The 144,179-nt window shown below is 32.7% G+C and overlaps 11 protein-coding genes across 17 annotated transcripts; 9 read left to right on the forward strand and 2 right to left on the reverse strand.

The window, feature by feature from the left end:
• The first annotated feature begins 9,446 nt into the window (after positions 1 to 9,446).
• On the forward strand, positions 9,447 to 24,657 carry LOC131601735 (uncharacterized). Its single transcript, XM_058873608.1, has 5 exons — positions 9,447 to 9,956; positions 13,502 to 14,092; positions 16,571 to 16,916; positions 24,028 to 24,353; positions 24,565 to 24,657. The coding sequence occupies exons 1-5, from the start codon at positions 9,447 to 9,449 to the stop codon at positions 24,655 to 24,657; spliced, it is 1,866 nt and encodes a 621-aa protein (XP_058729591.1).
• A 1,818-nt stretch (positions 24,658 to 26,475) lies between these two features.
• On the forward strand, positions 26,476 to 27,829 carry LOC131601098 (glycine-rich RNA-binding protein 1-like). The gene is made up of 2 exons (XM_058872834.1): positions 26,476 to 26,793; positions 27,287 to 27,829. The coding sequence occupies exons 1-2, from the start codon at positions 26,691 to 26,693 to the stop codon at positions 27,679 to 27,681; spliced, it is 498 nt and encodes a 165-aa protein (XP_058728817.1). The 5' UTR covers positions 26,476 to 26,690; the 3' UTR covers positions 27,682 to 27,829.
• Positions 27,830 to 28,814: 985 nt separating this feature from the next.
• On the forward strand, positions 28,815 to 30,243 carry LOC131601100 (uncharacterized). Its single transcript, XM_058872835.1, has 2 exons — positions 28,815 to 29,218; positions 29,805 to 30,243. The coding sequence occupies exons 1-2, from the start codon at positions 29,074 to 29,076 to the stop codon at positions 30,149 to 30,151; spliced, it is 492 nt and encodes a 163-aa protein (XP_058728818.1). The 5' UTR covers positions 28,815 to 29,073; the 3' UTR covers positions 30,152 to 30,243.
• A 4,519-nt stretch (positions 30,244 to 34,762) lies between these two features.
• On the forward strand, positions 34,763 to 42,749 carry LOC131601102 (uncharacterized). 4 transcript variants are annotated; one of them, XR_009283582.1, is made up of 3 exons: positions 34,763 to 35,087; positions 35,170 to 36,970; positions 42,385 to 42,749. XR_009283582.1 is itself a non-coding variant. In XM_058872839.1 (3 exons), exons 1-3 carry the CDS (start codon positions 34,949 to 34,951, stop codon positions 42,446 to 42,448), a joined length of 369 nt encoding a protein of 122 aa, XP_058728822.1. In that variant the 5' UTR covers positions 34,857 to 34,948; the 3' UTR covers positions 42,449 to 42,747. The 4 variants fall into 4 exon arrangements, 3 of the variants coding, with proteins under 3 accessions (XP_058728822.1, XP_058728823.1, XP_058728820.1); XM_058872839.1 differs by having other exon boundaries at positions 34,857 to 35,087; positions 35,176 to 35,341; positions 42,385 to 42,747; XM_058872840.1 differs by having other exon boundaries at positions 34,886 to 35,087; positions 35,170 to 35,345; positions 42,385 to 42,742.
• On the reverse strand, positions 35,676 to 39,310 carry LOC131601101 (shikimate O-hydroxycinnamoyltransferase-like). The gene is made up of 3 exons (XM_058872836.1): positions 39,153 to 39,310; positions 38,367 to 38,799; positions 35,676 to 36,812 (listed from the first exon to the last, which is right to left on the reverse strand). Exons 2-3 carry the CDS (start codon positions 38,772 to 38,774, stop codon positions 35,919 to 35,921), a joined length of 1,302 nt encoding a protein of 433 aa, XP_058728819.1. The 5' UTR covers positions 38,775 to 38,799; positions 39,153 to 39,310; the 3' UTR covers positions 35,676 to 35,918.
• A 15,404-nt stretch (positions 42,750 to 58,153) lies between the features above and the next one.
• Positions 58,154 to 71,219, forward strand: LOC131601103 (DNA-directed RNA polymerase I subunit 2). 4 transcript variants are annotated; one of them, XM_058872844.1, is made up of 28 exons: positions 58,154 to 58,344; positions 58,425 to 58,618; positions 58,728 to 58,814; positions 58,899 to 59,012; positions 59,332 to 59,408; positions 59,653 to 59,716; positions 59,933 to 60,003; positions 60,670 to 60,747; positions 60,871 to 60,916; positions 61,035 to 61,215; positions 61,290 to 61,342; positions 61,703 to 61,776; positions 61,940 to 62,057; positions 63,061 to 63,148; positions 63,439 to 63,554; positions 64,487 to 64,614; positions 64,720 to 64,799; positions 66,061 to 66,302; positions 66,388 to 66,552; positions 66,679 to 66,843; positions 66,926 to 67,000; positions 67,207 to 67,310; positions 67,387 to 67,462; positions 68,635 to 68,763; positions 68,845 to 68,985; positions 69,538 to 69,750; positions 70,207 to 70,446; positions 70,553 to 71,219. In XM_058872844.1, exons 2-28 carry the CDS (start codon positions 58,535 to 58,537, stop codon positions 70,979 to 70,981), a joined length of 3,438 nt encoding a protein of 1,145 aa, XP_058728827.1. In that variant the 5' UTR covers positions 58,154 to 58,344; positions 58,425 to 58,534; the 3' UTR covers positions 70,982 to 71,219. The 4 variants fall into 4 exon arrangements, with proteins under 4 accessions (XP_058728827.1, XP_058728826.1, XP_058728825.1 ...); XM_058872843.1 differs by having other exon boundaries at positions 58,428 to 58,618; XM_058872842.1 differs by having other exon boundaries at positions 58,155 to 58,344; positions 58,728 to 58,810; positions 58,890 to 59,012.
• A 4,592-nt stretch (positions 71,220 to 75,811) lies between these two features.
• LOC131601104 (probable protein phosphatase 2C 60) lies at positions 75,812 to 82,712 on the forward strand. Its single transcript, XM_058872845.1, has 11 exons — positions 75,812 to 75,979; positions 76,841 to 76,963; positions 77,767 to 77,830; positions 78,585 to 78,693; positions 79,341 to 79,494; positions 80,794 to 80,919; positions 81,079 to 81,202; positions 81,357 to 81,433; positions 81,674 to 81,726; positions 81,858 to 81,912; positions 82,028 to 82,712. The coding sequence occupies exons 2-11, from the start codon at positions 76,847 to 76,849 to the stop codon at positions 82,289 to 82,291; spliced, it is 1,143 nt and encodes a 380-aa protein (XP_058728828.1). The 5' UTR covers positions 75,812 to 75,979; positions 76,841 to 76,846; the 3' UTR covers positions 82,292 to 82,712.
• Positions 82,713 to 88,117: 5,405 nt separating this feature from the next.
• On the forward strand, positions 88,118 to 89,496 carry LOC131601105 (chaperone protein dnaJ 8, chloroplastic). The gene is made up of 3 exons (XM_058872846.1): positions 88,118 to 88,751; positions 88,918 to 88,986; positions 89,107 to 89,496. Exons 1-3 carry the CDS (start codon positions 88,533 to 88,535, stop codon positions 89,260 to 89,262), a joined length of 444 nt encoding a protein of 147 aa, XP_058728829.1. The 5' UTR covers positions 88,118 to 88,532; the 3' UTR covers positions 89,263 to 89,496.
• Positions 89,497 to 91,924: 2,428 nt separating this feature from the next.
• On the reverse strand, positions 91,925 to 94,694 carry LOC131601106 (uncharacterized). Its single transcript, XM_058872847.1, has 2 exons — positions 94,459 to 94,694; positions 91,925 to 92,263 (listed from the first exon to the last, which is right to left on the reverse strand). The coding sequence occupies exons 1-2, from the start codon at positions 94,628 to 94,630 to the stop codon at positions 92,169 to 92,171; spliced, it is 267 nt and encodes an 88-aa protein (XP_058728830.1). The 5' UTR covers positions 94,631 to 94,694; the 3' UTR covers positions 91,925 to 92,168.
• Positions 94,695 to 97,580: 2,886 nt separating this feature from the next.
• Positions 97,581 to 98,358, forward strand: LOC131606092 (early nodulin-like protein 19). Its single transcript, XM_058878372.1, has 2 exons — positions 97,581 to 97,825; positions 97,920 to 98,358. Exons 1-2 carry the CDS (start codon positions 97,636 to 97,638, stop codon positions 98,258 to 98,260), a joined length of 531 nt encoding a protein of 176 aa, XP_058734355.1. The 5' UTR covers positions 97,581 to 97,635; the 3' UTR covers positions 98,261 to 98,358.
• A 5,825-nt stretch (positions 98,359 to 104,183) lies between these two features.
• Positions 104,184 to 105,398, forward strand: LOC131606093 (F-box protein At5g07610-like). The gene has a single exon (XM_058878373.1). The coding sequence runs from the start codon at positions 104,254 to 104,256 to the stop codon at positions 105,391 to 105,393; it is 1,140 nt and encodes a 379-aa protein (XP_058734356.1). The 5' UTR covers positions 104,184 to 104,253; the 3' UTR covers positions 105,394 to 105,398.
• Positions 105,399 to 144,179: the final 38,781 nt, after the last annotated feature.

The following is a 144,179-nucleotide window of genomic DNA, read 5'->3' on the forward strand; positions in this document are numbered from 1 at the left end:
TCTTCATCAACAATCAACATTTGGTCCTCAGAGATTCATTTCAACAAGCTCAACAGCTTTGAATCGACTGAATTAGGGTTTTGACTGAAGATAGCATACTCCTGACTTTTGCTCAGAATTTGACCTAATGACTTGGGACATGACCTCAAGACCCCAAGTGCATCATTTTGACTTAATCCATTGGCTCAGAACATCTCCTATACAAAGATTGATCAGACAAATCCTCAGATCAGGGTTTTTGAACTATCAGGGACTGAAATCAGGGATCACATTTGGGAAACCCTAAAAATCCCCAGGAAGTCAATCAAAGGTTTCAATCATCTTCAAATAATCCCTATGACAATACACAATGGAAATTGTATCTCAATTCAAGATCCACAGTCATCAATTTCATCTGGTCGACAATTAGGGTTTTTGACCTAATTCACTGAACAACTGACTTTTTAATCAGGACATGATGCCACAACTCAAACCATGGCTCAATATCCTCTAATACTTCAATGTAATCCATTCATGCTATTCATTTGGTGAGGATAGCCTGTTTCATTTGAAATCTCCAGAAACGCGATTCGTCTGAAAAAGTCCACTGTACCAGATCACCATTGACTTTTGGGGAATTTTGGTCAACCATGACTTTTGAAGTTTTGAATCATCAATATATGATATGAGAAGTCATTTGATCAAGGAAAATCAAGAAAATCAATCAAGAATCAAAAAGTCAAAGTTTGACTTTTCATACTTAGAAAAATTTCTAAGTGTTTTTCAATGGTTTTTTCCAAACTTTGGAAGGGAATTTCTCAAAATTTCACCTACAAACTGAAAAAAACTCCCAACATGAAAGTTGTAGATTTTGATCCAATAAACAACTTTGACACATATAAATTTTTTCCATAAGATCAACCATTTAAGAGATATGGTGCTTCAAAGTTGGTACTTTTTGAAAACTTCACTTGAAATCTCATTTTCTTCAAAGTTCATGGATCTTTTTCACCCACTTCCTTAAAGATCTTGAAGAAACTTTCAACTAGGGTTTTGAAGTGTGTAATATGAGCTTTCCAAAATGTCCAAGAGCATGAAAAAATATGGAGTGTAGCCATGGTTTTGAATTATGCATTTAGTGATCATTTTCACTTGAATTTTCACCATTTTTCACTAAGTTTCAAGACTACATGACCTATAATTCAAGTGATGACACACCAAAGCAATGATTGAATGATATTTTTCTGATTTGAGATCAGAATGGAAAGAGATAAGAAGCTTAGAGAAATAACCATGGTTAAGTCACTTTAACCATTTTGCATTAAATGGTAAGATTCCTTTCTATCTCCAAATGCCAAATCATCACTTCTTGAAGCAAGTTGCAAAGCTTTGAGTTCAGAATCCTTGGCCTATAAATAGAGGTTCAAATCATCTTCAAACTCACACCAAAACCTCACAATTATAGGTTTTCTCTCTTCTTTCTTAAGTTGCAAGTTTCATGAGTTTCAAAGAGGAAGAATTGCAATTTCCATCTCTTGCAATTTCTGAGCAAAGTGAGGGTTCTAACATCTCATAAACATCAAATGTGATGTGTTTGATCCATTCACACACCCCAAAAACACCCAAAACTCAGAATTGCATTTCAACCTCCATATGAACACATAATGAGCCTTATCATGCCAATTTTCATTCCAGATCATTTCTGTCCAAACTATCACTTCTAACACCATCCATATACCATATATGAACTATCCCAGCCATCATCCATGATCTGAAACACCTCCATCTTCAAATTCGATTCATACTTGAAGCAACTGCAGTTCGAGTGCCATGGCCATGCTCAGATGAATTCAGCTTGTTCCAGACATCCAGACACCTTCCATAATCATCATTGAAGCTATCCAGATCAATACAAAGCATCTGTAACACTTATATTGAAGAATCAAATCTCCAGTTTTGTCGTTTTTGAGGTAAGAACACTTGAACTTCAAACTCTATGAATCATGCATCATAAATGAAATATTGCTTTGCCATCTTGTTTCTGCACTATCACTGATCAATAGCCCTCAATCAATTTCACAATTCATCAATTATACACAATTTCAGATTGAATCATAAGATTAGGGTTCTTCGTGTTCATCAGAAAACCAATGATCTTAGAGTGAAAATAAATGCAATTAATTGGTACCATTGTGTTCCTCGTCCAAAACCGAGCAAGATAGACTATCTACTTGATCAAAACAATCCAGTTTCAAAGATTTTTAAAAAATCAGTTGAAGGTGTGTTCTTGGCGCCATTTTTGTTTCAGAAATTTCAAATCCAAGTTTTAAAATATAATCAGTTTGATGCGTGTTATTAACAAGCCACAAGCGTGGCTCAGTTGGTTGTGTGTTTTGGCTGGTGAGAGAGAGGGCGTGGGTTCAAACCCTGGCAGGACCAAAAGCTTATTTTTTGCCACTTTTCTCATTCATTTTCTTAACAACTTCACTTAATTAATTAACATAGCAAATTAACTCATTTTAACTTCATTTTTTGCATACTCTTTGTTTAATATACATATTTTATGAATACCAAAAAAAATCATCAAAAAATATTTATTTGATACATTTTTAAATAGGTTTAAAATGACTTATTTTTAAGTATTTTTAATACTTTAAATATTGTTTTTTTCATTTAATTTTTAACCTAATCACTTGTAAATATTTTTTGAATAAACCCTAATCATCTAAGTGTTAATTGAAGACAATCTTTTTGTTTATCTTGATTAATTTGACTCCTTTCAAAATTCAAATCATTTTAAATAAGCGATCGCGATTCTTTTCAAAAACGATAAACCATTTCTTTTTGATTCTCAAAGGAAGCTTTTGATTAAATCTTTTTAATTGATCAATTGATTTTCAAAACGAAGTGGGGCCTCTCGAATATTAGAGAGTGTAAGTCCCATTTCTTTTCTTTTTGTACAGTTTTTCTTCCAACAGAATAAACTTCTTTCAAAACAAACTTTCAAACAGTTTTTCAAAAGCGAAACCTCGCGCTCTGTTAATAAACAATCAACCATGTTTTGTAAATAAAACACGGGCCTCCACGTAGGTATAAGTCCCAAGCCCCTTTTGTACATACCCATTCCTGTACATGAAATTAGGTATTTCATTGTACACACACCGTTTTGTACATATCTCGATCAACTTGATTTTTAACTTTGAATAACAAATCAAAAATGAAGGTTTCTTTAAATCTTCCCAAAAATACCATGGGCCTCCACGTAGGTATAAGTCCCAAGCCCTTTTGTAAAATACCTGTTTACATAGCTTTGAATAAACTCAAGTGGACCTCTCCCCGAGTGTAAGTCCCGAGCCCCTGTGTATACAAATGGATCATGCTTACAGGTATATTTCCTTCATAAACTCCATTATATACACACACTTTGTCATATATATAATTGTTCATGTTTGTTCATATTTGTTCATACTTGTTCATGTTTGTTCATATGTGTGTTATATATGCTTGTTCAACTTAGTACAACACTAGGTTCCCCATAGCCTTCTATTGGGCTTCGTGCAAAGAATCTCCACTAGTTTAGGTTAGGACATAGAGTATGGTTTCCCGGTGAAATCGCTCTAAGAGCTCAAACCAACTATACCATGCCTCCCATTGGGCTTTGTACAAACGAGTGACCCTCCCATAGCCTCCTCTTGGGCTTACAATGCAAGGACCCTGGATTGTCCCTCCCATAGCCTCCTCTTGGGCTTACAATGCAAGGACCCTCGGATAGCCTCCTCTTGGGCTTCGTACAAGGACCCACGGGCTTCTTATAAGCATCCCCAATATCCAAATCAAATACCCTAGGAGATTAGACATTTTTCATCTCTATGCTAGGAGTATCTCTTTTATATCATCACAAACAATCAATCAATCAATCAAACTTTTTTGCCACGAGGCTGGCTAATCAATTAAACTTTTTGCCACAAGGCTGGCTAATCAATCAAACTGTTTTACCACCGTACTGGATGATTAATCAAAGTTTTTGTCACAAGGCTGACTTCATTGAAACTTTTGCCACGAGGCTGGCTGATTAATCAAAACTTTTTGTCACAAGGCTGACTTCATTGAAAGTTTTTGCCACAAGGCTGGTTAAACAAACAAACAAAATTAAACAGATGTATGTGATGATATAGATACATCTAGCATTTAGACGACATTTGTCTATTTTCCTTTGCTTCCACTAGCATAAGTGGGAACTACGATTGCTCTGACTTTCTCAACATCCCTTTGAGAATACGTAGGCACAAGGTCGATCCTTGGCGAGCAAAACAAAACAAAAAAACCATTCAAACCTTAGCACCCGTAGACCCCGAGCTACAGATGCTCTGATTCCCTCTAGGGGATATGTATGCAGAGGATCGCGATGATCTTTGCGAGCATAATCAAACAAACACCTTAGGTCCCACCTATTTCACAAGAACCTCCACCATAACAAGAATGGAATAAACAAAACAAAGAAACCTATAGAGTACTATAGATACGTTAGGTGCTAATACCTTCCCTTCGTATAACCAACCCTCTTACCCAAGATCTCTCCCCCACTTTTAAGGTTATTGCAACTTTTTTCCTTTTCCTCTTTTGGAAATAATAAAAAGTTTGGTCCGTACAAAAGAAAAATCATTTTTTGAGCACTCGAGCCCAAAGAAGGCATCGGGTGTCTCATCCCAAAAAAAAGACAACGATTTTTCCCCGCGACACGTTGATCTTAGATAAGTGGAGAGCCAAGGGCCAGATCTGGCAAGCGCATGGTGAACTATAGGGGCGCGGATGCATAGGATCAGAGGTTGGAAATTTTAGAAAAAATAAGAGAAAGGGCCAGGGATCGAACCCTGGACCCTTGGGTGAACCGCGCGTGCGTTTACCACCCCAACCACGCACCATTGCTTGTTAACGAATGACAATAAAAGATTATCAATGAAATCCTGCCAGCTAGCGAATTTTAGGCGCCAGAATTCAAACGGACCAAAGACACGCTGACACGCCAGCATCGTCCCCATTAAAACCTGCAACTTTTTGAGAAATCTTGCTACGAATCTGCTGCGATTCTTTTCGTAGCAAACATGCATGGGAAATAGCGAATAGCTCATGTATGCATATAAATATTTCGCAACCTATCATACCCTTTCGTTTTCACCATGCGAATTCGTCCGTACCACTATTGTAACCTAATTTTACCCCCACACAAAATCCCCAATTAAAACCCTAAGAGCTTTGTTCGGCCTTTAATGGCTGATTATGTTTTAAGCATCCAAGCTTCAAATTGTTAACCCAGAATCAATCAAGGCATCATAGTTAACCTAAATATGCAATCAATTTTCAATAAAAGTGCATGAATTGCTCAGATCGATCGAGTTTTCAGAGCGACGTACCTGAGTTAAACGGAGAGTTTTCTGGGGGTGTTGGTGAAGAGTGATTATCCCAATAGCTTCAGAGTGATTCCCCAAACGTATTGCAATCCTCAAATCCACTTGAAAAGCCTCCAATCTCAGAAACCGAGTTTGAATTTTCTTGAAGATTTTTGGTTCTTGCAAGTGTGCCTCTACCCAGATTTTGCAACCCTGATTCGTATGCATACCTTCATCTACTTATAGGCTTGTATTAGGTCAAGAATTTGAGGCCCAATGATCACTAAATCCACTCTTGCCAAGTTTGTAAAAATTAATTCAAATCTTGAATATAAACTTTCTATTTTTGCCAAATCTCATGCCAATATTTTTCAATCATTTGTGCACGAAAATTATATTGTGTTTTGACATAAATGCTGATTTAATTTGATCAATATGCACCTTTTAACAAAATATTTGATTTTTATCTTGATTAAATCATTAAAAAATGAAATAAAATCCTTAAAAATTCAAATAAAATATTTAACTTCGTGGCATGTGTCTTGGGCAGCCTAGATATCTTATGGATCAAGTTTGGATTGCAAAACATAGGCCCACTTGTGAAAAATTCCATTTTGACCCCTTTTATTTCACATTTGGTCCTCCAAAATTACCCTACTTTGACCAAGCATATCTCACTCAATTTTTAAGCTATGAGGGAGTTCTAAGACTTTTTGGAAACCTCAAGAGGTCCTCTATAAGCCACTTTGGAATATATTTTTCACTTGGAGCTTTTATCTTGACCATATCCTCTTTGCGAAAAAACTGCTTTTGAAGGATGCCTGAAAATGACCTGTAATCTTTTGCATTGTATCTCTCAAATGAATCATTTCTAGCCCTGGCTTGTGAGAGACAAAGTTGTAGGGAATCCAATTTCCTTCAAAATAGGCTTTGAGTGGGGAATTTTTGATGTTCCATGTGAAAGTTATGCCCAGTCAAAGTTGGGTTGACTTTCTCCTAAGAAACCCTAATCTGAACCTTTTTGCATTTGTTCATCTCTGAGTTTCTATTAATGGAATCATGATCATTCTTGATCAAATGATGGTTATACTCCTCTATACTTGATGTTTGACCAATGATCATAATTTGAATCATGCTTTGATTGCAGTTGACCTTCAGGTTTGAATCAGTTGACTGTGTATCTTGGGGATTGTTTGAGCAAAGCTTTGGCATTGAATCTTGAACTCTGAATCATTGTGAATGGAACATGGAGGGCAAATTTTGGGGTATGACACAAGGTATCAAAGTTTAATTTGACACCAAAATCTCAACCGTCAAAAGAATTGATCTAACGGTGATACTAAATGAAATAAAATAATAATAAAAAATAAATAGCATATTTTTCTCCTAAAAAATAGGTCATTTAGTATCACCGTTAGATCAATTTTTTTAACGATTGAGATTTGGTGTCAAATTAAACTTTGACACCTTGGTGTCATTTGATCATCTCCCATATATATATATATATATATGGGAGATGATCAAATGACACCAAGGTGTCAAAGTTTAATTTGACACCAAATCTCAATCGTTAAATAAATTGATCTAACGGTGATACTAAATGAAATAAAATAATAATAAAAAAATACATAGCATATTTTTCTCCTAAAAAATAGGCTATTGAGTATCACCGTTTGATCAATTTTTTAACAGTTGAGATTGTGGTGTCAAATTAAACTTTGACACCTTGGTGTCATTTGATCCTATCTATATATATATATATATATATATATATATATATATATATATATATATATATATATATATATATATATATATATATATATATATATTTAAATATATTAAGTCTGGTAGATATTTTACCGATTCTATTTTTCAAGTAAAAGTAATTAAAAAAAGGAAAAAATAAACTGCAACATTATCGAAAATTACATATTTCTGGTATATTTTAACTATATAATATATATATATATATATATATATATATATATATATATATATATATATATATATATATATATATATATATATATATATATATATATAAGTCTGGTAGATATTTTACCGACTCTATTTTTCAAGTAAAAGTAATTAAAAAAAAAGGAAAAAATAAACTGCAACATTATCGAAAATTACATATTTCTGGTATATTTTAACTATAATATATATATATATATATATATATATATATATATATATATATATATATATATATATATATATATATTAAGTCTGGTAGATATTTTACCGACTCTATTTTTCAAGTAAAAGTAATTAAAAAAAAGGAAAAAATAAACTGCAACATTATCGAAAATTACAAATTTCTAGTATATTTTAACTACTCACTAGAAATTTGAAATTTTCGATATCGAAAATTTTAAAGGGAAAAATAAACTGCAACATTACCCTCCTTATGACTATTAATATGGCTTGAATGCTTTGTATGTTTAAGTGAATCAATCAAGAGTAAAATATGTTAGCTATGGGTTGACTTGCTCGTCCTAACCCATTAAGTTGAACTAGTTCGGTTTTGTATCCACTAAATGTTTTAAGTCGAGGTGGATTCTGTTGAGTCCAGATTTGGATCCGACCCGACTTTAATGTATAATGCAATATTGATCAGTGTAGTTTAATACGTCACATTTTAATTCGTGCTAAGGGATTTTTATGAATTGTTTATTTTATTTTACTATTTTTAGTGTGTTTCCTAAGTTTAACTTATTTCTACTTTCATTTTAATTATGTTATTTATTTTCTTAATAAACAATTATTTACACATTTTCGCTATAAAAGTCATAACTTGAGCTACGTGATGTCGTTTGACTCGTTCTAATATGTATTGGAAAGCTGAAAGAATAAGCTACAAGTTTCATGTTGAAGTCAGAAGTGAATTTGAAGTGAACAAGAGTTCAATAATTCATTTTCATTTCAGACTTGAGGAAATAAATAGTTTTGGACCGATTTTCATGTTTATGGGTCTGTTGCTATTAGGGTCCGATTTTCTTTGTTTTTTATTTTTTGACTTTCGCACTCTGGTCCCCAGGGAAAGGGGGCCCTAGTAATCCAGAGCTTGTGCCGAGAGATATGGGCACTGGCCTAGCATTGTTCCCACCTAGGAATCGAACCCGGTATTTCTCGGATCACGTCCTTAGGACATTCATTCAGTTTTAACGAAATTACATTAAAGGTTAAGAATTTTATGGAAAGCTAATTTCTAAAAGGTTGATATACTATATTCGGATTCCACAACTTTGAAGTTTTTATAATTTTCAATTCAAATTTCAATTTCTTTTTAATTCTACCTATGAATTCAATTGCTTTCATTTGCTTAATTTGATTGTTGTTTATAAGATAAATTTAATTAAATTCGATTGTGTTCATGATCCTTATTTTTAATCGCATTTGCCGCAATTTTTTCGTTAATTCGCATAACTTTAACTGTTTTCTTATTTCGAAAAATAGGACCATAAACCATCTAGTATCGTTTGTGTTTGCTTAATCGATATTATAGTCAAATATAATCGAATCCACTTAGAGAATTAAAATTATATTAATGGATGATAAGTAGAAACTGAAATAGGAAATTAACTTGTTCGCGTATTTATTTTAAATTACCTTTTTACTATTATAGTTTCAAACAAATATATATAACTAAGTCAATAATATAAACAGAAAAAATCAAGTCAATCCAATAATATATGTCATGTTATTAAATGATTACACGTAACACGCTACATAAGCGTGGGTTAACTTAAATTAGAAATATTTATAGAAACAAATTTAAGAGAAAATATTTTGTAACAATTGAGTTAAAAAAGTGGTTATAGTATCCAACATTATCGCATATTCCTCACTAGTCCTTATCTTAAGAGCTATTACATCTCCTTGAGAAAAGGAACCGTAGAATTAGAATCGAAGCTCTTCTCTTTCAGGCATACACATTCCTTCAATTCAGTTCTTAATGTTATTTCAACATATATAGTAACATATTAGTTTCTCACCCTTTCTTTCATGAAATTGACTACAAAAAATCAAAATATGTTTTGCAGTATCCAAAACAAAGAATTCCGTATGCCTAACATGAAGGTGATAATATTTCTTGGAATGTTTCTAATGATTATTTCGTGTGTTCAAGCTATATCAAAACAAGATTTGATTGAGAGTTTCAGTTTAGAAGAAAGAAGCTTAATTCAAAGTAATGAACAAGCTGATGATGAGGTTAATGTTACTACAAGATATCCAATGGGAGGAGGTAGAAGGCTAGCAGGATTTGGAGGAGGAGGTGGACGAGGAGGTGGAATGGGAGGAGGAAGAATGGGAGGTGGATTCGGAGGTGGAATGGGAGGAGGGATGGGAAAAGGTGGTGGAATGGGAGGAGGTGGTGGGATGGGAAAAGGTGGAATGGGAGGTGGTAAGGGAGGAAAAGGTGGAGGTGGTAAGGGAGGAAGCGCGGGTGCAGCGGCGGGAGGAGTGGCAGGTGGAATGATTGGAGGTGGACTTATTGGCGGTGCAATTGCTCACAATAGCAATGGCGGAAACAATGGCTCTTCTAGTTCTGCAACAATATTATCTGCAGGGACTCATTTTTCTGTATCAATATTGATTTTATGTGTGCGCTTTTGGATTTGATCACACTTCCACTAATTAAGTAGTATCATGTTTAGTTTCTTTTGCTTAGGAACTTATTAATCCTCTTTTGGCCGCAATCAATATCATGTTTTCTTGATTATTAGTTTGTAAATGTAGTATGAATAGATAGATGTATGAATCTTTGCAAACTAGGGCCAAAACTAGACAGAAAACAACCATATCATCAATATAGACCTACCGTCCACTAAATAAAGCTTTTCTTAGTAGTGCACAAAAAGTTTCATGTTGATACCCCAAACATGCACGTTGGGTTTATTTTGAGCATGTGTAGCATCATTCTTTTTGGCGGGGTAGACTTTGGTGGATAGCGGTCCTGAAACTCCAACCCAACCCACCATTTTGGCGGGTGCGAGGGTCGGTCTAACGGGTCACGACCTGTTTTGCCACCCCTACCCACCACATCGGTCATAACATTACCTACTGCATAAGATTCAATAATCATGAAACTATACAACTTCAAATTAGTCGGAATCATATTTGGCATCTTTTTCTCCAAAATCTTCAAGATGAGAAATGCCATGACATTTGATTAACAAGGCTTTAAATGTTTTGCCATGTGTTTTATCAAATATATGTGGTATGTTCGTCATCGCTTTGTCCTTATTCCACTCTCCAATAAATTTGCATTGAAAATTTGTTGTTCTTTCACTTTGACTTTGACATCTTTTAATTAATACAACCCCAAGATTCAAGATATTAAAAAAAATAAACGATCTTTGATATGAATCTTCTCTTTATATGTATGTTGTATGATATTGGCTTCTACAAGATCTTTACTCTATCTCGACTTCTATCTTCCGACTTCAAAGTTCTACTCTAAGTGTTCATTTCGCAATGACCTTTACTCAGTCCTACCGATTCCTTGTCCGATCTTTGATCTATCTGAAGATTGTAAAAACTCTAGCTCAGTTCGTAGTAACTTCCTTTTTCATGGCTGGGTTTTCACTCCCTACCCCTACCACACAAAGATGCCGACTTGAAACCTTCAAATCTTCATAAAACGTTAATCATAAAACAAACCTCCTCACATAGATCTCACACCCTAGATTGAGAAGCTCCAAACAACAATAGTATATAAGTTAGAGGTTGAAGATGAAGATAACACTACAACAACTAATGTTTTTAACCTCGGACACAAAATGCATTTTACCTCGGCTAAAGTAGCAAGGTAACGAAAGGCGTCATAAAAACTTTTCACTTAACACCTCGGAGATTAAAAAAATCAAGGGGTATAGTTATATGCATATAGGTTTGAACCCCCGCAACTGCACTTTTATTATTTTCAAAACTAACATATCTTTTATCTAGGTTTATTTAAAAAATTGAGGGGTATGATTTTTTTTATATTGTTTACATTGTTTACCTAGTGTATTACATTGTTTATCCAATATTATATTATTTACACAAAATACTAAAATTAAAATAAAAGTCAAATTCCCTAGAGTTTAGGATAAAACTCAAATTCTATAAGGATATGAATAAAAATCAAATTCCTTCAAGATTTAGACTTTAGATCTTCGAATTATTGAATCTTGGGGAAGATCTTCTGTTGGATCTTACATGCAATTATTTATGATAATTAATATAAAAAAATACGTTATTTGGACATCTTGTCGTTGATTCATGCATTGATTGACAAGAGGTTTAAATGTTTATTTTATCAAATATATGTGGTTGAGAATGTTCGTCATCGCTTTGTGCTTACTCCACTCTCCAATGAATTCGCATTGAGAATTTGTTGTTCTTCCACAATAATTTTGACGTCTTTTAATTTATACAACCACAAGATTCAAGATAATGAAGAAAATAAATTATCTTCGATATGAATCTTCTCGTTGACTGTATACAACGTCTGACATTGGCTTTTACAAGATCTTTACTCTATCTCGACTTCTATCTTCTAGCTTCAAATTATGCTCCAAGTGTCCATTCCGACTTCCACAACGACCTTTACTCAGTCCTAGCGACTCCTTGTCTGATCCTTGAACTGTCTGAAGATTATAAAAACTCCAACTCCATCCGTAGCAGCTTCCATACATCTCTACTGAAGCAGTCTTGGAGAATAGAAACTCCTTTTTCATAACTGGATTTTCACTCCTTAGTATATAAACCACCCTGCTTACAACCAATGATTCTATTCATAATTCACTCTACTCTCTTATTAATCCAGCAACCACATCAAAACAACCTCTACCACCCAGGACCGGTGGAAAGGTTGTACAATATGTACTGTTGCACATGGCCTCTGTTAACTGAGGACCTCAATTCCTTTTATAAGTGGCCTAATGTAATTGATTACTATAAAGAAAAAGAATTGTTCAACTTAAGTAATTTCGTAACAAGTTTAGGTACAATTAAATAGAATAGAAATAATAATAAAGTATATTTAACATTCTTCAAATCAAGTAAATAAAATTTAATTGTTAATTTTTCGCTTATAAATTCAAAAAAAAAAAATTATTGTTAATGCTATAAAATTTTCTTTTAATAGTTAATTTCCTTTTTGTAGTTAATTTATTAATTTGTAAATTTATTTTCTATTCTTAATTATCTCTTAATTTAACAGTTAAGTTGTTTATTTAGTTTAAATTTAATATTTCAAATTGGATAGAATAATAAGAAATTTCAAACCTTATTTTTTAGTAATAGACCTCCATGTCTCATTAACGGTCTCATATAATTAAAAAGATTAAAAAATTAATTTTAAAATATGAAAAGTTTAAAATAAAAATTAATGAATTGCTTTGTGAAGTTTTTTATTAAAATATGTCTTTTATTTATCTTATTAAATTGTATTTATATTATTAATAAGAATGACTATTCTATATGATTACAATTTAAATATTTTTTTTAAAAATACATTATACTTATTTTATATAAGGGCTTTTCTTAATATTAGAACATGGTCTCCTAATTAATTGAGACGGCCCTGCTACCCCATATCAAATATCTACGTCAAAATAATATAAAAAATATGCCATGTTTTTCTAATAGGCAATTAAATGATTACATGTGACATAGCCTCAGTTAACTTAATTTAATTATAACTACTAAAATATTGACGGAAAATATTTAGGAATTAGGAATATTTATAGGTACAAATTTAAAGAAAATAATTTTAGTAATAAGAAAATATGCTAAAAGTGATAACGGAGCAATTTTTTAGTTGAAAAAAAGTAACAAGAAAACTTGAAAAATTTATAAGAGTAGAAAACGGAGCAATTTTTTAGTTGAAAAAAAGTAACAAGAAAACTTGAAAAATTTATAAGAGTAGAAAACTTATTGAACCCTAGTTTATATTGAAACGTAGGTTACAAGTGAGTCAAAAAAGACGTTATAGTCTCCAACTATATCGCATATATATACTCGAGAGAAGGAACAGTAGAATAAACGCTTTCTCTTTCAGGTATACACATTCCTTGAATACAATTCTTAATATTCCTTTTAGCTTAGTATCATAATAATATCAAATTTGTGTTTTGCAGGATCCAAAGCAAAGAATGGCTAACATGAAGGTGATATTTCTTGGAATGTTCCTAGTGATGATTTCATGTGCTCAAGCCATATCAAAGCAAGATTTCAGTTCAGAAGAAGGGAGCCTAGTCCGAAGCAATGAACATGCTGATGATGCGGTTAATGTTACTACAAGATATCCAATGGGAGGAGGTAGAAGGCTAGCAAGATTTGTAGGACGAATGGGAGGTGGAGGTCATGGAATGGGAGGTGGTCATGGAATGGGAGGAGGAGGAGGTCATGGAATGGGAGGAGGAGGGCATATGGGAGGTGGAGGAGGTCATGGAATGGGAGGAGGAGGACATATGGGAGGTGGAGGTCATGGAACGGGAGGAGGACGAACGGGAGGAGGAGGACGAGGAGGAAAGGGAGGAAGAGGAGGAAGGGCAGGTGCAGTGGCGGGTGGAGCGGCAGCTGGAGTGATCGGAGGTGGAATTCTTGGCGGTATAATTGCCGATCACAATAACAATGGCGGCTACAATGGTGGCAATTATGGCTCTAGTAGCTCTGCAGCAACATTATTTGCAGGGTCTAATTTTTTTGTGTCAATATTGATTTTATGTGTGAGCTTTTGTATTTCATCACACTTGCACTAACTTAGTAGTATCATGTTTAGTTTTTTTTTGCTCAGGACTATTAATCCTCTCTTTCTTATTCATTGCTAACACTAAATTTGTACTTTCATGTTTTCTTGATTATCTAGTTAGTATAATTTCTAAATGCAGTATGAATAATTATCCTCCTCAAATTCCCTGAATTGAAATTTGTTTCCTTGAAATTCAAGAGCTGTGAGGCCAATGATATCAAGAGCTGCCATATGACTTTCAATTTCTTCGTTGAATAGAAGGTCTAGAACTGAGTCCTTTTATAAATTAGAATGTCAATCAAAATGTTGGAGGAGAATATGAAATTGAATGGTTTAAAGGGGATTGAATAGACCTTTTAAAAAAAATATCAATTTGAAGAAATTCTTTTCAAAAACTAAAGTTCTGTTAGCCGAATTCTTGAAAAAAATATGGTATTGGATTGATCGCAGTATACACTTAAGTTAGATACAATATAAACTATGAATGAAGAGACTAAATCAAACAATGTTTCAATGGACTTAAATTCGGTTTACATCATTTGTGTAAATACTAAATTCATTTACGACAAATAAACCAAAATACTAGATTCACAAAAATATAAAAACATAAACGGCCAAATCCTTTGAGGCACCCACCATCGACTTCTCCTTTTCATAAATCATATTGATTGATGAGCGTCACAAATTTTCATTTTATGTATTTCATATTTTCTTAATTTAATTCTTAATATTAATTAATTTCATCATAGGTATCATAATAGGTCGTAACCTATCGCTATCAAACTTGTGATTTGGTTTGTTCACATTATGGATGATCATGTGCTAAAGTCAGAATCCTTAATTTCCATCTCCTTCTAATGCCAAAAATAACATGTCTTTATAAATACACCAAACTCTAACTTTGATGCTTAGCCTCGTTTTAGCAAATAATAATTACCATGTCTTTATAAATTTTGCCGTTTGATCTCAAATCCATGGGCAAAATTTACTAACTTGCAATGTGTCCGAACTTGGAATGTGTCCGGTAGAAAATCAGACAGATACGCCTTCGATCAGAAGTGTCGTTCTAAGTTGATTAATAAATAAAATATAAACAATATATCCCAAACTTTTAGAAAAATTGAAATTTATGTTCTGTTTGATAAAAATAGTGATTGACGAATAAGCTAATTGATAGCTTATAATTTATGATAGATGACTAATAGATTATAGCTGATAAACTCATTGAAATATTTGGTAAAATTAACGGTTCAATTAGCTGATAAATTAAAATGACATAAAAGATACTTAATATATAATTATTTTATTTTAAATTAAAATAAATTATAAAGGATAGTAATGAATTTTAGTGAAAATAATAAGGACACAAGTGGAAGAAAAATCGATAAACTATAAGTTATAAATTAAAACGCTATTTGAAATAGAGTTTAAAAAATAAATTATAAAATAGTAAAATAAGTTATAAATTTATGATAAAAAGACCGTTATCAAACAAATCGTATATCGTCATATGATCTCATCAGCTATAAATTCAAAAAAATATCTTAAGATTCAAATTAATTAATGATTTAAAATCACAATATGATAGAAGCGGCTCAAATCCATCTCAAATATTTGCACAAATTTAAAATTAATTTAATTAATAAATAAATAATGTAAATTAATTTCGTCCTAAAATTTTGGACAAATTTCAAATAAATTTAATTTTCAAATAAAAAATTTATGTTTCAAATCCGCACAAAAGTTTTAATTAAATTTCAATTACAAAAAATTGTCACTCATACATTTATTTATAGAAAATTCATTGCTAATTATGATAATTAGATTCAAAGAATATTATGGATTGATACGAGTTATTCATTTCTACTGTAATACAGAATATTGGTGTCTCAAAAAAATATAGAATATTTGTCTCTAATAATGATAATTAGATTGAGAATCATTGATTGGCTCGAGAGAGTTATTATATAAATAAAATAAATGACAATAGTGCAACATATTCAGAATTCTTCTGAGATTATTTGCGGTTGAGGTATGTATAGCCATTGAATTGAATACTCTTAATATTTAAGCATACTGTTGATTTATAGTTCGTGACATGTTTATTTATATTGGTAACTAATTTTTTTCTCATAACCCTAGTAGTGTCAAGAGTCTCCCGAAAAATATAACCTAAATATTTAATTATAAGTAGGAAAGTCATATGGGATTCATAGAATGGTTCACGTGTTGGCGAATGTATAGAAGAGTTGGATCATCGTTAAAGTGGTTGTCTTCTCTTTGTCTTTACATAACGAGGAATTTTATTATATATATCTTAGATATATTATAAAAAAATAAATATATATTGTAAAAAATTCTATTTAACTGTAAAAAATTAAATTAATATTCATTTTTATTTGTAATTTATTTTTAAATAATTAAATTTTAATATGCTAATTTTTTTTTTTTTCAGGCTCTGGTGTCTCTGGATATTGTTCAAAGCAAGCAAGAGGTTCCAAACATGAATGTAATGTTTTTGGTACTGTTCCTATTCCTATTGATTAGTTCACGTGCTCAAGCCATATCATATGAAGATGAAGACAAAAGCATAATCCATAGCAATGAACAAGCACATGAGATATATCTTACTATAAAAAGAGGAGGAAGAGGAGGAAGGGGAAGAGGTGGAGGAAGGTCCGGCGGAGCAGACGGTGCAGCTATCGGCGGTGGAGCAGGCGGTGCAGTTATCCGCGGTGGGGCGGGCAATGCAAGGGCTAATCACGGGCACAAAGAGTCTCATAATTTTGCAACATTATTGTGTATGATTGTTTTAATCACATTGTTTTCCTTTCACTAATATATTAATGTTGATTTTGTTTTAAGTCTACATTAATATTTTTTAGAGAAATTAGAGAAATTAGATGATGCAAACTAATTACAACCATACATTCAATTAAATTATTTTTTATTTTAAATTATTTTTATGATATATCAAATTAATAGTTTTTTATTGGATGATAGTGTTAGACTATTTTACATTATCCGTGCATATGCACTAAACCCTATTTTTTATGCACTAAACCCTATTTTTTATGATTAGTAAGTGTATATTTTGTTCACATTTAAGACCATATTATGTTCGTTGTTTTTTACTTACATTTTTATTTCTCTTTTGTCGTTATTTGTTGTTCTAACTTGTATGATATATTAAGTTTAGGAATAGATATAAGACTAACTAGTTATTATTTGGTTATCTATTTTTTTATCTTAGAATATAAAGGAGATTCCATCACTTCGTTTTTTTCTTTTGTAATTACACTTTTTTAAGGATCTCGATGTTCTCCAGCCATTCTTCTCATGTTATTAGTGCTGTTATTATCTCCACCATTCATTTTTATTAAAGACAATATTTTTATTTTTATTATTTTATTTCAAAATTCTTTAGCCATTGATTTAAGGGAAGCATAGATGGTAGAAGCTATTTTGCATGAGAGGATCCATACACCTTTTTTTAAATCAAGGTGAGTGGACAAAAGAAAATATCACCCGTTATTATTAACTCAAAGTTTACTAAAACTTAAAGTACGTAAAGCGGAAAATTGTGAAATTTGAAATAAATGTGAAAAATAGGAAAGCATGTACACTTGAATACTTCAACACATAAGTGAGATTATTCTTCATCAAAATTATCATCCAAGAACAAATCTCGAGGCAGTTGTCCTATGTCTTGGATAAAGTGACAAATTATGAAGTTGATTTTGTCGTTTGTCTTGTCTAGCTTCTTGATTATGACTTAGAGTAGGTCTTTAGTTGAGGGCATTTAAAGGATAATATAGTTAAAATCTTTTAGATCTACAGGTGCTTCTAGATCATCCATTTTTCCCTTCTTTTCATAGGCTTTTCAATTACCTTTCTATCGATGATCTCATATTTCATTATTGCTAAATTGGTTCTCATTTATTTGTTACATCTTCTAAAGACTCTTCTTTTACAAAATTGAATCCGGTGTGTTCTAGGATTTTTTTGATTAGATTACTATTTTTTAGGCATACTTCTTTTTTATTGCTTCCTAACATATATTGGATTACTTGATTTTCCTAGTCTGTCTTGAGTTGGTTTTCGATTATCCATACAACTTCAACATCAAACTAAGTTATAAAACCAAAATTGCTTTTTTATTGGAAAAAGTATGTGATTGTTCATATAATGGCTCATGTGACTGTTGGAGCAAATATATCCTGCAGTGAACAGATTTGATATCAAGGATGATGGGTTTTTCAACAGAGAGGACATGTCATTCTTGTGGTTGAAGTTGTAGCCTTTATATCTTGGCTCGAGAACAACGTCTTCATGGGGAAGATTTGGGATGTTTTCAAACTCTTCCAATGATAGAGATATCCTATGTATTTTTAGTTAAGAATAAACTATTCCATCATTGAAGTAAAGATTTGAGAAGAACATCTTAACAAATGATAGATACACCATTCTTGAGGAACTATAGAGGAAGGTGGAGTAATATAGCTCTACAACACAAAAGTAGGGAAGAATTCAAATTCTTTAAAATCTTCTCAATCTATGGTGTGAATTCCCAATATGTTTTTGTTGGGGAATTGTTGGAGGAATCTTTCTTCTTGTTATTGAGAGGTGAAAGCATTAGAGAGATGATTAAAGGCGTTCAACCTTATAGGAGACATGATTATGATTTTGAAGGAATAATCTCACACACACACAACTATATATAAGTTAAAATACATAATGCAAAAGAGTGGTGAGTTGTTACCTATTTATAGTGTGGCTTCTGAAGAATTTGAGTGTATAAGTGTTGCAAGTAATTAATGCAGATTGTGCATAACCAAAATCAGAACAAAATTATTCCAAAAGTAGTGTCACAGTTGATTTAGTTAATGCTCCAATCGATTGGATAATTAAATCTCTAGAGATTTTTTATCAACTTTCATCAATGCGAGGATCTGATTGGCTTGAAGTCTACGTTTCACATAGATTGGTTTTGAAAATATGTGTGCCAAGTTGTGTCAATCTATTGGCTTAAGGCTCCAATCAATTGGGCTTATGAAATTCAACCTCCTTGGTGCTCTTTGGGCCTTGTGCTGGATTTGCTTCGGCCTTTTCAATTTTCGGCACTCTGCCCAACTTTATTTGCGCCTCCTTTCTATGAAAGACTAATATACTCATAGATTGGGCAATTCTTGAGTTTTTCCATCGCTAATTAGACAAAAAGGACTAAAATGAAACATTTTTAAGAGTTAAGGGATCAATATGAACATTTTTTAAGTTAAGGGACCAAAATAAACCTTGATGTAAACTTACAGGACCAAAAAGGATATTTTGCCTTTAAAATAACACACGTTCCAGAATACAAAATTCCTCATCAAACACTAAAACTTTCCCGAAACGCTACGACTAAATTAATATGAGAGAAAATAGAAAAGATTTTAGAGAGAAATAGTGGAGAGTGAGATAGAAAACTCATGTTTCTAGATGTGAAAATGTGAAGGGAGATACCTTTATTTATTTATAGGTTAGAGGTTGACACAAAAAAAGAAAGACCCATGAACCAAAATTAATGGATACATAGTCGTTTCCCTTTGTTAAGACAGTGTCACAATCATTTATGGACATCGCTTGCACTAACCCAATCAATTGGTTATAAGCACCAATTAATTGGACAGTTCAAAAACTTGTCCAAAACTATTTTGACAGTTCCCAATTCAACCGGAATGACTCCAATACATTTTAGGGATGGTTTCTTAAGAAACAGAGGCTTAAATATTGGTTTAGTCTGTGTGTGATTTAGCCATATAACTTAATAAAAAAAACTCGTGTGTTTTCACAAAACACGATTCCATAGCAACCTTCACTTCTACTATTGCATGATGATTTTAATGACAACGATTGATGTTGTATGTGATGGGAATATAGATGTGGTGTAGGTTAGTTTTACCAGAGCTTCATGGTGGATGCCAAATTTACTAGCTAAAAGTTCAATAATCGAGATTCAAGAGAAAAGTTGTTCACATAGGGATTGTAAGACACTCTATGTTTTCTCTCGGGAATTAGTGGACGTCCTTCCTAATTTTGGCATTAAGGTATTTATAGAAAACTCCTCAAGCCTTGACCAAAAAGCTAGAAAGTTGTTTATCCAGCTCCATGATAAAAAAACGTAAGAGTAGAAGAATGATCATTCTCCCTCAGATCATGGAGGAGACAATTTTTCCTTGTACACCTCTTAGGTCACACATGATAAATTAGACAGATCATGGATTTTAATTAAGGCGACCCAAGCCTAACCGAAATAGGCGGTACGCTATGCGCTTTGGACAACCTGTCCTACTTAAGACACTTGCCTAACATTTCCACACTTAGTTCAAGTTGATTTATCATGTATCAACCCTATTTAGGTCCAATAAAATTATCTTAGTCCAATATGAATATCAAATTATTTATCACATAGTGGCCCCAATATTTTCTATGTGGTAACTGTTAGCCAATTCATGCATAATCTAAGTTATGAACATATCGATTTAGTGAATTGAATAGTATTATTTGAAGCTCTCACTAGAGAAGGACATGATGTTCTCTAAGAATAATCACTTGGATATTAGAGGGTACACCGATGCATATTAGGTAGGGAATTTCCTAGATAGAAAATGTCTTGGAACTTGGAAGGCTGGCATACCAGTATTTCCTAAATTTGGCAATCATTTAAATTATAGTCTTTATATGACAACAATTTCAACGCGTGCCACACGTGTGGACTTTTTCAACAAAAGAAAAAACGAACAAAGCACGTTCTTAGTTTCTTCTCACCCTTTTCTTCCTCAAACAAACTTTCAAAAATATTCATATAAAAACCCTTTTCACCTAACCAAAAACACTACAATTCAGAACCAATTTAGCAGCCTCTAGTAGAATCTGGAAATTCTTCAAAGCAAATTCAGAAACTTCAATTTCCAATTATTTGCAAACCCTTTCCATGAAGCTCAAATTTTTTTTCGTTGTTACTAATTATTATTTCAGGTGTTCAAACAATATCAAGTCAAGATTCCAATATCAATGAACAAGCTCATGGCCATTCAATGATAGGGGACTTAGATGGAAATGGAAACATAGCGGTCTCTACGAGGTTGAACCATAAAGTATCGAAATGAACTAGTTGCTTCATCAATTAACATTTAGTACTGCAGAGAATTAGAAACACAACTATAGAACTCATGATCAGTGAAGAGTTAGAGGATATTCTTAGTCATGCTCTTATATGTATTTACCCTGCTAGTTTTGCACAATGGTTTGAGCCTAAAAGACGACTAGATGACCATCAAATCAGTTGCAAGCTAAGCAGCTAACAGGGTCCATTATGAAAAGAATAATAAGATCTGTTGTTTTTGTTTGTATTAGAAATGTATGATAACTCTTAATATTTATTAGTCATCAATTTTAGTCAACTATTCATAAACTCTTCATGCTCATAGTCATGTTCACAACAATGGATAAACTTTAGAATTTTTACAAACAGAATTTTGCACCATCAATTTACATGAAATTTAAGGGTAAAATCACAATATTAATCATGTTCAATCATAGAATTCAGAATAATTCACATAATCAACCAATTCAAGATACCCTTTCATGCTAAACACCAATATATCTAAGCATTTTCCCTCCAACAAGAATTCTCTTCAACAATGGGGAATCCTCTTCTCCTTTCTAAGCCCTTGCCTTGATCTTGTTTTTCTCTCCAAAACCTCTTTTTACATATCCCTCCACAACTCTTACTATCACTATTATTAATTTATCCTAAAACAAATACTCAATTATATTTTGTCTCTTATGCCCCCACTCATTCTCCTAATCCCCACAATGCCCCCTCCTTGCTTTTATTATTCTAATTTTTCGTTATCTTCTTATTTATTTTAATTAAATCAAAAATATTATTAGTCTAGTTATTTTTAATTATTAAACCAAACAGTCATATTCTCACTACACCCTTGTCGATCCATTACGCCCAAACTATACATATAAACATATAATTTATTTAATTACATATATAATAATTAAACAAATACTTAAATAATTCAAATAAATTGATTATTTAAATTTGGGGTGTTACATTTATTCACAAGAATATAAGAACTTGCAATAAAAAATTTTGATTGTTATTTAGTTTATGGTTTAAAGATTGATAATGATCAAATTAATGTCAAATAATATTAGAAATATTATCATGTAATAATATTTTATTACAATAATAAAATAATTTTCTTTGTGCTTTTCTAAAATTTTGATATTTTTTATAAAATTAAAAAATATATATTTATGAATTTTATTAAAAAAATTATTTTATTTTAATAAATATTAAACCGATTAAATCCACCTATTTTATCCAACAAACTGATCTAACCGAATTTGCTAAAAACCAAAATTCTATCGGTCGAAATTGGATCTTTAAAATAAAACTGCAGTTTACGTCAGAATTAAGTTTTGGACTCGATATCAACCCAAATCAAATGATTGTCCAGACTATCATATATTCCTAAATTTGAAAGATTCTACTCGAAAATTTTGGGCGATACTGAAAATTTCAACTGCATCCAGAAATTCTTTAAAAATAGTAAGTAGGATACCAGAAAGTTCACCTCCATACCGGAAATTCTATCAAAAAAAACGTGAAATACCCTAAATTTTAAATTTTCTGAAAGAATTTCCAAAAAAAATTCGGTAGATCTTCCCGAAAATTCTGAAATTTCCGATAACTCAATTTTTTTTTTGAAAAATTCCGAAAATTTTAAAATTTTCAGTAGTTAAAATTTCACTTTTATTTTTATTGCATAATATTTTGACAATTACATGTTTCAATTCGAAGATGAACATAAAATAAAACAGTACATCAAACACATATTAAAAATAACTAAACATGAAAACATAGGTACTACTAGATGATTATGGACATTTCACCATCTTGATTATGTCATCGACAGATCTTAAAATATACGCATCAAACTAGATTGACCCCTTAGTTATCCTACGGCGAAATAATTTCCACATGGTTGTCACGTCTTCATCGATCTTCAATTATTATCAACCCAATCTTCATGAAATTCGACCTTTCTTACCCTTCTGTTCTTGGTATCCGGCAATAATTCGTTCAACTTATCTGCCAAACTGGCGAAATATGAGGCATCATCCAGAAGCTTGAACTCAACAGGAGGATTGTTTCCGTTGAAATACACTTCTGCCTTAATTAGAAATTAAGGAAGAGACTTTTTTTTAGATGTCTTTCTTTATAACATGTGCCCTTATTTATAGAATATTGGATTCATTCAAGACCTCACAAAATTGTCGGTGAAATCATAACCCTACAAACTGCCGACAAAATCCCGATTGCTCAAAAAAATTGACAAAATACACTATCGAAAACTTCAGTTATCAACTAAATTTCCGGTGTAAACCGACCAAAAAAATTTATAAGGTACTGAAAATTTTAAATGTACTACCGGAAATTTAGATGTTTGTACAAAAAATTTAATTCAAAAAATATTTTTTTAGAAGGATATTTTTGGAATTAGGAAAAACGGGGAGGTGTCTAATATAATTTAGTATCAATCATTTAAATTATAGTCATCATAACCACATTTTTACCCGCGTGAAGAGAATTTTTCAAACAAAGAAAGAAAGAGCAGAACAAGTTCTCAGTTTCTTCTCATCCTTTTCTTCTTGAAACAATCTTCGCAAAATATTCATATAAAACCCCCATTTATCTAACCAACAACACTACAATTCTTCAAAGCAACTTAGCAACCTCTAGAATCTAGAAATTCTTCAAAGCAAATTCAGAAACTTCAATTCCCAATTATTTGCAAACCCTTTCGATGAAGCTCAAATTTCTTTCATTGTTACTGATAATTATTTCAGGTGTTCAAGCAATATCAAGTGAAGATTCCAATATCAATGACCAAGCTCATGGCTATTCAATGATAGGGAACTTAGATGGAAATGGGAACATAGCGGTCTCTACGAGGTTGAACCATAAAGTTGTGAATATGGAAAGTAATAAAGAACATAGACATGGAATATCTGTTACTATAAGAAAAGGAGGATTTGGAGTAGGAGGAGGAAGGGCAGTGGGTGGGGGAGCGGCTGCTGGAGTTCTCGGAGCTGGAGTTATAGGCGGTTCAAGCGTCAATCACGGGACTCATCACTCCAACCATTCTGCTGCATCATTATCTGCTGTGCCTCATGTTTGTGTCTCAATATTTATTTTATGTTTGAGCCTTTGGGTTTAATCAAATTGTTTCACTTTATTAGTCATCTATTTTAGTCAACTATTCCTTTCGTTTCCAATTGATCTATGTATAAATATGGAACCTGATATCACTTCTTGTAATCATCATTCATTCAATCTTAGGGTTACTTTATGAATCTCTTTTATTTTGTTTCCTGTTCTGGTAGCAAGAGCTTGGGTTGAGAGCATCAACTTCATCAACCATGAAAAGAAAAAACTCTTCCTTAGGATTTGATGATACTCCATTCACTCAAGAATAGCTCAATTGAAGTCAGTAGGTTAGTCTTACTACCTCAAAGAAATCAATTTTTTTATGAGGAATAATGAATCAATATAGTTCTATATTTGGATGAGATAATTAAAAAATTTCAAATTTTAAGAAATTTAAATGATTAAATTGAAAGCTTGATTGTGGCGGCGCAATTCATTCATAGCAACTTGCATTTCTATTGTGGCATGGTGATCATTGTCAAAACTGCTACTGGCTGATGTGATGTCTCGTGTTTTTACCATTTTAATGACGACGGTTGAGGCGGTCTGTGATAGGAATGTAGCTGTGTCTTAGGTTAGTTTGAATTAAGTTCTATGGTGGACGTCAATTGTACTAGTTAAAATTACAATAGTTGGTAGAGAGACTGCTTGCATAGGAATCGTGAGAGACTCGATGTATTTTCTCTCTAGAATTAGTGGATGTCTTTCTAAATTATGGGATTAGGGTATTTATAAAAGATTTATTGGGCCTTGACTAGAAAGCAGTTTGTTTCCTAACTCCGTGATAAAAAACATGGGAGTAGAAAAATACTCATTTCCTCTAAGATCATGGAGCAGGCGATTTTTCTCTATACACCTCTTTACTAACGGTTATATGTCAATTTTTAATTCTTTTTCATTTTATTTTTTATTATTTTATAAATAAGTAAAATAAAAATATCAACACATAACAAATATTATTTATATTTTTATCCGTTTGCGCACTAAAGAAAGTGGACTGACGGGTACGTAAGTGTCGTCTAAACGCTAGTATGAAATAAATAAAAATATTACAATAATTATTATGAGAAAGATACATAAACTTTGAAAATAAGAGAGATATAATTGATATTGTTTGAGTTGTTTAGTGGGAAAAATGACTAATTAATAAAACTTTAGAAAAGTTAAGTATAAATCTAAAAGATATAAGTAGATTATGTCACTAGCCTAATATATGTGTTAGTTAAGCAATTTTTGGGAAAAAATTTATTATTCCACCCAATGTTTTCCAGTGCACCACGCAAATTTCAAAAATGTTTCTGAAAATTGAAAATGCATCTTCGGTACGCACCATAATAGACATGAACGTTGGAATATTAGGGAACTAACCGGAAATATACATACGTTATAGAATCGTAAGTATATTTCCGGTTCATGGAATAACTTAAATGTGCGTTGCCTCTTTCCCTCTTTAGGTGTCTAGGTGTCGTCGTACCATGGAGCTTGCGCGAGATGGTATTGAGAGAGGTTTGTTTTCTAATAGATCTGATGTCATAGGTGTTTTGGATGTCATCATGGCGGAGGTTCAGGAGACTTTGTTTTACAGGAGGCGGCGGAAGGACGCCTCGAGGGTGATAGGCCGACTCATCATCCGACATACCCAATAGTTTTTGTTTTTTTTTTTATAAGCAAAAAAGGTATATTAAAAAAACGCAAGGGGTGCTAACCCACAGTTACAAAAGAGAGAGGTCTAGACCACATTACCGTCATTTGTATGTAGTGCGAAACAATCATAAATATATTAAAGTTAAAAAAGAAATATATTGTCTAAAATATTTTTGCTATTGGTAACATTAAAATTAAAAATATATTATCGGTTACAAAGTTTTAGAAAGGTATTTTAGTAATTGCAAAATGGTGTTTCTTTTGAGTATGAGGCTGAACTTTCTTATTCGTTCAGTGTCCTTTCTATTAGCCCTTAAAATTTATTTTAAATTAATTCATTCATTCATTTATGATCAATATTCAATATTCCACTTTATCTGTAATATGAGTGATAATTGAAAATATACCCGCGTGAAAACAACATTTTCACCCGCGTGAAGAGATTTTTCAACCAAAGTAAGAAAGAGCATCGCACATTCTTAGTTTCTTCTCACCCTTTTCTTCCTTAACCAAACTTTGAAAATTATTCATATAAAAACCCCACCCTTTTACCCTACCATTCTACCAACAACACTACAAAACCTCTTTATCACGCTCTAGAATCTTGAATTTCTTCAAACCCTAATTCCCAATTATTTCCAATCCCTTTTCATCTAACATGAACCTCAAATTTCTTTCATTGTTACTCTTCATTATTTCAGGTGTTCAAGTAATATCAACTCAAGATTTTAATATCAATCAACAACAACATCACTTTAATGGTACAATTTCTTTACCTTCTTAAATAAGCACAAACTTTTTTTTTCTTACTATTTTTGTGAAATTGAATTAGTTATTGCTTGGAAATTAGTTCAAAAGAATGAATTTTTTGTAAGTGGGAGGTATTGGCATTAATCTCAAACCAACTATAAGTTGCCAAAATTGATTTTGCCGAATTGATTGTGTTTGAATGTATTCATGTAAATATGAGTTGTGAAATTCAATTCTAGAATAAAGAACTACAATTTCTAGTTTCTAAGCATAATTGATTTTGGAAGCAAAATCAATTCTACACTAAAATTGGTTGGATCACCGACTATCAGGCTAATCACTCTAGTCACGCGCTTTAGATGTTCGGTCTTAGACTGGAGGGGGGCGTTCGACGTCTTTCAAACCTGGTTTATAGGGTTGAGTCAGACTTAACCCGAGTTCTAAGACGTTTGTTAGCATACTTTTTTAAAATTTTGTTTTAATACCTGTGCTATTCAATGATAGGGAACTTAGATGGAAATGGAAACATAGCGGACTCTACGAGGTTGAACCATAAAGTTGCGATTATGGAAAGTAATAATGAAAACAGACATGGACTATCTGTTACTATAAGAAAAGGAGGAGGAGGGGGAAGGGGAGGCGGAGGAGGCAGAGGAGGTGGAGGAGGAAGGGGAGGCGGGGGAGGAAAGGGAGGAGGAGGAAATGGAGACCGAGGAGGAAGCGGCAGAGGAAGGGCGGTGGGTGGAGGAGCGGCTGCTGGAATTATCGGAGCTGGAGTTATAGGTGGTTCAAGTGCCTATCATGGTACTCATCACTCCAACAATTCCGCTACATCATTATCTGCCGTGCCTCGTGTTTGTGTCTCAGCATTTATTTTATGTTTGAGTTTTTGGCTTTAATCAAATTGTTTCACTTCCACTAGTTAAGTGTCATGTGTAATTGATTCTGTATAGGCATACATTAATCTTCTTTATGTCTTTACTACTACTAAATGTATATTTTTGCCTTAATTAATATCAGGATTGCTTGTGAATAAGTTTGCTATAATGTCATTCATAATATCATTTAGAAATATAGTATCAATAGATGTATGAATCTTTTCATGTTAGGGTAACTAGATGCAAATATGTAAAGGTTGAACTTGTGAATTGTGAGGTTATTTACTTACAATAAAGAAGCAGAAACAGGTTAATTTTACTGTCTTTTGGAAAAATAAACTATTTTATCAATCCAAATTATAAAATTTCTAAGTGAGAAATAAGAATTCAAATGGATAGTTTTATTAAATTAAAAATGGCTTCCTCAAAACTTTCCATGCCATAGGTACTTCACCATTCTAAAAAAAGAAACCAAAATATGCAGTGATTATTTGGAAAAGAGTTTTTCTTTATCAGTAGGAATCGTGGTTTACGACACTCACACCCTGTGTATAACAACTACTTACACTGGACGCCGGTGGTATTTTCAAAAAAGTTTGATCAAAGGTCAATGAAACAGTGCCAAAAAAAACTATTGCTTCAAACAATTGACAATAGAAATACGGTGTCGAAAAGAAAAAACTAGGTTTGAGAGTATCGTCTTCATCAACCATGAAAAGAAAAAATCTTCCTTAGGATTTGATGATACTCCACTCCCCCGAGAACAGGTAAAAGACGATAGTTCCAAGCAACAAACTCCATTCACTCAAGAATAGCTCAAGAGAGATCAGCAGGTTAGTCTTACTACTGCAGAGAATAACATTTTTCGTCTCGGACATGCATCAAATAAACGTATCGAATAATAGTATAATTTTACAGTGTTAAATGTCAACTTTGTGCCAAAATAACACTTTTGGTGAATGAATTACCACAATCCATCACAAATTAAATGAGTTTGGTAACATGGACCCTGCTAATTAATACCATTACACAAGATTCCACTAAAGATAGAAATAGGAGAACCACAAACTTTTAGATGAAGTTTCAAGTTAAAATAAAAAGGAATAAAAAAAGCTTTTGATTATTAAGGAAATAATTTTCTTGGTTTTATTGGGTGAAGTGAAGATGATACATGTCACCTTACACTAATTTGTTGTCATTGGACCTGTTTTTAGTGGTCCACTTTAGATGCTCCACATGAACTTTGGACAGGCCTTTTTTTTCCTTCTTATTCTGTCTAGTTAAACTACTTTTCCCTTCATTTCATGTTCTTAGTTTCTCTTCCTTTGCTTCAAAGAAAATAGGAGATCCCAAATCCCAATAATTTGCAAAGAATCACTCACCACTGTCTTTTGCCAACCACTTAGGCCTAACATGAACTTAATATTTCTTGCAACGTTCCTACTGATCATTTCAGGTGCTCAAGCCATATCAAATGAAGATGAAGATTTCAATATGAATTTCACTTCAGAAAACAAAAGCATTATCCAAGACCATGAACAACCACACAATCTTCATGGTACAATTTCTTTAACTTTTCCAACAAGCTCAAACTAAATTTTTCATACACTTTGTCAAGAGTGAATGTAGATGAGTTTATGAGAGTTTAGGTGTTTCATATTTGTGTTAGTTCATTCTTACAAAATTGGCTGGTAAGGTGAGAGGTGCTATTCAGGTCTATCTTTATTAAGGTGAAGCTTGCTACTCTTTATAAACTCCTTTAAGTTCTTATTTTTATTCAACGTTAGACTTGATTTTTTCCAATACGCATGTTAGACTTTCCGCCATAATCCGTTATAACGGTCCCGCAAAGTGTCTTGTATGGCGGGATTTTGGACTCCACGATGGACCGCCATCCCCCATGGACAACACTGGGATTCAACCTAGATTCTAAGATGGTATTAGAGTCTATCAATGATCTGTTGGTCATCTGCTATCAGACTACCTAGATCACACTCCAAATGTCTAGTTCTAGGTTTAAGAAAAATCTCTGACTTTATAAGTCGGTTTTGTATGAGTGATTTAGGTTCATCTCGAAATTCTAAGATATTTATAAGCATACTTCTTTTCACTTTTGCTTTTATACTTTTGTTATTCAATGATAGGAAACCTGTACGGAAATGGGAACATAGAAGTCTCTACAAGGCTTGTAGAAAGTAATAATGAACTCAAACATGAACTATCTGTTACTATAAGAAAGGGAGGAGGTGGGGGAAGAGGAGGGGGAGGAGGAAGGGGAGGGGGAGGAGGAAGAGGAGGAAGAAGAGGAAGATTCTTCGGAGGTAGGGCGGGTGGTGCTGCGGCCGCTGGAATTATCGGAGGTGGAGCAGTTGCGGGCAGTGAAAGCGCCAATCATGGGAATCATCACTCTAAAAGTTCTGCTACATCATTAATGGAGTGGCCTTGTATTTATGTTTCAACATTTATTTTATGTGTGAGCTTTTTGTTTTAGGCCTATATGAATCATTTCTTTGCTACTATTACTACTACTTCAAATGTATATTTTGGCCACAATTAAGAACATGTTTGTTTGCTTGTTGATTAGTTTGTGTCCTTCACCTTAGTGCTATAATGACATCCATAATTTTATAAGGAAAAGTTGTATGAAAAGATGTATTAGTCCTTGCATGTTGCTTGGAAAGAAGAAACAGAATCTTTGTAATTTAATTTGCAGTTACCTTGCAAAGTAAACAAGATGTAAAAGGCTGGCCTACTCAGAACTTTCCACATCATAGGGAGTCATCCTAAAAAAAAGGTGCATTGATTATCAAATTTGAATTTGACAGCCAGAAATTCTACTTATTTCTTTTTTTATAATCTAAAATAGGTATGAAAGTGATTGAACAAGCTTTATGGACAGATATTTTGTTTTAAACATTGGACCATATCTGCCAGAACACATGGTGCACCAAAATCATTTGGAGAAGAGTTAGATCAAAGTTAATGAAACAATCATGAGGTTGGTTAGATGATAGAGACACCATTTGGTTATTCTTAACAATAGAGTAGTGCTTTTCAAACTTTTGACTTAGTGAAAGTAGTTGAAAACTATTAAAAGCAGATTACGAGTCTGTAAAAATTCTGTGCTGGTTGGTCCAAATGAAATTAACTACTTTTGGGATTTGATTTTAATCGCATATCTCACGCAGTCAGCACATAGCGGACAGTTGGATCGATATTAGACGGTCTAAATTTCAAGTTCGGTATTTTAAAGGTAAAAACAATATCAAAATCTATTTGCGTTTTGCACCGTTGAATCTCAATCTAACAACTATTGATGTGCTGATTGCGTAAATGCGTGAGATTGTGACCTGAAGGAATCCAAATCCCTACTTTTCCAAGGTTTACTTCAAAAACAGCAAGTGAAATACATCCACATGTGCACAACATCACGGTTAAGATTACGAGCATCTGATGAAGCATTTTTCTTGCTTCTCTTTCAAGCAACCATATGTCTACTTAGAGAATTTGATCCACAGACATTGCTTTCTTCACAGATGATTCTTTCCCTCTCTTTTTACAGCTTATATTAACCCTTCTCTCCTTCTACCAACTTCAAATATAGTAACCATTATCAATTTTTGTAGATAGAATCTCTAGTCCATGATGAGAATAAGATTTCTTACATGCTTCATCATTGTTTTATGCACTCAAGCCATTTCAATTTTCGGATTACATCAAAATTTCCGCTCGCAACAGAGAGGTCTAAACTCATCAAATAGCGACATACAAACAAAGCAACCTATTAGTAGTAAGCATTCCCCACCTTTTTAAAGGACCATTTCCATAAATTATGGTTATGCTAGATTTCGGTTTTTGCTTTTAGGCTAATACTGAAGTTTTCTTTTATTCTATTAAGATGTAGGAAACTATGAAAGCATAAAGGGGGAAAAGTTTGAGCAAGCTTACGACTCGATTAAGAAAGCTAATAGAGGAAAAGGAAATACCGGTGGTGCAAATGTTAATGACCGTTCTGAACCTCGCCGTTCTAAAAACTCTGCCTCTTCCATGTTATCTTGGATTTCAACTGTGTGTGTAAGCTTTGTTTTAATATTTGTTTTCTCCTTCCATGCTAAGCTGTTTTGAGTCCCGGGCGCGTAGTAGTGTGTGGGTCGATGAACGGTGGGAGATATAGGCCGCGAGCTACGTCTGACCATGTATCGATGAAGTGAAGACCCGAAGCTCCATCTCCATCTGCTAAATGATGTTGCATACTAACACCATGTGATACTCCTCCATATTTGAAATATGTTACCTGCATAAATTGTTCACTTCATATAGTTCATTTCACACGAACAAGTAAACATATTTAAGGAACAACAATTAAAAAGTTTCTATCAAGTTAATGTAGGATTACATGTCTTTTCATGAAAGGTAGGTGAATTGAGTCAACAGAAATCAAAGATAGGTGAATTTGTCAACAAGCAAAAATCAAAGATAGTGGCAAATTGTTCAATTCAAAAATTAAAAGCATGCAAAAAAAAAATATTCATGACATCATTATGTGGTTGGGTTCAGCAGCCCCTCCAACAAAATAAAAGCAAAATATATTATATTGATTTATTGGAATTGATGGATGGATTATTATATTAGTCATAGCCAAATGGCATCAGTTAGACTTCTTTACACCATTGCAACCATTGGACACTGATTTCTTCATCAATTTGACATCAAAAATGCATTTTTACATGGTGATCTTGAAGAGGAAATATATATGAAGTGTGGGGTCCAACCATTTCCACGTGACCAGCATACATTTGACAAAATGGAAGGTTGCATGTGATGACAAGTAGAAAGGTTTATGGTGTACACATGTTATGGTGCATGTCTTGCAAAGAACACTTGTTATGGTGCATGCTTTGCAAAGAACACTTGTTATGACGCATGTTTTGTTAAGAACGCTTAGTGTTTTGCAAGGAAGGCAAAAGACAGGTGTCTTAATGTATGTAAGGTACCTTTGGCTTGCTTCACCTATAAATAAGACCATAAATAAAGCATTCAAAACACAGCACAAAAGAGAAGAACAAGAAGTAAGAGAGAAAGAGAGTCTTGCTCAAGAGAGAAAATTGTTCTTCATAGAGAGTTTCTTTGTGAGAGTGTTTCTTGTAAATTGAGAGATACATTGTAGTGAGTTTCACCTAAGGGTGAAGTTGTTGTATTTCCATTATCATTATAGTTGAAGTTTAATAGGCCTAAGGGTCCCGTGATTTTTCCTTTCTCATATTGAGAAGGTTTTCCACGCTAAAATTTCCTTGTGTCTTTAAGCTTATATTTCACGTTTCCGCTAGTGCCTATTTTTGAGTTCACGGAGAAGTAAAATTATGGAGGTTATTTACCAACATGAAGCAATCCCCTGATTTTGTTGTTCAAGGGGAGTCCTCGACTACGGTGTGTCGGTTACAACAGTTTGGCATGATTGCTAGTGAAACCGACCATTCAATTTGTTATTGTCACTCTGTCCAAAGTGCGTTTATCTTATTGTGTATGTAGATGATATTGTCATAACTGATAGTGATTAGCAGGGAATATTACAACATTTTTTAAATCAATTTTAGACAAAAGATCTTGGTAATTCGACTCTATATTTTGGGTATTGAGGTAGCTCAATCTAAATATGTTTGATAATTTCTCAGCGGAAATATGCTACGGATATTTTGGAAGAAACAAATTGATTGAATGCTAAACCAACTTATACCCCTATGAATCAAAGTGTCAAACTCCTTCCCAATCAGGAGGGTGCCTCTATCTAATTCAGGGAGATATAGGAGATTGGTTGGAATGTTAAATCATATCAAAGTCACTCGCTCAGACATTTATTTTATAGTTAATGTAGTAAGTCAATTCTTAAATTCTCCTTGCCATGAACACAAGAACATTGTTATCCAGATTCTGAGATGCATCGAAGGTGCTCTAGAAAAAGGCTTCATTTATAACAATAAAGGACATACTCAAATAGTTGAATATTCTGATGTTGATTGAGCAGACTCACCCATTAATACACAATTCACATATGGGTATTGAGTACTAGTTAGAGAATACTTGATAATCTCAAAAAAGTAAGAAACAAAATGTAGTTTCAGATCAAACGCTGAGGTAGAATATAGGGCTATGACACTGGTAATATGTGAGCTTGTTTGGTTGAAACAATTGTTCAAAGAATTTCAATTTGAAGAAGCAAGATTAATGACACTTATATGTGATAACCAAGTTGCGTCGCATATTGTTTTGAATCCAATTTTTCATGAGAGGACCAAACATATTGAGATAGACTAATAGAATCAGACGAAATTGTCACAAATTTTGTCAACTCTAATGATCAATTGACAGATATGTTTCCAAAATCCTTAAGAGATCCTAAAACAAATTATATATGTGGCTAGACTCGTGCACTTGACTTATATGTTCAAATTTGAGGGGAAGTATTGATATTTAAAATAGAATAGAATATACTATAACATATTTCTTATTTCTTATGTAATTAATACGATGAGCTGTATATTTCACTATATAATTCAACTTTTGTTTCTGACACAGTTTTATCTAAATGTCTCTCGTTCTTTCGTATTTCAACATTGATGATGAATGAAGAGTCAGAAGAGGTTCTCGGTCATACAGTTATATTTATTTACCCTGCTTGTTTTGCACAATGATTTGAACTTTAAAACAATAAAATAAAAAAGGTATATTTACTGTAACAAACCATTTGGATTGAGGCTTTACAACATACAATTAACTTGATCTGTAGGATTGTATAAGCATGCTTAGGAATATTACTCAACTCTAAATTCTTTCAACCACTACATGGACTTGTGTCATTTGTTGTGTGCCTTCCAAACTTATCTCATGCAGTCAGCTTATCGCAGACACTCAGATCGATATTAGACCGTCTATTTGCTTTTTGCATCGTTGAATCTCAATCTAACAACTATTGTTATGCTGATTGCGTGAATGTGTGAGATTGTGATCGAAAGGAATCCATGTCCCTTCTTTTGCAAGGTTTACTTAGAAAACAGCAAGTGAAATACGTCTCCATGTGCTCATCACATGGTTAAGATTACAAGCATCTGATGCAGCACAAGGTAGTGGCTCCAAATGAAGCATTCGTCTTGCTTCACTTTCAAGCAACCGAGAATTTGATCCGTAGACATTGCTTTCTTCACATATGATTCTTTCCCTCTCTTTTTACCGATTATATAAACCCGTCTCTCCTTTTACCAATATCAATTTTTGATGATAGAATCTTCAGACCATGATGAGAGTAAGATTTCTTACAAGCTTCATCATTGTTTTATGCACTCAAGCCATTTCAATCTTCGGTTTACATCAAAATTTCAGTCTAAACTCATCAAATAGCAACATAGAATTAGAAACAAATCAATCTATTAGTAGTAAGCATTCTTCACCTTTTTCAAGAATCATTTCTGTTTTTGCTTCTGTGCTAATGCTGAAATTGTATTTTATTCTATTAAGATTTAGTAAACTATGGAAGCTTAAAGGAGAAAAAGTTTGAACAAGCTTACGACACGATTAAGAGAGCTCATAGAGGAAAAGGAGCTAGGGGTGGTGAATATAATAATGAACGTTCTAAACCTCGCCGTTCTAGAAACTCTGCACCTTCCAAGTTATCTCGGATTTCAACTGTGTATGTAAGCTTTGTTTTAGTATTTGTTTTCTTCTTCCATGCCAAGTTGCTTTGAATTTTCTCACATTTTTTTAGTGTCACATCTCGGAACAAACATTTACAACATTAGCCTGAATAAATGCTTCAAGTTCAGCCTGTCATGTATTTCAATTTATAAAAATATGTTGAAAACACGTTATGGACAATGTCATAAGCTATTTGTGTATGTTCTCTGGAGACAGACTCACAAAACTCGTGTCAGTAGATAAGTTCAAATAAGCCAGTAACAGACGTAAGTGTGAGTTCTGTTATTAGTCTCTTTGAAACAAAAAAAAACATATTTAAAGATAGAATATCAAATGATAAATAACTACAATACCCTTAATAGGGTTCCAAATGTTTGAAGTCTTGTGCAAACTGCAACATGAAATTAGATTGTTTACAGATTATAACACTTACAACAGATTTACTCTATTGTAAGCTGAAACAAGTCTCATTAACATTTGCATAGAGTTCACCAAAAGTACCTAAAGAAAAACCAAAAAAACTAGGAAACAAAACACCACCTTAGAAACACAGTGCTGTTCCAAATGTTTCTTCAAATATCATACAAGAAGTCCTTAAACACTTTCATATGCTCATGTTGAAGAGCGATCGCCACGGATAAACTCCCGTCATTTGTTGAGCTTGGAATTATAAAAGAAAGTCCTTCATAAGCAATCCCGCCAGGTCCCATGAAAATAGGCCTTCCCCAACCGAAATCAGCATCGTGAATCGGAAGCCTAGCCCAACTGGTAATACCGAGATTCGGACACTTGAAAGTGTGTGCACCGCGAACAAGTGCTTTAAGATCAGGTTGCAGCTCTAGAAAATCAAGAGCGGATCTTAAATACTCGTTGTCCATTCGCGACAACGCGTTGTGGATTCTACTTGCAGCATACCATGTTGGTTTCGACATGAGATCACCTGCTATAGCTATAGGCGTTGTTGTGAATATCACGTTTCCGAAGTAACCCGGTGGAGGAGGAGGCTGCAACCTCGCCCTTCCGTCTGTCGCAATATACAATTTGGTTTCTTGATCATCAGGCAACGATCTTGCTTTGCACACGCTTCTCCAAACATGACCGGCTAGCATCTCGTAAGAGCTGTAGTGGACTGTGTTACCTGCTTCTTTCGACTTAGCTTTCAACGTGTTGAGTTGCTCGCGAGTCAATTTGAAAATCGACACAGCTGCACCGTCTGAGCCTGGTTTTGTAGGCTGTTGAGAAGTCTTCATGGATGGTGGCGGCTTGTATTCAATGTGATCGAAAACAGGTCGAGGAGGATCGCGGGCACGGAGTAGTGTCCGGTCGATGAAGGGTGGGATGGAAACATCTAGGCCGCGAGCTACGTCTGACCATGTATTGATGAAGTGAAGACCAGAAGCTCCATCTGCTACATGATGTTGCATACCAACACCAAGTGATACTCCTCCACATTTGAAATATGTTACCTGCATAAATTGTTGATTTATCAGAATTATCAAAACATTAATCACAAAAATTTGAATTTCAATAGCAAGAAATTATGATATCTTGTTAGCTTCATATTTTTTTTTTTTGTCGACTAGGTGACATAGGCTCCGTCCAGAGCTCACCAAAGTGAGTGCAGGTAAGCGCTTACAGCAAAACTTACGCATTAAAAAGTCCTTACATTGATTGACATCAGAGGTTAAACTCATGATATGTGAGTCAACTCCTTACTAAATGAGACGACCTTTCTCGACTCCTCACTTCATATTGTTCATTTCACATTATTTTTTTGTGTAAACATATTTTAGGGACAATTAAAAAGGTTCTATCAAATTAATGTATCATTGATTACATGTCTTTTTATCAAAGGTAGGTGAATTGAGTAAAAAAAATCAAAGATAGATGAATTTGTCAACAACCATATATCAAAGATAGGTAAAGATAATGACAAATTGTTCAATTCAAAAATTAAAAGCTTGCAATAGAAGAAAGTTCATGACATCATTGTAGTGTGGTTTGGTTCAGCAGCCACTCCAACAAAAAAGCAAAATAATATTATATTGATTTATTGGAATTGAGGATGGAATATTATATTTCTCATAGGGATGGCTATAATTGATTGTGGAAGGTGCTTTCACTTTAATGATGCTCTTGTCTTTGTGGAAAATTTGGCAATAAAGAATAGGGTATATAAAAACAAAAATAAATAAAAATTTTAGCCATGCACAATATTTAACACTTAGAATATCATAAAAATAAATAAAAAATATATAACACTTAGAATATCATAAAAAAAGACCATACATAACCCAATTAATTACTGTAAAAACATAATTAATTTAATTTCCGTTAAAAATATAATTGAATCATAAAGTTGAATTAATCACTATTTTAATTGTAAATTTAAGTTAATTATATAATTAACTGAATTATTTATATTATTACCAAAAAAAATTCATTTTCATTTTCTTGTTTTGCTTGACTCGCTAGGGAAAGAAGAATTTTTCAATATTGGTGTAGACATGTATACCCCTCTCACTATAACCAGTGACATATATAACCTAAATTTTTCTCTCTTTTAAAATTATTTAATTAAAATATAATTAAAATTAAAAAAAAATATATAAATTTGGCAATTAAAGATTCACATCAATAATTTAAAAAATGGCAATAAAAGATTCACATCAATAATTAAAAAAAATGGCAATAAAATCTCTTTGCACATATACATAAAACTAAAATCAATAAAAAACAATCTCAACTTCTCCCATCAAGTATAACTAGTTTGATCTCCTTCTAAAAAAAGTAGTTTAATATAAAATTATCCAAAAATAAATTGCAAGTAATAAAACAAAAACATTTTAGACTAAACTATGAATTTTGTCCTTGATTTGTTTTTTTCTTCACAGATCCAATTTAATTTTTTAACTATAATAAATATATAATAATAAATCAATTTCTAAACTATAGATCAGTTATTTCTCAAATAAGGAACTCATAAACTAACAAATAAATTAAGAAAATTTGAAACGCACCTGTAACACTAGAAGTGGATACGTTTCGATTCCACGCGAATAATCAACGGCTGGGATAAGCTGACGGAGCTCAAGTGTGGGAGCAAAGTCGCCAAAATCATCTATAACTGCACCGGTGTCAGCCTCAACAAAGAGCACTCCTTGACCATCACAATCAATTTCAACACGACCATCTTCATCACGACGAAGACGTCCAGCCATAGGATAAAATGGGACAAGCACTTTACTAAGAGCTTCCTTCATAATCTTAGCGTCAAAGAAATTCGACGCACTATTATTTCGATAGAAATAAACACTTGGCGTATGGAAATTCGGTACCACCAAATCAACGTTGGAGTTCCACACCGTCCGTCGTGTAACCTCCTCCGACAGTCGCACCATGGTCGAATCTCTCACATTTATGATCATTTTTTATGTGTCAAGTTGTTTGGTCCTATAAACCATAACCATTAATTAATTGTTAGTATATAACATCACTATCATTCATTTCATTTATTCAACAAAAGACCAATGAGTCAAAACAACTCACCAAAAGACAATATAAAACTTACTTTAATATAGTAAATAAATTTCTAAACCGAAAAATTATGATAATTTAATGAAGAAAAATCTCCAAGAAACAAATTGTAATTGCATGTAAAACAATCGTTACATAATTGAAGATTAAGACACATGAATATGATTGTTAAAAATCTTAACATCAAACAAACAAATCCTAAATATTTATGAAAGAATTGAAATGAATGAGATGAGAAAATAAACAAGAGAAAGAAACATTGTTGTTACCTTGAAGAAAGAAAGAAGTGTTGTGTTGAGGTGGTTTGGGATTTGGTGTGTGTGTGAATTGAACAAGAGTCCTATGGTTTTGAGGTTCTTATTATAGGACTTCTACTTTTTCAAGACAAAAAATGTTTAAGTAAGAAAGTGTTGGGTTGGTTCACTCACCAACTCCCCCCAACCCTATCCACCAATTATGACTTGCCACGTAGGCAAGATCCCAGTATAATCATAAGTCGACAAGCCATAAATACCTTTCAATTGTTATAAGTTGGTAAGATAGGGACCTATGTTCTTTTAATTAACTTAGTACTACTAATCATAATCATTAATTCTTAATAAAATGAAACAAAAACTAATTTAAATATGGAGTTTTCTTTTCATTGGAATTTCTTTATTAGTTCAACTAATGCCAACGAGTTCTTTTAATGATTTGTTTTCTTGCCGTGAGGAAATGTTTTCTATAAATAAAATATTGCACATGATTTTAGTGACAATAAAAAAATTTAAGGTTGATTGTACTTTGAAGACAACCGCGTTTGGTTCTAGAAGGATAAAGTATTGTTAATGTTATCACTTTTATAATTTCAAAAAATATTAAAATTTTACTTGTTTTCTTTTTACTTGTCATATTAAAGTTATTTTAAAACTAGATACACACTATTTTAGTATTTTATTATTTAAATAAAAAATAAGAAAAAAAAAAGTAGGCACAGACACGGTAAAAAACGATCAATCAGAAACCGTTAAATTATATTTTTAATTTTAAAATATTGATATGAGATGGTTGAATATAAAATTAGTATACAATAACAGTGTACCGAATGTAATCTCATAAGAAATATTATTATCAAAATAATAATGAAAATTAAAGTAAATTTTAAAAATGTGTTTAGTTTAACAATGGTTAGTAATTTGGAGAAAATTGTGTGATTGGAGGTGTTACATTCCCTCACCAACTCCTATCCTATTGAAAGAAAATCAAAATGGGTTTGTGTGGTGAAGGGGTGGAAGGCAACTAGGGGTGGTGTGGAAAGTGAAGTGTGGTAGTGGTGGGTGGGAGCCATGTAGTGCAACAAACAAAACGTCAGTCAGTCGTGACATATGACGCATTTTAGTCTGCCAACCACGACTTTCTTTAAAGCTTATGGGATAAAGCTTTCAATTTTTAATTTATTTTTTTATCTTTTTTATTTATTTGCAATTTTAATTTGATCTTTGCTTTTAAAATTCAAATTTTTTAGTCTTTGTCTTTCTCTAAGACTTGAAAACAGAAATACTGAATGGCCAACAATACATTTAAATCTTTTTTCCAAACATTAATAGTCACGTATTTTTTTATACAAACTAAAATTTTACTAAAATCATATAATTTCTTTAAATTTTTATCAAATTATTTTTTTAATAATTTTCTCACAATTATCATAATAAGAAAAATAAATATAATAACATAAAGAGATACACCTAATATTAATTATAGATATGATTTAATTAATAATTAATACATTAAAATTTAAAAAAACTAGTATGAGACTCGTATGTTCGCACGGATCACACATGTTCCTCCAATATAATAATTAAATTATATATATATACTAGACGACAACAACTTATTTAGGGGAGTGTGAATAGATTTCAAGTTGAAACTTAGGTTTAAAATACTTTGAAAACGTATAAAAATTATGGCAAGCGGAAGTGTAATTCTAGATCAAACGAAGTTGTCTAATCCGAACTGATTATTGAAAATTGAGATATGCGTAAGAAACCAAGCGGAATACAAAGACAATGATAAGAAAATAATACAATAAATTTTTTCAAGTAATTGTTTTACTTTGATCACAATGATAACCTATTTTCAATGAAATTATTGACAAAACACAATATAAAGCAAATTATCGAATACTTGGTGTGCAATCGATTTTTCAGATTTTTCTTTTAACTTTGTTGATATGAAATACCACTTACCGTCAAATTGATTGTAATGTAATCAATAAAGTACTTTCAAGTTTAACAATCAAATGATTTGTCTATACGTATTGATTACACAATCAATGAATTTAACAATTTTTTATATAAAGTAAATGAGAGAGAGAGAGAGAGAGGATGCAAGGATTTGTTTAGGCATGAGTTCATCAATTTTCCTCGCTATTGCTACGTCTGTCCCCAATTCTAAATGGAATTGAGATAATTATCTTACTTTGCAAAAATTTGTTTGCAAGAGAAATGTAGAATATAACCCTACAAACCCGGTGTTTGATGTTGATTTTAACCTTTTCTCCTCCCTTGATCTTGAGCTCGACCAAGTATCCTGATAACACCAATTGATTCACTGTCTTACACTACTCCTTTGAAAGAACACATGTTCTTCAAAGCTTTCACTTGATAGAATCCAATTGTATATTGTCGTGTCCCAAGATTGCCAAACGATTCACCGTCTCACACCACTCCTTCGACCGAACCCACCATTCTTCGAAGTTGTCACTCTATTGAATCCAATATTTGTGAAATCTTGTGCAAACCCCCAAATCAACACGATGATCTTGGAGGACAAACCCTGAGGTTTTTCCCAATGAAACCCCAAAAGATTCTCAACTCAATTTACCGATACACGAATTTAAATTGGACGTTATCAACATAAATCTAGATGACACCCAAACAAAAAAATGATTATGTGTTGTTTGTTTATGTGTATGCATATATGTGAGGTTGAAGATGAAGAGAAATCTCTGTATGTGTTTATAGTTTCATCAAGTTACAAATGATGCATGTATGAAGTATTTATAAGTGTGTAAGTTGGAGGTAAAATGGAAACCTAAAAATTTGAAAAAGAATGTAATTTTTCTAAAACATTACAGCATGTATCGACACATATAAGTAATGTGTCAACTCATATTAATGCATGTGTCGACACATCCAAGGTCACATGTCGACTCATGTGATACAGAGACTACAGTCTTTAAAACGGAGTTATATGTGTCGACATGTTCATCGTATATGTTGACACATAGATGAGATTTTTACAATATGAGTCGATATGAAATGTTATACGCGTCGACACGTAGAAATAGAGGCTATAAACTTCAAAACGCAGGCATGTGTTGATCAATGCATTTTGATGCACATGCTTCTATGATTATACTCAGGCATTTACTTAGTTTGTTTTATTTATTTTACTATTTTATTGTGTTTTTAGATTTAAGTTTATTTTTACTCTTAATTTATTTTCATATTTTATTTTCAGCATAAGCAATTTTTACTGTAAAAATCATAAATGGAGCTACGGGATGCCGTTTTGCGCATTTTGATATGCATTGGAAGGCTAAGAGAAAGAGCTACAAGTTTCATGTTGAAGCCAAAAGTTGATTCGAAGTGCAGAAGTCTCAAATAATTCATTAAAGCTTCAGACTTAGGAAATAATTAGTTTTGTGTGAGGTTTGTTGTGTTTTTTGACCCGGTTGGGTTAGAACCCAAATTTATATGTTTTCATAGATTATGTTGATTTTATTCAATTTTTGTATGATCCTTGACTATAATCACGTCAGCGTTTGCTTAATTTATTATCGTGTTTGATTAATTTGTGTTTGCTTAATTAACGAGAGCTTAAATTCATTTGTTTAATTCGGATAAGAGGATTTTACATCATACAATACCAATTGTGCTTGTCTATAAATTTGTAATCGAATAGGAATAGAAATCCCGCTTAGGGATTTGGAATTACATTAATTGATGATAGATAGTGTTGCACCACAAAATTTTCCCTCATAATTTTACTTCTAACTGGCTTAAGCTTCGCATTCATATGCATCTATCCGTTAGGTTATCTAACACATCATGCATCATTAATAAATAAATTTGGCATGGGATCAAGTATCTTGGTAATTAGGGTTCTTTATGGCTTTTGCAGGGGCATACCTAAACGGGGCGGGCATGCTCGTTTGCCACCCCTAGTTGTAATAAATATGTTTCACGAATAAATAAGGTCCAATTGATTTATACAAAAGACAGTACAAATAGGACAATGGACATGCAATTATTGGTTGGTGGAGGTTGTTCCATAATTAGGACAATTATTTCTTTTGTGTCTGACCTGACGACATATGCTACACTTTCTTTCCATTTTTCATGAGCATCATTATTGTTTCTAATACGCGTGTTATTGGGTCGACCCTTTTTATTTCTTCGCATCATGTTACTATGCCAAACTACTTCCCCCTCATACGCAGGCCGCTAATCCTCCTTCGTTATCAATTGAAATGCGTTGTATCGCTCCTGACTCGATGATAGTTTCGTATCTAGAACGTGCAGGCTTCAGACATGTGATCAATATTTCCAACAACACCATTGATCCAAAATTCATAGTTGCCTTATTATAACGATTGAGATTTGAAACCCGCACGTTTCATCTTCCAACAGGTGAGTGTACAATCACATTGGAGGAAATCCTCATGTTGTTGGGTCTCTTAATTGATGGAAAGGCGGTTAATGGGTGTGTTCAACAGGAAAATGCCCTATGTGAGGAAGTCTTGGGCAAGGATATGATTGAGGGAGACGCGAATTCGAGTGGCCAAGGTATCAACTTAAAGACCCTTAAAACGTATTATCAGTCTCTTTCTTTGAACGAGCATTCGACTGAGGAACAAATATTCATTAAAACTAAGTATTATATTATGTTACTATTTGGTAACCTATTATTTCCATAAAGTACAGATAACGTGGTCAATTTTATGTAGTTACGTTTGTTTGACAACATCGATAAAATTGGAAAGTATAGATGGGGGTCCGCCATTTTGGCTATGCTTTATAGTTCCCCTATGGATGCACGTTCTTACTCCAAGTATGGGGTTGATGGAGAATGCCGATAATAGCCCCTGCAAACAACGGCCACTACATGTTCCCATATGCAAAAAGTAAGTTTATATTTCAATTTTCTCACTCTATTCTAAAAATAAATGTAAATAATTTGTTTTCTCTCTTTTTGTTTAAGGTTATGTGTTAAAGGGATGAATTACACCAAGAATCCGAGGGGAAATATCTTGTTGTATTAATAACTTTTGGATCACCTTCGACAAAAGGACATATTACCCCTAAACTATTCATATTTTAAGAATTATATTTGTAATATCAACCATCTTCCAAATAATATATTAATTTTGTTCCCTATGCAGTTTTATTGGAGACCATATATGGGTCTCCAACACGAGCTGAACTCTGATGATGAAGTTATTTAGACTGCAAAAACAGCTATCATAAGGTACATCATTATGTAGATGCACCATAGTGACCGTGTGAAATTCCAGTTTGGATGCGACAAGAAATCCTGACTCTCCCGACTAGGGCTAGAAATGAGTCAAGTCAAGTCGAATTCGCCTCAGCTCAGTTCGACTCGGTAAGAATTGGCCGAGTTCGAGTTTATGACGAACTTTTTTTCCAACTCAAATTCGACTCGTTAAGAATTGACTGAGTTCGATTTCGAGTTTATCACGAACTTTTTTTCCAGCTTAAACTCAACTTGTTAGAAGTTCACGAACATCTCGGTTCAACTCGTTAGGTTTATCTTGTTAGGTTCAACTCGCTTATTTCACGAACTTAAAAGAATTTTTTAAAGTATATATATATATATATGACATTTTAAATTAATATTTTTTAAATAAAAAATATAGAAATAAAATAAAAGTTATAAGAATGGAATTTATACGATGTTAATTTTATTTGTATAATTATTTGTAGAAATATTTTACTCACTTGAAAATATAAATTATCAATTAAAACCGTTAGATTAAAAGAAAATTTGATACTAAGCTTTAGAGCAAATCTTTAAACTTACTCTTAAATACAAAATAATATATCCCATATATAATCGAATTGACTCATGAACCTAACGAGTCGAATTATGTATAGTTCATGTTCAGCTCATTTAGTTAACGAACTTAGTTTTTAGCTCATATCAGCTCATTTGGTTCATGAACCTAATTCAACGATTTAATTTTTGAATCGAATTTCAAATGATTTTCGAGTTAGTTTGGTTCATTGCCATCCCTATCCCCGTCGTCTTTGGGCCAATGGCATCTCAACAGAGTGAATCACCAATGGAATGTTCAAAATTGGAAAGAATTCGCATTAGATTGATGTCAGATGTGGAAGAGATGTCACCAACTTGTTCTCTGGTTCCGCGTTGCCTCGTTTCAACTAAAACCAACTGAAGAATATATGTGTAGGTATAAATCGGTTACCACACCTGTTTTGTTCGTGTTTGACCCATACTATTCATACGATTCCTGCCAATAATCATACAACCAACAACCAACCCAACAACGACAACAACGTCAAGACCAAACTGAATACCAAGAACAACACCACACCATCATCAATACGAACACCGAGACCAATACCATTGCCAAGCAGATTAACATACTCGATACCAACAACAAAGTCAATACATCCAATATCCAGAGGCGGGCCCCTCCACATATCAACCTAGCCCCAACTTGAGCCCATTTGAAGAATACAACCCATACGATCCACTGGTCCCGCAAATGTCACATTACAATAGCACCCAACAACAAACATATGACTACAACATACCCCAAACAACAATGTCATTTTACCAAGCCAATTCAAGTACGAAGTGCTAACAACCATAAATAGTTACCCCACCACCCCCACCACCACGAAAAAATTACGATGGCATGAGAAATGGATTATTTCACAACAGGTTTTTGGAATACATGGACAACGAACGCGTGAAGGGTCTAATACAAAGGCCATCTACCCAAACACAATTGGAACCTCAAAGGGGTAGGGGTCGACGTGTTCAACGTGTTCGGAGAGCGTCTAGGTGCGAAATCGAGGGTTGTTACAGTGACGATGATCATTATAATATTAGTATTCGTTTTATAAAAATAATTGTGATATTGTTTTATCACTAATGAGTAATATATATTTTTGTAATTTTAATTGATTATTAAATATTTAATAATATATAAAAGAAAAAATAAATAAATGCACATAGGCGTCATCCTACGTGACAACCCTAATTGGGCTTGCACCATGGCGCCATCTGGGATGACGCACATGTTAAAGAAATTAAGAAATAGACACCATGGAGGTGACTCCTATCTGTAGGGCACCTCCCAAATCTGGTTATCCAAGTACATTTTTTTTAAAATGTTTTTTTTTAAATTTCTTTTTAGAACACTTGTCATTTCAATTTTTTTTGAAATAAATGTTAAAATAATTTTCACAGCAACTTACCAGAGGTAAGCAGACATCCCTCTAGGTGAGACATTGATAAGTGCCAAAATATCGATATTTTGAGTATATATTTGTGGCACTTATCGATTCAATTCTTATGATTTTTGTAATAAAATCCTAACTTTTGTGTAAATATGTGCATACTTGTGTTTTTGATTCATTTTTATACCAATTAATAGTTTTCCATTCATTTTATAGGTATTCATACATCTTTGGAGCATTGAGTAATAAAGACCAAAGGCTAAGCTTCAAGAGTGCAAATTCTACCAATTCATCAAAGAATAAGGCTCAAAATAAGGATGATAAAAATTATCATTTTGGTTTCCATTCATTCATTATTGGATAGAGCATTGAATAAGCTTTCCAGCGCTTCGAACCGGGCGCAATTCGGAGTTACGGTTCTCAACTTATGGCGAAAACAAGATTTCACTTTTGCTGTCATCCGCTAAGCGGAGGGGGTCCGCTGAGCGGAGCTCCAGCGGAGCAAATCAGAGGCTGGATGCAATTTTCAGTCCGCTGAGCGGAGGGGGTCCACTGAGCGGACCTGCGCAGAATTTTCTTTATATTTCTTCATTTGAGACATTTTAGGGTTATGGTTTTGGGAAAGTTTTAGTCCCAACTCCATCATTTTCATTCTTAGATCAAAATTAGCTTAGAAAACAACTTCGGAGGTTGCATACGGATGATTGGGGGTGGATTGAGCGTCGAACGGAGCTGACAAACCGGGAGATTTTTGGTTCATTTCTCTTCTTCTTTGTGTATTTCTCTTTGGTTGGGTTTTGTTTGTATATTTACTTGAATCTTATGTATATTTACCGATTATAATGTTATGTTTAACTTGCTTTACAAATCTGTGTTGATATTATCCTGGATTTTTGCTCTATGCTGGGGATTTGGGTTGCTTTAGAGATAAACTTCTTGAATCCTTATCTAGGATGATTATCTGTTAGTTTTTGAACTCTAGAGATAGATTTAGAGCTAGCATTCACTGTGGGTATCTGTACTTAATGCTTTCGTGTTTGAGCGGCGCGCAAGAGATCGCCGACGCGAGAATACGGATGTTCTCGCGACTTCGCGTTAGAGATAACCTTAGTTGTGAGATGATCTCGTTTGTGCTCCAGAGATGGACGCTTATGTGAGAGATACGTGATGACATAGATGAGTATCGTAGGTTGAGTATAACGGGTTGGTAAGTGTATGCTTGTGAAGAGTGAATATATTTACATTCCTGATAAGTTATTTCTCTTCTAAGAATGTGTTTATTCTTTTCCTGTCTATATCTTTGTTTACTTTTTTCTCATTCAATCCAAAGTTCGAAACCGTAGAAACTGTTGAATGGCATCTCTCCATCTTTGAGGACGATAATTCCCGGATCAATATTTCCAAATCTTTTTTCGTTGCTTGCCCTATACTGCATTCAACAGACATGCAATTAGTTAAGCGAGGATACTCAACCTTGTGAAAATTTTAGTGTTTTTGAACAATTTCTATTTGTTTATTTGTATTACTGACAATCACCACGCATAATAGATTTGAATGTATTGTCCATTTTGTATCAAGTATATGAGCATACCTAAGATCCAACAACACTTGAGTATTTTACCTCTATATCACCTTTCCCTTGATTTATGATGTGGTTTTGTGATAAAAAGTTAAACAAGTCTTGCTAGTATAATAAATTGATGCATGATGCTTGCTGGTTGATCCATGTGTGCGCGTAATGCACTTTGTTGCACATGGTTGGCTAGTCGAGAGTTCCTGGTCTAAGTGAAGATCTATGTTAAACCATGGGGTGGAAATCTAAATTGCTTTAATAGGTTTGTCACCAGATGGTTCAGTTGATGATCTGAAAAGACAAATGCATTGGAATCACTAAAGTTAGGTTAATGATAAATGTCAAGAACAAATAACATGTAAAATGTTTTATTCTTTTAAATTCTTCTTTCATGATTAATAGAGTATATTCAAGAATTAATGATCTTTCAAATTTGATGTGTTTCCAAACTGACCAAATCACGACATACAAGATCATCAAGAAACCCCATAGTCCTACCCGGTCCATTGAGCGGGAAAAAAAAGTGAAAAAAAGTTAAACTATCTCTAGATAAAATAACACACAAATTCAACACAATCGAATTCATCTCCCTCTCACCTTAAGATACGAGCTTTATCATCGAAATAAAGGTCAACATATGCAACTTCTAAATAAAAGTAAATAAAAGGTAGTAACAATTTAGCCAAAAGTAACATGCTTTAAGATTAATACTAGAAACAAACAACTTAATTCTCATTAAAAAAAAAAGTGACTATGATAGCAAAAGTGATCTTAGAGCATCTCCAATGGTGCAACTTACATTTGAGTTCTTTATAGGACCCACTAAGGCACATCATATTAAAAGAATTTATTTAATTTTAACTTTAATAAAAATTTGATATGGGTCCCACAACTTTACCTCATAACTTGATTTGATTGGGTACTACAATCCTTTAGTTGTTGCATTGCAATGCAACTCTATTATCACATGACAAATTTTTTAAATATTTAATTATTAAATTAATAGTACAGGTGGAGAACTCAATAGAAGAAACTACCATTGAAGATGGTCTTAGTGGAAGAGTTTGATCTTACAAAACAATATTTATATATTATTTTTCTTTTTGATCAAAACAATATTTATATATCAGTACATACTAAAACCTTCAAAATAAAAAATAATGAACTAAATACTACTCAACGACTACTCAACTGTGGCCCTTTTTACTTGACGTGATAATTCATAAACCTTAACAAAAAAAATTCATAAACCCTAACGCCGCAGTCACCTCCCACAGAATCACCGTATTCCTTCACGCCGCCGCCGATTTCAACAATTCTTCTGTTTTCTTCATACCTCGCGTTCTGAACGAAACTCTCACTCTTTTGATAGGTATCACCATTCTCTACTATTTACTCGATTTTATAGCAGTCTTATCTGTCTCTTATTTACTTGATTTTGTACCAGTGTTTCGAAGATGACGACTTCAAAACCGGGTTCACCCGACGACTTGAACTTGGATGAACTGCGAGAGCTTTTCAACCCTCACATAGAGTCCTTTGACCATTTGATTGATGCTGGCATACAAACCATTTTCAGAAGCATCAACCTCAAAGCTTTCTCGGTCACTCATCCTTCAACATCGAAAAAGCTTATAAGTATCCTTTTTATCAAATCAACACTAACTCATTTGCATTTTTATCCTCTTTTGTTAGTTTTTTCCAAGTGGATTTGATATTGTTTGTTCTTAACTTGGATCTTACTTACGTTTGAAAATTCGGTTCTTCATCCGCCTCAGAAGCCTGGAATATCAAACGCACCCTAAAATACTTCAATATTTAAAATAATAATAAATAGTTTAATTTATAAAAGCAATGCAAAAATTTATTATTTTCAAACAAAAATTCATCTGACACATTAATAGCACAAGAGAAATATCTCTTCTTTAAACTAAAATGGATTAATTTAGATAATAAAATAATCATAGTAAAAAATAAAATTTATGGATCATAAAAAATCAATCAATACTTTAAGTATGCGGTTAAGAGTAAATAATGGTGAACAATGTGATAAATCATTAAATAATTTAAAAAATTATGAATTTAATTTTTTAATAAAAAGTTTATTAGAAATGGATTCAATTTTTTGCTTAAAACAATAAATATATTTTTGAATATCTCTTATTTACTTTTTTGAAAAATAAAAAAATATTTTCAAAACAGTTTCAGATATATCCCATCATTTTCTATCTTAAAAAATTATTTTGTGATTAAAAAAAGTCTTATTATTTTTCTTTAAAAGCTTAACATCTATTTAATCTATTTTTTTGTAAATATTAATACATTTAGACAAACATAAAATAAAAATATCATTTTCATTTAATTTAATAAAGTATTTTTTAATTTATTATATTAAATAGTCTCTGAAAAATAAATCCACTTAAACGTAACATTGAGAAAAATTGTTATTTTTTAAGTATTTATATAACTAAAAATAAATAAACGAGACAAACATTTATAAGGAAAAAGATACCAGACAAAAACCATAAGTAATTCATGAATTAAATGACATTCAAATTATATGTTAGTATAAAAAATTCATAATTATTTTATGATAAGTCAAAACAATATTTAAATACTTTATAATTTAAATAAATTACATGAACTTCAACACAAATAATAATTGAATGAACACACCAGTAACATATCAGTATCCGTACGAACCCGCGGGTATTTAAACTAAAATCGATGCAAACTCACATGTTATTACATTCTTTTTACAATTAAATAAAAAATAAATAAATATATTTTAAATAATTTTGATAAAACAAGATTGTTTTTATTTTAAAAATATGTCTTTCTTTTTAAAACAATTGTCTCATTTATTTTCTCATTTAAAAATTATAAACTATTTTAGTTACACAATATGTCTTTTTCTATTTTATTTTTCTTATTATTTTATTATATTTAGAAAACAAAAACGTGCGTATCAGACCTGTACCCAGGCACGAATAACAGAGCCGGCCTTGGGCCAGGACAACCAGGGACTCAAAAAATCGGGGGCCTCAAATCGGGTGATAGGTAAAAGATTAAAATAAATATTAAGTATTAGATATATTTTTCGCTGCTATTATCATAACTAACAGCGTTGATCTAGCGATATTTGACCTACTTTTGCAGCCCGAAGATCTCCAATTCGAATCATTGCAGGGCTACTTTTTACCGTTTAATTGTTCCCTTCCACGTGAACTTCAAAAAAAAAAGTTGTATTAATATAACTACAAAAATTTATATGCATTCCATGAAACTTTTTCAATTTTTTAAATATAAATTTTGAATAACAAATATAAATTATATTTAAAATTTTTATTATATAATAAATTCATTTATTATTAAATTTATATGATAAAATATAATAAATATATTTTGAATAACAAATATAAATCATATTTAAAAAATTTATTATATAATAAATTCATTTATTATTAAATTTATATGATAAAATATAATCAATTATTATTTATATTTAGTTTATTTTATTTTATGAAAATATATATTATTAAAATTTATTTTATAATAACAAATTAAAATATATAAATCTTAATATTTGCCCAGGGCCTCTAGAATGTCGGGACCGGCCCTGGCGAATAACACACCAGTACCGTGTGAGCGCATAGGTAATCAAGCTAAAACATGTATGAACGCACAAATAACACAGCAGTACATGTGAACGCACGGGTAACCAATTCAAAAATCTGTGTGAATGCACGTGTAACACATTAGTACCGTATCAACGCACGGGTAATCATATCAAAATTCGTGCGTTTGCACGAATTATTATATTTTTTATACAATTAAACAAAATAAAAGTAAAAATAACGTATTAATCCAAACACGATAAAAATGTTTTGTTTAAATTATTTATGTTAAAATATATATTATTGATGTAAAACAATTTTGATAAACCCTTTTTAGGGGTGTAAGCGGATAAAAAAAATCCAATTAAACCTAGAATCCAAACCAAACCAAACCGATTATTATTGGTTTGGTTCAAAAACCGAACCAAACCAATAAAAACCGATGTAGTTTGGTTCGCTTCTCGGATTTAGTTTTTAGGAACCGCCAATCCGATGAACCGAACCAATGGAAATAATGACGCTCTAAATATTTTATTCTATCCATCATTAAACTCAAATTTTTTATCGGTCCAACCATTATCCATCTTTGTTTACACTTCCTTCCTTTAAGCAAAACACGCATCTAGAATCAAACTCTAAAGCATAGACAGGAGAAACCATAAGTCACAAAAGTTACGCTTTCACAGAACTGCTGCTCTTGCTGCCCACAACTATTGTTCCTTTCACTACCGTCATTATGATATGTTATGGTCGTCTTCTTCGTGTTCAAGTTCTCTTTGTTAATTTTCATATATTTTTGTACCTTTTTTCCCCTTCTTTTTCTTCATCAAAACTCATTTAGATCTTGTTACAAAATAGTTTTGATGTGTGTTTGAGGTGTGAAACATGTTAATGAATGTGCGTTTTATTATATTCTATATGTTAAGCTTTGAAATCCCTTTTCAACTTTCTGATACTAAGTGTTAACTTTTATATTTGATAGGAAACTTATTTCATGATGCAATGGAAATCATGTCACTATTTCGTATGGAATAAGAGCAACTTGTAATTTGTTTGAACAAATATAGCATGAAACATATTATTTTAAAAAATAATAGTATAAAATACACCAAAAAATACGATAATGGAGAATATACAGATGAATATAATGTTTTAAAAAATAATAGTATAAAATACACCAAAAAACACGATAATGGAGAATATACGGATGAATATAATATTTTAAAAAATAAACATTGTAAACCGATCGACGAAACCAAACCAAACCGATTAGTTTGGTTCGGTTCCATTTTTGAAAAATGTTGAAAATCAAACCAAACCAAATCGATGAAAATATCATTGGTTCGGACCTTTTTTCAACCAAAAATCGGTCCAAACCGATCCGATTACACCCCTAACCCTTTTTATTTTTATTTTAAAAAATGTCTTTCTATTAAAGACAATATTGTTTTTTGGGTTAATACCTATTTTGCCCCCTGCCATATAGGGCGCATTTGAAAAACCCCCTGCAAAAAAAAAAAGTTGCAGGAATTCCCTCAACATTTTAAAATAACTCTTCTTAAAACCTTTTCCATGCCACATCACAAAAAATGCTGATCTGTCACGTTTTTTTCATTTTTTTTTTCAGAACTTAAATGCCACATGTGTATTGGATAGTGTAGAAAGACATTAATGCCCTTCAGTGTTAACACATAAATGTCTTCTTCCTTGGAAACCCTAAATCTATGTTACATTCTACATCTTCTCCATCGTTCTTTTTCATTCAATAGTTCTAGTCCCGTTTTTTTAATTCATCTTCACCCGCGCGGCTTGTTCTTGTAATACTTCTTCTTCATCTAATTCTTCATCCAATCCGCAAGAATGAGTTACCCAGTTTGTTCTTATTCGTGCAATTCTTCAAACAGCAAGGTTACTCCTAAATGTGACCATAACATGTCCATGAAGATGTTTGTTTCAAAATCTGCTGCAAATCCTGGAAGAAAGTATTGGAAGTGTAAGTTTTGGGGGAGGGAAGATGATTGTAACCTGTTTCATTGGGATGATGAGCTTTGTGGCGAAAGAGAAGCAAATGTCATGGACAGAGAAGTTGTTTATGTGATGAGGAAAATGGAGAAAGATTTAACAAAGAAGATGGAAGATTTGAAGAAACAGCTTGATGATTTAAGGAAGAAACTGAAGTTTCTTATTGCTGTACTTGTTGCTATGTGTTTTTTCTTCATGATTCATGTAACACACATGGTGCAAAGTTAGATGTATTTATAGTCCAATTGTAATGTAGATTATTGAAGTAATGAAGTTCTTGTTCTTGTTTGAAAGCAAACAGAGTGTCCTATTGTAATGTATCATGTTGAATTAATGAAGATCTTGTTTGAAAGCAAACACAGTGTTGATAATTTGTTGAATAAAATTGTTTGTAAAACATTACTTAAATGTTGAATTAATGAAGTTCTTGTTTGAAAGCAAACATAGAGTTGATAATTTGTTGAATAAAATTGTTTGTAAAACATTACTTGAATGTTTTGGAAGCAAACACATTGTACTTAAAACTCCCATCAAACATAACTTGTTTTGGAATCACATTACAAATAAAGTTACAAAAAGGCACATTATGTGCTTACAAAATGCTAGATAAAGTTGCATAATCAGAGGTCCTTAAAGTTACAAAATAGTAGACAAATAAACTACTGAGTAAATCTTCTTGCAATGTCCTTCCATTTATCTGAAGAATCATCAATCACCAATGGTGCATCTGAAGTTGAGCCAGGCCCACTAATTTTCCTTGAATTTGCCAAAATCTTAATCCTTTCACTAACCCTCTTCCTCTTAGGCTTGCCAACAGGTCCCTTTTTCTTGGTTTTTTTTGCAACAGATGCATTAGACTCAGGCTGATCAGCTGCTATGGTTGTTGTTTCAGTTTGAACATGTGATGCATGGACTGGATTAACTGTTGCAGTTTGAACAGGTGATGCAGGGGTTGGATTCACTTCTGCAGCTTGAACAAGTGATGCAGGGGTTGGATTCACTGCTGCAACTTGAACAGGTGATGCAGGGGTTGGATTCATAACTTGTGATTGTTGTTCTTCAAAAGCCTGCATCATGTCATCAAGCATTGTCTCTAATTCAGGGTCTAATTCAGGGTCACATTCAGGTTCAACTCCAGCTTGTGCAGCAGATGTAGAAGCTTTGCTCCTTGGTGTCTTTCTCTGCATAAGTCACAAACATACATAACAATAGAGGCATGAAATACAAGACATAAACATATATAAGATCAACAATTATTGTTCAGTGATGTTACCTTTCTCTTCAAGGCATTGGGATCTTGTTCAGTGCTCTTACACTTCCTTGAGTTATGTCCAAATTTGTCACACTTGGTGCATCTATAACTCACACCAATTCTCCTCATCCTTGATCCATTTTCATCTTGCTCTCTAATCCTTAACTTCTTAGGTCTGCCAGGACCCTTCTTATACTGAGGTGGTTCCATGTTCTCAACATCCACATCCGGCCACATGTCCATACCATTAATTGGGCTGACATTGTTTTCATAGCAACATTTGTAAGCCTCTCTCATGTAACAAGCATCAACATATGTTTCAGGATTCAAATTCTGATATTGAATTGCAGACACTGCACGTCTGCAAGGGATGCCCACAAGGTCCCAAAATCCACATGTACAACTTTTTTCCCCAAGATTAACAACAAATTGTAGCCCATTATATGGATGGTGCACCTGCCATAAATCACCCATGCTCCATGTTGGCAGCCATTCTCCACTCATCAAAGTTTCCTTATCTAATCTTTTCCTAGGATTAGGCATAACATTATGTTTCCACTTGTCAAGCTTAACTAGGCTATTGGCAATCCTACCCATTAAATAGTTCCTAATCCATTCTACCATTGTAAGAATTGGTTTATCCCTAGCTTGTAAAATTGTACTATTAAATGATTCACTTAAGTTATTCATCAACACATCACACTTAGGGTAAAAGCTAAAGGAATGCTTACACCATAACTTTGTAGGTACTCCCATCAACCATTCCCATGCCTTCTTATCCAATGCCTTGAGTTCATTCATCTTTTTCTCCCATGCCTGAATGTATGTAGCTTTGGCAGCTCCCATGAGTAGGTCCCTGATAGCAGCTCCACCACCAAACTTCTTCTTGAAATTTGCATATAAATGCCTTAGACAAATTCTATGTTCAATTTGCTCAAACATCTCCTCAAATACACTTACAAGACCCTGAAACACATAGAAATACATAATTACTTACATACAAACCACAGATCTGAAAAAAAAGTAACATAAATCAAGATTACCTTTTGTTGGTCTGATATGAAGACATACTTTCTTTCAATCCCAATGTCTTCCATAAGTAGCTGCATAAACCATTTCCAACTTTCCTTTGTTTCAGTCTCTACTACACCAAATGCCAAAGGATAGTATTGGTCATTTGGATCCCTTGCCACAGCCACTAATAACTGCCCCTCATACTGTGTCTTAAGGTGACACCCATCCACTCCAATGAATGGTCTACATGCCTTTGTGAACCCTTTCTTGCAACCATCAAAGCAGAAATAAAATCTACCAAATCTAGGAGGTAGGGTTGGAACTGGCCTCTCAGTATCAATCTTTACAGTATTTCCAGCTGAATGTTTCTTCAGCTCAGCTGCATAACTCCATAACTTGTTAAATTGTTCCCTTGCATCTCCTTCAATAATCTGCTCAGCCATGGATCTAGCCCTCCAAGCCTTCCCTTTGGTTATGCCAACTGAGTATTTTTGCCTAAGCTCTGTCATAATTTCTGAAACTTTAACTTTACCTTGTGATTTTCTTTTCTCAACAACTAGCTTAGAGACCCACTTGGAATTGGTAGTTTTGTTATTTAATACCCTAGCACATGTGTGTGTCCCCACCCAAGTTTTTATTTGGTAAGTGTGTCTGTCCCCCACTTTACTACATAATGCTAAAAACTCACATTTACCCTTGCACTCCACCCTAACCCTATAGCTCTCATTTTTTACAAAAGTTATCTCTCTCCCATTTAAAATTGACCAGTCTCTAATTGCATCTTTAAATTCAGAAAGAGATTTGAATTCCATACCTAATTTGAATTGAAAGTCCTTGTTGACCAACTCACTTCTGAACTTCTCATACTTTGGCTTTGGTTGTTTGTCATCCTTGTCACTATCATCAGGATCAGAGCTATCCAGGTCTTCACTATCATATACCATCTCTCCACTTTTAAAACTGGTAGCATTCCTCTTAGAACTAGAACCCAAAACACTTTTAGGAACAAGAAGATTCACTTTGGTCCCCTTCACAGATTTCATTTTCCTGGTGTCCTTCGATGCCTTAATCTTATATCTCATAGTCTTTCCATTTACCTCAACCTTGTTACCACTCTATGGTATTTCTACTTCCACTTCTTCAAAGTCTTCCTCTTCTCCTTCACATACCCTTTCTTCTTCACTGTCATCAAATGCTGTCCCTCCTTCATAATCTTCATCTGCACTATCATCATCATTAGAGTCACTAAAACTCTCAAAATCCGGAGTCAACACTTTGGACATCATGTCTTCAACCCCATGTTCTACCCATATGTGTCCATCAACATTAAAGGACAAACTGTGATTAGCAATTTCTCCAGCTTGAGCATCATCAATCAAGTGGGTAAAACTTTTGTCCACAGTTGAAATCTTCCTCCATAGCCTGAAAGAATCGTAACCCCAGTCTTTCACCAAGCTAACAGCTTCAAAAAAACTCCACTTGTCAGAGTCTTGTCCTTCTACAATGGTTTCACTCCCTCCCCTGTAAAACACGTGATTGTCTTGCACAAAGTTTCCTCCATGGTGAAAGATAACTGAAAAAAACCCCATTTCTGCAAACACCCAGGTACCTAAACGTTACTATTCGTGACCAGTCATTAAAATAAGTTCAATGGAGAAGAAGATTTAACTTACCTTTTGACAATGTGGATGAATGCAACCCTAGCAGCAACAACAACTTCCCAGGATGATGAACGAGAGAGCATAGACTGTGAAGATGAAGAACCAGTTTTAGTTAGGGTTTAAAATGGGCAAAATAATGTGTTAACACTGAAGGGCATTAATGTCTTTCTACACTATCCAATACACATGTGGCATTTAAGTTCTGAAAAAAAATGAAAAAAACGTGACAGATCAACATTTTTTGTGATGTGGCATGGAAAAGGTTTTAAGAAGAATTATTTTAAAATGTTAAGGGAATTCCTGCAACTTTTTTTTTTGCAGGGGGTTTTTCAAATGCGCCATATATGGCAGGGGGCAAAATAGGTATTAACCCTTGTTTTTTTTATAACAATTTTTTCTGATTTGCATTTTATGACATTTTAAATAATTATATTGTTTATTAAAAATATTTATACACGAAAGAAAATATTTAAATCAATTTGGTCTTTCATCCATTTTATATGTGGGAAATCAATTGTTTTTGACACTTTTTTAATTTATTTAAATCATTGTCTTTCCTTTTACACATTAAAATTTGTATATTTTTAATTTTCCATGTAATACTTCTCAATTTAAAATTAAATAGGAAATCTATTTGGTATATCCTACTAGTAATTCATAAACCCTAACAGAATCACCATCAACTGTGCCAAACGCTGCCAACAAAAAAAAATACAATTCATAAGCCCTAACGCCGCAGTCACCTCCCACAGAATCACCGTCTCCCCCGCACCGCCGCCGATTTCAACAATACCTCGCGTCCTGAACGAAACTCTCACTCTCTTGATAGGTATCACCATTCTCTACTATTTACTTGTTTGATTGATTTTGTAGCAGTCTTATTTGTGTCTTATTTACTTGATTCTGTAGCAGTGTTTCGAAGATGGCGACTCCAAAACCGGGTTCACCCGACGACTTGAACTTGGACGAACTGCGAGAGCTTTTCAACCCTCACATAGAGTCCTTTGACCATTTGATTGATGCTGGCTTACAAACCATTTTCAGAAGCATCAGTCTCAAAGCTTTCTCGGTCACTCATCCTTCAACATCAAAAAAGCTTATCAATATCCTTTTATCAAATCAACACTAATTCAATTTCATTTTTATCCTCTTTTGTTAGTTATTTCCATTCCAAGTGGATTTCATATTGTTTGTTCTTAACTTGGATCTTACTTACGTTTGAAAATCCGGTTCTTCATCCGCCTCAGAAGCCTGGAATGTCGAGTTCATCACGGCAGGCGTTGTATCCGTTTGAGGCAAGTTTCTAATTTTTAATGCTTTAGTTATTGTGTTGATTTAGTGTTTGATTGTGTTGTTGATTTTTTTACCGAGCAGTGCAGACAGGCAAAACTCACATATTCAGGGCGGTTAACGGCAACTGTCTGTCTTCAATATGAGGGCAGTCATGCTATTGTACGAGACAGTTTTATGTTTGGCCAGTTTCCCATAATGCTAAAGGTTTGTTACTTTCAAATTTTCTTGGCTTATGAGAATGCAGTTACATCTATAGTCAAATTAGTAGTGAATATTGGAAAGTTACTCTCATAAACAACAATTTTTTTCCCAATGGACTCAAATATAAAGCAAAATTTTACTATATTTATATTTAATGTCCCTATTCCAAATTTATACTTAAATTAATTGATTTATTTTTCTAATTTTTCATATTCCACGTGTTTTCAACCGTTATGAAAGTGTTGGGAAGTGGTAACCTTAGTAAAGGTGACAATAAATTAGGTATTAATATATAAATATGAATACTTTTGTTCTAATGCAGTCTAAGCGATGCAACTTGAGAGGTGCTTCTCCCCGGAAACTTGTGTCCTTGAAGGAAGAGGCATCCGAAATGGGCGGGTATGTTATTGTCTATGTTGGATTAGATAATACTATAGATAGATTACCTTCTGTGAATCAATGCTGAATCAACATAACAGTTCTATTGGAAAAGTATATGAAAAATTGTTTCGTTTTATTAGCATCAGCATTATTCAATTTCCTTGTTCTGTTTTTTTCTTACTTTATTTCCTTCCTAATTATTTTGTTTTTGTAATTGACTTGTTGACTGACTGTGTCTTTATCACACATTGTTTCTTTCCAGTTACTTCATCGTGAATGGCCTTGAGAGATATATTCGACCTATAATTTTGCCAAAACGAAATTATGTAAGGAATCTTTTGGTCTCATAAATGTACTTTGCTGTAGTGAACCAAAGCAGTTGTATGCCTCGTTTAGTTTCTGCTTGAGTTGAAATTTGCAATACTAGTTCAGGAACATACAACTTGACTACTTGAGCCAAAAGCAAGTTTTAAGGCTATTAATGGATTTAAAACTCTTGTCATTGCTCATCAATTTTTTTTCTGATTTCTTTAATGTTGTAGCCGATGAGCACGGTACGAAGTTCATTTAGTGAAAAGCGGGAAGGATATACTGATAAAGCAGTTGTAATAAGGTTTGTTCTATCTGCTGTTGGTAGTACTATTTTGAATTGCCGTATAATGAATAATAGTCACTTGGATGTTTATACATTTAAGGTTTAAGATGTCTTGCAACTGGATGTTTAGATATATAAGGTTTAAGATGTTTTGCAACTGGATGTTTAGACATGTGCTCCTTTTTGGAATATTTCATTCTTTTTCATTGTTATTTTTGTATAATAGTCCTGTATCCATACATACAGCTCGTGAGCCAAAAGTTAGATTTTCTTCATTTGTAAAACTTAGATGATTGCCCGTGGTTAATTTCATTTTATTTGGTTGTCTTTTTCCCCCTACAATGTTCCCCTCTTGCTTACTTTCCATTTATAAGAATATGGTAATTATAACTTTAAACCTATTGTACCATTAACCAAAGAGTGCTTAGCAAGATATTTCTTTCCACTTATAAGAAATAGTTGTACTTGTACTTGATGATGAATGGTTGTCCAGTCAGATATTCTATTCAGATTTAAATTTTATATATGCATAGAAACTCAACTATTTTGTTTATCATGTCCTATAGAAATTAGTCTATGCTGTGTCCAACATGTTATGCATATTGATTATTATGATGTTTCATTACTCAATTTTGAATCCTTCATGTTTTTATTTTTGAAAGATTTTGTACTTCAAATTTTCAGGTGTGTAAGAGCTGATCAAACCTCGTTAACAGTTAAATTATATTACCTTCGTAATGGGAGTGCAAGGCTTGGTTTCTGGTAAGTATAGTTTCTGTTAAAGACCCCAACACAAATAATCTTCTACGCCCCCATTCTTACCCCATAAAAAGTGGATATGATTTTAGGCTTCAGCGGACATTTCATCATAACATCATTTTGCAGGATACAAGGAAGAGAATACATGCTTCCAGTGGGTATTCTTTTGAAGGTTATTATTACTAACTCTACTAAACAACCCTAAACAACCTCTTTATTTTCCACTTTTTTGGTTTTGAACTTTGGTTGTATAAAGATTTACTCACGGTGCTATTGACCATTTGTAACAGGCCCTCATTGACACCACTGACCGAGAAATTTATGTAAATTTGACAAGCTGTTATAATAAAAAGTATGAAAAGGGAAAGGGTGCTGTTGGAACCCAGCTTGTTGGTGAAAGGGCAAAAATTATCCTAGATGAAGTTCGTGATTTGTCTCTTTTCACTCGTCTTCAATGTCTACAATATCTTGGTACTTAATTTCAAGTTCCTTTGTTTTCTTGAATAATTCACATGTTTTTGTACTAATTCTTGTTTGAATTTCAGGAGAGCATTTCCAACCTATTTTCCCCGAACTCAGAAATGAAAGCCATTATACTGTAAGTCTTTTTTTTTTATCATGTCATATATGGGGTATATTACACTCATCTCTGATGTGAAATTAAGTTTCACAACCCTTTCCTCTCAAAATTAATCTCTAACTTTTGCTGAGAGATTAATATATGCTTTCACTTTATTACTGTTGGGTGTGAATAAGCCTCCTAATGGCAAGAGTTTGATTTTTTTGAACTCTCAACCAATAGCATGGTAATTTAAAACTTCATATCATCCTATAAACCTGCAACCTTTTCAGAACGAAGTTGTAATTTATCCTTTCATTAAATAGATGGGAGGAAAGGTTTTGTTTGTCCTCTTTATTTCTGAATTATGATTAGTGCTTGAGTTCTTTTGTTTTCTAGGTTGCTAATGCTGTTCTGAAGGACTTCATACTTGTGCATCTGGATGACAATTTTGACAAGTTCAATCTGCTCATGTAAGTCGATTGATTTTCTATTCTGTGTTATGATTTGATTAATTTTTCACACTGTTGTTTCTTATGAGCAGCAATTGAATTTTGGTAGAGGATATATCTTGTATGTATTGTTATCCCACTGTCTAGTATTTGATTTTGGCCTCTCCTTTCATCTCCCCTTCAGCTTCATGTTGCAGAAACTTTTTTCACTTATAGATCAGACATCGGTGCCAGATAACCCTGATAGCTTGCAAAATCAGGAGGTTTTACTCCCAGGCCATTTGATTTCACTTTATCTTAAGGTATACAAATTTTAATTGTTATCAAAATAATTTGTATTATTATCAATAGTAGTTAGAACATGTCGTTTACATTTGTGAATCAATTTAATTTCAATTGTAGTTCAATATCAGTCTGTTAGACATATGATTACTTACATTGTGTAGTGCCTTGATTCTCTCTACTGAAGGCATACGCCTAAACTTCTTTGCTCCCTTTAGATATTTGGTATGAACTCTAGTTTCGCCTCGAGTTATTTCATGAACTAAGCCTTCTAGTTCTTCCCAAAGCTAACATAAGATAGATTATTTTCATATAAACTTGAATGAAGAAAAATAGTAGTTGTGCACAGTTGGTTATTTTTTGCTCATACGAGTTTGTAGAGAGTAAACATCTAAGTTTCACATAATTATTATATTTGGCATCCTTGTTTGATGTTAGCTACAGTTTCTCCTACATTTCTTAACTCTACCAATTGTTAACCACACCTTTTTTAATGTTGATGGGCCAAAGTGTAGTTAGTCATAATGGCTAGTTCTCTGTGGTCAATAGCGGCTACAACTGTTCTAGCATATTGAGAAAAAAGTTCAAGTCGCACTAAATTAAAAATAAGGTTTTATTAGAGTGTATAAAAAGAGTGACATCCATCACTTTATATGTCAGTTTTGTAAGGATGAGTTAAGCTAGTCTCATACGGATGAGTTAACGCAGCAGCCCCTAGTTGCTATTGCCACACCAAACACCTCTGCATTGTGGTTTTGAATAACAGCTGCATTGTGGTACAAAATGGAATACTCTGTTTACCTCATTCTACCATCTCATGTTTACCTCATTCTCTTGGTGTTAGTTATGAGTACAAAATGGAATACTCTGTTCTCCCTGTCTTTGTACAAGGTTTTTGTTCTGCTTAAAGAGCTGTATTGTGTAAACTTTTACAGTTTCGTTTCTAACAAACAATACACAGGTTTTAAAACTTGAGTCTTGTATATTTTGCTGATTTCTTGCATCTATTGATGTGGATCCCAGGCAAAACTAGAAGAGTGGCTGGAGAAGGGAAAAACGATGCTTCTGGACGAGATTGATAAAAAAGGAGAGAAATTCAATTTCGAGGACTGTATGTAAATGTTTATTGGATCATTAAACAATTTATTTCCTTGCATTCTCATTTAATTCTACATGCTTATAGTTTTGCTTTGTTTAACTTTTGTTAATGCTTTTTGTATAAACTCTTGAATAATTTTGTGACCATGCATCATGATAACTGTTCAGATATTGTTTTATTATTAGTATCTATTGCTTTTATTAGTAGTATCAATTGGGATAATTTTAGAATATTATTTGTATCTAATCTTTCCTATTATTATTTATTGCTATCTGTAACCTTTTCCTTCTTTGGTATTGCAGTTATACAAGTTAAGAGAGTTTTGGCAAAAAATCATGCAAGTGCAGTCGGCAAAGCCATTGAAAGTATGTTGACATCCGGAAGATTGGCAACACAATCATCTCTGGATCTGCCTCAGGTATGGACATGCGCATTGCTTAGTCAAATCTTTTTTCTCTTGTATTTCTTGGGGGCCAATTGTCTCTGTTTCTTAAGTATACAATACTAATAATTGTACAGTTACACTAACGTAATTGCATGTAATTAGATATTCTTATGTTTTTCATCTTCTTAGATTTAACTATCATCATTAGTAATCTTCCAACAGCAACCATGATAAATGTTTTCAATTAATCAAAAAATTTTCAAAGTGTGAATCCTAATGTTATCTTTAGGAAGTATAGCAAATCAAAACTCCATTCAAAACTGATCTGCTGCCATTAAATAAAAAAATACCTCTGATAGTAAATGTCTCCCAAATAAGACAATATTGTCGAGAAATGAATCTACCTCCGAAAAACCATATAAAAATGCGTAGCGATTGGATTCTTAAGCAAATCTTCTAAAACGATATGGATTATCCACCAGAGTGTCCAAATACCTTTTCCCAAGAATGTATTATATAATTCAAACCTTCAATTGTATGCAATGAGCGTCCTTCCAAGTAAATCTTTTTTATGCGCTTGAAATGGAAGACCAATTATCAACACATAAGTTGCACAATTATTTCAGCTGATTACAGTCAGTTTTCTATAAACAGAGTTAAGTTTTAATCTAATTTTAAACTTCAAAAGAAAAATACTTCAATTTATCTTGCTTACTCAATTATGTATATGCACAGTTTGAAAAGTTGAAGGAATTGAGTGGTTGGGCTTTATTATAGCAAGGAGATATTCTGAACTTTGTTTGTAGTTGATTGGAGTTTCTTGCATTTTAGCCTAAAATTGATAGAGCAAACTCTTACTTAAATTCAATGTTAATTATGCATAGTTGTTGGCTAATTACTTTGAATCTTTGTAATTTTTTAATTGTTGCCTTTGTAAATTAATTATTCACAAACTACTTATTCAGGTGTCAGGCTATACACTCCAGGCTGAACGGTTAAACTATTTGCGATTTCTCTCACATTTTCGTGCTGTCCATCGAGGAGCCTTGTTTGCCGGACTTCGTACTACAACTGTGCGGAAGCTATTACCCGAGTTAGTAACTAATTACTTAATCAGCTGATGACATAATCATGTCATAGTATATACGTACGTATCTTACAGTTTATTATCTAAGGGTTTTTCTTTTTTAATGAAAAGATCTTGGGGTTTTCTTTGCCCTGTACACACACCTGATGGGGGGCCCTGTGGATTGCTGAATCATATGACTCGCACTTGTAGTAAGTTGTCATTATTTTTAAACCCTTTTTTATTTATTTCATTTTTCTCCCACTCTATAAATTTATTGAAAAATGGGTAATCCCCAAATTGAACCTTCAAAGATAAGTTTGTCGTCATATTAGTTCTGTTATGTTTTCTGTTGCTAAATTAGTCCCTAAAATATTAATAATTCGAAATGTCGCTAATAGTCCTTATCAAAGCTATCCACCAAGTTAGTCCTTTGTGTGCATACTTTAGTCCTCCATATTGAAAATTTTCGTGATAATTATATATCCCAAGATTAAATTGATGAAAAATTATTTTGAGGACTACGATATGTATCCATTTCTTGTTTATTTGTGGCATGTCCAGAATTAAGATAAAAACTTGTAAGGCCAACGCGTGCCTTGGTGCATAGTTATTGTTTTATTTTAACAATAACAATCTAATGACTTTTCTTCTCTAAAGCCTTCCACAAAACTAGGTACTTTGATCACTGGCCTTTTTCAAAATTTTAAAACCATGACTGGTATATTTAATTGTTGCAAGGTTGATCTTCCCAACATACCACTAAAGATTTTCTGTGATCTGGGTTTTTCATTTTAACCTCTGCTATTTGCTTTCTTCCTTTTTAGCCTCATCCTTAGCTACCTCATATTTATTCCAATTTTCCTCATTTTTACTGTCCATTTTTATGTTTCTAATGTAATATTAAACTGTATTTCAATTCTACCCTCAAATTAATATCATGTGCATCACTTAGTTAATCAAGGATAAATTTATTAAATTGTTACACTTTCACTTATACGCAACTTTCCTTAATATGTGTGAAAAAACTATAAGTAGGCTGTAAAGTGCTTCACTGCTTTTCTGAAACAAGCTTAAGCTATAGTAAATCACCAACTACTGCATAAATTAGGACATTTTTTGTGGGATCATTGTATTGTTCTCTAATCTAAACGATGGAATTTGATGTAATCTTGTTTTCTGTCACTCCAACAATGAAGGTGGGCTGGGAAAACTGATATATAAACAATCATGACATGTTCTTCTGTCTAAAATAGCATGTTTTAGGAATATTAAAAATGAAACACAGTTGCACATGATAATCTTAAATTATCCTTGTATGGTAAAAACATAAAATATTACATCCCAAATTCCATGTTACGATGTTAAGTTACTTTTATTAACTAGCATCAATGTTCATTGTTCTTTTGAAATGTCATTCATTCGTTAATTGTTAAGCTTACTTCATTTTTTCTTCTCCCTCTATTTTTTCAGGGATTACATCATTCTATGATTCTAAAGGAAATATAAAAGATTATTTTAAAATTAAATTGTCTATCCTCAACATTTTAATTGACATTGGAATGACACAAGCATTGCCAAAGATATTTCTACCTGGCCCACCTGAAGTTCTTACTGTTCTTCTAGATGGTTGTATTGTTGGTTTTATCCCTTCCGCTGAGGTTGAGAAAGTTGTTGCTCACATTCGTAAACTGAAAGTGTCATCTGCTGCAGTGGTTTGTTCATGTCAAAATTTCTTTTGTTCCCTTATAATACAGTTGTTCCTTGACGTTGAGATAACTATCATGCCACATGATGCAGATTCCAAATGATCTGGAAGTGGGATATGTTCCTTTGAGCATGGGTGGAGCATATCCTGGTCTCTACCTCTTCACATCCCCCGCAAGATTTGTTCGCCCAGTGAGAAATATATCAATTCCTTCCAATGGAAATGAAAATATTGAACTTATTGGTCCATTTGAACAGGTCAACATTGATTTTTTGTGCATCCTATAATTGAATGGAAAGAATCTTGTAAAGGCATTTTTATGGAATATAGCACTTTCAACTGTGGATCTGTCCATTTTTAAGTGATATTTTGATGTTTTTCAGGTTTATATGGAGATACGATGTCCTGACGGTGGAGATGGTGGAAGAAAAAGTCCATTTCCTGCAACTCACGAAGAAATCCATCCAACAGGAATGTTAAGTGTAGTTGCTAATCTTACACCTTGGTCAGATCATAATCAGAGCCCACGAAATATGTATCAGTGTCAGGTTGGATAATCTTTTTACTTGTGTGTTGGTGGTCTATATCTACCTTAGTTGCAGATTTTTATTTTGCTTGTTTCCTATATAGATGGCAAAGCAAACGATGGCATTTTCTTCACAAACAATTCAACATCGTGCAGATCAAAAGTTGTACCATCTTCAGGTTTGTTCATTTCAGTTTGATTGAAATCACACAGATCTTCTGTTTCAGATCGAAATATGTTTGGTATTTTAATATTCAAAACCAAATCGGGAAAGAGCAATAGTAGTTGTTCTTTAGGAGTTATATTAGTGGTATCTGATACAAGCATAACATATACTTTTTCTACTCATCAACTGTAATAAAGTAAATATTTTTGACATTTTCAGACTCCTCAGTCTCCCCTCGTTCGCACAAGTGCATATACTGAATACAATATTGATGAATATCCATCAGGCACAAATGCTATAGTTGCAGTTCTGGCATATACAGGGTAATTAATATAATTGGGCAGCTGTAGTTTTATCCGTTTTTGTGCTATGTTCAACAACTTTTTGTTAACAATGCAGATACGATATGGAGGATGCCATGATTCTAAACAAGTCATCTGTGGAACGTGGAATGTTTCATGGACAAATATATCAGGTTTGACACCTGGCAAATTGATTAAGCTTTCTCTTTTTGAATGTCAATCAGTTCACTTTTTTATGAGTCACGATACTTCATTGTGAGAAGCCATGATTTTGTTGTCACTTTGAAGTTTTAGATGTTTGTTTACTCTGTCAAAAAACAAATTTGTTTACTTAGTTTTGTTTTGATTGAAATTTCATTCTTATTTGTTTTTCCAAGATTTCTATCCCCCTTTTGTATTGTTTAAAGATCATTCCATTCCCACGGGTCTTGAATTTGTGGTCAAGATCACATATTTACTTGTAGGACTGTACACTTCTATGATTTTTAGGGGGCTATCCATGCCAGGTCACTTCACGACACTTCATTGCAAGATTGCCCAGCTTCTGCAATCCTAATCGCGTGAATTTACCTAGTCAGTTTTGCTACCCCGGTTCAGAAACAGTAGTTCCTTACCTGAATGGGTCAGCAAATGCTCTCAGTTGTGGAACTCATCTTGGCCACACCTCTAATTTGCGTACTCCCTCTCTTCTCAATATGTGTGCTCTCTTCTCTTTCATGACTGTAACCTCCCTCTCTTTCTGTCTTTTTCTCTTATTGATACAACCCTAACCCTCTCTATTAGTCGCAAATCACTGGTAGAGAGGGTGACGGTCGTATCAGTAGTTTGTAGAATGAGGGAGGATTTTGCAGTTGGGGAGAGGAAACCAACTTGGGCTTTTAAAAATACACAGCAGGAAACCTCTTTGTGAGACAACAAATCATGTGATCTTACATCCCTGTGGAATAAACTCGCAATACCGCAATCATCGTAGGTCCTCTTGATCCACAGCTAAATTCAACACACAATTGATAGGAAAAATCGCTGGATTGTGTGACCCCATACTTACCTCTTGAACTTAACGTAACTGCTATAAACTGTGTTGATATTGAGTATGAAAGTCCTTATTTCCAAAATTAATGTATGTGCAATGGTCCTGGATCAAGCTAATTTTTTATACAAAGAACTTGGACGATATACTCAGCTAGATTAGTCATGTATCCTATGATGTATGCATCCGTGCTTTTATTTTTTCACATAATTTGACTGTGCATAGTTTTCTTATATTTGGTGTTATTGAATATACAGAAAATATTTTCTGCTACGAATTCTGACCTTAAATTTGCTTCTACAATTGTTTTTGCAGACAGAAACTATTGACTTGGCAGGACAAGGCCCTGTGGCAGAACGATCTTCAAGAGTATTCAGAAAAAGTAACCTAGAAAAAACATCTTGTCCCTCGATTGGTTCAGATGGACTTCCACATGTTGGTCAGGTTTGTTATTGTCACCCCTTCTCTATTTTTTCTCACAACTCCAACTTTCTTTTACAAAAATTCTGAATGTATCACTTTCAGATGATTCACCCAGATGAGCCCTATTGTAGTAGTTACAATGAAGTAACAAATAAAACATTTGTCTTCAAAAAAAAGGGTACTGAACCTGCTTACATTGACTATGTCGCTGTTGACACGAAAAATAAGAAGCATATAAGGAAGGTGAGTTGGAAACATTCATTATAATTTTCTTCATGTATTTTAATGAATTTTCTCATTAAAATTAATTAACTTAATAGTCTAGGACAGATTGGTCTTCTTGTTAATGATGTAATTTACTTCATTTCGCTATTGATTGTATGGCTGCCCCTTTTTAGGGTCTAGATTGTTTGTATATACCATTTTGTGGAGAAAAAGAGAGTAGCATGATGGAACTCGTGTGTATTGCAATAGATATATATATATATATATATATATATATATATATATATATATATATATATAGATATATAGATATATATATATATATATATATATATATATATATATATATATATATATATATATATACACGTAGGATAGTAACAAGATCGGGAGGTCCTTATTTACTATTTAACATATTCTTAGACTACCGTAAATATCATTTTGCGTTAGTTCTAGCATATCAAGAGTATTTTCTTTTCATTTATTTATTGGGCTTGTAGTTCTCTTGAACTTTTTATTATTAAGTTTGATCTGTTATGTTTTAGCTTATGCATTTAATTTTTGGAGCAGGCTAACATACGTTTTCGATATCCTCGAAACCCTGTTATTGGCGACAAATTTAGCAGTAGACATGGGCAGAAAGGTGTTTGCTCTCAGTTGTGGCCAGACATTGACATGCCATTTTCTGGAAATACAGGAATGCGCCCAGATCTCATTATAAATCCTCATGCATTTCCTTCTAGAATGACAATTGCTATGCTTTTGGAATCTGTTGCGGCTAAGGTACTACAACTTGTAGAAAGTAATGAAGAAAAGATGTTCATATTTTATTTTGTACTATAGGACTGTTCATAGCTAAAATATAATAGATGTTGCCATTGAATTCAGTGCTGATGATAAGCAGAAGTAAGTACAGCTCAATTCTTGTCTGAATAAAATAAAGTAAAATCAAGAATTAAATATTATTGAACCATGGGTGATGCATAGAGTATCTTTCCTGATTCTGCTACGTGCCCTCTCTAAGTTGGTGTATAGTCATGTCCAACTTATTTATTAACCACCCAAAATTAGGCCTAGCTATGTCTATGTCAGTGTGTTTCTAACCTTGGTTATGGAATTTTGTATGTGAATATTATATCAATTTAATATGTTGTGCTGCTATATCTAGGTCAGTGTGTTTCTAACCATACTTTCTTGGTTAGGAATTATCTTAACATGAATAATAATTTATTTTTGCAGGGAGGAAGTTTACATGGAAAATTTAAAGATGCAACTCCATTTCGTAGTTCAGTGGAGTCTGGATCCAAGTCTGCTTCAGTTGTCGATGAGCTTGGTGATATGTTAAAAGAGAAGGGATTTAATTACCATGGATGTGAGGTTCTGTACAGTGGGGTCTATGGAACAGAACTGACGTGTGAAATATTTATTGGGCCTGTTTATTATCAACGGCTCCGTCACATGGTTTCAGATAAATACCAAGTGAGCAAATTCACTGTTTTTCCTTCCTATTAAACTAGCAATCAGCAAAATGATGTTCCATATTTTCTATTATTTGATCCTAAATTCGCAATGTCGTCTGTTATAGGTTCGATCAACCGGCACTGTCGACCAGGTCACCCGACAGCCAATAAAAGGACGAAAGCGTGGTGGAGGGATACGATTTGGAGAAATGGAACGCGATTCTCTACTAGCACACGGGGCTGCATATCTTCTTCATGATAGGCTGCACACTGGTTCCGATTATCACATTGCTGACGTGTGTTCCATTTGTGGGAGCATGCTCTCGACAACATTTATCCAGGCTCAAAAACCGACAGTGCGGGAGATTGGTGGGCTACCACCGCGAAGAGCTCCGAGTAAGGTCACTTGCCATGCTTGTCAAACCAGTAAAGGCATGGAGACAGTCGCCATGCCTTATATATTTAGATATTTAGCAGCAGAGTTAGCAGCAATGAACATTAAAATGACTCTGAAGCTTAATCATGGCGCTAACCACTCTGATACAAGTGTTTAAGAATAGAGAATAGTCTCGATATCTATGATTACCAAATATTAGATTGATTAGATGTATTAAGATTGTTGTTGAATCCCATGAACATAATGAGTGTCTTATAGATCTAAGATGCTTTCTTACATCATGGGGTTTAAAATTTTGCTCTCTTCCCTCATTTTTTTAAACTTATTTACTATATTTATATTGATAGATTGATAGATTGGTGATTTTGGTAAATTAATGAAATATGTTTCCACCATTAATGCTCCATCTTATCCTTTTAAGAGAGTATAAGATTTGTTCTCTGTGGCCTAGACTTGTTTTTTGTACGTTTTATATATTTAGTACTAAACGATTTAAGTTGATGTATTTAAGGGAATACATTTCATGCAACTAAAAGAAGTTGTGCCTCAAGACACAAGTTAAAGATATTATAATTAGAAAATTTGAGTTGAATAAAATCATGATCGGGGTTACAAAAAATTAATTAGACGCATTCCAAGAGAATACTTCTATATATATGATTAACTTATGCCTTTGTGACAATTGTTAGCTTTAGCCAAAGAAGTTTTATAAAGCATGATTTTTTCATGCCTAGATTAAGAGTTTGATTTTGCATTTGATTTTACAAAAATATCAACAAAAGTTAAGGTAGACTGGGTCTATAGTAGTTTACTTCATCACCACATGATGTTTAGTTTTCTCATTTGCTTTATGTTGCTATGTCTTGAGTGAAAAAATAAATAAATGGCTTACAATTTTTGCGGTAGTTGATAACTGCAGTTATATTTCCACCGATAATAGTTGTTGATTTTTAACTAAACCCATTTATCAATTTCCAAAAAAGAAATAGATAAAAAATTTAAGTTTCAATTTTCAACAAAACCCATTTATAACCTTTTTTTCTCTCTTTCTCTCCCTCTCCAATTTAATGGATGATCTAAGAGTTAGAGTTATCAAAATAGAATATTCTCACAAAAAATCTCTTTCCTCTCCTCTTGACTAAGTACACTCACGATGGCGTAACTGTCAATTCACCTTTTTATCACCTCAATGGGGGGAACCTCATCGATGTCGCACCCTTCCTCATAGCCAAACCCCTAAAATCAATATTGTATTTCCTCCTTCATTACCACATCGTCCTGAGAAAAAGAACCTAACTTTGTACAGTAAGAACGAACGTCCCTATTAAAGTGGATTTTAGACAAGTACTTAGGGTATAATCTCCGACAAAGGCAAGGAGAATCGAAAGGGAGATAGCAAAAAGCGAGATAGGTTGCGGGTGTGAGGGGATTTACTAGCAAGAAGCACCCCAAAAATGTTGGGTGAGAATATGGAGTAAGAAATAGTCTAGAAGGGGTGAATAGACAAAAAAAGGAATCAACCGAATTTTTCAGAATGAAATATCGGTGGTTTTTAGAGTATGCACGCTAAAGTGTTTAAAGCGAAATAGAGTGAATTGTACTTGATTGAATTTAAATCACGTAAGAACTTATACGATTTACAAATATCAGGAATGATATAATGATGATACATAATGTATGTTGTTGATTCAATTATATATCTCACGAGATGTTTTTACACAATGATTCAAATTGCGAATTATATGCTCAATAAATTATTCTGATTTTAATAATTGATAAAGCTCCATTAGGTTCCAATTCTAACAAAACTTAATCTTAAGCAATAAATCGCTACCAATTGAATATGCGATAAACTATTCTAAGATTTATAAACCTTAACATGCAATACTACAAAATTTAAATGCAAAAGTAAAGAGAGAAAAAACATTGAGATTTATAGTGCTTCGAATCTATCGTTCTCACGTGAGTCTACACGCACAATTCAATGGTTTACCATCGTAACCTACTTATTTCCTTTATTTGAAAAATATTCAAAGAGTTCATTCAATCACTAGTCCACAATATTGCTATAGAAAATAAATCTTCTATCTAGATCTTAACTCGTATCTGGAAAACCTCCAAACTCTTATGTATAATCTTTACTCGATTGACGCTTCAAAAATATTCCAATATAATCAATTCTTATCCAAGCCTTCATGTTTAGCTGTCAACCCCTTGATACAACTGATTCCTTGAGGGATGAATTGTCTGAAGATGTAAAAAGAACTCTGCCTTATTTGTAGCCTCTCACACAATTACTACTAAGGCAATTCTGGAGAGAAGTCCTTTCTTATTTTCACCGGAATTTTTCGTCATCTGTGATAACGCCTAAATTTTGAAAACAACCCGAAAAGTTTTACCAATCTTCAAGAGCAGTTTGTTTCAAGACAATGTCTTCCTTAATCAACTACAAATATATCACATCAAGATCTAAAATCAAGAAAGGATTGAAGAAGAAAGAAATTTAAATGCAAGTTTCTTAAAATTTTCAAAAGTGAGAGAATATTGATTTCAAAGAAAATCACAAAAATGATTATGAAATTCACACATGAAAAGGGTTGACAAAGGGTTTTATTTGTGCTTGAGATAAAGCACAAACACGAGTAGTACAATTTGGTTATATTTGAATCAAGAGTAATGTATGGTTTGAGTCAAGTGAGCAAGTGATTGGAATAAAAAGAAATCATATTTTGACCCATTTTTCACTTGATTCAAATCAAGTACAAAGCATGATTCGAATCGAATCCTCGTTATTTGAATCCTGTACAAAGTGTGATTTGAATCAACTACAACATTCCCCTAATCAAATTGCAGAAATTGTTTGATTTGAATCATGTGAAAAGCGTGATTCAAATCAATTTGAGCCGATGTGACCAGAAAATTGATTGATTCGAATCAAATTGTTTGAAAAACTTTGGTTCACCCCTGTTGGGTTTGATTTGAATCATAGGTTGTGTGTAATTTGATTGATTCAAATCAAACACATATAAAAATCAATATTTCATGTGTTTCAAAAGCTCTTTGAGGTTTTTCTTTGCACCTAACTCGAATAAAAAAACACATATAATTTTTATTCCACTGATTCCTGCAATTAATTAAAAGCATCTTGATCAAGTTCTAACACAACCATTGTTTTATGCATGCTAAAATGAGTAAAGAATTGATTTCAACTTGATTCAAAAGATGTGCAATGATAAGGATCGATGGCTCAGTAAACAGTAATAAACAAAAGCAACAAGATAAACAACAAAATAAATGTATTGGGATTCTCCCCTAAATTTGTTAGGGACATGAAACAATCTCTCCTTAGGAGTATGCATCTTCAAAAAGTCTCCCCAGTCCAGAGTAAAGGGGTCAGACCAAGGATTGACCCGATGGAAGCTAATCAGTCCATGATTATGGAAATGGTCATCATAGGCGCGTCTTTATCAAGGAATAATCCAAGGGAAGGTTTACAAGATTTATGCTCGACACATAGCTTAAATACCCTCATGAACGCCCAGGACTTCGAATGAAATTGGGAAGGAGAAACTTTTAAATTTTTAGGATGGCTACCTCAAACTCAGAAAGGGGGCAACCACAACCTTATTATTGTGATCAAACACTAATAGAGTGGGATCACACAGTTGTCAAAGGAACTGCATATCCTCTTTTCTGGCTCCACTGGAATAGCTAACCATTCCAAGGGATCACTGACCACAATTCCAACCACATCTATAGCAATCTCAGTGCTCAAAACCATTGAAGTGCCCGCTATTTTTTTTCCTTTTATTATTTTTGTTATTTTATTTTATTCGGTGCATGTATCACTTGTTGTATGGTTAAATTTGAAATAATGGCGAGGATCCTGTAGATGATCCCTATGACATTTATGGTGAATGGGTGTTGAGATGACCACCTGATTTAAATCATATGGCCTATATTTGTTGGTTTTGTTAATTTGATTGTGGCCATCTAATCTTCATCAAGTTGTCCTAATTGTCCAAGACATTTTCCTTTTTTGTTTTTGTTTTTCTGCTTATTGGGTTTAAGATTGTGGATTTTCAGTTTTTCACTTTGTAACACCTCATTTTCTACTTGTACCCTCTTTCTTTTTTATTTTTGTTAATTATTTTAGCTATTTAATTAATTTGTTTAAATTGATTAATTTCTTTTATGATTAACATGAATAAATAAAAACTCCGTTTTTATTTTCCAAAAAATTCAAACTTTTTTCTCAATAAAACTTGATGAAAAAGGACGAATGGATGTACATCCATCTTGTCCTCGAATTGTTGGACTCAAGATGTACATCTTGTTTAAGTTCGATTACCCGTCTTCCGCTTAATAAATATGAATCCAAACTCGAATGACAAGGGGTGAATGTGAATGGATGGACATCTATCTTACCCTCGAATAATCGGATGCAAGATGTACATCTTGTTTATGGTTGATTATTCCTCTCCCACCAAATATATTTTATTTAAAATTCAGATGAAAATGAGTGAAGGGATGTACATCCATCTTATCCTCGAACACTCGGATGCAAAATGTGCATCTTGTGTAGGGTCGAGTATTCGTTATACACCTACGAACAACTTCAACTCATCAAACTTACTTTTTCTACCTTAACACGATGAAAACCTTTTCACAATGATGCTTTATCCATTTCGTGCGAAGCACATATTAACACTTCATTCCTCCCATATGTTAGTAGTAGCAAGTAACGTTCTCCGCTCGAATGCAATTAAAACATAATCCGTCAGAATCCAGAGAATCTTATTCTTCACCTCCGTTCTTCTATTCGAAAAACTTTTTTGTTTTTTAAACATTATTCATCTCCTCAATTTCCTTCCTTCCTCCATCTCTATCTTGTTTATCAAATAAATTATTCATATTTGTTTGTAGGAGAAGATTCAATTTATATAACTTTTATTTTTTAAATTTGAATAAAAGAATATCGTAAAAGAAAAAGAAAACTACGGTACTATTAACACGAGAGGCGCGTGCAGTCGCTGGTTTAACAGGCTTTCCTAACTAACTGCAAAAGCATTCTCTTCTCTCTTTCTTTCTCCTTTTCCGCGAACGAATCACTATTCATCTCTCTCTCTCTTCGATTCCACTCTAACCCACACGAGTGAGTCTTCTTCCATGGAACCCTAATCCCTCTGTTTTATTATTATTATTATTATTCTACTTTCTTCTGTTTCTCACTCACGATTCATCGCAATTATTATTATTATTATTTTGATTTTAAATTTTTTAAATTATTGCATTTGTTTTGATTTTGATTCTCAAAACTCGTTACGTTCAATCCTGATGCATTTGATTTCGATGAATCTGTTACCGTTCTCGATCTGTGTTTCGTTTTCTGTTTAAGTTTGGATTGCATTGCATTGCGTGATTTGTTCTTCGATTCAAACGTTTTATTTTATTTTATTTTTGTTTATTTATATCATGTTTAATGTATAGTCTTCTGATCGGGTGTTAACAGATATTGTTAGATTTGACTTTTTATGGAGTTGGTTATACTGTGATTGGAAGTTCGTTGGATACCTTTGTAGCACGGATACCTCTGAAACAAGTCTCTGACCGAGTCAGAAAGTGACACCGACACTTCTGATTTGATTAAGTTTAATTTATTATTATTATTATTTAAAATTATTGCTAGTGTCGACGTGTCAGGTCGGACAAAGATATATGTGTCGGTTTCCGAAACTGATATTGATATTTATGATTATGTTTAATTTATTTATTTTTTTAAATTATTATTGGTGTCAATGTGTCGGTGTCGTGATTGCGGCGTTCGTGCTTCATAGTGTATTTAAATGAATTGAATGAACTCAAACACACATTTGAAGTCTATTTAATGTATTATCAAACTAACATTGATTTTGTGATTCAAGAGGCTATTTCCCTCACTGATTTGATGTGATTGACAGTGCGTAGTGTTTTTGTGACTCAGTGATGGTTTTTTTTGCGTGTTATGTGATCGCAGTTTGAGATGGGGATATATCTGAGTGCTCCAAAAACTGAGAAGGCCTCTGAAGATGGTGAGAATGACATGCTTCGCTTCGGTTTGTCTTCGATGCAAGGCTGGCGTGCTTCTATGGAAGATGCTGTAACTATTCTTTTCTTTTGGTTCATTTATTGTTGTTTACTTGTTTTGGGTATTGCTTTAAACTGTGATTCGTTTTGTATTTAATGATGTGCTATGTCTGTGTGATGCTGTTAAACACACGTGCAGTTATTTGCTTGCACGTGTGGGAAGTTATTTTAGAAAAGTAAAGTTGGTTTATTAGAGGTACTATTTGCCGGCGGCTTGTGAGGAAGCTCACAGTGTTTTAAATAGCAGTTCCGCAGCGTTGCAGAATTTGAAAAAAAACCACAATAGGCCATTTAGTATAAAATGTTGTCAAATACAACGCTACAGGCTGGTAGAATCGTTGCGTAGCTGAATTGGAGGAAATCACTATTTCCGTGATCTGCAATTGACAACAATGGAAAACCTAAACTTGATTGACATATGTCAACGCAATAACTGTTTAAAAAATATACTGAATCATTTTGTTATTTGCACAAATGACTACAAATATTGTACATGGAGCTCTATCTTTATCTTCGGTATTAAGAAACTTATAGATTGCTGTTTCATCATTAATATACTACAACGAGGTGCGTAGAGGTATCATTATGTGCGCATTAATAAAACTTATTTCGGTCATATATTGTTGCGAATTAACAAATATAAATGGTAAAGTTTCAACTTAGAAGAGGGCGAATTGTCCTCTTCTAGTGATTGGCTTGTATATGATGCAGATTCTTTATGTTTGGTCCATCTTGATTCTCTTGTACTTTAGTAGTCCACTATTATATCAAAATTTATTCGATACTGAGTTTTAATTCTTCTTAATGACTTGCCAGCATGCAGCTCATCCGTATTTGGACGAGTCTACGTCTTACTTTGGTGTTTATGATGGCCATGGAGGTTGGTATCCTGCCTTTATGTTTTCATAGTATCGTTTTTTCCCATCCATGCTCATTTTCAAAAACAGCAAAGAGATGATTTTTTTTCTTTCATGTCATTTAAATTTATTATTTTGGACTGGAATCTTATCATTGGAATTGCACCTGTAAACCGTTAATAAGCAGTTTTATTTCATTGCTCAGAAAGCTGGGTGGCTTAAGTGTTTGATATTGTCTCTAGCTTGTTGTTGAAATCAACTTTTCATATCAACTTATTTAAAAGATCTCAACCAACTTCTTTATAAGCACCTAATAAACTTATAAGAGATTTTCTATACGCTTGGTATTAAATACATATCTCAATAAATTTGCTCTCATAAGTTATAAACTGATCTAAACAAAACTGTACTAGTACATCTATTTTGTTAGATTGATTTAGAATGGGATAGAAATGCCTTCTCGATCTTCTTCACATATAGAATGATTTTTTATCCCATTAAATTTTTGCTTGCAATATCTGATTTCTGTTCTTCTGGCCTTGTTAAAGGAAAATGGGTAAAATATTATCCTTTTTGGTCTGTGTACTTTAGCTGTATTTTGCATCTATACTATTGGCCCGTTCAAGACTTGGTATTGATTCCAATTTGCCGGAGGACTTCGAATTTGAAATTTCAAAAAACTTATACCATTTCAAAATATAGTTATGGAGCTGCCTTATATATAGCATATTTAACATCTAGTTCTATAATTCTCAATATGGCTTCACTGATTTGCAGGTAAAGCTGTTTCAAAATTCTGTGCCAAGTTTCTACACCAGCAGGTGCTTAGGCATGAAGCTTACTTAGCTGGAGATATAGCCACATCTTTACAGAAATCTTTCCTCAGGTAATTTTGTTTCTTTTCCTTTTTAGTTTTTATTAATCTTACTGGATGCCCGTGAAGGCCAGGGGACGAGATAATAGGGTTGATGTCCATCTCTAGAAATTAGTCAGGCCTAGCCCCAAACCTGTGGTACGGCATGCCAAACTATGGCACCAAATGTTTTACCTTATGTGTCTATTTGTGTCCAAGAAGACCTCTGTCTCTTAAGATACAAATTATCCGGAAACTAAGAAGTTGTAGGCAGCAACAAATAGTTTGAAAACACTTTTCCTTCTCCTCTCTATATCCCCATTTTCCTGAGTTAGAACTAATCCTTTTATATCTTCATTTTGGGGTATCCTATTTTCTCTCAAAACTAAATGTTGAAATAATAATAAAAAACATTAATAAGGAAGGGGTTTAAGATTGACACGTATTGATACATTTGAGGAGTTTTAGACTTGTTAAAAATATGGAAGTCTTACCACCAGAGCTGAGTCTTTTTTCTGGACTATATACCTTTTTTTACTTATATATTTTTACCTTCATGGTTAATATCATTTGTGCATTTGGAGCTTTAAAGATCTGACCGATAATGGAGAATTGGAGTTTAGACATTCTGTCCATATTGTGCCCTTTTTATGTGTATATTTTTCTTCATATTCATGCAGAATGGATGAGATGATGCGTGGCCAAAGAGGGTGGAGAGAATTAGCAGTCTTGGGAGATAAAATGGAAAAGTTGTCTGGTATGCTAGAGGGGTTTATATGGTCTCCCAGGAGTAGTGAAGCCAATGAGCGTGCCGACGAGTGGGCTTTTGAGGAGGTAACTAACAACTGAGGAGTACAGTTTGTTCTTGCACCACCAATGATTTTTCTTACTTACTATATTGTTCTTGATGCATGTAATTTAAGCCTATAGTCACTACTCACTATACTTGTTATCTATAGACTATTGATGTTTTTTTTAAACGGTTATTTATTGGTGTTGATATGAGTTGTATGCATAATTTCCTTTACTAGAATTGCTTACAAACTAAACGGTATTTTTCAGTAGCTACTATCTAAAACCCTTTGTTTTTACTTTGCTGGTGTCTGTTGGTATTTCGATCACGGTTCTCAAACTCGAGACTCAATCTAAACTCATTAGAGTTTATCAAATAAAAAATGATTTAAAAAAATGTGTTTCAGAGATGCTTATTTTAGACCCCGAATATCAGACCTATTTCCAGGAGTATTCTTGATTTAGAAATGGCAATCATGTTGTACCAAAGACCATCACCTCCAGTTTCACAAATCCAATATTGCAAGTTCAGAATTGGTGGCCAAAGGTGTGTACAAACTAATGGCTGACGATGAAGTAAACTAGGAAGTCTGGCCTAGTTTGTACTACTAGTTTATCTGAATTTATGCAAAAACAACTTTTCAAGCAATTAAACTCAATTTTCTTACCTAGAATTATGAACTCATAGGATTCTACTAAGTTAACTCGTAAGGTTGACCTCCACGGCTATCCTCTTGTAGCGTGTTGAGTTATTGATTACAGATTGCTCCCTAGCATTGTACTAGTAAATGATCATATTAATATTGTGCTCTATAACATGTCATTTCCTTTGGTGATTATAATGGCACTGGTTTCCAGTTTATATTTTATTTAACTTGATATTATTTTGCCTCATATCAACTAACAACAATAATGTGCATGCTTTAAATGATTACTTTTATGATTCCATCCATTTTCTTCCTGTCAAATTATGATTCTTGATTTCTTTTAACGGAAATAAACTTCATAGCCTTTAATACTTATAACCAATTGTGTTTTTGTTTTATTTAGCTGTGAAAATTGTAAGGTTAAGATCTCATCGCTGTTTCATGTGTTTTCTGAAGTGTCTACATTCCTGGCACTTGTTTATTATGATAGACTCGTGCCCGAATGAATGTAAACCTTAAAAGTCAACTCTTAGAAGATGTTATGATTTATGCGGCAGTTTTACATAGTTCTTTATGATTAACTGATTACAAGTGCAAATTTTTAGATTTGATGTGAACCGGAGCATCTTTTCTTTGAATACCCTACTGTGTAAGGTTTTACTTTGAACTTAGAAAGTTTCATACTATGAATTAGGGACCCCATTCTGATTTCGGTGGGCCAAACTCTGGAAGCACAGCGTGTGTGGCTGTCATTCGAGGAAACAAACTTGTTGTTGCAAATGCTGGTGATTCTAGATGTGTGTTATCAAGGAAAGGCCAGGTACTTCCATGTCCTTTTTCAGTTTCGATGTCTCTAATTTTAACATAGTAACATAATCAGATAACTGCCTAAAAATAATAAAATAGCATAGTAACATAACTAAATAAAGATATTTGCAGGATTTGTTTGCTCTCCTATTTTATGAAGTTATATTTGCAGGCACACAACTTGTCTAAGGATCACAAGCCTGACCTTGAACTTGAGAAAGACAGGATTCTGAAAGCTGGTGGTTTCATCCAAGTTGGACGAGTCAATGGAAGTTTGAACTTGGCTAGAGCAATTGGTAATTTTTTTTGGCTATATAATTCTTAAAAGCAAAGGAAAGTGTGTCTTGAGTTTGATGTTCTCCCGAAATATTTAAAATTGATGTCTTGAGATTTTTTATTTCATTCGCCAGTCGGAAGTGTGTTTGTGATGTAGTTTTCTTTCTATCACAGGTGATATGGAGTTCAAGCAGAACAAGTATTTGCCTGCTGAAAAGCAGGTTGTGACTGCAGATCCGGATGTAACTTCAGTAAGTATTGCTTTGTATATCATGCTATTTAAAGAAGAAAAGACTTGCCGCTTTTCTTGTCTCTGTTTTATTTGTGGTTATACTGAAAATTTTATTTCTTTGGACAATTTATTACTTTATTTCTTATATTATTTGTGCATAGTTTAAGGTTCTCATGCTCTTTTATAGAAGTTATTCTCTATTTTCTTTGCTCCAGTTTGAATTTATTTACTTATTTATATTATATATACTTTGCCACAGGTTGAGCTTTGTGATGATGATGAGTTTCTTGTGATAGCATGTGATGGGATATGGTAGGTTACTCAGATTTCCCCTAAAAACTGTATTGCTGTTACCAGCTGCATATAGATAGTAAATATTCCTTTTTTTATTCTGAATTCTCACTTTACTTATATTACTATGATATAATTTCCTATGTGTATAGGGATTGCATGTCCAGCCAACAACTTGTGGACTATATTCATGGCCAGTTAAAGGCAGTAAGTTTTCTATTGTTACCTTGGTTTACTTTACAGATAGAAATAACTTGAACGTAACATTCTCATGGCTGCAATTGCAAAATTTGGCTGAAACCATTAAATCATGACTATGCAGGAGGATAAACTTTCTGCTGTTTGTGAGAAAGTATTTGATAGGTGCTTGGCACCAACAGCTGGTGGTGAGGGATGTGATAACATGACCATGATCTTGATTCAGTTCAAAAATCCTTCCACTTCAGATGCTTCTGCCACAGACCAACCTCAGCCATCTGCTCAACCGGCTCTAAATCCTCCAGCTTCAGATGCATCTGCTCAACCGTCACCAAATCCTCCAGCTTCAGACGCATCTGCTCAACCATCCGAAGCTGACAGAAGTTAGAGAAAGTTGATCTGAAGCGAGAATTTCAGATTCGAGCAGATTTCCATCAATTTCTGACTGCATGTTGAAGGGTACTAGTTTATATCCAGATTCAGGACGTTAATCCTCTGTAGAGGATTGTAAATTTGTGACAAACTGCTAGTTCATGGGGGTTATTGAGTTTGTACATAAACATGGTGGGTACTTGAATATGAAGGGGTAAAAAACGTTCAACAAGAATATATACTGGCGTAGACATAGTACATGGATGTTTAAAATTACAGTTTCTTTTTGGAATCACACCAATGACAACATGATTGTCATCAGGAAGAGCGTTAAATACAGTCGAATTTTGGAGTCATGTTCATTATCCACATGATTTGTAGAAGTTTCTTAAGGATTCAGTTCAATGTTATGAAAATCACATGTGATTTCTTTTGTTTCTGCACACTAACGAACGACCCCTTTCAGTTTGTTGATGCACATGTGGTTATTTATTATCTATACGTGCTCGTTAACTTACTGTCTGGCTCTATTGAAAATCATAACTAATAAACCTGATAGAATCTGTAATTGTTACAATTTTTTCATGTTAATTGAGTCTATTAATTCTCTTCTTTTTAACAGAATGTTATCAGATAAGAACAGTCTGAAGAGACAGAAAATAGTAGGCCCATAAGCAAAGTGGGCCATCTGACATTTCTGTCTGTTGCTATACACAACAAAGATCTGCGATTTATTTACGTTATTAGCATTATAGGAGTGCCACGTTTCGAAACATCATGACATCTTATATAAGTCTGTCATGTTCTTATCCAATCTCTACCGTTTATGACTTGGCAAGATATTTTCTTACATGTGTGAAATCCACAATCTGAGAAAATTTTAAACCTTTCATTTACTAGTGTGGTATCAAAACTCAACACGTAGAAGTTGCCAACTTCACATTTCAAAAACTAATAAACTCGTGCGACGCGCATTTATTTCAGATGTTTATTTTTTTAGAAAAATATCTGATATCTGTGAAAAAATAATTGAATATATAGAAAAATGTCTGGTACCCATGAAAAAATAATAATTGAATGTATATAAAAATGTCTGATACCTGTGAAAAACATAATAACTGAATGCATAGAAAAAATTCGATACCTGTGAAAAAATAATAATTGAATGTTTAAAAAAATGTTTGATACCCGTAAAAAAATAATAATTGAATGTTTAAAAAATGGTCTGGTACCCGTGAAAGTCACATACAACCCCAAGTATTAGAGATGATGACCACAGACAGATTTTGCCTAAAATATTTTGAGTATTAATTTATAATTTAAAATTTCTAAGAAATAAATGTAATACATTATTTATATATATTTTTTAATATTTAACCATTGTCTATATTTAAATGAATGTGCATATCAATTACTAATAATATTAAGCACCAAAAACTTACAATTTTAGCTAACAATAATAAAAAATGCACAAGTTCATTAAACAAAATTCAAAATAATTAATTCTCATCAAATTTTTTAATGTTAGATTTCAAACCAAATTTAAAAGAGCAATATTTTTCAATTAATTTATTAGAATTTTTTTTTGAAAAATAATCTGAAAAAAGAAATATGTGAAAGAAATATAATACACTTAATATATTTTTGAAATAAAATAAATAGAGAAGAAAAGAATATTGATTTAGAGTGAATCTAAAATTTAAAAAGCTCTTAAAAATTAATTTAATTTTTAAATTTAATTCGTACTTAATTTTATTATCTAGAGCAATATTTTTTAATTATTTATTTGAAACATTAAATTTATAATATTTTATTCTAATTATTTTAAATAATTTTATTTTGTCTTCCTCAAAACTTTGTACTTTCCACCTCTATACTTCATTTCACCTCATCCTCTAAAATCAATAACAACTTTAACTAATTCTAAGGCACATAATAATTATTTATTGGTCATTATTCAAATTTATTGATTAGCATTAGTTAAAGTTAAACTAAACTGAAACAAATATATAAGATACACCCTTTTCAAATAATAATGCTAGACTCATCTAAATGCCACCACATGTATGGTTGGTACATTATTAATAAAATATTTTTTGTTTGTGAACACTTTTGTTTAATTATATTAATATTATATGCTTTAGCACATTTTATTTGAAAAGTTACTCTTCTAAAGTTTAGTCTTCATGTGGATCTTGTCAATGAAAAAAAGAAAAACTTCCTTGAGTATTATATGTGTGCTTATTTGAGAATATAAAAAAGACAATGAATTTAGTTAAACTAAACTGAAACAAATATATAAGATACACCCTTCTCCTCATCGTTTAAAGAAGGAACAGACAAAATTCGTATGAACAGTTTGTGACTCGTCTTCGACGGATCATGATCACAAAATGAACCATAGATGCATCATCCTTCAAGATTTTTCATGTCTCAACCTAGAAGACTTTGGAAAAAGTATAAAGTACTTTGTTTACAACAACTCTTACAGGGATGAAAATCAAATTAAATCTCGATTACAAGTGATTAACTTTTGTGAGAAAGAATAATGAATAAAGATCACTTGATTCTAAGTGTTTGTTCTTTTCCAATTTCGGTAGTAGAATATGCATGTTTGTGTTTTGCATTTAAGGTTGTCCTTTATATAGGACTTCAGATTCTGAATTTCTATGTGTATTGTCTTGGCCAATAGTTTGGCCGTTAGGAAATGAGCTATTGAAATTTCACTATTTGTATGTGATCATTATTCATTCATTCCTTATATTGATCATTATCCTTTTGTTCCTTATAGTAACACATACGTCATGACATGGCCATTTGAGAACATTCTCGAAGGGTGACACAGCACACCGTGTCTTTATAAATGAACAACATGTGATCAGTTCTTCATTAAGGCATAAAAGATTGTTTTTGATGTGTATAGAAGATTAAGTCTGTCAGAGTAGAAATGATCATTCTTGTCTTGAGAAGTAGATGGTAACATTAACTTTGCATAAATTGTCAACCTTATTTACTTGAGAATAAATGATCATTCACTTTCTTATATGGGTAGATGATTATTTATTTTGACTTAGTACAAATGATCATATTAGTCAATCATTTTTGTCAATCATGTTAGTTATTCATTTTAGTTTACATTTCCGATACGATGGAGATAGGCTGACCTGCAAAGTTTGCACTACAACGTTTAAGTCAATATGTGAGAAATAAAAGTGAATTGAAATTGAATTTGAAAATTGAGTACCTAAATTGACACATTTTTATATAATGGAAAGGAAATAACAAACTTGGTATGTTGTTAGGAGTGGATTGCAGAGATCCATTGAATAGACTTGGAGTTTAGACCATTTATACTTATTTGCTGGGTAGTTCGTGTGTGCTGAGAAGGTTATGGAAAGATTATGCATCCTTTCGAACGATCGGTCAAGAATTCATATGGTCGGCTCATAACATTTAGCGCTTGTGATGAGGTGTGAGAAACGGTCATTCGTCAAATCAACTTGGACGTTTAAGATAGACTCGCAGAAAAAATTGCATGTTTCGTAGGAAAATATGAGCTAACTATTATGTGTAAGTATTGTCTTTCATCATTATTGGACTTTCGCACTTTTGGGCCTTATGGAGAGTCTTGAACAAAACATTTCATCAATTTTCAATATGAGAAAAAAACTAATATTGTTTAATTTTTTAAATTTAAAATATTTTTTATTTAAAACTGAAAGATTAGTTCTGAATAAGATAAAATAAACATATAGTATATAATTAAACCAACTACTCACTATAGTCATGCTGGCAATCTATATCATATTCCGTCAAATTCAAAATAATTTATTCAACAACCTAATTGTTACATATTTAAAAAAAATTAAATAGAAAATTTACTTTATACTAAATATTATTATTATTATACATTAATATATTCACTTCTAAAATAGATAAAAAATAAAAAATATTAAATTGAAAATAGTGTAAATTATATTAATTAGATAATATAATTAAATTAAAGAGTTAATACTACTTTACCCCCTGCCATATAAGCGAGATTCGGTTTACCCCCCTCTAAAAAAAAAATTTATTGGACAAACCTTGCAAAATAAAGATTCCATCAAATTTGACCCTGATCAATTTTTTTGACCAAGATTCTTAGAATCTTGCCTACGTGGCATTTTTGGGAGTGCTGACTGTACAGCACATAAGCAATGTGGCACAGTCAGCATTGCCACGTGGAATTTATTTTTTTTTTATTTTTTTATTTAAAAAAATTTATTAATTTTTTTAAAAATTTGTTTAAAATTTGTTTAAAATTTTTTTTGTTGATTTTTTAATTTTTTTTTAAAATTTATTATATTATTTTTTTTACGTTTTTAAAATTTATTTTATTATTATTTTAAATTTATTTTTATTATATATAAATTCGCAGGTATTTTTAAACTCCGTAGGTAAATTCGCAGGTAAATCCACAAGTATTTTTAAAGGTAAATCCCCAGGTATTGTTAAATTTGTAGGTAAATTCGCAGATATTGTCAAATCCGTAGGTGAATCTGCATGTATTGTCAAATTCGCAGGTAAATTCGCATGTATTTTTAAAGGTAAATCCGTAGGTAAATCCGCAAGTAAATCCGTATGGAAATCCGCAGGTATTGTCAAATTCGTAGGTAAATCCGCAGGTATTTTTAAATTCGTAGGTAAATCCGCAGGTATTGTCAAATTCGTAGGTAAATCCGCAGGTAAATTCGACAGTATTGTCAAATCCGTAGGTGAATCCGCAGGTATTGTCAAATCCGCGGGTATTGTCGAATCCGTAGGTGAATCCGCAGGCACTCTCAAATATTTTTTAAAAACGTAAAAAAAAAGTTAATTTTTTTTAAAAAATATATTATTTTTTAAAAAAAAAAATATATTATTTTTTTAAAAAAAAATATTAAATTTTTTTAAAAAAATTCAATAAAAAATTAAAAAAAAATTAAAATAAAATAAAATAAAATTTAAAAATTAAAAAAAAATTAAATTCCACGTGGCAGTGCTGACTGTACCACATTGCTTATGTGCTGTACAGTCAGCACTCCCAAAAATGCCACGTAGGCAAGATTCTAAGAATCTTGGTCAAAAAAATTGATCAGGGTCAAATTTGATGGAATATTTATTTTGCAAGGTTTGTCCAATAATTTTTTCTAGAGGGGGTAAATCGAATCTCGCTTATATGGCAGGGGTAAAGTAGTATTAACCCTATATTAAATTAACTAATATTAAAAATAACAACAATGATTGATTTAAACTTTTTCATCACATCAATCAATTATATTAAATCTGTATATGTATTGTTTATTTACTCATCCGGCAACGTTGAATCCTCCACCCTACAACCTTTATTTAATTTAATAACAACATAAAAAGAGTCAATGCTTATTTTTATACTATTAATTAACCATTAATTTGTCTTGTTATTAAATTTTTTAAAATAAAATAATAATTTAATTAAAGAGATTAATTAAATACATCATTGTTGTGATTCATTGACGTTCTAAAATATAGATGCATCATTTATTTTCTCAAAATATACATGATAAATTTGATAAAATCAAATTATTAAAATTTCAACTTATAACAATAACACCACAATTTTATCAAATTTACCCTAAGTATAATCTTTTGCACTTATATCCAGTTTTTTCGCAATAATATATCCAAAACAAAACAAAAGACAAGTGTTACTCTTTCCACGTCATGTTTGCATCAATCTATGGATAAGAACCAATTTTAAACAATTAATTAACTACTTTTTCTTTTTTTTAGTAAATAAAAATATTCTTTTTCTATAAATACTCTATTCCTTTGATCCTATAGCATATCCTTTGATTTCATCTATTCTATTTTCTTCTTCTTCAAACCTTTTTTAAAATATTCAAAAATAAAAAAAGAAAATCCAAACCCATTATTTAATACTGTTTGGAGTTTCAACAGATTCCCCATCAATATCAAAATCAACTTGCCGTGCCCATTGTTCCGTTCTCAAAACAATATCTTCCTTCCTCAATAAAACCACATCAAAGTTTGCTTCTTTTCATCAAAACCGTTTCTGGGTCATTGTTTTTTTGTGTTGGAAACCTTAAAGTTTGGTCCTTTTTAACAAAAACTCTTCTGGGTCATTGTTAATTTGTGTCTTATATTTCAAAGTTTGATTTTTTTAAGGAGATCTTTTCTGGGTCATTAAGATTTGTGTTGGGTTTTTTTTTGGGTTTTTTCTTGTGATTTTAAGAATGGCTGCTGCTACTGTTGTTGGTGTTATTGGTGGTAATGGATCTTCTGTTTCATGGATGCAATTTGGAAGAAAGGGAAAGAAACAAAATAAGATGAACAGAGTTAGGGTTTGTTGTTCTTCTTCATCTTCTGTGACGGATTCTTATAAAATGTTGAGGATTCAACCAGGTGCTTCTGAATCTGAAGTTAGAAAGGCTTTTAGACAACTTGCTTTGCAGGTTAGATTCTCTCTATCTTATGTTTTTTCCCCAAATTTTAGGGTTTTGTTTGAGTGATTTGTCTAGATTTATGTATTTTTAATTTGATTGGGTTTTTAGGGTTTTTTCCCCTAATTTTTTTTTTTTATAAAAATATTGAATTTTTGGGTTTTGATTTGTGTTTCAGTATCATCCAGATGTTTGCAAAGGAAAAGATTGTGGTGTGCAGTTTCATCAAATCAATGAGGCTTATGATGTGAGTTATTAATATCATCCTATAAACCTTTACATATGATTTTTCTTAATTAGTGAATTTAATTAATTAGTATAAGTATAATTATTTCTCTAATTAAGATTTGATTGTTGGTGAATTCAGGTTGTGATGGCAAAATTGAGAGAACCAAAAAAGGCAAAAAAAGCAACCTTAGATGACGAGTCATTTAGAGGAATGAATGATTCAGATTGGGAATATTGGGAGGAATGGATGGGTTGGGAAGGAGCATGGATTTCTCATATTAATCCTTACATTTGATAGTTTATGTTATGTAAATTATTAATTATCCTTTAATTAATATGTTTATGTGCATTATTATTATTAGGTAAAATGGGTCTAATCTAGACCTACTACTTGTCCCCATCCGAAAGTGGTTGGTGCTTTGTATATAGTCCATGTTGATGTCAAGTTTTTCTCTACATAATTGAAGTTGAGGAGAATATTTGGCTTGTTATTATTGTTAAAAACAAATAAAAACTATTTCACAAACAATGTATTCTTATGTTTTTTTTTATTTTTATGTTATAATATCAAACTTGAACTGATTATCTTGATTCTTGAGGCTTCACTAATAGTGAATTGCCATTCTTGCACATAAAGATTATTGTTCCAATTGTGAATCAATCACTTAAATTGATTGATCATTTCCTTTGAAATTTTTTTAAGCATAATAATATATTAATGATCTATAGGTGAAGCACACTTGTTGAATTGATAAAGGAAAGGAATGGTGTAAAGAAAGTGAAAAAGAAAAAAAAACAAATGAGGGAAAGAATAAAAAGTCATTTTAAAAGAGTATTATTTGTTTATTTTTTGGCTCTCTTTGGTAAGACATGTTTTCGAGCTTATAGCTTATGTCTCATGTCTTATAAGCTCATATGATAATTTAGACCCGTTTGATAACGGTCTTTTCATCACGAGCTTATAGCTTATTTTACTAGCTTATAGCTTATTTTCCAGACGCTATTTCAAATAGCGTTTTAGCTTATGTCTTATAGCTTATTACTTTTTCTTCCTTTTTTAATCCTTATAATTTATTTTAATTTAAAATAAAATAATTATGTATTAAATATTTTATGTCATTTTACATTTATAAGCTAATTGAACCGCTAATTTTACCAAACATTTCAATGAGCTTATAAGCTATCAGTTTCAACCATCCGCTATAAGCTATAAGTCATCAGCCATCAATCATAAGATATAAGCTATCAGCTAGCTTATCAGTCAACCGCTATTTTTACCAAACAGACCCTTTTTAAAATAGTACTATTTTATTAGTATTTGGTAGAAGAGAAAATGACAATTATTTCTATTATCAAATGAGAATCGGAGGGGTTATTGATTGTTTTGATTGTTAGATTATAGAATCAATGAAAACGGATTAAAATCGGTCAAAATTAATACAAACTAAAAACTTGAGAATCAACGGATTAATATTATGTTTAAAGTTTAATTGAAACATTTTTTTTTAAACTTATTTGAAACAATTTTTTTAAAAATTAAATTATAATACAAACTAAAAACTTGAGAATCAACGGATTAATATTATGTTTAAAGTTTAATTGAAACATTTTTTTTTAAACTTATTTGAAACAATTTTTTTAAAAATTAAATTATTAAACATTGCAGTTATTTTGTTATTAGATTTGATTAAAACTTATTTATATTTTGTATTATGATTATATTTAGATTTAAATTTAAAAATAACATGATATTTTAAAAATTTAAAATTTTGTAGATGCGATTTTTAAGAGATAAAGATTCGATTTAACCGATTTAATAACTATTAATTTTGTAATAAATATATATTAACTGAAATAAATTATTTGATTTAATTTAATTTATTTATGCAATTTGACGAGTGATTAAGTAATTCGAACAATAAGTCAATTATTCAATATTTTCATGGTTTCATTATCAATCCAATTTTTTAAATATTGGGGGTTGTGTAGAAAATATCAGGACAAAAGTATATTCAATAAAATTGTTTTAATATTATAAAATTGAGAAAAAAATTATGAAATGTATATAAAATTATAAAATATGGTATTACGATTATAAATATAAATATAGAAAATAGACATTAGAGTCGAAAAATTAATAAAATATCAATAAGAAATAAAACCAAAAAAGAACAAAAAATTGAATTAAAAAAAAAAACCACAGGTTCTCATATTCCTATATCCAAATGGAAAATGGTAATGAGATTGCTTAATGTCATTATCAGTTGATGTGATTGCTTAAATTTATTATTATGACCCCTATTGCTTCAATAATATTAAAGTGTCTCCTCCAATGGTGAAGCTATCTCTTGATCGGGGACAATGATTGATGTGCCCTTTGAAATTTTTGTTACTCCATAATTTTATAAGTTTGTGAAGTCTAATCATAATAATTTAAGTAGACCAAACCTTATCTTTTTAAATTTTTTTCCATCACAGCAAATTTCATTAGATAATTAGAATAAACTTGGTAACGAAACTAGTTAAGTGTTAGAATATTCCATCCACAATTTATAACCAACATGTAACTAGAGACACAAAAGCTAATAGAACTTTACCAAGCGAACATCTTAAGCTTAAAAACCAGATCAATTTCCTCGAACCATGGTTATGACCAAGGAAAAAAAGTTTCATAAGGTCAAACACTTATAAGGCTTTTAAACAAGCATCACAGAACAATTTGGTAAAGTTCGAAATTCCGTATAACTTGAAACGGTCTAGTTTAGTTCGGATTTGGTTCGATAACTTTAGTTCGATTTGGTTCTGAATAAATTAAAACGATCTGATTCAGTTTGGATGACCATTTACGGTGGTTCGATTTTATGACAGAACCTTCGATTTTATGACAGAACCGTACCATGAACAACCCTAAATGTGAATGAGGAAAATGTTAACAACCCTATTATAGGATCCAAACAGACAAATCAAATCTAAAATTTTATTATATAGAGAAAATTTGCGATATCAAATTATCGAACAATGTAGTTTTTTTAATTATATAATTCTGATTTATTTAGCAATGAAATACAACGATTAGAGCAAAATCGGACATCCATCCCAATGACAAAACTAGAGAGAAAAAGACATCCAATAAATATATCTAATGGCTTTGAAATCTAGAGTTACAGGAAACTGTAATCTTCAACAGAATGCTAATCGAGATTATTTGGCAGATGCAACGGGGCTGGATGAGAGTCTTTGGCTCCTTGCTTTATCAGCTTTTTCCAAGTAATCTTGATGAGACTGATGTTTTGATCCTGCAAAGAAATAGAAGCTTAACAGATGAGAAGTGTTTATTTGGATACCTGTTTGAAAACTCAAAATTACGGTCAATTTGTTCTTTAGAGGTTCGGATATTTTGTTTCAAAACTCATTGTCTACAAATCTAGGTTTAATAGAACACAAACTAGAATTGCAGAACACCAACTTAAATAGACAAAAAATAGGATCAAATAATGATAGAACACAAAAATACAACAATGCAGCTGTACAGAGAGTATTCAAAAAATAACATTATTAGTAACATTAGGTTACTGTCGAAAAAGTTATAACAAGTAGTAACATTAGGTTGAAAATTTTAAACCAAATTTTACATCAAACTTTCTTTTAGAGTACATTCAAAAAATAAATCAGCATATTTCAAACTCAGATTTAACCATATCAGTTTAACAAAACCGTGATAGATGCTTGCCCAAACAAACATGAAGGAAAGTGAAAATATTTAAAAATGTTTAAATACAAAACCTTGTAGAATGATCTGTGTGAAAGAAATCAATTCAAAATAAAAATCGCTGATGGTATTGCTGTGATTAGGAGACCCTCCTGACAATTGTTTTCTCAAGGAATAGAACTTGATTAAAATCCTATAGTGTGCTTTCTTTTTACAGACAAATTTTTTTCGCAACCAAAAAAAAGGTGAGAGAGGAGGTAATAATATGAAATACAATTTTTTAACTTGGGATGTTTTACTCTGTGTCCTATCTTATTTTTCCTTACAACTGGTATTAGTGTGGGTTTGCGAATTTGAAATAGAATGATTTTGATTTTGCAAAGTTGGTTTTAGTTAAGAAACGTTAATGATAAAATCCAATTTATAGTAAATTTAATATGGAATTCACAATTCAGTGCACAAGACATGTAGCACCGATAAAGAAGGTTGATCAAATGAAGGAAACTTGAATAGTTAGAGGTAGAAAGAGTCCAAGTAAAACTTCAACAAATTATAGGATAAACCACCAAGAGATTTAATGTTAAGTAGTTTATCCTTAAATTTCGTGTGTGTTCGGTATCACGCGAGTTTGCAAAATCACGGTGGCTCTCTGTAGCTTTTGCAAAATCAAGGTGACTCACCGCAATTTCAGCAAACCCATTGTTATACCAAACATGCATAAAACATGACAATATGTTTGAGACAGAAAGAAACCAAATAAAACAATAGAAAAAACTGGTAAGAGAGAATTAGAGACAAGTAGTTTATCCTTGAACTTTGTGCATAATTGGTATCACAGTGAATTTATAAAATTGGTGTGATTTCAACAAACCCATAGTGATACCAAACATGCATACAACAAAACAATAAACAATAGGACCATCCGATAAGAGGATTTAGCGATAAGCAGCTTATCCTTGAACTTAGTCTATGTTTGGTTTCACGTTTGAGGCATCTAGAATTGATTCTTGACGTCTAGAATTGATTTTGACGTGTTTGGTTGATCTCAAGCAGAACTGATTCTACTTGAAGCTAGGATTTGTAGCTTTTGACCAAACGTGATTTCTATACTGGAATTTATTGTTCAACTCACTTTTGCAAAAATTTCTCCAAACATAAATCACTTTACCTTTAATTCATTTTTATTCAGACTCAATTTTACATAATCAATTCCCTCAAAATCAATTTTTTTCCACCGCAGAACCAAACACACGCTTAATGCGTGTTTGGTATCACGAAGGGTTTGCAAAATCGCAGTGGCTCAGTGTTATTTCAGCAAACTCACTGTGACACCAAACATTCATATAAACTGTAAAGTTGTTTTCAATTTTTCACAAAGTATCTTGGAGAGATTATTGAAATAGGATCTATTTGAATTAGCTTAATTGAGCTTATCTACTAGCATAAAATAAACACTAGAGAAACTGTTTGGAAGAGCTTATGAGAACAGCTCATAACATATCCATAAACTCTTTTCAACTTATTTCTGTAAGCTATCCAAAATAGCTTATAGTATCAAAATTCAAAACAATTCGATTTGATTTTATCTTTCCTTACTAAATAGGTTATCAATAAGCACCTATATGATAAGTGATTCTGCTATAAGCACTTATTTAATTTATTTAAACAAACATGGCCATAAGCTGATAACAACAAATAGATATACCCTAAGAAAAACAAAACAACCAATTTGAAATTGAAATAAAAGAAAAATTGAGAATAGTAAAGTTGAAATGAAGGAACCTCTATTCATGAGAAACCATGGTACAGAAAAGACGGCGGTGATGAGAACTAAACCGGCGAAAACGTGCTTCTTTTCACCGCTGTAGAGAGCGTGATTCAGTTTTGACCTAAATCCTCCTCCACCGACTTTACCACTATCGATCTTCGTCTTGCCGTTGGCTTCGTTGCTCATTTTTTCTGATTTCAATGTTTCTTCAGCCGCTCCCAAATTAAACAAACCCTAACATTTTGTTGTTATAATTCAAGTTTCATTATTTTTTTGGTACTCTTTTTTTTCTTTTTTAATTTCTAATTAACTTTAAAAAAAAAATTATTCCCTAAATTTATTTTTAAAAGAAATTTATAATACGTAAGTAGTATATATTTAACGGACTCCTTCCATACCACTCACACATATAGAATTCTCTCAATCTCTTGGGTCATTTCAATTTTGAATGAGTTTCATTTATCGTTTTACAGAAACATGTAAAACTCAAATATTGTGGAAGAAAATCCGTTTTTGCGGTACAAATCTTTGCTATTAACGTAGGGAAATGATTCAACTAGGTCGTGTATATATTGATGAGTAGGACAAATGAGAATGTTGAACTTTTTTATAAAGGGTCTATAAGGGACGATGTCGAGGCAATAGATGTAATAGCTCGTTCATAGCAGTTTTCTAGTCGCCCATTTTCTAGATCGAGCACCTGTTTATTAGATATTTCACCTTCCAATGGGATAAGTCGTTAAAGGTATGAAAGGAGTCAAATGAGAGTTAATCACACTCTCTAAAATAGTAGTGGATTAATTGTCCACTCTCAAATTCTCTTAGTAGTGATTATTATTTTCAATGGGGCCTAGGATTTAGATGCAACATAACTATAAATACCTCAACCCTAAAATTGAGGAGAACAATCATACATTTACCTAAAAATTACATACACAGAGCTTTACACCCCTTACGTGAGCTAGCCTTCAACCCTACACTCATCATTTCTCATCATTGATTTTACCGTCTTCCCACGAAGATGTTTAAGCAAAGCTCCAAGATCATTGTAAATATCATCGCCAGGTATTTCATCAGCGGGGAGAATCCTTTTCCTACCGAAGAAAGTACACCATATGGGTTTTTACAACAAACATTGTACCTGCTGGCGTTGGCAGAACCCCATGGAGAGAACGAAAAATCTAAAAATATCTCCTTCTTGAATGAAGTTGTTGATGATGTTCTTCCCACAAACAATGACTCTATGGTCATCACGGTTAGATTTTTTTTTTAAAATAGCAAAATCATCACGGTTCAATATTTTTTTTTGAAACAGCAAAATCATCCCAATTCAATATGATAACTAGAATTAATATGGACACACATACAATCCTTTCAATAACCATAATTTTGCCATTGAAAACAGGTGCTCTATCATACGTTCCTTTAGGTTGGGAAGCCATAATCTAATAAGCAAATTTGAAGCGCAAAACAACCAGTGCTCATGGTACCACTTGTTAGATGATAGACTATGTGTATGTGCCCCGATTTCAAACGAAATTGAGATAATGAAAATTAACCTTTGTAAAAGGTGTTTTAAAGAGAAAAAGTAGTAATCCAACTCTCCAGACCATATATTTGATGTTGATCATAGCTTCTTCTCTTCCCTTGATCTCGAGCTTGATCAAGTAACCAAATACTTCCAATTTGAATCCTCCGATTACAAATTGTGACCCTTTGAAAAAACCCCGTTCTTCAAAGCTTTCATTCAGCTGAATCTCAATTGCAAACTATTGTGACCCAAGATTACCAAAATGATCCTCCAGTCATTGTTACTCCTTTGACAAAAATGTCTTTATTCAAAACTTTCACTCGGCTGAATCCAATTTGCAAAATCTTGTGAAAACCCTTAAGTCAGTCATTGATTTTGGAGGAAAACCCCAACTGGATTTATCTTGAAACCCCTAAAGAATTTCCAATCCAGCTGATTACAACAAACCTAATTGGACCTTATTAAACTATTTCTTGATCACACAATATTATGTGTAGTTGTTGTATGTATACAATGAGAGAGGATGAATATGAAGAAAAATACTTTGTATATTTATGGTTTTAATCACTTAGAAATGATGTATGAATATCTTTGTATATGTGTGTGAAAGAAGTAACAGAAAAAAAAAAATCAAATTTGAAGATTTACAAGTTTGAAAAAATTCAAGTCAGAATGTATTGACTCACAGGACTTGGGAGTCGACCCATAAAATCCGGGAGTATCGACCTATAGAACCTGGGAGTCGACTCCAAAAAGGCAATGCCACTTGGTTTGAAAAAAACTTCAAAAGAAGCGGACCCATATAAACTCCGATTCGACCCATAAAAGTTAGGAGTCGACTCCTACTGAAAAAAAGTTTTGAAAAAACAATTGAGAGACGACCCATAGAAGCTGGGAGTCGACTCTTACTAAATAGGATTTATGAAAAGCGTTTGGGATTCGACTCCTATTGAACATACGTTTTTGAAAATAATTGGGAGTCGACCCATAGAAGCTAAGAGTCGACTCATAAACTTATGTTTCTCATTAAATCATAATTTTGACTTGTAAAAAATGTTTTAAACCCGATTTTAAGTGTCCTAAGATAAAAATGCATACCTAGACTTAGAGAGGTAAAATCCAATGTACAAAATATTATCTAATTTTGACATTATTCAAAACATCTAAGAGGATAGTTCACTCACAAAGTGAAATTTGGATTGTCATGTAATACAATTTAGTTCGATTTATAAAATACAAACTGCAAATCAAATTAAATCGTGTGACTTTGTTAAGAATTGACTCTTAATGATTTTCTATTGAGATTGTTCGATTTTAAACATCCTATTCCTACCTAAAACTGAAAATTATAATAGTATATGGATAAGTTTCTTTAATAGAGTAAATAATTATATTTTGTAATTAAAAATAAAGAGGCAGTGAAGCCATTCCCAAGAGGCATGTGGGTATGGATGGGATTAGTGGTGACACTCTGATCGAGCCAGCTAAGGAAACAGTCACTGTCTGCAAACTTTATAGGGCCCAATCAAATTATTTCCAGCGTGTCAAATCTAATGTTACCGTTGCTTCTCTCCAACCAAATCCAAAGTAACACTAGCACTAGTATAAGAAACAATACACAACCATATATCGCAATCAATGTTTCTCTTCTCATCCTAACATGGCTGCTTCTAGCTCTTCCTCATTCTTCATACTACTAACCTTCTTCTTCCTCCTTCTTCTCTTCACACTCTCTCCTCTTCCCGTTTCCGCCACCGACCACATCGTCGGTGCTAACCGTGGCTGGAACCCCGGCATCAACTACACTCTCTGGGCCAACAACCACACTTTCTATGTCGGCGACTTCATCTGTAAGTACCCATCACAGATCTTAACACACTTTCTATTTTCACACTTTTCTTCATATTTATTTATACTGAATCCACCGTTTACTTTTTATAATAGCATTTAGGTATCAGAAGAATCAGTACAATGTGTTTGAAGTGAACCAAACTGGTTACGACAACTGCACCCTAGACAGTGCTGTTGGAAATTGGTCCAGCGGGAAAGATTTCATATTACTGAATAAAACTATCAGATATTACTTCATTTGTGGTAATGGCCAATGCTTAAATGGAATGAAAGTCTCAGTTCTTGTTCATCCACTTCCTCCTCCTCCTACTTCATCTCAACACAATCATTCAACCTCAAAATCTGATGCTCCTATGGTTTTGGAAAGTTTGGGACTTAGGTCTATGATGCTGTCTTTTGTTGTTTTTATTATGTTTGGATTTGTTTTGGTATAACCAATTTACCACTTTGCAACATTGAGCTTTTGTTTTTATTTTTGTTTTTGTTGTTGCCAATTTCTAGTATTCTTAATTCATTGTTTTGTTTAATGAAAGTTACTAATTGTTTATACCACTATATTTGAAAGTGACATTGTAAACTTTACTTGCTAGTGAGTGGTAAATTGTTTTTTTTTTTTTTAATGTAGTATTGATTGCTTATTCAAATTTCAAGTTCATGATTGAATTGTGTTTCATGAGTTTTTTGTTAATTCAATTTATGCTTAGTATGTAAGGGTTTATAAGCTAGCATGTTAAGATAAGTGGTTGTTGGTATTATCCGAACTTTCTCCCCCTCACTCATCTTTTTCAAAATAAAATTCTCTGTGTTCACTTTTGTTGGAAGGCCTTGAAGCTTGTTGAATTGAAGTGAAATTTAGTGAGATTAGAAACAGGGGAAACTTAGAGTTTATTTGATAAGACAGATTTTTAAGCTTATAGTTTATGACTTATAGCTTATAAGCTCAAATGATAATTCAGACTAGTTTATAGCTTATTTTTTACACGCTATTTCAATAACTTTTATGTCATTTTACATTTATAAGTTAGTTGAACCGTTAATTTTACCAAACACTTTAATTAGTTTATCAGCTATCAATCTCAACCATCAACTATAAACTATAAGCTATCTGTTAACTTATCAGCCAACCGCTATTTTTACTATACAGTCCACGATAACAATTATTTCATTAATGTCTTAGACATAGGCTTTGGGATGTTAGATTTCAAAGAACAATGTCAGTTTGAAAAAAAAAAGATTTTTGTACTTGTTTATGAAAAATAATTAAATTTAGTTTTTGTGATATTCCTCTCTAGAGTGGGATCTAGTATTTTTTTTGTTGATGTTGTTCTTTTATTAAAAAACCAGTAAACATGTCAATCTAATTGACAACCGCATAACATAGAATTAAATATTTTATTAGTTTCATAATTATAGTTATTTTGAATTTAAGTTTTTCTAAATTTTTTATTTAAGAAATGGTTTCTATTAAATTTTTCATCTATACTTTTGGTCCTTTCTGCTAACGTTGTTAACAGAGCTGACATGACACTGATACGTAGCAATGCTAGTGTAGTAAAGATGCTGACATAGATGCCAAGTGACATTTTGTCTCCATTTTATAGTTTTTATATAAATTTTATTTACAGCGACAAATATTCCGTCGTAAAATCCGTCGCTAACATGAACATCATACAAAAACCTAAAAACCGTAACTAATCTGCAGCTAATCCGCAGCTAATTTCTAACTAATTCAAACACATAATTCTTATGACTTAGGCGGGGAAAGAAAACCCCTAAAAATTTATTTGGAATCAAGACTAACAGCTACACATCCATCCTTAACAATCATATCTCCTTTTGTTTCCTCTATAGTTTATTTCACAGTGACCCTGACAAACGATAAAGAAAATATAGGAAGCAAAATGGCTAAGTTGTTACCTTTTAAAAGAGAAAAACTCCCGATGTGCATGTTGGAAGTAATTCATATTCAGAAGCTGTTGTTAGATTCATAAGCTTCTGAGGTGAATACTTAGAAGCAAAAGCTTATTAGGTGACCGTTCCAGAAGTGTGTTTAGCTTCTGGAGTTGCGTTTGTTTTGTTAGCTTAGCTATTAAGTTTATTATGCATACGTGGCAATTTAAGGGTAATTTAGTATTTTTAGTATGTTGTCTATGTGGCCCTAGTTTTCTGTGTATAAATAGACTAGTATTAGTTGTTATTTAAACATAATCATTTTTCCTTACACTTTGGTAGCCGATATTGAACAATAGTAATATTATTCCTTTTGCTTCCTTAAACCTTGTGCACTAACTGTTGGTATCAGAGCCTTTGGTTCGAGAAAGGGACCGACTAAATTGTATTGAAATGCCCAAGAAGAGGTGTCTCGTTGCCCAAGAAGAGGTAACAGCGGTACAAGTGTGAGTGGGGGAGCATTGTGGATTCACACTTAAGGGAGAGTGTTAAAATAATAATGCAAGGGAAATAGCCCCACATTGGATAAGAATGTGGTGACTTGAGAATATATAAGTGAGAGAACCCACTCACCTATCACCTTAAAGTTTTATATGGATAAATTGCGTGTCTCTCATAAAGGTTCATAATCCTCAACTTTTCATCAATGCTCCCTAGTGAAAAACTCCCCCTAATAAATGGTATCATGAGTCTTTGGTTTCGAGATAGGGATCAACTTATTTGCATCGAAATGTCTAGGAAGTGGTGTCCCGTTGCAAGGTGTCAACGGCGGTACAAGTGTGAGGGGGAGCATTGTGGACTCACACTTAAGGACGAGTGTTAGAATAATAATGCAAATGTGAGTAAGTGGGGGAAATAGTCCCACAATGGATAGGAATGTGGTGACTTAAATATTTATAAGTGGGAGAACCCACTCACTTATCACCTTATGGTTTTAGGTGGGCAAGTGGTGTGTCTCTCACAAAGTGTGTCCCAAGTATAAAATGCTCCCTCGTTGAACTTCCGTGTTGCATTCAACAGTGCATGCGAATAAATATGCTTGAGAATCATAAAATAGTTTAGAACTATAAGCAACAGGGAACAATAACATGGTGTAGAGTTGAAAATAAAAGGAAGCAACTCAAGAATTGCTAAATTTTAGAGGTGGTGAAAAGGAAAAAAAATCAGAATCACACTTGAACCTTCATATGTTAAATGGCCAGTTACCAAACCATTGGCAACTGAAGATTTAGGGAAGCGTACCAACAATGTTAACGACTATGGTTTATCTTCATTTCCTTACAATACTCGAGCACTATAAAAATGTCATTTCTACCTCCAGGCCTAGGGCCACATGTAGGGACTGCTTTTAGAAAAGTTTTGGTTATAAGATAATTATTTATTGTGCAAGTTTCTGAGGCCACTTGCTCCCATTCAGCAGACTTATCTGTTCCATTTCTATATATAATACGAGAACCTACCCAGGAAACTTGAGGCGGTAGAGAAGAATTAGCCCAAGGCGACCTCGAGTCTGCTAATACAATTCTCGTTTCACAAGTGAGAGCAAAGACCTTCGGGGAAACTGTTTCAGATTGGCCGAATTTCCAATAAAGTAGACCCTAATTGCAAAGGCCAAATATAGATCAGCCACAAGGAAGACACGTGAACAAGTGAGAGCCCACCAAAGAAATAGACACCTGATGTCAGCTACCGAAGTGTATGGGTGTTAGCGGACCAGTTTGGTTCAGTTTTGAGAGAATCCGATACCCATACCAATTAAAATTATATGGATTGGTTTAGATTGGATTTGCAAATTTTTGCAATAAAGCCAAAATCGAACCAAATCGAGAAACAACGGGTTGGTTTGGATAGAATTGATTGGGTAGATAAAAAAATACAAAAAGTATTTTAAAAAAATTATTTACAAAAATTAATTTTTCATAATAAAATAAAAAATATAGTATTTTTTTTGACAGAAAAATATAGTATTAATAGTGTTTAATTGTAGATATATTATTAATAGTGTTTAATTATAGATATTAGACTAGCAATTTTTCCGCATTAGATTAAAAATATCTAAAATAAAGGATTTTTAATATATAAGTAGTTACTCGAGTTAGTATGATAATAAATGTGTTTCATAGTTTTATGCTCAGTTACCACAATACACTAACAATTTTCTAATAACAAATTAAAATAATATAACTTGTCAATATACGAAATTTTATTATTTGTCTTGTTGAAGTTGAATGTTTGGTAGTAATTTTCATGATAGTTAATTATGGTTGGTTTGGATTGGATTTGCGTGTAGAAAATTGAAAAATATGATGCCCGAACCAATTGACATTGGGTTTTATTGGTTTGGTTTGAACTGAAAAAATATCCAATCCAAATAAATAGTTTGGTTCGGATTTCGATTTGGTTTGGATATATCCGAACCAATAAATACCCCTACCGAAGTGCCAGCTACCATTGGATTTGATGAAATGGTTCACTCCATCATACGTTGGGTGAGACAGTGACAATTTTATCTCTCTACCTTATATAAGTTATGGCAAGGAGGAAAACGGCGAAGCTTCTATTTAGAGTTGCTCGTCCATTTGCAACAGTGTCTGGGAAAAGGATATTGATCTGAGTGAAGAGAGTTGAATGAATTTTGTTTTTAATTTCTAAAACTAAAACGCAAAACGACGTCGTTTTGCTTTAACTAAAAAAAATTAAATAACATTTGAGCCACCAGTTTACAGGAACCGCCGGTTTAGCGGTCTGATCCAGTTTTTAGCGTTCCACACCGGTTTTGCAACGCAAGCGATCCAAGCATTGGACTAGGCCGGACACTGGCCCGGTTTCTGGTTCAACCGGTCCGACCGACATATCCGATTTTTACAACATTGTCTAAAACTTGCAACGGTGACTTTATTATTATTATTTATTATTATTATTATTATTATTATTATTATTTTTTATTATTATTATTATTATTATTATTATTATTATTATTATTATTATTATGAGTTTAAAGGTAGTGCACTGACAATGTAAACTAACTTTACACATACAACCAATCAAAATCTTTATACTTGTCATGTCATATTAATTTTTTTAAATTAAAATTATATTTTAATTAGATACATAATTGTGATTGGTTGACAGTATAAAAATCTTTTACACTGTCAGTGCATATCCCTTTTTTTTATTATTATTATTATTATTATTATTATTATTATTATTATTATTATTATTATTTATAAATAGCTTTATTATTTTACCATAGATGTTAAGGAATAATAAAATACAGTCAACCCAATAAATAACCTTAAATGAATAAAGATAAAATACAATGAATCGCAAAAACTATTTTACATTATAAATATATGCTTAAGTACCTTTCCCTGTCTGACTTTTTTCCATGCTACATTAAAATATATATATATATATATATATATATATATATATATATATATATATATATATATATATATATATATATATATATATATATATATATATATATATATATTTTTATGATGTTTGCTAACGCAGATCCATTTGATTTTATGAAGGTTTATTTTAACAATATTCACTTTAAGGTACATTTAATTATTTTTTAAGTTTTTTTTACTAAAAAGATATTTCTAAATACATCGATCATTACAAATTTCCGATTGCTAAAAACTAAAAAAGGCGAATCTGGAAAGAATCTTATAGCACCTAGGTTAATAGCATACAACAGCAATATGAAAGTGCCTACAAATATGACAAAATAAAAATCATCAAAATATTCATACTTCTGGATCTGCAACATTGACGCCCAAGTCTTCCTCAGATCTGCAATGATTTGAAGTAAATATGTCAATCTGAACCAACAAACACCATACTAAGACGGGAAAACCAACAAACACCGTATTAAAACGGGAAAACCAACAAACACCGCACAAGACGATAAAAACTTAAAAACACATAAAAGAAAAAACAACTTTATATTGATAACCACTTATTTAAATAAAAAAAGAAAGAAAACTTATTAAAACACACATTCATAAAAATAAGTTGGTGTATTTTTACGAAGGTGTGTTTTAGCAACATATACACTAAGATGCATTTAACTATTTTGTAATTATGACGGTCTAAAATAGACCTTTATAAAAATAAGTGGGTCTACCTTAGCAATCTCATATATAATTATAAAGTAAATAATAATTTTTATTAAATGATGTATTAAACTCTATGACCAAGATATCAACTTAATCAATTTTTTAAATAATTACACAATATAATATTCAAAACTTTTTTTAAATATCTTTGACCTAATGCAATAATTACAACAAGCAATAAAATACTAATAAAAAGATAACTGCCTCCCAAGGTTAAAGCATATTAATTGCATCTGGGATCTGACCTTTTCATTCATCTACTATCTCCATTTTCTTATGTATTTAAATCACTGTGAGAGTTTCTATGTTATCTTTGTGTATTGATTTTGTGTTATGCTGTTCTTATGGCTCATGATATTTCATCTGCTAAGTTGTTATCAAAGTGTGACATAAATTATTTATCAGATGATTTATTAGCCCAAATCTTCACTCTTTTGCCATTCAAATCCACCATGGGATGCAAATGTGTTTCAAAAAGATGGTTAGAGTTGATTTCAAGTCCTTATTTCAAAAAACAATTTACATCTCTTCAACACTCTCTTTTCAAATCAATCTTAATGTTTGTTACACCTCATGAAATTATGTTGGCTTTTATAGAACAATCTCAAAAATATGATCCTATGAAAATTCCCATAACCTTTCCACCGGATATGCTCGTCAAAGGAAGCGTATGCGGCTGTTCCCACGGTATATTCTTGTGTTGTAACAGCCGTTACACCTACGGTGGCGACTATTATATTTATGATCCGCTAATGAAAGAATGTGTTCCTATACCGCCTTCTCCTGCGACATGTAATGAAAGTTTATTCGCTGTAGGGTTCATTTGTACCCCTTTAACCAATGATAAAACAATAACTTCTTATCCAGATGAACGCGACTTTCGAGTCGTGATCATAAAATCATTTATAAGAAGAATGTTTGAGGTTGAATTATATATTTTCTCGTCGGACACGGGGCAATGGAAACACATTGTTATGAATATCCCGGACGGGTTCGCTTTCGCGCCCCATTGGCTACTAAGTTTTTCATATAATGGAAGCTTGTATTTCATGGGGAGAACAAATATTCTTGTGTTGAATCCTTATACAAACCATAGCTACACACTTGATTATCCATTAAAAGCTGATTCAATGAATATAATGAGTTTTGGCTTTCTTGGAACTTCTTGTGGTGGGTTAAGAATTGGTGAAATTGGACAAAATGAATTAAAAATTTGGGAACTTATTGAAAAGAATAATTGGGATTTGTTGCATAGGATTGATATAAAGAAAAAATTGCCAGAAAAGTTTTGTGGTAATTATTATAAGAGGGTTGCAGGGTTTCATCCTTATGATGGGGACATTGTGTATTTACATTCCTATGCTGATGGATTTTTTGTTTGTAACTTAAGGAGTGAGAAATTTGAAGGTGTTTCTGGTTATGAAAAAATTGATATAAGTCCTTTTCAATTAGAGATAGAAGATTTGTTGCCTCAAGAATCATAATCTCACAAGCCACTGATTATGATTATTGTTACATGCTTAGTTACATGTAACCATTTGGGTCTCTACAATTGTAACTTCATATTATATTGGTTCTCGAATGTATTGAAGTTTAAGCATCGGTTTGGTTCTAGAGCGTAAATCCACTTGGATCTCTAGAATTGTAACTCGATGTCATATTGGTTTAAGAAAGTATTGAAGTTGCAAACGCATTTAAAATACCTCTTTTATTAATTTTTTTTCCCTTTAACCGGTCGTTTAAGATTTTTGCACACAGATAAAAAAATAAAAAAAATGTAATTATAAGACATTGCATTTTTATTATATTAATCTTATAAATCTATAGGAAATAATAGATAAAATAATAATTAAAGGATACAATTGAAAAAGTGTAATTATTTAGGGGTGACACAACGGGTTACCAGTTCCGCCCCGCGATATGTCTGGAAAAAAAAAGAGCGGACGGACAAGTCCGCTAAATTAAAATGGACATATGAACCTAGTCCGTCCCATTATAGTGGCAGGTTAACAGGCGGCGAGGTTTCTACCTATTTTTAAAAAATAAATTAATAGACTTTTTCTACGATTATGGTTTAAGATAGAAACGCAGAAAGCCTCTTCTTTAATTCACAAATACTTTTTTTATAATAATTATTGATAATATTAAAAAGATGACAAGATTGATATTATTTTTAATTGAATCATCATAATTAAATAGAAAATAAATTATTTAATTAAATTATTAAATTTAAAGATTTTTGAATAACTTTACTTGAATTAGCCTAACATAAAATAAATTTTATAAGATTTTATAATTCCAAGGCATAGAAATATAGTTTAATATGACCTTATGACATAAATTAGTTTTTGAATGTTTGTGATTAATATATGAGTCGGATTTTAGTTGAAAAAGTTGATTATTGGAGAAATTTTTTCTTGATAATTTAATAAACCAAATCTGCAGCGCAGCGGCCAAGTTCTAATAGGTGCGAGTTCATCACCTCCTATTGTCATTTTGTAGCAAACTTTTTATTATTTTTATTGACTAACCAAATATTAATCTCATTTGAACTTGTTTTTATTATTTTATTGATTAGTCAAATATTTATTTCTTTTTAAAACCAAATTTTATTTTCTATTTATAACAATTTATATAATTTTATTTTAATAATTAAACTTTGTATAGTAAATAATTTTTTAATTCTTACAATTTTATTATAAGTTTTAGGTACTATTTATAATTTTATGAGTTATAATTAAATGTTTAAAAGTTTATCATATGATCAATTTATTTATTATCAAACCTTTATGATGAAATATAATATATTATTATTTGTGATTTAATTTATTGTTCTTCTTTTTATTGTAGAAAAATGTATTGTTAAAATTTATTTTATAATACATTAAAATGATGACAAGATTAACTATTTTTAATTAAATCATCGTAATTAAATAGAAAATAAATAAAGTAAATTATTAAATTTAGAGTGAAGACCCATTTTGGTCCCTCACAAATATTATGCGAGTCAAATTAGTCCCTCACAAAAAAATTGACTCAATTTAATCCCTTAAAAAATTTAACCGGATCATATTAGTCCTTCTACTAATATTTTTCTCAAATCGGTTCTTTTCATACTTTTAAACTGTGACTGGACTGACACGTTGGATTTTTTTTTTTAAATACTAAATTAATTTTTATTTTTAATTTCGTTTTTAAACAGTTATCAATGAATAATATCAAAAAAGCCAAAATTATTTCCTATAAAGTAATTTTCATGATTTCTACTAATATTAACAAATTTTATACATAAATTTTTATCTATGGGGTCTCAAATCCAAGTGCCTTTAAGTTAAATGATTTTCACTTTACAACTAGACAAATCAATTTGTATCGTTAATAAAGTGACTAAAAATTAATTTCTATTGTTAGTAAAGTGACTATTATTTACAACAAGACAAATCAATTTCTATTGTTATTAAAGTGACTATCATTTACAACTAGATAAATCAATTTCTATTGTTAATAAAGTGATTATCATTTACAACTAGACAAATCAATTTCTACGGTTAGTAAAGTGACTATCAATAACAACTAGACAAATCAATTTCTATTGTTAGTAAAGTGACTATCATTTACAAATAGACAAATCAATTTCTATTTTATTAAATTGACTGTCATTTAATCTGAAAAGACTTAGGTTCGAGACCATATTAATACAAATTTTGTATTTTTTATTTTAATTTTAGAATTGTTTAAGATTAACCAGATGGGTCTGAGTTCAACTCCTTATAAGAAACAATTTTGGCTTTTTTATATTATTAATTTATAATTGTTTAAAAATGAAATTAAAAATAAAAATTTTAAAAATGAAAATAAAATAAAATCCAACGTGGCAATCCAATCACGGTTTAAAACTAGGAAAAAACCGATTTGAAAAAATATTAACAGAAGGACTTATATGATCCGGTTAAATTTTATAAGGAATTAAATTGGATCTATTTTATTGTGAAGGACTAATTTGACTCGTGTAATATTTATGAGGGACCAAAATGGGTCTTCACTCTTAAATTTAAAGATTTTTGAATAACTTTACATGGGTTAGCCTAACATAAAATAATTTTTATAAGATTTTATAATTCCAAGGCATAGAAATATAGTTTAATATGACCTTATGACATAAATTAGTTTTTGAATGTTTGTGATTAATATATGCATCGGATTTTCTCTTTAAATAGTAAAAAATATCTCCAATAATCAACTTTTTAAACTAAATCTCTCCAATAATTATGTTTCCACATTATTTATCTATATAATCAGGTTGTATTTTGAAAATAAATGTATGTGTCATCTCATATGGCGCATACACTTGAAAAAATAACTAAGGGTGTGTTTGGATTGACGGTGGACAGAATTGATTTTGGAAGAATTGAGTTTAGTAGAATTAATTTCAACAGAATTGAATTTAGAATAATTGATTTATGTTTGGATACAATGATATAGAAGTGATTGTCATCAATTAATGTTGTTTGGATAGTTTTAACAAAAGTAATTTTGAATTAGATAATTACCAAAATGATAATAAATTCTAATACAAATAAAAAAGAAAAGAAGTAATTGATAAAAATTAAAGAGGGTAAAGAAGGAAAATTTAAAAGAGTTGTAATAAATAATATATAATATATGTAGAATTGATTCTACTAAACTCAAAAACTATGAATTGTAGCTTCTACTAGAATTGCTTTTGGAGTAGGAGAATTGATTTTGAAAAAGTATCCAAACAAGAAAAAAAACCAATTTTCAAGTTAAAGTACACTAGAAGTGCTTTTGAAGCTTGTAGAAGCCAATCCAAACATGCACTTAAGCGCTTAAGTTACTTTTTGACTATTGATAAAGAAATATGGTTGGATCTAATTTAATCTTACAAAATCGACTAATAGGGTGAAGATTGTCCCCTCTTGTAAGTAAATGTTAAGACCATATATTTTCCTATATTAGACTCTTAACACACCCTCTCACGTCCAGGACTAAACAACTGAAACGTGAAAATAAATGGTGGGTGACCCGATAGCGAAAACTATAATAGGTGACCCACTGAATTTTAAACGAAACTCTTAATACCATGTTAATAAATGTAGTTGGGCTAGCAGAGTGAGGATTGCCCCCACCTATAAGTACATATATATTGTCAAATGTGAAATTCTTAATAACTACTTTCGAATAGAATTGATTCTTCTTTTTAGAATTAATTATAATTAAAATTATAATATGTAAATTTTGAGTCTTAATTTTTACATTGAAATTTCATGCTCAAAGCAATTTCGCAAAAAAATATCCAATTATAAATTACTTTATCTTCGACTCACTCTGAATCCAAATCAATTTTTTTTCCACCCCATATAAAAAACCTAAGAAATACAGTGAATTGGCTTAGTTTTTCAAAACAGAGTCATATATGTGAGTATTGAGTTCCAAAAATATTTTTGCAAGATCGAAAGAAAATGGCAAAACTCCAAACTGACATAATTTCATATGCCTTTGAATTCATATACGCAACCTATTGGACAAGAACATCTCATATGTCATGAAAATTTTAGGTTGTACATGTGATGTGTGATTCTGACCTGCTCTGGTTTAACTCAAATAAATTAGTTTTAACTCATACACTTTTGTAATTTTAGTCGGTTTAGTCAAGAATACTTTTGTAAGTTAAAAACATTTAAAAAAATTAGTGACATCAACTTACACATTCATGAACTAAAATGGATAAAAAGGACTGCCTCTAGCACCATCTCAAGATCCAATCAATCACCTTAAGAAATTGATACAAAACTATGAACTTAATCAACCAATAATGACAGGTAAACATCTATTCCTCTTTCATTATGATGGAATCTTAAGGATGGTAAATGTAAAAGCTATTGGAAAAAACACTTATTTTATGAAGGGGATTACAAGCAGTTTAACTAATTTAATTCTCCACAAAGATTTAAGCCAGCAACTTATTTTGTTTTATTCTTTTGTGCATTACATTACACATATTTTGTTATTAGGTCTAACTCAATCTTCCAAAATCGACTAGTGAGGTGAGCACGGTCCAAACTTTAAATTATAAGCACTACACGTGCTATATTTCTAAATAATGCGAGACTAAATCTATCCCTTCATACCCAAAACAATGAAAGTGTTGAAAGCTACAAAGAAGGCAAGCCACATACTGCAATTAGACAGCTAAAAGCAAACTGCAATGAAGGCGGAATTCTCAACACACCCCCTGGCGTTCGGGTCTCAATGAGCCTGAAGCGTGGACGATGCAAGAAGCCCAACAGATTTAAGGTAGATTCTGTATGTGTGAACTAAGAGACCCGATAGCAGTAACCTGATGCAAATGGCCGAACAGATCTTAAATAAACTTTGATATCATCATAGAATTTGGATTGAGTCTAATGTAATCTTATAAAACTTGATTGTAAAGTGAGAGTTGCCCAAACTTTGTAAACACTACACATGCCGTACCTCTAAGCAATTTGAAACTCTTTTACACCCAACACAATGAAAGCAGCCCAAAGGCCACACTTAGGCGGCTAGGGTTGGACCGTAATGAAGGCGGAATTTCCGACAAACAAACAATATAACATTTTGAAATAACAGGCCTCAATTTGATATTGTGGAGACAAAACTCCCGGGGATATTAACTACAATTCCAATCACAACTAAACAAATTTCTATCCTAGAGTTAACATATTATCTAAAACTCAAGAATCTAAGTATTTCACAAGTAATGTTTAGACCAACGACAAAAAAAAAGACCACATTTCCCTTGAATAATGAACATGTTTATATATGTAAAGAACACTAATTTGTGTCGGTATCTATATAATGGAGGGCAAACCACCCCAAAAAAATTCCCAAAAACAGAACCTGATTTAACTGTAGTTTCAAAGAAGATCTAACTTTCTAAACACCATCACTACCACCTTTCTTGTTAGATTTACGGTATTTTTCCTCGAATTCCTTGGCCGTTAACAAGAAAGTGTCGGCTTCCTTCTTGATGTTTGGAACTTGGTAATTCTGAGCGACATATATCCCAACTACGTTCCCTGCTATGAAAGTGAAGAACCTCCTGATTATACCCATTACAGTTGCTTGAGTCCTTAATTTGCAGTTACAATGAAATCACTGTCAGAAAAAAGGTAAATTATCAGGCAAAAATCATCTATAGCATGTCTGGATTGGCTTTTGGAAGACCCAGAATCAATTCTAGAGGTGTAGAATTGATTCTGGGTGATTTTGAGGTGTTCGTTTTATCAAAAGTAGAATTGATTCCACTAGAAGCTAGAATTTGTAGCTTCTATCTCCAGAATTGATTCTGGGTAATTTTTACACTGAAATTTATTGTTCAACTCACTTTTACATAAATGTATCTAAACATAAATCAATTCTGCTAAACTCAATTTTATTAAAATCAATTCTACCAAACTCAATTCTGGTAGAATCAATCCTGTTCACCGCCAATCCAAACACAGTTCCATTCCGCTCAATTTCACTCTGATCAGTTGGTTTTAAAACATCTAAGTGCATCATGAGGCCGATATCGCGAAACAACAGCAGTTTGTTATAATTCCACTATAGGTAAACTTAAACAAAAAATTTTAGGGTTTAAAAAAACAAAAAATAATAACTAGATAAATAGAAAAATCAGGGACACGATTATGATGAATTTCTATTCCTTAATCAATTAAAATTAACTGATTATATACAAAAAAATCATTCATACTTATCAATTTATTGAAATGAAATGTCATAGATTATACATCAACAAAGTACAAACAGGGAAAAAGGTATCATACCGAATCACAAGAGGCTATGGAAATTGTAGAACCCAAAACGAATCGGAGACGACGACGATACCCCAGTTTTATTCACTGCTCTAAACGCGAATCTTTTAGTATTTTAAATCTTTGTTATTTTAAATTTTATTTATAACGCAGTGCATAAGCCATTTCCTCTAAATCTAATAAAATTATTATTTCAACTAATTCATAAGTTTGTAAATTAAAAACAGTTTCTGATATTTTTTTCCTTCAAAATATAAGTTTAATTTGCTTTTGTAAAAAATAATGAAAAGAAGTTTTTTTTGGTCTAGTTTAAATAATGGATTTTTTTTTTAAACTTAAAGTGAACAATTTTAATAGATAAAAGATAAAATAGTTAATCTTTAAAAATAGTTTTAAATTTTTTTTATGTGTTATACTACGTAAAAGTCACAAAGTTCATTAAACTTGCAAAAGTTTGGCCTTTTTGAAAATTTTCGTGTGCTATACTACATAAAAGTCACAAAGATAGTTAAACTTGCATACATTGGTATTTTGGAGGATTTTCGTCTGCTATACTACATAAAAGTCACAAAGTTCGTTAAACTTGCAAAATTTGGTCATTTAGAACATTTTCGTGTGCTATACTACATAAAAGTCTGGAAGTTCATTAAACTTGAAAACAAATTGGCATTTTAGAAGATTTTCGTGGGCTATACTACATGAAATACACGAAGTTCGTTAAACTTGCACATATTGTTCTTTTGGAAGATTTTCGTGTGTTATATTACATAAAAGTCCTGAAGTTCTTTAAACTTGCAAACTTTGGTATTTTAGAAGATTTTCGTCTGCTATACTACATAACATACACAAAGTTCGTTAAACTTGCACACATTGGTATTTGGAAGATTTTCGAGTGGTATACTTCATAAAAGTCACGAAGCTCGTCAAACTTACAAAATTTGGTCTTTTTGAAGATTTTCGTGTGCTATACTATAAAAGTCAGAAGTTCGTTAAACTTTCATTCATTTATTTTATTAAATTTTTGTGTGTTATACTACATAAAAGCCATAAAGTTTGTTAAACTGGCAGATTTGGTCATTTTAAAGATTTTTGTGTGCTATACTACATAAATGTCACGAAGTTCCTTAAATTTCAAAATTTAGTATTTTAGATGATTTTCGTGTGCTATACTACATAAAAGTCATGAAGTTAGTTAAGCTTGCATACAATGATATTTTGGAAGATTTTCGTGTGCTATACTACATAAAAGTCACGAAGTTAATTAAGCTTGCATACATTCGTATTTTGAAAGATTTTCGTGTGCCATACTATATAAAAGTTCAAAGTTAGTTAAACTCTCATACATTTATTTTATTAAATTTTTGTGTGCTCCTACATAAAAATCACGAAGTTCATTAAACTTCCAAAATTTGGTCTTTTTAAAGATTTTCGTGTGCTATACTACAAAAAACTCACGAATTCGTTAAACTTGTGAACTTTGGTATTTTAGAAGATTTTCGCCTGCTATATGACATAACATACACAACGTTCGTTAAACTTGCATATAGTGGTATTTTGGAAGATTTTTGTGTGGTATACTTCATAAAAGTCACAAAGCTCGTTAAACTTTCAAAATTTGGTCTTTTTGGAGATTTTCTTGTGCTATACTATTTAAAAGTCAAAAGTCCGTTTAACTTTCATACATTTATTTTATTAAATTTTCGTGTGCTATACTATATAAAAGCCACGAAGTTTGTTAAACTTGAAAATTTCGTATTTTTGAAGATTTTCGTGTGCTATACTACATAAAAGTCACGAAGTTCCTTAAATTGCAAAGTATGATATTATGGATGACTTTTGTGTGCTATACTACATAAAAGTCATGAAATTAGTTAAGCTTGCATACATTCGTATTTTGAAAGATTTTCGTGTGCTATATTACATAAAAGTCACGAAGTTCCTTAAATTGCAAAGTTGGATATTATGTATGATTTTTGTGTGCTATACTACATAAAAGTCATGAATTTAGGTAAACTTTCATACAATGATATATTGGAAGATTTTTCGTGTGCTATATACTACATAAAAGTCACAAAGTTCGTTAAACATGCAAAATTTGTTCTTTTGAAGATTTTCGTGTGCTATACTATATAAAAGTCACGAAGTTTGTTAAATTTGCAAATTTTGGTATTTTAGAAGATTTTCGTCTGCAATACTATATAACATACACAAAGTTCGTTAAACTTGCATACATTGGTATTTTGGAAGTTTAAGATGTTCGGGTGGTATACTATATAAAAGTCAGTAGTCCGTTAAACTTTTATACATTTATTTTATTAAATTTTTGTGTGTGATACTTCATAAAAGCCATGAAATTTGTTAAACTTGCAAATTTGGTATTTTGGACGATTTTCGTGTGCTATACTACATAAAAGTCACGAGGTTCCTTAAATTGCAAAGTTTGATATTTGGATGATTTTTGTGTGCTATACTACATAAAGGTCATGAAGTTAGTTAAGCTTGCATACAAGGATATTTTGGAAGATTTTCGTGTGCTATACTACAGAAAAGTGACAAATATCGTTAAACTTGCAAAATTTGGTCTTTTTGAAGATTTTCGTATGCTATACTACATAAAAGTCAAGAAGTTCGTTAAACATGCAAATTTTGTTACTTTAGAATATTTTCGTCTTCAATACTATGTAACATACACAAAGTTCGTTAAACTTACATACATTGGTATTTTGGAAGATTTTCGTGTGGTATACTTCATAAAAGTCACGATACTCGTTAAACTTACAAAATTTGGTCTTTTTGAAGATTTTCGTGCGCTATACTATATAAAAGTCACGAAGTTCGTTAATCTTGGCATTTTTGATATTTTAGAAGATTTTCGTCTGCAATACTATATAACATACACAAAGTTAGTTAAACTCGCATACATTGGTATTTGGAAGATTTTCGGGTGCTATACTATATAAAAGTTAGTAGTATGTTAAACTTTTATACATTTATTTTATTAAATTTTTGTGTGTTATACTTCATAAAAGTCACGAAGTTCCTTAAATTGCAAAGTTAGATATTTTGGATGATTTTTGTGTGCTGTACTACATAAAGGTCATGGAGTTAGTTAAGCTTGAATACAATGATATTTTGGAAGATTTTCGTGTGCTATACTACATAAAAGTCACAAAGTTCGTTTAACTTGCAAAATTTGGTCTTTTTGAAGATTTTCGTTTGCTATACTATATAAAAGTCACGAAGTTCGTTAAATTTGCCAATTTTGGTATTTTTGAAGATTTTCGTCTGCAATACTATATAACATACACAAAGGTTCGTTAAACTTGCGTAGATTGGTATTTGGAAGATTTTCCTGTGGTATACTTCATAAAATTTGGTCTTTTTGAAGATTTTTCGGGTGCTATACTATATAAAAGTTAGTAGTCCGTTAAACTTCCATACATATATTTTATTAAAGGTACTACATAAAGGTCATGAAGTTAGTTAAGCTTGCATACAAGGATATGTTGGAATATTTTTGTGTGCTATACTACATAAAAGTGACAAAGTTCGTTAAACATGCAAAATTTGGTTTTTTTTTTTAAGATTTTCGTGTGCTACACTACATTATAGTCACGAAGTTCGTTAAACTTGAAAATTTTGTTATTTTAGAAGATTTTCGTCTGCAATACTATATAACATACACAAAGTTCGTTAAACTTACATACATTGGTATTTTGGAAGATTTTCATGTGGTATACTTCATAAAAGTCCTTATGCTCGTTAAACTTACAAAATTTGGTCTTTTTGAAGATTTTCGTGTGCAATACTATATAAAAGTCAGAAGTTCATTAAACTTACATACATTTATTTTATTAAATTTAAGCGTGTTATACTTCATAAAAGCCAGGAAGTTTGATAAACTTGCAAATTTGGTATTTTTGAAGATTTTCGTGTGCTATACTGAATAAAAGTCACGAAGTTCCTTAAATTGAAAATTTGGTATTTTGGATATTTTTTTGTGCTATACTACATAAAATTCATGAAGTTAGTTAAACTTTCATACAATGATATTTTGGAAGATTTTCGTGTGCTATACTACATAAAAGTCACAAAGTTCGTTAAACATGCAAAATTTGGTCTTTTTGAAGATTTTCGTGTGCTATACTACATAAAAGTCATGAAGTTAGTTAAGCTTGCATACAATGATATTTTAAATGATTTTTGTGTGCTATACTACATAAAAGTCAATAGGTTCGTTAAACTTGCAAAATTTGGTCTTTTTGAAGATTTTCGTGTGCTATACTACATAATAGTCACGATTTTAGTTAAACTTACAAAAAATTGGTATTTAGGAAAATTTTCGTGTGCTTTACTACATAAAATACCCGAAGTTCGTTAAACTTGCATATATTGGTATTTTTGAAGATTTTTCATGTGTTATACTACATAAATATCACGAAGTTCTTTAAACTTGCTTACATTAGCGTTTTGGAAGATTTTCGTGTGTTATACTACATAAAAGTCACAAAGTTCATTAAACTTGCAAAGTTAGGTCATTTTAAAAATTCTCTTGTGCTATACTTTATAAAAGTCCAGAAGATCTATAAACTTGCAAATTTTGGTATATTAGAAGATTTTCGTCTGCTATATTACATAACATACACAAAGTTTGTTAAACTTGCATATATTGGTATTTAGGAAAATTTTCGTGTGGTATACTTCATAAAAGTCCCGAAGCTCGTTAAATTTACAAAATTTGGTCTTTTTGAAGATTCTCATGTGCTATACTATATAATAGTCATAAGTCCGTTAAAATTTCATACATTTACATATTTAAGGAGCCATAGAAGCTAAAAAGGTGTTACACTCAGAAAAGAGTTTCACATATTTAAGGAGGTTTGGTCTATTCGGCTCACCTTGAGTGTTTTGCAATGCTAGTTTGACACCTTCGACCCTTTGGTCATGCGTGACTTCCATAATGGCTTGAGAGATAGTGTAGCCAATTTGTGATTCAAAGGTTGCGTTCAACCAATGTTTCAAGAGCCAAAGCCAATTGCTTTGGAGTTTCATGAAGACGTTTTATTCATAAGGAAGCTATACCTAAATTATGATAAAGACAGGCAAGTAAAAGCTTACTTAATGAAATCTTTCGACCTTCATGAATCTGAATAGCCATAGGTATGTAGGCTTTGGCTATTTGAACAGATCCTGGACAGAACAAAAAGTAAGAAAGCCAGTAGGTAAGGAAAGCAACGTGCTCCTCTTCAGAGACTTCGACTGTAGACTTGTCATGGTGATCTTGCATATATTTGGTGATGGTGGAATTTTCAAAATTGAAGTTTATCTCTGTCGGGAGAGTTGGGTCGAAGACTTCGCCCAAAGGCGAAAGTCCTGTGATAGCAGCCATGTCGAAAAGAGGGGGAGTCATCATCCCACAAGGAAAGTGAAAGGTATTTGTCGAACCTTCCCAGAAAAATATTGAAGCAAGCAACATAGAGGAATTAACCCTATGACCGTTCCTAGTTAATTAAATGGCGTCGAAGATGCCCAACTCTTCCCACCTTTGTTGTTTCTTTGCCTGAACTTTGTTTAGCCAGGCCAAAATATCTTTGTTGCCAGGAGAAGGAGTCGAACGAAAGACTCTCACTGAAGGATCCATGAACTTCAGGTCGAGAGGGCGTTGTTTTTCGAACGCTACTGGCATGGTAATGTTGAATGAAGGAAAGAAATCTATCACCTTTCTTGGGTGAGAACGAAGATCTGGAAGAGGACCTGAGAAAGCCATTAACTTATCAGTAATTTGGAAAGGAATCAGCATTTGATTTTGCCAAATAATGGCTTTAGCTTCTGTGACGTTTGGTTGAGGGACAAAGTCTAACCCTTTTTCTTCTTCTTCACGAGAAATAATGGCTGCTAAAGGGTTATCTAACACCCCCAATTCTATACTAAACAAATAAGGTATATATTTGCGTAAATCAGAGTAAAGAAGCATGCATCTCACGAGGGCGTTACACATTTTTCAAAATAGAACAAAACATTTTATCTTTAAACATGCAATGGTCATTTCCTAATAACACGGGATTTAAAACAACATGCAAACCACAGCGGAATAATCATCTCATTAGCTTTCTAACGCTTCGAACGATGCATAAAACGGAGTTACGGATCAAAAGTTATGATCGTTACAAAATCTGTCAAAAATAGAATTTGCAGGTCGACGCAAAGAAAGCATAGGTCGACGCATTGAACTCCTGCCACCCTCGGGTATGCGCACGCTGACCCAATAGGTCGACGCATTCATCAGAAAACCCAGATTTTTGCCTTTTAGGCTGCACAGGTCGACGCAAACCTCTGTGTAGGTCGACCTATGCTGCGTAAAACTCAGAAAATCACCATTTTCTTCCCCATTCCCCTCATACAACACCCATTAACCCAAACACAATCCATACATCAATTAAAAGCAAAATTGGCACACATATGATGTTCCTAATCATGTTTCTAACCATGGGTCATTCATACAACACTTTAAACATGAACAAATCATAAAATCTCATTGTTTTATCATAAACCCTAACATTTTCCAAAACTATGAAATTAGGAGATGAAAGGTTACACAAACAACACATTATCCAATCATGTAAACTATAAGAACTTGGATTCAAATCCCTACCTCTAATCAAACTCCTCCAATCTTCAAGAATCTCACAATCCTCTTCTCTTCCTCTTCTCTTCTTTCTCTCTAGCCTCTTTCTCCAAAATGAATGTTATGAGAACTAACCTAATTTCTCTCTTACTATCTTTCTCACATAAATGGGCTTAACCCACAATCTATTCTTTCTAACTAAATTAGGCCCATCAACTAATATCTCATAATATTACTAATAATTCAATTAATCCAATTAGCACAAATCTCAAATTAAATAATATCATACTAAATAATTGAATAACATGAATAATTAGTAAAACACCAAATAAAACTAATTAAATAAATAGCTAATAAAAATCGGGATGTTACAGTTAGAACCTGTGTCGTAAACAGTGTTGTTTGTGGTGGTTGCGGCCATTGTTGAGTTTGAAAGAGAGAGCGGAAACAGAAATGCTTGAGGGTTTTGGAAAGAAGAAGCATTTTGAAGAATAGAAAATGTGAAGAAGAAATGAAGAAAAGAGATACTGTATATATAGTATGTATAGTGACGTCACAAAAAGAAGTTGGTAAATCAAGGGTCATGTCAGAGTGCCTTGGAAACTGCCACATGAAAGTGGGGAGCAGTTAATAGCCCACTACCCAGTTTTTAGGTAATAATTAGCGCTTGGGAATTCGTAATCTAATCATGGCATTAATAAGGTTAGGAAAGTCGAAACCTAAAAGAAAGCAAAACACCATCTTTCTCCTTGCAATATCAGTCGAAAGAAGCCGTTTGGGGGGCAATTTGTTACCCTAAGATTCTCGACTTACCAAAAATGGCAGCTGGTTTTTAAAATATGAGAAGAGGTATCAAATATTCTCTCAGTCGAAACAGTTTGACTAAGAATGTGTTTCAGTCGAGACCGTTCGACTAAAAGTTTATGATTGCCATGGCCGATCGACTAAGAGATGCAGATGACTTAGGCGTTGTATCAAGCTTGAGGTCGAGGTCGAAAGAGGACAGAAGTTGGAGATGACGGTTTTTTAGGAGTTCCCCAAGGGACATGTGGAGCGTTCACAGTCGAAGATGTTGCATGTAGTGGACACGTGTCGGCTAGTGATTAGACGACCGTTAGTAGTAGTTATTTTATTTTACTATTTAAGCAAGTTTCAAATGGATAATTAGGGGTCCGCATTTTTACATAACACAAGCAAACTCAATCTCTGTGCAAAATGAGTGACGAGTGCAACTTTGGAATGTACGCATGCGTACCAATTTAATTTTATGCAATCATTTACGTTATGCTTTATTTTTGGTGCACATTTACTGCATCTTATCGTCTTCATTTACTTTAAAGCCTTAAATTTCAGTGTGTTCTTTTACTTTAAAGTTATTACTGCATTCAATACAAATTAGATCCACGTAAACAACAAAGAAAAGCAATTAGTCCTGGAATATTCTAGTTGATTACGCAAAAGTAACCTTTAAAAAGGAAACTAGCGATTGTTTACCATATTTCTGGGTAAACACATACACAAAGTTTGTTAAACTTGCATACATTGTTATTTAGGAAGATTTTCGTGTGGTATACTTCATAAAAGTCATGAAGCTTGTTAAACTTACAAAATTTGGTCTTTTTGAAGATTTTCGTGTGGTATACTATATAAATATCAGAAGTTCTTTAAACTTATATACATTTATTTTATTAAATTTTTGCGTGCTATACTTCATAAAAGCCATGAAGTTTGATAAACTTGCAAATTTGGCATTTTTGAAGATTTTCGTGTGCTATACTACATAAAAGTCATGAAGTTCCTTAAATTGCAAAGTTTGGTATTTTGGATGGATTTTGTGTGCTATACTACATAAAAGTCATGAAGTTAGTTAAACTTTCATACAATGATATTTTGGAAGATTTTCTTGTGCTATATACTACATAAAAGTCACAAAGTTCGTTAAACATGCAAAATTTGGTCTTTTTGAAGATTTTCGTGTGCTATGCTATATAAAAGTCACGAAGTTCGTTAAACTTGCAAATTTTGGTATTTTAGAAGATTTTCGTTTGCAATACTATATAATATACACAAAGTTCGTTAAACTTGCATACATTATTATTTTAGAAGATTTTCCTGTGGTATACTTCATAAAAGTCACGAAGCTCGTTAAACTTTCAAAATTTGGTCTTTTTGAAGATTTTTCGGAAGCTATACAATATAAAAGTCAGTAGTCCGTTAAACTTCCATACATTTATTTTATTAAATTTTTGTGTGTTATACTTCATAAAAGCCACGAAGTTTGTTAAACTTCAAATTTGGTATTTTGGAAGATTTTTGTGTGCTATACTACATAAAAGTCATGAAGAAGTTTGATATTTGGATGATTTTTGTGTGCTATACCACATAAAGGTCATGAAGTTAGTTAAACTTGCATACAAGGATATGTTGGAAGATTTTCGTGTGCTATACTACATAAAAGTGACAAAGTTCGTTAAACTTGCAAAATTTGGTCTTTTTGAAGATTTTCGTGTGCTATACTACATAAAAGTCACGAAGTTCGTTAAACTTAAAATTTTTGTTATTTTAGAAGATTTTCGTCAGCAATACTATATAACATACACAAAGTTTGGTAAACTTACATACATTGGTATTTTGGAAGATTTTCTTGTGGTATACTTCATAAAAGTCCTGATGCTCGTTAAACTTACAAAATTTGGTCTTTTTGAAGATTTTCGTGTGCTATACTATATAAAAGTCAGAAGTTAATTAAACTTTCATCCATTTATTTTATTAAATTTAAGTGTGCTATACTTCATAAAAGCCAGGAAGTTTGATAAACTAGCAAATTTGGTATTTTTGAAGATTTTCGTGTGCTATACTAAATAAAAATCACGAAGTTCCTTAAATTGAAAAATTTGGTATTTTGGATATTTTTGTGTGCTATACTACATAAAAGTCATGAAGTTAGTTAAAACTTCATACAATGATATTTTGGAAGATTTTCGTGTGCTATACTACATAAAAGTCACAAAGTTTGTTAAACATTCAAAATTTGGTCTTTTTGAAGATTTTCGTGTGCTATACTATATAAAACTCACGAAGTTCGTTAAAGTTGAAAATTTTGTTATTTTAGAAGATTTTCGTCTGCAATACTATATAACATACACAAAGTTCGTTAAACTTACATACAATGGTATTTTGGAAGATTTTCTTGTGGTATACTTCATAAAAGTCCTGATGCTCGTTAAACTTACAAAATTTGGTCTTTTTGAAGATTTTCGTGTGCTATACTATATAAAAGTCAGAAGTTCATTAAACTTACATACATTTATTTTATTAAATTTAAGCGTGCTATACTTCATTAAAGCTAGAAAGTTTGATAAACTAGCAAATTTGGTATTTTTGAAGATTTCCGTGTGCTAAACTACATAAAAGTCACGAAGTTCCTTAAATTGAAAAATCTGGTATTTTGGATATTTTTGTGTGCTATACTACATAATAGTCATGAAGTTAGTTAAACTTTCATACAATGATATTTTTGAAGATTTTCGTGTGCTATACTACACAAAAGTCACAAAGTTCGTTAAACATTCAAAATTTGGTCTTTTTGAAGATTTTCGTGTGCTATACTATATAAAACTCACGAAGTTCGTTAAACTTGAAAATTTTTGTATTTTAGAAGATTTTCGTCTGCAATACCATATAACATACACAAAGTTTGTTAAACTTGCATACATTGGTATTTGGAAGATTTTCGTGTGGTATACTTCTTAAAAGTCACGAAGCTCGTTAAACTTACAAAATTTGGTCTTTTTAAAGATTTTCGTGTGCTATACTATATAATAGTCAGAAGTTCGTTAACCTTTTATACATTTATTTTATTAAATTTTTGCGTGCTATACTATATAAAAGCCACGAAGTTTGTTTAACCTTCAAAATTTGGTCTTTTTGAAGATTTTCGTGTGCTATACAACATTAAAGTCACAAAGTTCCTTAAATTGAAAAGTTTGGTATTTTGGATGATTTCCGTGTGCAAGTTAGTTAAGCTTGCATACAATGATATTTTAAATGATTTTAGTGTGCTATACTACATAAAAGTCAAGATGTTCGTTAAACTTGCAAAATTTGGTCTTTTTGAAGATTTTCGTGTGTTATACTACATAAAACTCACGAAGTTAGTTAAACTTACAAAAAATTGGTATTTAGGAAAATTTTCGTGTGCTTTACTACATAAAATACCCGAAGTTCGTTAAACTTGCATATTTTGGTATTTTTGAAGATTTTTTATGTATTATACTACATAAATATCACGAAGTTTTTTAAACTTGCTTACATTAGTGTTTTGGAAGATTTTCGTGTGTTATACTACATAAAAGTCTCAAAGTTAATTAAACTTGCAAAGTTAGGTCATTTTGAAAATTTTCGTGTGCTATACTTTATAAAAGTCCAGAAGATCTATAAACTTGCAAACTTTGGTATATTAGAAGATTTTCGTCTGCTATCTTACATAACATACACAAAGTTTATTAAACTTGCATACATTGGTATTTAGGTAGATTTTCGTGTGGTATACTTCATAAAAGTCCCGAAGCTCGTTAAATTTACAAAATTTGGTGTTTTTGAAGATTTTCTTTTTCTATGCTATATAAAAGTCATAAGTCCGTTAAAATTTCATACATTTATTCTATTAAACTTTTGTGTGTTAAACTTCATAAAATCCATGAAGTTTGATAAACTGGCAAATTTGGTATTTTTGAAGTTTTTCGTGTGTCATACTACATAAAAATCACGAAGTTCCTTAAATTGCAAAGTTTGGTATTTTGGATGATTTTTATGTGCTATACTACATAAAAGTCATGAAGTTAGTTAAGCTTGCATACAATGATATTTTGGAAGATTTTCGTGTGCTATATACTACATAAAAGTCACAAAGTTCGTTAAATTTGCAAAATTTGGTCTTTTTTGAAGATTTTCGTGTGTTATACTACATAAAAGTCCCGAAGTTCATTAAACTTGCCAAATTTTGTAATTAGGAAGATTTTCGTTCGCTATATTACATAACCTACACAAAGTTCGTTAAACCTGCAGACGTTGGTATTTTGAAGATTTTCGTGTGGTATACTTCATAAAAGTCACGAAGCTCGTTAAACTTACAAAATTTGGTCTTCTTGAAAATTTTCGGGTGCTATACTATATAAAAGTCACGAAGTTCGTTAAACTTGTAAACTTTGGTATTTTAGAAAATTTTCGTCTCCTATATGACATAAAAGTCACGAAGTTAGTTAAGCTTGCATACAATGATATTTTGGAAGATTTTCGTGTGCTATACTACATAAAAGTCACGAAGTTAGTTAAGCTTGCATCCATTCGTATTTTGGAAGATTTTTGTGTGCCATACTATATAAAAGTTCAAAGTTAGTTAATCTCTCATTCATTTATTTTATTAAACTTTTGTGTGCTACTACATAAAAATCACGAAGTTCATTAAACTGGCAAAATGTGGTCTTTTTGAAAATTTTCGTGTGCTATACTACATAAAAGTCCCGAAGTTCCTTAAACTTCCAGACTTTGGTATTTTAGAAAATTTTTGTGGGCTATATTACATAACATACACAAAGTTTGTTAAACTTGCATACATTGGTATTTAGGAAGATTTTCGTGTGGTATACTTCATAAAAGTCACGAAGCTCGTTAAACTTACAAAGTTTGACCTTTTTGAAGATTCTCGTATGCTACACTATATAAAAGTCAGAAGTCCGTTAAACTTTCATACATTTATTTTATTACATTTTTGTGTGTTATACTTCATAAAAGCCATGAAGTTTGTTAAACTTGCAAATTTGGTATTTTTGAAGATTTTGGTGTGCTATACTACTTGAAGTCACGAAGTTCCTAAAATTGCAACGTTTGATATTTATGACAATTTTTGTGTGCTATACTACATAAAGGTCATGAAGTTAGTTAAACTCTCATACAAGGATATTTTGTAAGATTTTCGTGTGATATACTACATAAAAGTGACAAAGTTCGTTAAACTTGCAAAATTTGGTCTTTTTGAAGATTTCCGCGTGCTATACTACATAAAAGTCACGAAGTTCGTTAAACTTGCAAAATTTGTTATTTTAGTAGGTATTCGTCTGCAATACTATATAACATACACAAAGTTCGTTAAACTTGCATACATTAATATTTTGGAAGATTTTCCTGTGGTATACTTCATAAAAGTCACGAAGCTCGTTAAATTTACAAAATTTGGTCTTTTTGAAGATTTTTCGGGTGCTATACTATATAAAAGTCAGTAGTACTTTAAACTTCCATACATTTATTTTATTAAATTTTTGTGTGTTATACTTCATAAAAGCCACGAAGTTTGTTAAACTTGCAAATTTGGTATTTTGGAAGATTTTCGTGTGGTATACTACATAAAAGTCACGAAGTTCCTTAAATTGCAAAGTTTGGTATTTTGGGTGGATTTTGTGTGCTATACTACATAAAAGTCATGAAGTTAGTTTAACTTTTATACAATGATACTTTGGAAGATTTTCTTGTGCTATATACTACATAAAAGTAACAAAGTTTGTTAAACATGCAAAATTTGGTCTTTTTGAAGATTTTCGTGTGCTAAGCTATATAAAAGTCACGAAATTCGTTATACTTGCAAATTTTGATATTTTAGAAGATATTCGTCTGCAATATTATATAACATACACAAAGTTCGTTAAACTTGCAAACATTATTATTTTGGAAGATTTTCCTGTGATATACTTCATAAAAGTCATGAAGCTCGTTAAACTTAAAAATTTGGTCTTTTTGAAGATTTTTTGGGAGCTATACTATATAAAAGTCAGTAGTCCGTTAAAATTCCTGTAATACCCTACCAATTTGTGTCTAGAATCATATTAGCAGAATACTAATAACTGGTACTGAGTACATACAAAAGCCAAGAATAATAAAATAAGATGTATACATTTCAAAATCATCTCGAAGATGGATACAATTGATATGTCTACACAATGATAATAATACACAGCGGAAGAAAAGACCAGGCACAGTCTTCACGGCATCTGGTCAAAAGCTCTTGATCCAAGCATTTAGCAAAACTCGATCTTGCATGGTACCTGAAAAATAATAAGATGAATGGGGTGAGATTACTAAATCTCAGTGAGTTCCCCTATCTTATGGGTTCTCTCGGCTCTACAGGGTACATCAACTACAGATCCATGTCAGATCCTAAGGTTTCCTCACTATCCAGTACAGGAAAGCATGTCAACTCGTAGCACCACGATTGAATGTCCACTTACCATCCGATTAGATATTCTGAGAACATATCACATGTTCGGATATTAGGTACATGTTTCCTCTAGAATAGGTCTTCCGGGTTTACCTGCCAACCTTTTGTCGGGAGCTACCCTCAAGGTCTGGTCTTCTGGGTTTGCCTGCCTATCTGCCCTCGAAAACAAGACCTAATAGCGTACATTTCCAATCTACATGGTAAGTAACTCATATGACTATAGAGAACCATGGAACCGACATTGAATCGCTACAACGATTCAACTCGTCCAATTTCCTGGGTCCAAATCTCCCATAGAAATTCACCCATAAGGAAACAACAAAAGGAGAAGGTGAGGTACACATCCCCGGGAGTTCATCCCCGAAGAATAACTCCTAAACTAAGGAGTCGACCCATTCCCGAGACCAAAGCCTGAGAATGCCTGCAATATATGTGGCACAGGGGCATCCTTGGAATTTCTTCATAAGAAGTAGCCAACATATATGTAACGTGCCTACTCGCAGTTACTGTCCTTTTGTATGTCCTCTAACCCCTCGTCACATACTTACTACACCATTAGATTGTAGAATTTCAGAAGAAGTCGCTTGATAGGAAAGAGGGAATATCAGGCTAGAATATGTTCATATATCTTAGTTTAGGTATCCTAAGGCTCAGCTTACCATATCCATATTTTGTTTATCGACGTACACAAGTTTCAGCAAGTTGTAAGGCCTCCTCGCCTCTTGGTTCACTTGCTTAGCTTCACAAGCTATAATACCTAAACATCTTTAGTGAACATGGCTAGCTTTGATTTTCATCACCGCTCATTCTATGATGCCTACTACCCTCTTAAAGGAACACTTGGGAACTACGGCCCTTAGGACGGTTAACGAATCAATTATTCGAGTATTATTTTTTAGTAACCAAGGTACAAGAATAGTCACATGGATTTAATTAGTACTTAATAGTATGCTAAGGTTGTGGAAGATTAGACATATCGTAGCCCTTTCCATTAGCTTTCCAATGCCTCCGACGGTGCCCAATTCTGAGTTACGAAACTCCAGTTATGGTCGAAACAGTAAAGGGATGATTTTCTGTCATGTGCAATCGATTTGCACTGGTGTGCAATCGATTGCTCGCTGAATCAGAAGCGCAGAAAGTCAATTTTTCACAGTGCAATCGATTGCTTGACCCCTGCAATCGATTGCTTACTGAACCAGAAGCAAAATCACGTTTTTCTTGCATAAAACCAGTTCCAATAGTGTTCTAACTCATCCATAGGTTCCCCAACAATCCAAATTCGAACCCTGACATGATTTAACATTCCATGGCATACAAAAGCATCAAAAGAACACAGATTCCGTCCATAAAATCAACATGCAAAGTATTGATCATAATCTAAACCCTTAATCATGCTAGGTTCCCAAATTCTACCCCAAGTTCCTAACTAATGGAACTCACCTTGAGTTGAGATGAAGATTCTGATTTTGATGAAGATGATGTTGAAGAGAAGTTCTGAATTCAGAGGTGAAGGAAATGATGACATACTTGATCCCCATTCTTGATCAAGGCTCTCCATCCATGCATGTAGGTTTTTTCTCCCACCTTCCTTTTTCTCTCTTCTCACGTTTCCACCCTTCATCTCTATTCCTCCATTCTATTTTCTGGTTTTGCAATGAAGAACAACAAGTTATGGTACCAAACCAGCCCTTAGGTCCCTCTTACTAAGTGAATAATGACCAAAATGTCCTCAAACTAAACCATATTCACCAAAATGCCCTTTAGTTGGTTTGTAACCAACTCATTTTATTTCCAACTAATCCACTAACTCTTTTTTAATAATTCTTGGTGATAAATAGACATGCTTAAATAAATAGGGATGTTACATTCTCCCCCTCTTAAATAGAATTCACCCTCGAATTCCTTCCTATCACCAAGACAACAAACTCTTCATATTCATCCAAGAAAACACAACCCTTCATTACACTTACGTCCTAGCATCTCTCTATTGGTCACCTTAGTCGTTACATAAACATGCCTCATCTGATACGTCCTTTTATACGCTTAGGGACATATCCTTCCAAGGTTAGCAACCCTTACTTCTTCGCATTGAGTCTTAATAGCTCTATACATCAAAACCGCTCACTCAGATAGGTCACTCATCAACTCCAATTTGCGTCTATCCTGTAACCTCTTACTCATGTACGCCATTGGTTTCCTATATCTTTTCTGTTGGTTCCTTGATTTGCCTCCAATATAAGGAATCCCTGCTACAACTTTCACATCTAGCAACGATATTCCAGATTCGTAGCTACACGAATCTATATGGAGTCACACATGTGTCTGCTAAGTCCTTGGGTCTTGACTTCCAATTCCCAAATGCTTAGGAGGATTGGTTCCAAGTTCACCTTCACTGTACAATAACTACTTTCCTACTTCGATCCGCTATTTGATTTTGGTTAGAACAACTGACGCCAAAGTTCCACAAGAGCGTAAAATTCCTGTAACCATCCATCTTGATAGCTAACTATTTCACACAAGGTCCCGCCAATGAAGAGCGAACTTTAAAGGTTGACCTGCAACGTCGCTCCAATTCTCCACATACGCTCACAAGTTTACCCGATATAGTCAACTAAGACTTCGTTAAGTAAAATCCTCTACCTACTTCCAGCATTTCCAATGGTCACATAACTCCTTCCATATCCACAAGCTAACCCATGAAACTTCTAATTATACCTCAACCACAACGTCCTTCTATACCAGTCCATCGACAATTTTCCTTAGATTATGGTGTATCCTTGAGAGTCTGCGACGAACCAAACATTACTTTATCAATTTCATCTGCGAAAGGTATCCCCATACATGCCTACTACAGGCAAATCTTATTCTTCCTTGTCTATTGCACTACTCCGATCTTAACCGGTCACACACTTCATAGAACCCTCTAAGCCATACTGTGTCCATAACCCACTTGGCTTCATTACTCTATTACGCTTAATCCCTTAGTAGCAACAATTCCTTCTCGGCATTCGTCCAATTATGACACGTGCTAGAGTCTTAATCACACTACTATTCGAGGTCGAGTAGTTCTTAACATCAAGTCACTAAGTACTCTGTCATCCTTGGAAAATTCTCCTTAGAATACAACCCTTGTCATACATTTCATTTTCAGAAATTCTGAAACCGAATACTTGCCAAATATGAATCCACCTTACTTTACTAACTCTCGCATCATATAGCTGCAACGATAACTCTGTCAACCTGTCCATAGTATCTTCTCAACCATACGAATTCATACCATTGGCGTGACAACACTTCCCAGAATTCATATGGCTTAACATATATAAAAGTCCTTTCAATGTCGCACTTCAACCACACTGTCATCTAATGCCTTTTCGTTTCTGAAACTGACACTAAACTGACTTCTTCGGCCGCATTCCCCAATGCATCATTTCTAGCAGTTAAGTGTATATCACAATGCAAGGAATCAGACTTTGTGCCTTGGATATTCCCCTTTGAAATTCCACGACACTCCAAAACGAAAATGCCTCTGCTTACCGAGACTGACCTTATTTAACTTCTGAGGATCTACAGATACTCGCCTCAAAGCATCTCACGTCGAGCTAACCCAAGACATACTTCATCTATTCTTTCACTGACCACCAATGTTAAAGAATAGCCACACAATACGCTGGTCGAAATATGATGATCACACACACATTCCCATCTCGGAAACTACACAAAAGGTTAACTAACTCCAACGGAACTAGAAGCATCCACGATGTAGAATCTAAAATTCTCACGCGATCACGACCACCCAAGGTCTCCTCATAGCGTAGCATTAGAATCTAATCCACCTCGTTGTTGCCTGCTCGCATAATCACCAAATATCGAGTGCAACATATGGATTCTTATCCCACCTACCTTATGAGAATTTGGATCGACGTCTCACAAATACCAATCTCATCCTACCTTGAGTTCCAGATCAACATGTCTCACATCTGTCAGAAAGAATGGCTCACGCGCCTCGTGCGTGATAGCGATACTGTGGCGCTATACCTATCTGGTAGTACTAACATGGTGGTCCCACTCCGAGGCCATGCATTCAAGTAACCTACCCAGTAGCAAATAACGATCCCCACCCGTATCCTATAGCCACGAGCGACGATGATTGGACATGTCTCAACTGAGGTCATCGCTACTCAGATCCTTCTAGTCACACGTTTAAGGTTTACCTCCCTTGAACGCAACAAACTATATTTGACTCGCTACGAATCTAGTTTGAGTTCCTATGCCAGGTGTGTACTCACTCACACAGGGCACGCACGAGAGGTTCTCAATGTTAACTCCCACCATATAGGAATAACATGGTTACAAATAATAGTCACCTACTGCGGTCAACTCGCTGATGCTTCAGACAACCACTAGTTCAATTCATCTAAGTACCCAACACCTAGAGTAGTTCTACGGCTTTACTCGGGATTAGATGATTCACAACTAGAAGGGAACATGGATTACTGCACTATGCATATCCCTCCACCCAGTTGTCGCCTAGCGTAGTTCTAGGACTTACGCATTTCCGAATAACAATGAGATGCAGTAGTTCCTTTCACTCAGTCAAGCATCCCAGATTTTCCCAATTTGGAGATCACTACTTCCACTCGTTCTATCAACCATTCACTAGATAGATACCCACATCTTATGGTACACCAGAACGAGTCGGAGTCTAACAACCTTGTCCCTCAAAGTACTGTCTAGGCCAGATTAATTAGAAAGATCCAATGTCTCTGTTCAACTCCCAAAGTCTTCCATCCATCCACTTCTCTGTCCATGTCTGCTACTGCCACCATGTTCGAGTAACGAATTCCTAACGGCTTAAAGCTCAGCTCCATCACGGAATTCCCTTACTCCATTCCTACTTAGGTGCTTCATGGATTTCCCTCACTGCTATCAAGATCCAGATAAAGTTCATTCCATCCAACAAAAAATCTTGGAACTTCTAGTCGTCTTAGACTTTACCACAACAATTGGGTTGTCAATTATTCCGTGCAATTTCTCTTCTTATGTCTAACAATCCCAACATCCTCCTAACTTAACCGACTTCAACCACTTCAACTGATTCCTCTAACATAACTTCGTCTGAAAGGTTCACTCTGTCCCATAAAGTATTCTGAAATTTCCAACTTCCTCAACTTCCCCCGTCGAGACTATTATTGCAACTACCTTTCATATGCGTCACTATCCACGTCTGACAATTACCCACAATTCCTTATTTGACTTCAGCTATTACACGAGTTACTTCGGGGCTAACGCGTCCTCGAGGCTGCTCTGCCGCGATCCTGCCTATCACGTATCCAATTGGTGAGTTGATCAAGTTCAACAACTGAATAACATGACAATAGAATCGAGCTAGCAACACACACTTATGAGGAAGAAAGAAGTTTACTAATGATGCCTCACGGCTAGATCGTGGGTCGACCAGCTCTGATACCAACTGTAATACCCTACCAATATGTGTCTAGAATCATATTAGCAGAATACTAACAACTGGTACTGAGTACATACAAAAGTCAGGAATAATAAAATAAGATGTATACATTTCAAAATCATCTCGAAGATGGATACAATTGATATGTCTACACAATGATAATAATACACAGCGGAAGAAAAGATCAGGCACAGTCTTCACGGCATCCGGTCAAAAGCTCTTGATCCAAGCATCTAGCAAAACTCGATCTTGCACGGTACCTGAAAAATAATAAGATGAATGGGGTGAGATTACTAAATCTCAGTGAGTTCCCCTATCTTATGGGTTCTCTCGGCTCTATAGGGTACATACATCAACTACAGATCCATGTCAGATCCTAAGGTTTCCTCACTATCTAGTACAGGAAAGCATGTCAACTCGTAGCACCACGATTGAATGTCCACTGACCATCCGATTAGATATTCTGAGAACATATCACATGTTCGGATATTAGGTACATGTTTCCTCCAGAATAGGTCTTCCGGGTTTACCTGCCAACCTTCTGTCGGGAGCTACCCTCAAGGTCTGGTCTTCCGGGTTTACCTGCCTATCCGCCCTCGAAAACAAGACCTAATAGCGTACATTTCCAATCTACATGGTAAGTACCTCATATGACTATAGAGAACCATGGAACCGACATTGAATCGCTACAACGATTCAACTCGTCCAATTTCCTGGGTCCAAATCTCACATGGAAATTCACCCATAAGGAAACAACAAAAGGAGAAGGTGAGGTACACATCCCCGGGAGTTCATCCCCTAAGAATAACTCCTAAACTAAGGAGTCGACCCATTCCCGAGACCAAAGCCTGAGAATGCCTGCAATATATGTGGCACAGGGGCATCCTTGGAATTTCTTCACAAGAAGTAGCCAACATATATGTAACGTGCCTACTCGCAGTTACTGTCCTTTTGTATGTCCTCTAACCCCTCGTCACATACTTACTACACCATTAGATTGTAGAATTTCAGAAGAAGTCGCTTGATAGGAAAGAGGGAATATCAGGCTAGAATATGTTCATATATCTTAGTTTAGGTATCCTAAGGCTCAACTTACCATATCCATATTTTGTTTATCGACGTACACAAGTTTCAGCAAGTTGTAAGGCCTCCTCGCCTCTTGGTTCACTTGCTTAGCTTCACAAGCTATAATACCTAAACATCTTTAGTGAACATGGCTAGCTTTGATTTTCATCACCGCTCATTCTATGATGCCTACTACCCTCTTAAAGGAACACTTGGGAACTACGGCCCTTAGGACGGTTAACGAATCAATTATTCGAGTATTATATTTTAGTAACCAAGGTACAAGAATAGTCACATGGATTTAATTAGTACTTAATAGTATGCTAAGGTTGTGGAAGATTAGACATATCGTAGCCCTTTCCATTAGCTTTCCAATGCCTCCGACGGTGCCCAATTCTGAGTTACGAAACTCCAGTTATGGTCGAAACAGTAAAGGGATGATTTTCTGTCAGGTGCAATCGATTTGCACTGGTGTGCAATCGATTGCTCGCTGAATCAGAAGCGCAGAAAGTCAATTTTTCACAGTGCAATCGATTGCTTGACCCCTGCAATCGATTGCTTACTGAACCAGAAGCAAAATCACGTTTTTCTTGCATAAAACCAGTTCCAATAGTGTTCTAACTCATCCATAGGTTCCCCAACAATCCAAATTCGAACCCTGACATGATTTAACATTCCATGGCATACAAAAGCATCAAAAGAACACAGATTCCGTCCATAAAATCAACATGCAAAGTATTGATCATAATCTAAACCCTTAATCATGCTAGGTTCCCAAATTCTACCCCAAGTTCCTAACTAATGGAACTCACCTTGAGTTGAGATGAAGATTCTGATTTTGATGAAGATGATGTTGAAGAGAAGTTCTGAATTCAGAGGTGAAGGAAATGATGACATACTTGATCCCCATTCTTGATCAAGGCTCTCCATCCATGCATGTAGGTTTTTTCTCCCACCTTCCTTTTTCTCTCTTCTCACGTTTCCACCCTTCATCTCTATTCCTCCATTCTATTTTCTGATTCTCATGAACAAAAACACATTATAGTTCTTACAATTTTTTCAATAATCAACGACTCAATGCAGTATTCTTGCGCATCACACTTATTCCAACAGTCCATCAATCCAATATCAAGATAACTCATCTTTACCGACTTCTGGCATATAGTTTCTTACTCCCTCAAGTCTTACAATAACCGTGTCACATAAGCTTCTGCTGCTCAACTCAGATAATTCTCTTTTAAATCACTACCCCCAATAAAATTCTGTTAACTATATGGTCCACAATTCTCAATCCAATACAGACTTTCATTAATACTCATCCTCACATTGTTGTTTCACTTGATGTTTCCAATCTTTTGCTTAGCGACACTCGCTTGTATAAAACGCACCACACTGATTGCTCATTCCGTCCGATTCTTACTCAACCATCCCTCTTATCGAGCTACACAAACCAATGAACAACCATCTTCACGATAAAATATAAATACTCTTTCCACACTATTAAGACAACAAGACAAATCTATAACATCCAACACGAGTTTCGTCTACTATTAACAATAGATTGAGGGTGATCAGTTCCCCAATTTGTCAATTTAGTATCCGACAACCATAGTGGAGTATAAATCGTTGTTACATCATAACAGCGCCCTTTCCGAATTTCCTCTTAAATCCAATAACATGAGTAGCATCACACAGTTTGTTTCGTCTCAACCGAAGTCCTCCTCCCGATAAACTGGCGATAGAAAATTCCATACACTCCTTCTTTTATACACGCCGCCACTTTTGGCATCCCAAATACGACTTCTATCATCCCTAAGTCTGACTTTTTCTTCGCTACTACTTCACTCTTCCTTAAAAGTCATCAGTACTCAAATCATCTTTAATACCGAACATCTTTTTATCTCATCTTAATCATCAACAACAAGTTTTGCTTAACTTCGCTTCAGACAATAGCGGTAATAACCGTTCTTATTCAACATGCTTACACATCGACTACGTCCGTTAATCACTTATACGAGTCCAACATTAAGTCTACCGCAACTTTATCACCTTAACACTTGTCAAACGCCAGCATCAGACGCAAAGGTTAAACACACCGACAAGTTCCCAGTCCTCAATCGTGCTGAACATCGCCACTCTTTAACTTCTGTCTCCCCAAAATTATCCTTAACTTCACATCGTCTTCGACTGTGGTTAATATCCAAAACTCTCAACAACACTTGCATTTGTCGCTTATCGACGGCATACCTGACCATCTATTACAAGAGAAACATCATCGAGAAGTAAAACTTCTCCCCCACTTGGAAACAAACCAATTCCTGCAACGAAACAAACAAGTACGGACAGTGTTTCACACACGTGTCATGTACTAAAGACTAAAACACTAACAACATTCAACTGTCGCACAACTCAACAGACTCGACAACTTGGCCGGACGGACCGACCTGCTCTGATACCACTATTGTAACACCCCATTTCTACCTGGCAAATATATATAAATTAGAGTTTTTCAAAATTTCTCAATAAACAAATGAGGCGTCACATAATTAAAACAAAACCAATCACCTCGTCGCATAAAGCGGATACATAGCACATTTGAAATAGAATAACTTATTTTATTAAAACACAGCGGAATCACTTAAGAATGTATTCAATAAAATATCTTCAGTTAACTTATCATTTTGTCCAACCAAAATGAAACAATTAAATAGCAACATCATAAATAATATAAATCGTTCCCCCCAGAGTGCTACGTATCAGAGCGACAACCGACTCGAGTAACGGCAACTAAATCTTCATACTTGAATACCTGCACGTTGCCAATATAAAGGCAACGGCGAAATAAGAGAAAAGGGTGAGATATCAAATCATATAAGTGGGCATATGATAAATTGCATGCTAGGATTCAGACATATAAAATCATCACATCACAAGTATCAATAGCTACTACACACATCACTTCTACAGTTCATTAATCTCACATACTTTTCATCACACAACAAGTCATAATCATGTAAATAGTATCATCTAATAAATTTCACATATTCAAGTAAACACAAAATTCAATAGTATAATACTCAAAAGATTTAATACTATTATCCCAAATATATACACAATCCATCATTATCACATATTCACACGTTTAACCAATTATATATCAAAACATCACCAATTTCAATTATCACATCTCATGTACACATGACAATCACATAAATACATATATTCAAACATCACTTAACCTCAATGTGACTCAATGCAAGATATGTGACTCTATGCATGTGGTACCCAATATGGACCCAAAGTTCCACCGCTTCCGATTCATATAGAATCTAGCCACGCTTCAGATCCGGACAAGATCAAAGCCACCAAATGTAAACATATAGTTTACCGCTTTTCGATTCACTCTAGAATCCAAGCCTCGCTTATGTTTCAAAGCAAACCACCTTTGTTTCAAGGCATCCATGATATGAATGTATGTACAATGTTAATCAAACATATGCAATTAAGATCATCTCTACCATCTTAATATTTAGCATATCACAATAATTCAACTCGATGAATTATCCACCAATTGTACACAACATTCACAACACATACATATCATTCACATATAAAAGGTCAATTAATCAATTACGATTCACAAAATCCAATTAACACTAGTAACCATACTATCTCATGTTAATTCTCATTTTGCCAATTATATATGAATATACACATTTAAAATCAAGCAATTAATCATTAAAATTAATGCTATCCAACTACCCACAGAGAATCAATATCAAAACAACATCATTGACATAATAATATATATATTTCTCAACATACATATTCAATCAAAACACAATTACGGATAAATTCTCAAAATATCGTAATTTACCGATAAACCAAATAGTTGATCCAACTTCAAGTATATTCCAATCAATTAAACTCATTGCAATTAATTTAACTATTAATTTAATCAATTAATATCAAACTATATTAATTTAATTCACTTCAATTTCTACTCCATTTCCGATTTCTAGCATTCTATTGCTCAAAACCATTTTTATTGAAAAGAATATCACGCTAGCTTTCTAACGTCTCGAACGGAGACTCAAACGGAGTTACGGTTCAAAAGATATGAATTGTTAAGGTTCCAATGAAAAAACAAACACCGGCGTTATACAATGACAACTCTAAACATGTCAGAATTACTCAAAACAAACAAAAGTATGACTCTTAGTAATTCAAAACAACTCTAACAACTTTATTGTCAACTCTAACAACTCTATTGACAACTTTAATAGTTCTATTAACAACTCTATCAACTCTATTCAAATTAAAATAATTTAAATTATCTTATTAATCTAATTATTTATCTCTAATTCCAAAACTTCTAAAATTATTACAAATAATATTAATTCCAATTCCATTATATTCTATTCCTAAAATGTGTGTCAATTTCTATCACAAAACAAATATTTATTTATAAAGAATATTTAAATTAAAACCCAATTTCGGTCGATTCGTAAAATATCACAATTTCAACAAAATAACACCACCACGTTAATCTACTAATTAAACTTAACTACCACGTAAATTTTCATCAAATTCCGGACAACTAATTATACCGTTTAATTCGATTATTTCGGTCAAACGGAGCTATTTGAATTGCATAACACCACTACTTCTAAAATTCACTCTGAGTCAGTTAATAAAAAAAATGAAGCGGACATATAGTTGTGCAAGGTGTTGGAATAACATAATCATAATATAACCATACCAGTCATGTATTACTCCTATATATATTTATAATCATATAGAGTGAATATATTAGACCACACCCCTTTTCATTCTTTCATCATGTGAAAAATAAAGTTTTTCTTAAACATGGATTATATCCTATTCATTGTTCTCACTTTTGTGGTATGGTTTTATATATTCATTTTACTTAACACCGGTGGCACAGTACAGAGAAAAAATAGTTCAAAATATATACACTGTCCCTGTGAATGAACCGGAGGGTAAGATATTCGCTCAAACCCTCTCATTAACAGATCAACAATTAAAGCAGCACCTCAAATTCATATATTTTATGGCATACATCCCACTTCAAACAATCAATTAACACAAGTAATAATAATAATCTACACATCTAATTTCCCCACATACAATTGTTCATAAGCCCCATTATAGGAAGAGAACCCCACCCTTACCTTATCAATGGAAGCAACTCAATGGGTCTCTAATTGCATCTTTACTTGACACCATGGATGAAAAATCTTCAAGCTTCTTCTTCTTCTTCTTCTCCATAGTCTTGCCTCTTTCTCCTCTATTCTTGTCTCTTCATTATGACAACTCCCTCTTTCCAAAATCTCTAAAACCCTAATATAAAACCAATTGGGCTTAGTGTTTAAATCCTCTCTTTATTTAGTATCCTCCAAAATCAATTTAGGCCCAATAAGAGATGTATCTCAAATAATCAATTATATCACTTATAATAATAATTTCTTCAATATAATAATTTCTTCAATATAATAATTCCGACTTATAAATAATATTATTCTTAATATTATTTTCTGACTATCCGACTTCGATTTATATAATTCCAAATACGCCCTTAAATAACACCGACAATCCAAATTCGACTAAATCAAATATTTAAATCCTTCAATAATTTAATTAACCAATTTAATTAAATTCGGGGTGTTACAACTCTCCCCCACTTAGAATATTTTCGTCCTCGAAAATTGGCTCAACACCATCCAAACACAGACCTCGTATCCAAATATCAATCTCCAAATCGCGCTTGGTAACACTTCGATTACTACCTCTTCGTCACAACAATGATTCTCATGAACAAAAACACATTATAGTTCTTACAATTTTTTCAATAATCAACGACTCAATGCAGTATTCTTGCGCATCACACTTATTCCAACAGTCCATCAATCCAATATCAAGATAACTCATCTTTACCGACTTCTGGCATATAGTTTCTTACTCCCTCAAGTCTTACAATAACCGTGTCACATAAGCTTCTGCTGCTCAACTCAGATAATTCTCTTTTAAATCACTACCCCCAATAAAATTCTGTTAACTATATGGTCCACAATTCTCAATCCAATACAGACTTTCATTAATACTCATCCTCACATTGTTGTTTCACTTGATGTTTCCAATCTTTTGCTTAGCGACACTCGCTTGTATAAAACGCACCACACTGATTGCTCATTCCGTCCGATTCTTACTCAACCATCCCTCTTATCGAGCTACACAAACCAATGAACAACCATCTTCACGATAAAATATAAATACTCTTTCCACACTATTAAGACAACAAGACAAATCTATAACATCCAACACGAGTTTCGTCTACTATTAACAATAGATTGAGGGTGATCAGTTCCCCAATTTGTCAATTTAGTATCCGACAACCATAGTGGAGTATAAATCGTTGTTACATCATAACAGCGCCCTTTCCGAATTTCCTCTTAAATCCAATAACATGAGTAGCATCACACAGTTTGTTTCGTCTCAACCGAAGTCCTCCTCCCGATAAACTGGCGATAGAAAATTCCATACACTCCTTCTTTTATACACGCCGCCACTTTTGGCATCCCAAATACGACTTCTATCATCCCTAAGTCTGACTTTTTCTTCGCTACTACTTCACTCTTCCTTAAAAGTCATCAGTACTCAAATCATCTTTAATACCGAACATCTTTTTATCTCATCTTAATCATCAACAACAAGTTTTGCTTAACTTCGCTTCAGACAATAGCGGTAATAACCGTTCTTATTCAACATGCTTATACATCGACTACGTCCGTTAATCACTTATACGAGTCCAACATTAAGTCTACCGCAACTTTATCACCTTAACACTTGTCAAACGCCAGCATCAGACGCAAAGGTTAAACACACCGACAAGTTCCCAGTCCTCAATCGTGCTGAACATCGCCACTCTTTAACTTCTGTCTCCCCAAAATTATCCTTAACTTCACATCGTCTTCGACTGTGGTTAATATCCAAAACTCTCAACAACACTTGCATTTGTCGCTTATCGACGGCATACCTGACCATCTATTACAACAGAAACATCATCGAGAAGTAAAACTTCTCCCCCACTTGGAAACAAACCAATTCCTGCAACGAAACAAACAAGTACGGACAGTGTTTCACACACGTGTCATGTACTAAAGACTAAAACACTAACAACATTCAACTGTCGCACAACTCAACAGACTCGACAACTTGGCCGGACGGACCGACCTGCTCTGATACCACTATTGTAACACCCCATTTCTACCCGGCAAATATATATAAATCAGAGTTTTTCAAAATTTCTCAATAAACAAATGAGGCGTCACATAATTAAAACAAAACCAATCACCTCGTCGCATAAAGCGGATACATAGCACATTTGAAATAGAATAACTTATTTTATTAAAACACAGCGGAATCACTTAAGAATGTATTCAATAAAATATCTTCAGTTAACTTATCATTTTGTCCAACCAAAATGAAACAATTAAATAGCAACATCATAAATAATATAAATCGTTCCCCCCAGAGTGCTACGTATCAGAGCGACAACCGACTCGAGTAACGGCAACTAAATCTTCATACTTGAATACCTGCACGTTGCCAATATAAAGGCAACGGCGAAACAAGAGAAAAGGGTGAGATATCAAATCATATAAGTGGGCATATGATAAATTGCATGCTAGGATTCAGACATATAAAATCATCACATCACAAGTATCAATAGCTACTACACACATCACTTCTACAGTTCATTAATCTCACATACTTTTCATCACACAACAAGTCATAATCATGTAAATAGTATCATCTAATAAATTTCACATATTCAAGTAAACACAAAATTCAATAGTATAATACTCAAAAGATTTAATACTATTATCCCAAATATATACACAATCCATCATTATCACATATTCACACGTTTAACCAATTATATATCAAAACATCACCAATTTCAATTATCACATCTCATGTACACATGACAATCACATAAATACATATATTCAAACATCACTTAACCTCAATGTGACTCAATGCAAGATATGTGACTCTATGCATGTGGTACCCAATATGGACCCAAAGTTCCACCGCTTCCGATTCATATAGAATCTAGCCACGCTTCAGATCCGGACAAGATCAAAGCCACCAAATGTAAACATATAGTTTACCGCTTTTCGATTCACTCTAGAATCCAAGCCTCGCTTATGTTTCAAAGCAAACCACCTTTGTTTCAAGGCATCCATGATATGAATGTATGTACAATGTTAATCAAACATATGCAATTAAGATCATCTCTACCATCTTAATATTTAGCATATCACAATAATTCAACTCGATGAATTATCCACCAATTGTACACAACATTCACAACACATACATATCATTCACATATAAAAGGTCAATTAATCAATTACGATTCACAAAATCCAATTAACACTAGTAACCATACTATCTCATGTTAATTCTCATTTTGCCAATTATATATGAATATACACATTTAAAATCAAGCAATTAATCATTAAAATTAATGCTATCCAACTACCCACAGAGAATCAATATCAAAACAACATCATTGACATAATAATATATATATTTCTCAACATACATATTCAATCAAAACACAATTACGGATAAATTCTCAAAATATCGTAATTTACCGATAAACCAAATAGTTGATCCAACTTCAAGTATATTCCAATCAATTAAACTCATTGCAATTAATTTAACTATTAATTTAATCAATTAATATCAAACTATATTAATTTAATTCACTTCAATTTCTACTCCATTTCCAATTTCTAGCATTCTATTGCTCAAAACCATTTTTATTGAAAAGAATATCACGCTAGCTTTCTAACGTCTCGAACGGAGACTCAAACGGAGTTACGGTTCAAAAGATATGAATTGTTAAGGTTCCAATGAAAAAACAAACACCGACGTTATACAATGACAACTCTAAACATGTCAGAATTACTCAAAACAAACAAAAGTATGACTCTTAGTAATTCAAAACAACTCTAACAACTTTATTGTCAACTCTAACAACTCTATTGACAACTTTAATAGTTCTATTAACAACTCTATCAACTCTATTCAAATTAAAATAATTTAAATTATCTTATTAATCTAATTATTTATCTCTAATTCCAAAACTTCTAAAATTATTACAAATAATATTAATTCCAATTCCATTATATTCTATTCCTAAAATGTGTGTCAATTTCTATCACAAAACAAATATTTATTTATAAAGAATATTTAAATTAAAACCCAATTTCGGTCGATTCGTAAAATATCACAATTTCAACAAAATAACACCACCACGTTAATCTACTAATTAAACTTAACTACCACGTAAATTTTCATCAAATTCCGGACAACTAATTATACCGTTTAATTCGATTATTTCGGTCAAACGGAGCTATTTGAATTGCATAACACCACTACTTCTAAAATTCACTCTGAGTCAGTTAATAAAAAAAATGAAGCGGACATGTAGTTGTGCAAGGTGTTGGAATAACATAATCATAATATAACCATACCAGTCATGTATTACTCCTATATATATTTATAATCATATAGAGTGAATATATTAGACCACACCCCTTTTCATTCTTTCATCATGTGAAAAATAAAGTTTTTCTTAAACATGGATTATATCCTATTCATTGTTCTCACTTTTGTGGTATGGTTTTATATATTCATTTTACTTAACACCGGTGGCACAGTACAGAGAAAAAATAGTTCAAAATATATACACTGTCCCTGTGAATGAACCGGAGGGTAAGATATTCGCTCAAACCCTCTCATTAACAGATCAACAATTAAAGCAGCACCTCAAATTCATATATTTTATGGCATACATCCCACTTCAAACAATCAATTAACACAAGTAATAATAATAATCTACACATCTAATTTCCCCACATACAATTGTTCATAAGCCCCATTATAGGAAGAGAACCCCACCCTTACCTTATCAATGGAAGCAACTCAATGGGTCTCTAATTGCATCTTTACTTGACACCATGGATGAAAAATCTTCAAGCTTCTTCTTCTTCTTCTTCTCCATAGTCTTGCCTCTTTCTCCTCTATTCTTGTCTCTTCATTATGACAACTCCCTCTTTCCAAAATCTCTAAAACCCTAATATAAAACCAATTGGGCTTAGTGTTTAAATCCTCTCTTTATTTAGTATCCTCCAAAATCAATTTAGGCCCAATAAGAGATGTATCTCAAATAATCAATTATATCACTTATAATAATAATTTCTTCAATATAATAATTTCTTCAATATAATAATTCCGACTTATAAATAATATTATTCTTAATATTATTTTCTGACTATCCGACTTCGATTTATATAATTCCAAATACGCCCTTAAATAACACCGACAATCCAAATTCGACTAAATCAAATATTTAAATCCTTCAATAATTTAATTAACCAATTTAATTAAATTCGGGGTGTTACACTATACTACATAAAAGTCAAGAAGTTCGTTAAACTTGCAAAATTTGGTCTTTTTGAAGATTTTCGTGTGCTATACTACATAAAAGTCACGAAGTTAGTTAAACTTACAAAAAATTGGTATTTAGGAAAATTTTCGTGTGCTATACTACATAAAATACCCGAAGTTCGTTAAACTTGCATATTTTGGTATTTTTGAAGATTTTTTATGTGTTATACTACATAAATATCACGAAGTTCTTTAAACTTGCTTACATTAGTGTTTTGGAAGATTTTCGTGTGTTATACTACATAAAAGTCTCAAAGTTCATTAAACTTGCAAAGTTAGGTCATTTTGAAAATTTTCGTGTGCTATACTTTATAAAAGTCCAGAAGATCTATAAACCTGCAAACTTTGGTATATTAGAAGATTTTCGTCTGCTATCTTACATAACATACACAAAGTTTATTAAACTTGCATACATTGGTATTTAGGTAGATTTTCGTGTGGTATACTTCATAAAAGTCCCGAAGCTCGTTAAATTTACAAAATTTGGTGTTTTTGAAGATTCTCTTGTGCTATGCTATATAAAAGTCATAAGTCCGTTAAAATTTCATACATTTATTCTATTAAACTTTTGTGTGTTAAACTTCATAAAATCCATGAAGTTTGATAAACTGGCAAATTTGGTAATTTTGAAGTTTTTCGTGTGCCATATACATAAAAATCACGAAGTTCCTTAAATTGCAAAGTTTGGTATTTTGGATGATTTTTATGTGCTATACTACATAAAAGTCATGAAGTTAGTTAAGCTTGCATACAATGATATTTTGTAAGATTTTCGTGTGCTATATACTACATAAAAGTCACAAAGTTCGTTAAATTTGCAAAATTTGGTCTTTTTTGAAGATTTTCGTGTGTTATACTACATAAAAGTCCCGAAGTTCATTAAACATGCCAAATTTTGTAATTTAGAAGATTTTCGTTTGCCTTATTACATAACCTACACAAATTTCGTTAAACCTGCAAACGTTGGTATTTTGAAGATTTTCGAGTGGTATACTTCATAAAAGTCACGAAACTCGTTAAACTTACAAAATTTGGTCTTCTTGAAGATTTTCGGGTGCTACACTATATAAAAGTCACGAAGTTCGTTAAACTTGCAAACTTTGGTATTTTAGAAAATTTTTGTCTGCTATATGACATAAAAGTCACGAAGTTAGTTATTCTTGCATACAATGATATTTTGGAAGATTTTCGTGTGCTATATACTACATAAAAGTCACGAAGTTAGTTAAGCTTGCATACATTCGTATTTTGGAAGATTTTTGTGTGCCATACTATATAAAAGTTCAAAGTTAGTCAAACTCTCATTCATTTATTTTATTAAACTTTTGTGTGCTACTACATAAAAATCACGAAGTTTATTAAACTGGCAAAATGTGGTCTTTTTGAAAATTTTCGTGTGCTATACTACATTAAAGTCCCGAAGTTCCTTAAACTTGCAAACTTTGGTATTTTAGAAATTTTTTGTGTGCTATATTACA

This window comes from Vicia villosa, linkage group LG5 (assembly GCF_029867415.1).
Source record: "Vicia villosa cultivar HV-30 ecotype Madison, WI linkage group LG5, Vvil1.0, whole genome shotgun sequence".
NCBI lineage: Eukaryota > Viridiplantae > Streptophyta > Magnoliopsida > Fabales > Fabaceae > Vicia > Vicia villosa.

Bases quoted from the DNA above. Each gene is read 5' to 3' on its own strand.
- LOC131601104 (XM_058872845.1), top strand. From the start codon at position 76,847: ATGGGGATATATCTGAGTGCTCCAAAAACTGAGAAGGCCTCTGAAGAT. The intron at 79,495-80,793 runs GTAACTAACAAC...ACTATGAATTAG, and splicing joins ACGAGTGGGCTTTTGAGGAG to GGACCCCATTCTGATTTCGG. The intron at 81,913-82,027 runs GTAAGTTTTCTA...ATGACTATGCAG, and splicing joins TTCATGGCCAGTTAAAGGCA to GAGGATAAACTTTCTGCTGT.
- LOC131606092 (XM_058878372.1), top strand. From the start codon at position 97,636: ATGGCTGCTTCTAGCTCTTCCTCATTCTTCATACTACTAACCTTCTTC. The intron at 97,826-97,919 runs GTAAGTACCCAT...TTTTTATAATAG, and splicing joins CTATGTCGGCGACTTCATCT to CATTTAGGTATCAGAAGAAT.
- LOC131601106 (XM_058872847.1), bottom strand. From the start codon at position 94,630: ATGAGCAACGAAGCCAACGGCAAGACGAAGATCGATAGTGGTAAAGTC. The intron at 92,264-94,458 runs GTTCCTTCATTT...ATTTCTTTGCAG, and splicing joins ATGGTTTCTCATGAATAGAG to GATCAAAACATCAGTCTCAT.
- LOC131601105 (XM_058872846.1), top strand. From the start codon at position 88,533: ATGGCTGCTGCTACTGTTGTTGGTGTTATTGGTGGTAATGGATCTTCT. The intron at 88,752-88,917 runs GTTAGATTCTCT...TTTGTGTTTCAG, and splicing joins TTAGACAACTTGCTTTGCAG to TATCATCCAGATGTTTGCAA. The intron at 88,987-89,106 runs GTGAGTTATTAA...TGGTGAATTCAG, and splicing joins AAATCAATGAGGCTTATGAT to GTTGTGATGGCAAAATTGAG.
- LOC131601103 (XM_058872842.1), top strand. From the start codon at position 58,438: ATGGCGACTCCAAAACCGGGTTCACCCGACGACTTGAACTTGGACGAA. The intron at 60,748-60,870 runs GTAAGTATAGTT...ATCATTTTGCAG, and splicing joins AGTGCAAGGCTTGGTTTCTG to GATACAAGGAAGAGAATACA. The intron at 69,751-70,206 runs GTACTACAACTT...TTATTTTTGCAG, and splicing joins TGGAATCTGTTGCGGCTAAG to GGAGGAAGTTTACATGGAAA.
- LOC131601101 (XM_058872836.1), bottom strand. From the start codon at position 38,774: ATGATCATAAATGTGAGAGATTCGACCATGGTGCGACTGTCGGAGGAG. The intron at 36,813-38,366 runs GTGCGTTTCAAA...CAATTTATGCAG, and splicing joins ATCCACTTCTAGTGTTACAG to GTAACATATTTCAAATGTGG.
- LOC131601100 (XM_058872835.1), top strand. From the start codon at position 29,074: ATGAACTTAATATTTCTTGCAACGTTCCTACTGATCATTTCAGGTGCT. The intron at 29,219-29,804 runs GTACAATTTCTT...ATTCAATGATAG, and splicing joins ACAACCACACAATCTTCATG to GAAACCTGTACGGAAATGGG.
- LOC131601735 (XM_058873608.1), top strand. From the start codon at position 9,447: ATGAAGGTGATAATATTTCTTGGAATGTTTCTAATGATTATTTCGTGT. The intron at 14,093-16,570 runs GTGAGCTTTTGT...TTTTTTTTTCAG, and splicing joins TGTCAATATTGATTTTATGT to GCTCTGGTGTCTCTGGATAT. The intron at 16,917-24,027 runs GTATGATTGTTT...TAATTATTTCAG, and splicing joins TAATTTTGCAACATTATTGT to GTGTTCAAGCAATATCAAGT.
- LOC131601098 (XM_058872834.1), top strand. From the start codon at position 26,691: ATGAACCTCAAATTTCTTTCATTGTTACTCTTCATTATTTCAGGTGTT. The intron at 26,794-27,286 runs GTACAATTTCTT...ATTCAATGATAG, and splicing joins ACAACAACATCACTTTAATG to GGAACTTAGATGGAAATGGA.
- LOC131606093 (XM_058878373.1), top strand. From the start codon at position 104,254: ATGGCTCATGATATTTCATCTGCTAAGTTGTTATCAAAGTGTGACATA.
- LOC131601102 (XM_058872837.1), top strand. From the start codon at position 34,949: ATGATGAGAGTAAGATTTCTTACAAGCTTCATCATTGTTTTATGCACT. The intron at 35,088-35,169 runs GTAAGCATTCTT...TATTCTATTAAG, and splicing joins AACAAATCAATCTATTAGTA to ATTTAGTAAACTATGGAAGC. The intron at 35,342-42,384 runs GTATGTAAGCTT...TTTTATTTTCAG, and splicing joins TTATCTCGGATTTCAACTGT to CATAAGCAATTTTTACTGTA.